General features: G+C 36.1%; 3 protein-coding genes across 6 annotated transcripts; 1 reads left to right on the top strand and 2 right to left on the bottom strand.

Annotated features, from left to right (window-relative positions):
• The first annotated feature begins 28,415 nt into the window (after positions 1 to 28,415).
• Positions 28,416 to 53,287, top strand: LOC134842865 (probable ubiquitin carboxyl-terminal hydrolase FAF-X). Its single transcript, XM_063859368.1, has 17 exons — positions 28,416 to 28,889; positions 29,663 to 29,775; positions 30,125 to 30,292; positions 32,215 to 32,310; positions 32,727 to 33,154; positions 33,395 to 33,575; positions 36,985 to 39,336; positions 39,758 to 39,846; positions 39,915 to 40,968; positions 41,083 to 42,337; positions 44,962 to 45,501; positions 45,736 to 46,422; positions 46,763 to 47,139; positions 47,534 to 47,701; positions 48,113 to 48,302; positions 51,257 to 51,720; positions 52,230 to 53,287. The coding sequence occupies exons 1-17, from the start codon at positions 28,424 to 28,426 to the stop codon at positions 52,563 to 52,565; spliced, it is 8,964 nt and encodes a 2,987-aa protein (XP_063715438.1). The 5' UTR covers positions 28,416 to 28,423; the 3' UTR covers positions 52,566 to 53,287.
• A 4,313-nt stretch (positions 53,288 to 57,600) lies between these two features.
• Positions 57,601 to 68,207, bottom strand: LOC134841567 (calcineurin subunit B type 1-like). Its single transcript, XM_063857597.1, has 4 exons — positions 68,060 to 68,207; positions 64,469 to 64,558; positions 58,631 to 58,716; positions 57,601 to 57,774 (listed from the first exon to the last, which is right to left on the bottom strand). The coding sequence occupies exons 1-4, from the start codon at positions 68,205 to 68,207 to the stop codon at positions 57,601 to 57,603; spliced, it is 498 nt and encodes a 165-aa protein (XP_063713667.1).
• A 5,774-nt stretch (positions 68,208 to 73,981) lies between these two features.
• LOC134842087 (rho GTPase-activating protein 6-like) lies at positions 73,982 to 135,972 on the bottom strand. Of its 4 annotated transcripts, XM_063858254.1 has the most exons (14): positions 135,957 to 135,972; positions 133,199 to 133,422; positions 131,343 to 132,134; positions 102,230 to 102,423; positions 101,677 to 101,923; positions 98,275 to 98,361; positions 97,601 to 97,929; positions 90,676 to 90,985; positions 89,638 to 89,693; positions 86,629 to 86,785; positions 77,492 to 77,676; positions 76,762 to 77,007; positions 76,114 to 76,202; positions 73,982 to 74,487 (listed from the first exon to the last, which is right to left on the bottom strand). In XM_063858254.1, coding segments are annotated over exons 3-14 (2,247 nt in total). In that variant the 5' UTR covers positions 131,344 to 132,134; positions 133,199 to 133,422; positions 135,957 to 135,972; the 3' UTR covers positions 73,982 to 74,141. The 4 variants fall into 4 exon arrangements, with proteins under 4 accessions (XP_063714324.1, XP_063714325.1, XP_063714326.1 ...); XM_063858255.1 differs by lacking the exon at positions 135,957 to 135,972 and having other exon boundaries at positions 131,343 to 131,914; positions 133,144 to 133,676; XM_063858256.1 differs by lacking the exon at positions 135,957 to 135,972 and having other exon boundaries at positions 131,343 to 131,914; positions 133,280 to 133,676.
• Between the last annotated feature and the right edge of the window lie 8,207 nt (positions 135,973 to 144,179).

Here is a 144,179-nt window from a genome sequence, read left to right as displayed (position 1 = left end):
TGAACATGACCGGGTTAAATAGAAAATATAAGAATGCAATGGATATTTCTAATTTGAACCATCAGTCTGTTATTGGCTTCATATTTGTGTAAGATTGTTTTTCAACTCTGTGTTCAAAGACTTGCCCTTACTATCAATAATTTTGCTAAGCGTTTGTGCGGCTGCCGGAGATTAAGCGGACGTGACTTCATGCCGAATTGTATAATTAGAGACTTCAAGTCAAAAGTTTTGTCTAAAAGTCGTAAATTACTATTGTTTTTGATTGTTGCTCAATTTCATGAGCTTTTTAGAACAATTTATTGGCTTTTTCATAATTTTTGAGCCTCTAATAGTAATTTAGGAAGTAAAAAATATTATTACTCTTGAAGAATTTCTCATGTGCATGATGATATATTCATTGCAACATCCGGATGATCTTGTAACAGTCGTTTGCTTGTGACACATTGTGACCAAGAATGCTAGGCTCTGTAACCACTGCCTCAGCTGCCAGAGACGCAGTATTTTGTGCTTTTGTACCTTAATCAGTCTGAGCCAAATCACTCATGACCTGGATTTTTAGGATCCTTACAACCTAAAGGCTAAATTGAAATACCACCCACTCTTGAAGTACCACCCATTCTTGAAATACCACCCATTCTTGAAATACCACCCACATACGTACGCCCCAATAGCTAGATCTCTAAAAAATTATAGTAACAACTTACTTTTCGCCTATGCTGCAAGTTATTTTTGACCATGCCGCAACTAAATTTTTGACCAGGCCGCGACTAAATGTTTGGCCAGGCCGCGACTATTTTTTGGCTACGCCTCAAATAACCTTTCAACCATGCCGCGACATTGAAAACTGTTTCGAAGAATTGCTCAATCTCGAGCTTTCTTTACAAGCTATTGGCTTCTTCTTATTTAATGAGCCTTTAATTGATGTTTAGCAATTAAAAATAAAAATTGTAGAAGGGGCTTTTCAACTGTATAATTTATGCGTTTCAAAATCTGGTAACAGTCGTTTGCTTATGTCATAAAGAGATCAAGAATTGTAGGTTCTATAACCGTTGGCTCGAGGGACAGAGACACTATCTCTTGTGCTTTTCTATCTCAACCGGTCGGAGCCAATTAACGGTTCAACTATAGATGGAACTCAAGATCGGGTCACTGCTTAAAATAACTACCAAATTAACCCCCCACACACTCTAGAAAACAAACAGAACTCCCCCATGTCCAGGTCTCTATTTACTTCAAAGCATGTGAACGCCGTTCAAACAGTGTCGTGATTTTCAAGTTTTTACTTTCAATTATACAGTGCGTTTTGGATGGATCAGATGGATCAACCTAGAAACTTGCCTTGTTTGAACATATACACGTAAAACAACCTCCGTTAAATTTTTTCAGTAGCTCAAGACTTGACAAGTGGACTCTGAAAGAAACTCGTTGGGATGATTAATCAACATTCCTAATAATTTTGCTAGCCTCCCCAAGATTCTATAAAAACAGCTTGGAAATTATATTAACCTTCGCAAGAACTTTCTATGCTTCCCAGGACTTGGAAAAAAACGATTGGGATAAAAAATTGAAGTTCCCAAGACTTTTTTTAACATTCACAAGACTCTAAAGAAAACTCGTTGGGATACAAGAGTAACCTTCCTAAGACTTTTGTTAATCTTCCCTTCATTCTATAAACAAAATCGTTGGGATAATAAATTAACCTTTCCCAGATTTTAGCTAAGGTTACCAAAACTTGGTAAAATTCATTGCGATAGTAAATTAACCTTCCCGAGACTTTATCTATAATTTCCAACACTTAGTAAAAACTCGTTACTATAGTAAACTACCCTTCTTAAGTGCTTTGTTAACCTTCCCAGGAGTCTAAAAAAGCAAGTTGGGATAGTAAATTAGTGTTCTCAAGACTCTAGCTAACCTTCTTATGCGCAAGAAAAAACTCGATGGGATAGTAAACTTACCCTCACAAGATCGCAACTTATCTCTCGAGACCCTAGAGAAAATTCGTCGTGATATTAAATTACTCTTCCCAAGACCTTAGCAAAGCTTTCCAGGACTTGTTGTGATAGTAAAGTAACCTTTTCATGACTTGAGCTTATCTCCCCAAGTCTTTTGCTGACCTTCCCGAGACTCTAGAAAAAAATTGTTGCGATAGTAATTTAACCCTCCCAAGACTTTAGCTAACCTTCCCAAGTCTTAGTAAAAACTCGGTTGTTTAGTAAATTAACCTTCCCAAGTGCTTTGCTAACCTTTCCAAGACTATAGAAAAAATCGTGGGGATGGCAAATTAATTTTCCCAAGACTATAGGTTACCTTCCCAGGACTTAAGAAAACTCGTTGGCATAATAAATCAAACTTCGTAAGACTTTTACTAAACTTCACAAAACTCAAGATAAAACTCTTTTGAATAGAAAATTAGTCTTCCCAAGCCTTTTGCTTACCTTCACAAGACTCTACAAAAACTCGTTGGGACCATTAATTAACCTTCCTATGATTTTTGCTAGCCTTCCCATGGTTCTATAAAAAAAACTGGTTGGGATAGGAATTTAACCTTCTCGAGACTTTACCTAACCTTACCAGTCCTTAAAAAACTCGTTGGAATTGTAAAGTGACCCTCTCACGACCGCAGCTAACCTCCTGAGACTCTAGAAAAAAACTCAACGGGATTTTTAATTAACCTTTCCAAGAGTTTTGTTAACCTTCACAAATCTCTAGAGAAAACTCGTTGGGATACAAGAGTAACCTTCCCAATATTTTTGCTAACCATCCCAAGACTCTAAAAAACTTGTTGGCATGATTAAATAACCTTCCTAAAGCTTTTGCTAATCTTCTTGAGAATCTATAAAAACCGTTGGGATATTAAATTAAACTTTCCCAGACCATAGCTTAGCTTACCAGGACTTAGTAAAATTTGTTGCAATCGTAAGTTAACTCTCTAAAGGGCTTTTTTAACTTTCCCCAGACTCAAGAACAACTCGCTGTCATGGTAAATTTTTTTAACCAACACTTTAGCTAAACTTCCCAGGCCCTAGAAAAAACTCGTTCCGATAATAATCTGAACTCTTACGACCGCAGCTAACCTCCCGAGACTATGGAAAAAACGTCTCGGCGTATTAAATTAAACTTAGTCTTCCAGGACTTAGAAATAACTTGTTGAGATAGTAAACCGACCTTTCCAAGATATTTGCTAGCCTTCACAAGACTTTAAAAAACTCGTTGGCATGATTAATCAACGCTCTTGAAATTTTGCTAGCCTTCCCAATATTCTACGAAAAAAGTATTGGATATTAAAAAAGCCTTTCAAGACCTGAGCTATGCTTCGCAGGACTTGGAAAAAACTTTTGTTGAATCTTCACAAGACTCAATAAGAAACTCGTTGGGATAGTAGTTTATTCTTCTCAAGTTTCTAGCTAACCTTCTTATGCCTTAGAAAAAACTGGTTGGGATAGTATACTGTCCCTCACAAGAACACAGCTAGCCTCTCGAGACCCTAGAGAAGTTTCCTCGGGATTTTAAATTAATCTTTCCAAGATCTTAGCAAAGCTTCCCAGGACTTGTTGTGATAGTAAAATAACCTCTCGAAGACTTGAGCTTATCTCCGCAAGTCATATGTTTACCTTCCCGAGGCTCTAGAAAAAATTTGTTGCCTGCCTTCCCAATACTAAGTAAAAGATCGTTACTATAGTAAATAAACCTTCCCAAGTGCTTTTTTAACCTTCCCATGACTTAGAAAAACTCAGTGAGATAATAAATTATACGTTCCCAGACTTTAGTTCATCTTCTCAGAACTTGGAAAAATTTTGTTGCGATATAAAATTAACACCTCAAAAGCTTTGGCAAAAACTGTTGGAACCATTTTTTCAAAGTAAATCAGAAACTGATCCAAATTGTAATCCCAACAAGCCAACTAAATAATTATATTTAATTTAAATTTTTGGCCTCGGATGATGTTACTTTTTCCGGGCCAAAAATTCTCTTATAATAATTGGCTTGTATATGACCAAGCTCTGTTCTAGCAAAAACTGGTGTTAAAAAATGTGATGGGTATTACTAATTTTATACCCTTCATTTTCGAATCTGAGAGAATATAACTAAACGATCAAAAAACACCCTTAACCCTCTGGTCTCGTTACCCCATTAGGATGGTCGACTTTTCTAGTTGATTAGTCCTTGTTCATAATGTTTCACGAACACTTTCAGGCTATCTTAAAATTATTGACAACGCACCTTATTAGGATATCCCGAACATTTCAAATAATTTGATCAAAACGATCAGATTGTTATGAAACATTAGTAGTTTTTTAATTACAATTTCCGATCCGCCCGATTAGTTTTTCATCAGGGCTGTTTTTTTTATTGGTTTTTTTTTGTTTGTTGCTATTTCCCGGTAATCTTTTGTTGTTTTTTGTTTGCCTTGTTTTTCTTTATTTTGTCAGGTCTTTTTTAGTTCTCTCTGAGGAAAGTCGGTTTGCCAAAAACCGAAAGCACACCGGAAAAAAAAACTTTTTTAAAAATTTCTAAAGAGCTAGCAGGGTTTAACTACGAGGTAAACGCGTCCCAGTTGAACCTTCTCAAAACACTCTGGAATGGTTATATAGCCCGTCGCCGTGTCTGACACTTTATAATTGCCTGCGGTAGCCACTCTCGATGTTATCTGTTGGTAAGCAGAGAACACTATTCTTGTGAAACTATCGGTCTGGAGTGATTTTTAGCTTGACTCTCTCGATATTGCCAATTCGGCTAGTGTGTTCACTTATTGCGAGAAAAACAGGCATGACCAGGGTTTTCGATTCGGGTACCGAGTACTCCGGCCGAGTTCAAATAATTGCTATTTTGAGTTCAAATTCGAGTCTTATATTCCTAAATTCGAGTTTCCGAGGTCAAGTATAAAAAGGTGACGAGTATTTTTTTGAGTATTTACGAGTATTGAATAGTATCCGAGTGTTTTAGCTCATTTTGATATTATTTAAGTTAATTATTATCGAATTTGAGACAATAAGTTCATTGTAAAGTCGTGATCAAAGTAACAGACGCCAATACAAAATCATTTAAAAATCATTTGAAGTCCGGCAAAAAAGCTTTCCTGTGGCTTCGATGAGCCTTCTATAACAACGACGTTTGTGTCATAAAACCGCACGGGAAAAGAAAAGACGGGTATACTTCATGCTGCCCTATTCGTGTGTGTGTCGAATTGACCCAGAATGACTGTTCTCTTTCGGGCGACTGAGTAGGAATCACTTGAAGGCCCGTATGCCGCCGAAAATCCACGACCGAAACGTATTTCTACACAAGAACAGCCCCTCTGTGTTAAAAAATACTTTGTGTTATGCGTTCCTGCAATTTAATTTTCATCTTAATAGTGTTTTCATCGTGATCTCTGAAAAATGCAGCATAAAAAACTACTTTACTCTTCGTCTCGAGCTAACCAGTTAGTTTTCTGGTCTGTTTAGGGCTAAGTACAAAATAACAATTTTTAGGCTATCAATCAAACGACTTTTGATCAGCTTTCATTTACATGCGAAAATAACCACATAGCTGGGTCTCGGAACCCCAGAATACGTGATTACTATTAAAAATATTGCTCGGAAACCATTATTTACTATGTTTTTCTTACAGTTATATACTAAATCTATTGGAGTTGGATTGACCTTTCCTATTTCTAGCTACTCAAAAAATGCAATCTAAAATTGAAGTTAATTCAGCTATTCAGGGCATCACAGCAGCTAAAAAGTGTATACCATAGTCGATTGAGTCTCTGGGCACAGGGCCTCTAATTCCGCTCTCCTCCTGAGATAACACTCTTATCTCCTCAATCTCGCGGCACGGGAAGTACGGATCCGCTCCGGATATCACATTGAACCTTCCTTCCGTATGATCTCTCACAGATGAACGTCTTAGTGTGTCTTGTTACCACGACAGGAGGCTTTGTATTTCTCGTGTTTTTTCAACTGATTCTCGCCTTTCCAATCCCGTTGTGTGTTTTTTTCTCTTTTCTTGTTCAAAATGGCCGTTCACTCATTTCTCAGAAATAGACTGCTGAGAGTCGAAATTTTATGAATAAAAAATTGTTGAATATTCTGAACCTCTTTTTCACCGATAATCGGTTGCTAAAGCCTTTATCGTCTTTTTTTTTAGTGCCGCGGGGGAGTGGCACAATAGCACGACTTTGAAACGACATATGTGCTTCAGTAATTGGTTCGAATGTGGCATTTGACCTGAATGCCGTCAAAATGCGTGTTGAATTCGATTTTTTTTTGTGGCATCCGAGTGGGAAAACTTGCGGTTTTGGCGGATTAGTAGTATTAATCTGACGATTTGACAAAACGGGAATAGTCAGTTTCGCATGACGTAATAAGTTTTAAAAGTTCGCTCCAAAATAAAGACACGTCACGACCTCGAAATTTCGCGACAACTGAAAAGTGAGAAAAACACAACAACAGTATTCGTTGAAATAGACGAGGTGAACCACAGGCCTACGATACAAATTGAAATAGCAATTGAGATTATTGTTGGAAGACCATTCCGAGTTGTAACGACTGTGCAGCTACAATCGTTACAAAGCAATTCCCGAGAATCAGGAAGGGTGTTGGGACGAAGTGACCAGCCTTCCGGAAAGAAAATAAGACTGTTTTTTGTCCGGATTCCAGAATCCAGAGGGGTCTCGGGAACAGAACTTGAACTTTAGTTTAACAGTTTTAGCTTCCTGGAATGTCCTGAGTTGAATATCTAATTTCGTTTTCACATAATGAGAAGCTAGGAGATGAGGGAAAGGGTTGATCCAACTCCAATGGGAATGATTATTTTTATCTACTGAACAAAAACAAAAGTAATATAATAAATAAGTAGTAGCCCTGTTTTTAGGAGTGACCTCGTGGTCTGGGGATACTGAGACCCAACCATGGCCTCACTATTTTTGCATGTAATTAATTTAATCTGAGTGTTCTGACCAAAGCCCAAAACAGTAATGATTTTGTCGACCCGATGTTGAAAGGACCACACAAAAACCTGGCTTTGGTAGAGATGGTTAAAAGCATGTAGAGCTGTGTTTAGACGCTAGCCAGTCGTTTTACAACCTAGCTTTACTTTTCGTCGATATGTACTTCCGGGAAAATGTTACAGAATTTAATAAACTTTTCACATTTTTCTGAAAATACATATCAAAAATTTGAGTGTAGCGCTTAATTTTTGTATGGCATACACCGAAAACTGTTGTCATCTTAACAGCTGTCGTCTTCTGTGTCGGACACCATTTAAAAATCATAATTGACGTACAACTCAGATTTCAATTTATAACATGCTAAATCAGTGTATTTAAGCACACGAGATTTGTCTATCGTATTAGCTTTTTTTGGGGACCTTTTTGTCGTAGTAGTACCGTTCACTTTACGAGTGTCTTTAATAAAAGCTTTCGAAACTTGTTATTTTTTCGTCAAGCTATAACTCAGATTTTAAGGCCAGGTTACGAACGCTGTGAGTTTAATTTCATTTCTGCAATTCAAATGAACATCATTGATTTGTCTTTTCCTGGCCTTAAGATCTGAGCTCCTGGCCCGAAGATTCTGACAACTCAAAAACCAACAAGCGTAGCCCCCATCACAACTCAAAAAGAAACATCACCGGCAACACCTGAAACAAACGTACTGCCCAACGCAACGCAATCTTATCCATCGCCCCCAGGAATCACTGCAGCCCCCTTCGACCCCTGGAAACTTATCGACCAAGAACTTGAAATTAAAACAAACGACATCTATAAAAATGTCGTTAACTGGAAACCGCCTTTCATAATTCTAAGCATGAACAAGCCCGGTTTCCAATTCATAGAATTACTGAACTAGCAGCTGTTGTCATTAGTAGAAGAAACACCAAATTCTAACTTCGCAATGAAAACAGCAATAATTCTCCCACATCTGCTGCTCCCCAAAACTAAATCAGAAACAAACGGATCAAAATCTAAAACACTAAGCTGCAGCATAATTTTATGGAAGCAAGGCCTACTAGACGAAGTTTTCACTGAAGCAAAAGCTCTCCAAATTAGACATCCAAAACAGAAGAAATCCGAAGTAAACGAGGAAGTTAAGCAATTCGATAAACTAATGAGCACAGGCAAAATATATGCGGCCATTGGCTGCCTTTCAGGCAAGAAAACAAAAGAAATTTTTCCCCTAAACGAAGTTATTGAAGGAAAAACAGTCCTTAGTATCCCGAAAGAAAAACACCCTCAAGCCAAAACAGCGAACACTAACTATATAACTGAAGTAAGTGAAGACACAACGCCATACCAACCTTCTCTATTCGAACAAATAAACGCCGAGACAATTCGAAAATCAACCCTAAAACGCACGGAAACCACGGTCCCTCAGGTCTAGATGCGTGCAAAAGTAGAAGGATATTAACTCACTTCAACCAGACATCCATTGAGCTTTGCTAAACTATCCTATATCATACTATTTATTGATGCAGAAAATGCCCTCAACTCGCTCAGTAGAGAACTTGCTCTAAAAAATGTAGAAATCTTTTGTCCGGCACTACATCATGCGCTGGCCAACTCATCTAAAACATCCCTCAAATCTATATGTCAATAACACGGTTTTGACATCTACCGAAGGGACAACGCTAGGTGATCCCCTCGCAATGGCTACGTACGGAATTGGGATTATCCCACTGATTGAGCTCCTGCAAAAACCAAATGCAACCTAAAATAGGTATGCAGATGATGGAAGTGGTGCAGGTGATCTTAAAAGTCTCCGCGCAATACTGGACAACCTGGATGTGCACGGAAAGGCTTTCGGATACAATGTAAAGCCTTCCAAGTGTCAACTCATAGTAAAAGAAAAACGTCGTGACAGCGCCACAAGAATATTTGTAGGCATAAATAGTACAATGGCAGACGTTTTTAGAGCCCTTGGATCGGTTATAGGAACACCATCAGCTTGCGATAAATACATGGAAAACGAAATTGAAAAGACAGCTACTCTAACTGAAAAGCTTTTCAAAATAGCGAAAACATCACCACAAAATGCGTACTCCTGCTACACAAAAGGAGTTCAAAACAAATTAAGCTTTCTAACCAGAACAACTCCGGAAGCATTGAAGAAAAAGGATGAAAATGAAAAAAATGTAAGACAGCAATTACTTCCTAGTATTACTAGTAAAAACCATTTAGCCGATGAAGATCGAAACTTTTTTGCACTACCACTAAGAATGGGAGGATTAGACCTCCTCAGTAACACGGATTTTCCCCGAAATTATGAATGGTCTCAAGTTTTTTGCGATCCGTTAGAAAACAGTGATCCAGAAATAGCTGAAACCGAACAAACTCTGATAAATAGAAACATCAAAACTGAGAGGCAGATTATCACACTCAACAAAGGCTAAAAGTATGGAAAATTGCTCATTAGAAAAAAACTGACAACAAATCTAGCGTCGCAGAAAGGAGCATCGAATTGGCTAAGCGTTGTAACATTCGCCCGGAAGATACATATCGACGGATAACAAAACTAAGTCTTAAGACGACTGGCTAGCGTCTAAACAGAGCTTTGCATGTTTTTCACCGTCTCTACCAAGCCAGTACTTTTCGGTGGTCTTTCTTACATCAGGTCGACAAAAACGTTACTGTTCTCCGGCTTCGACCAGAACGCTCAAATTAACTGAATTACATGCAAAATTAGTGAGCTCATGGCTGGGTCTCAGTATCCCCAGACCACGAGGTCACTCCTAAAAACAGGGCTACTACTTATTATATTACTATTGTTTTTGTTCAGTAGATAAAAACCATCATCTCCATCGAAGATGGATCAACCCTTTCCCCCACTCCTAGCTTCTCATCCTTATCAAAATGAATCCAGTTGTTAATTAAATTCAATTCAGGACATGACAAGAAGCTAAAAGTTTATATAAAAGGCTAAAAGTTCCAGTCCCGAAACCCTTCCGGATTCTTGAATCCAGTGAATCAAGCTCCTCAAGTTCAATTTCACGCCAATCCGGAAGGCTGGTTCTCACCCTTCACCGTTGTTGGCAACGGCCTTGCAACTATTGTAGCAGCACAATAGTTGCAACTCGGAACGTTCTCTGCTATTGTAGTTCGTTGTCGTTTTTCTTTAATCTCGATTTTCGTTCTGTTCGCAATCACAGATAAAGTTGTTCTGTTTTTTCTTAGCTCCTTTTCTAAAATGGCCGCTTCTGACGCTTCTCAGAAATATTACGTCATCACTTCGAAAATTTAAAATTTTAAAATACGGGAATATCCTGACCTTCACCGTTCTGCCAATCATCCGAATAACGTCGTTAATCCTTCGAAATCATCAACTCGGAAGGCTTACTGCTAAAATTCCCAATTCTGCAGAGATTGCTTTTTGGCCATTCTGGTCGAATGTCACATACTCCCCGGACAGTCTGGTCAATGTCCTCATTGAATCGCGCAATGTTCTAAATGGTTACAGTGTCATCGAACAGAATTTACAAAATGCACGAAATTACTTTTATCTACGTCACATCGACTCACTGCAGAATATAAATGGCATCATACTACATCATTATAGCCTTCCAATTCTCTCATTAACCTGCACTCTGAGGATATGACTTAAGATAAAACATATTTTCTGACTTCCAGTGTCAATGTCCCGATTGAAACTTTTTCTCTTAGATTTAAAAGGTGTTGGCTTGCAGGACAGTCCTGCCAACCAACAAGTCAAAATTATCCTACTATGCTCCTTCCCTTCGGAAATCTTGCTTGTTTATTGTCCTGAATATTAAAACTAAGAAACTTTGTGGTTAGAAAGAACAATGTATCAACCTCCCTCCTCAAGAAGTTACTCAAGTTTTTCATGTCACCACAAAGTGATCAGTCTTCCTAAGTGATTAAAACAATCATGCAGGCTGGAATATTTAAATATACTCTTCCCTCAAGCCTTTCTAAATGAATAATAAGTGAGTGTCTCTAAAGCCACTTCAACTAAAACCAAAAAGCAAATTTATAAATGCAACAATTTCAAAACTCAACTAAATGTTTCAGTTTTCAATCACAACTTGGTTGCTTGGTTTTTCACTTGAGTTTTTCACACACATAAAACAATTCTGAGTTTTGACTTTTCTTCATCATCCCTTTGTTCTCTTCTTTTTCGTCGTTTAGAAGTTCTAAAACTTCTAAATTCTTCTAATTTTCTTTCTTGCTGCCTCTTGTTTTCTCGACCATTCGTCAATGCTCCATTTCCTCCTCCTGTGACACTGACTCCGCACTTTCGGTTTCCGTGTCTTGTAGCACGTCATTGACTATCCTGACGCTGTTGGAAGCCGTCCTCCAACACTTCTGTTCTTCCACACTCTGTTTACAGCAAGGTAGGGGATCCACGTTTGATTCTCTGTTTCTACAGAAGCTGTTGTGGAGACACAACGTCACGTTTCTCTCCAAATCTTCTTTCAGCATCTCTGCCTTCTCATTTCCACTACGCTCGCTCGTCCTGGAAATTCTTTTCACAGCGGTGGTCACTGCATTCCGATGAGTCACGAAAGCTCGCTTGAAAGCTCCTGCCCCAATGTCCAGCTGATATTCACTGTATACTCTGCCATGCTTCGACATATGCTTTTTCGCATACTCGTACAACCATGCAGTCATGTTAGCTCTGAACCATGGCATCAATCGTTTTCTTGCCCATATCTTCTTCACTTCCATCGGAATGTTTAGAACTTTGCACATTGTCTCAAAAAGATCTAAATCTTTTAGACAATCTAATTTCTGCAATTGTTCTCTCGTCGGTGCCTCCTGTCTATTATTTTCTCTCACATGAGCTTCCAGCCATCGTATCGCCATCATAACTCCCACTATCACTATTGTTATGGGCTGTGATGAATCTGGTAAACCCATGGAGAGCAGCTCTCCAGAGTCCCAGATCAACACCAAATTACTACGCTTGGGATACCACCAGGTCTGCAGCAAGCAGTGGCAAGGAAACTCGTCATGTGTCAACATGATGCTCCTCCAATTGCGTTTTCCTGAAGCTTCCAGCAATGGTTCCACTTCCATCATCACTCGGTGGATTTCATCATTCTCGTCTACTGCATTGTAATCTGTGACAGTTGATCCTCTCTGTTTCTGTTTTTCAAAGTCACTGAAGTTCCCGCTCACATATCCCATGAACTTCTTTCCTAGTATTGACTCCAACTCCTCTTTGGTTCTCTCTGGAACTGCTGAGAACATCTTACATAGTAACTCGTAAGACTTTTCAGACATTCTCGCCAATCTCACGCACTTTGGCACTGAGAAAGCTTGATCCACGATCGTTCTTGTACTCTTCACGTCCACAGCCACGAAATGTACAGGGTATCTGCTCTTGCACATTGGAGCCAACGTTGAACCCACCAAATATCGTGCTCCTGATGGTCTACAATAAGTTTCGCTGTGTCTGATGTTCATCTCTGTTTCGATTGCTTCCCTCCATTTTCCTATATACTTCTGCTCAGTCTGGAGAACTCCTGGGAATACTTCTACGCTGATGGCTGTGACCATCTCATGTTTCTGTTCTAGATTCAATAGTGACTCTAAAGAACCAAACATGCTGTAGAATCCTAGTGCTGTCACTAGATTCACATCGGTTCCTCCATGGCAATCTGCTATCAGTTCCGTTTCCGTTCTTGCTTTCATCACTACATTTCCAAACAATACTGTCAACTGCTTGTGTTGTTTCTCCAGGGTTTTCACACAGTCTAGACTTCCACAAACGTGACCCTCTAGTCCACAGACTTCCGCCAGACAGCTACCAGGTTTGACCCAGTCTTCTGGTCCCCAGCCAGGCAACTCCACTTTATCTTCTCCGTTGCTCTTAGAGGCTGTTATCATCACATTATATATGATGTTGAGGTCACGCAGGTTACAGTCCGCATTCAGTTCCCTCTGTATGTCTTGTGTCGCCCGTAATATTGAGTCAGCGTTGGGACTAGGACACCATGATGGCTTCATCAATTCCCACACTGCCATCAAGCTCGTTCTCAGTAATTCATCTGAGAATCCCAACCCAAATTCCACTCTCTTGTCGGATTTTGGTACTGAAGGTGCAGTCACCTCTTCTTCCAAGACCAATCCCAATTTGGCCTGTGGATTGTTAACGCTCTTAGTCGTCACAATTCTGGACGTCCAGAATCTTAGTAACACCGCCTGCTCATAATCAAAGAAGCAATCGCGTATGTCTTCACTCAGGAAAGGATTGTATGCTATCCCTATAATCCCGGACACATAGCTATATGACTTCTTCTTGATCGGTCCACAGTATTCACTGGATTTCGGCAATGCTCCCATAGATTCTTTAGTGAGCCTCAACTCCTTGTTTGAGAATCTCCTGATCTCGTCTATCTTTTTCATGGGTTCCAATTCTTCAGGTTGAAATTGTCCATACTGTTCTTTCCAAGTTTGATTTGATTTCGATTTCAAGTTTTGACTCAAGGGAGCAATTATATGATCAATCAGGATCTAGAAAAGGAATCACGACTGTCACACCTGTCAGTTTCACCTTAATATATATATCGTTAAAATTTGCTTAAAGACAGTTCAGAGAAAAAGATATTTATCCTAAAATTTATTAAAATCAACTGGTTTCTAAAATTTTGGAATTCGACCTAAGATTGGACAGTCCAAACTTTGGATCTATTCCCAAGATTGTCATCTAGTTGTTCATGGTCACTAACCCCTACTTACCCATGATCTTAATAACCTAACACATAACATAACATAACATAAAACACATATCACATATTACATGCAACTTGGTCCTTTGGCCTAACACCCTCTCGCACATCACTCAGCCTATACTTAAGTAATATTTCTTATGTAGATATACTTGTATGTTCGTATCAGAGAATATCACGTGTACAAGCGCGTACAATTCCCGAGGATGCAGTCTTCCTCTATTTGGATCGTACACTGGAAGCGAAAGCTCCTTCACGTCCATTTCCACAAGGAAGTCCCTCAGCCTCGTCAAAGACAAGACTAGGTTTTCTGGGTCCACGTGCTGCTTCTCCGTCGCCCTCGTTACCAAGAAGCACAAGTACTTTCCCGGTATCTGCGACACCGCCGGAGGTAAGGCTGCTACGCCCCCTATCCCTGGTCTTTGCTTCCAAAGGAATTCCACGTTTTTGTATTCCCTCTTAAAATCTGCCGCTAGCGCTGTCCTAAAACTCATGTCTGCGGTGATTGCTATCGCACATGTTCTGTTTGTGAGTATGAAATCACTGTCTGTTAGTATTATGTTACTAGAATATTCATTTGGTAAATTAAAATATGACTCAACTACGCTGCCTATGTCAGGTTTCTTAGGTTCTTCACCTGTTTCTGCTTCTAAGTCTCCTGTTTCTCTTGCTATTCTTAATTTTTTTATTATCAAGTTTTCAGTGTGGGTAAGTCCTACCCCCACTCCCCGGACAAAAATATCCATCGGCGTCCCCGTCGATCGCATACCGGGTATTAAGTCAAGGTTAGAAGCTGGAATGAGAAGTTGTCCTTCCTGGGCAGCCCAGGAAGGATCATCTCGTTTGGTCTTAATGTATTTCGCGCTTTCGCGATCTACGTCTTGAATCGTAACGTTGGTCTCTTTAGGGTCTGATGTCATTTCGTTCAGCCACTCTAAGACGCGCAGGTTCGTCAGGTCTTGTTCATTTGACTGCTGTTGCTCATCGTCGAATTCTACTTCGGGTTTCGACCAGTCGTCAACCCACTCATCGTTGTGATCATCGACTATGTCAATGTCTTGTGACACGGTTATTTCCTCTAAACCCACTACTTCCTCCACTATATTCTTTAGATCTATCCTATCCACTACAAAGTCGTCACCGTAAGGATTGTATTTCTTTCTTTGTCTCGTCCCGTCCTTCTGACGAGTCTGAATCGTGAGCGGAAGATCTGGTTCCAAGTTCTTGGGAACCTCTGTCTGTTCGTGATCCTGCCAATCCTCTTCTGCGTAGGGTAAGGTTTCATCTTCCGCTTCGATCTGTTCGTTCGGATCCAGGTCCAATGGTGTATCCGTACCTTCCTCTACGACCTCGTTTCCATCGTTCTTCTCCCTGGTGCCCTTTTCATTGACCTCACAAGCAGGATCCATCATTAAATAATCCCCTTCTTCCATGTCTGCAGGTATACACCAGTCTTCTGTTGATGGATTGTGTGGCTTGATGTTCTCGTAGTGGGCGGCTCGGCCAGTACTCAGTCTATAAAAACGTCCCTCCTGGTGCACCTCCGTAATCATGAAGGGTCCCCTCCATTTCTTTAGAAGTTTCTTTGTCCCTTTCGGTGGTATAACGTTCTGAAATACCCATACATAGTCTCCCACCGAGTAAGCTTTTGCACCAGCTGCTTTCTTGTCGAATCTTTTCCTCTGCCTTGCCTGTGCTTGCTGAGTATTTCGTCTACACAGATCGTTCAACTCCTGTTGACGTCTGATCACATCCCTCACGTAAACCTGTGGAGATGTTTTCTTCCCCTCATACTCTGGGTAGAAGAAGGTTAAGGGTAAAGACTTTTCGTGTCCAGTTAGCATCATGTGTGGACTAACTCCAGTGGTGGAGTGTTGCGTGCTATTATAAGCTCCCATCACCTGTGGAAGGTATCTGTCCCAATCGGTCATGTACCTGAAACAATATACCCTCAGCATCGACACTAACGTCCTATTCTGTCTTTCCACTAGGCCATTCGTATGAGGGTGGTATGTCGTGGAGTGAGCCTGAGCGACCTGTGAGCGTCTCATAAGCTCTTTCGTAAGCTCGCCTACGAAAGCCGTTCCATTGTCCGATTGAAACGTCATTGGACAACCATGTCTTGCTATCCACGTATTGATCAGGTGGTCGCATGTCTCTTCCGCCGAGGCAGTTATGCAGGGCACGGCCTCTGCATACTTCGTGAAGTGGTCTATCATGACCAAGACTTGGTTGTAACCGCTGTCTGTCATGCATATCTTCTGGTGATCTATCTGCACCACCTCGTTGAATTCAGACGACTCAATCGACTGTAAAGGAAATCGCAACTTCCTTGGATCCTTGACCTGTTGGCATGACAGGCAGGCTGTTACCCATTTCTCACATGCCTTTTTCATTCCAGGCCACTCAAAGCGCTTCAGGATCCTCTGATACACTTTGTCGATCCCTTGATGGCCCATCTGATCATGCGACCTGAATAATAGTTCCGTCTGATAGAGTTGCGGCAACACTATCGCGTTATATTTGTATAAGACCTTGTCTTCTTCTCTTCTCCTGCAAGCCACGATCCCGTCCTTGTTCAGATATAATCTCCCCTCCTTCTGCATGAAGTATTGTCTCAGGATCCTATAGCTGTCTTCTTCCAGGTCACCTTTGTCAGGTGCACCATTTTCTATCCACCTTTTTAGGTTGCTTGTCATGCGATCATTTCTCTGCGCCCTTAGAAGGTCCGAGAGTCTGTATCTCGCCTTCAAGTACGTCTTCATGACCCTCATCTGACTATTCAGCTCGTTGGGCTGATGTGTGTCTTCTTCCATCTTAACACACCAAATCTTCGCCAACGGTTGTGTTTCTTGCTGAAACGGTTGAAGATCAGTCCTGACTGCCTCTTTCTGTGGCAATAAGCTCATCGAACGTTTCGATACTGCTATTGTTTCTAAGTCATCCGCTGCGTTGTCAAAGACACTTTCGCTCGGTATAAGGTAGCGATCGCTGTCCGGATCCTGGTACACCTCTCTGTCCAGGTCTCTCGCCCGAGTTTCCACTAGTAGCGTGTGTATCGCTAGTTCTGACAGTTCTGATCCCGAGGTCGAATTCCTGTCGGAATAGGTATCCATTCCTGAGTTTCGGGAATCATTATCCGTCGAAGGTGTTGTGCTGGAGACTGCACGCTCCTCCAGATCATGTCTGTATTTCCTTCGCATCCATCTGAACTCCCCGGACAAAACCTTGTTCTCTAGGTCCTGTTTCTCATCAGGAATTTTCTCGTCTATCTCGGACTCCCCGGACCAATTCACTTGTCCCGGGTGTTGATCTTGTGATCGCTGGTTTTTCTCCTCATCCTTCTCCCCGGACAAATAGTCTTGCAGCAGATTTTGTTTTACAACTTCACCGTCTTTATCCCGGTCTACAAAGGTGACAGTTTTCTTTTGCCTGCCGCTCTCCTGTCCTTTCTGTCCGTAAGAAGTACTGGTTAAAATCTCTTGGGGTATTGAGGATACTAGTTGCTGAACTATTGTCCTACAATCCCTCTCGTTCTCTTCGTGTTGTCGTCTGGACGGCATGATCTTCACCTTCTCACTGACTGTCAGCGATGCCACTGCTGCTGTCCACTCGGGGTCATCTCTGGTCACTTCTCTTTCTAACCATCCACCCAGCATCCGCATTACTTGTGGTGTGACTTGCACCGTTTTATCCAATAATGAGAGGCTGTTTATATTCATGCGAGAGAGTTCTTGCTGGACCAGGTTCGAGCGCAGCAACAAATCCAAGGGGACCGGATCCTCCTTGGACATGATCTTTATCTCGGCTGCTTTCTCTACAGGTAACTCAGGATGCCCTGGAATTGGATGTCCAGACTTATCCAACCATCTCGTTAAGGGAAGCGCTTCATAAGTTTCTTTGTCCAGAAACGAGAATCCCTCCTTTACTTCCGCCTGATTGGCCTGCTTCTGCTCCAATCTTTCATAGAATTCAGTTTTCTTACTGAGGCTGTCAGCATTCTGGTGTTTGTCACGCATCCTATGTTCGATTATCATATGGTAGCCATCCAGCCTTACTATCCACCTACCAATATAACTCTGATCCATCGAGTAGGTCTTCAACCAGGAAAACGCTCTGTTGTCCACGCGTAACTTGAAAGGAGCGCTCCCCAAGTATGCACGGTACTTCTCCACGAAGGTGACTACTGCAAACATTTCTGCTTTTGGTGCGCCATATTTCATCTCTGTGTCACTCAAGACTTTGCTGCCGTATGCAATGGGACGGAGAACTGTTCTTCCGTTCCATTCTTGCTCTTGATGCAATATTCCTGAGATGGCCACCACCGATGCGTCTGTGTCGAGAACATACATGCCCTTTTCTGTAGGCATGCCCAGCACTGGCGCTTCGCACAGTTCCCGCTTTATGTTCTCGAAGGCAACTTGTGCCTCATCGTTCCATTCGAACTTCTTCCCTTTGTTGCGCATCAGCTTCTGCATCGGATACACCTTGTCCGCATATCCTTTAATGAATTCACGGTAGTAATTGGCAAACCCTAGGAAGCTCATGAGCTGTGTGTCCGTTCTAGGAGCTTTCCATGTCAGCACAGCCTCTACTGCTTCCGGATCTGGCCTCACACCATGCCTGTCCACCATTCTTCCCAGGTACTTGATCGAATCCCTAAGGATTTCACATTTCGATGGTTTGCATTTCAAGCCTGCTCTTTTCATACATCCGAAGACCTCATCGAGCCGGTCAATGTGATCCTCCAGGGTCGGTGTCGCTATGACTACGTCATCCACGTAGCACATCAAGAGATTCCCGTACTTTTTGGTCACTCCTGTCAAAGCCTGAGCCATCAGCCTTTGAAAGGTTGCTGTTGCATTGCACAAGCCGAATGGCATCCTCTTCCACTGGTACAACCCCAATTCGCACGCGAAACCGGTTTTCTCCCTATCCTTTTTCCGCAAGGGAACCTGCCAGAAGGCAGAACCTAAGTCCAATGTGGTGAAGAACTTGGCATCACCAAGTTTAGATAGGCTCTCGTCTATTCGCGGTATCGGGTACGCATCTTTTATCGTTATCGCGTTCAAGTAACGAAAGTCGCAACAAAATCTAAGCTGCCCCCCTTTCTTTTTCGCCATTACTACTCCGCAAGCCCATGGCGATTTCGAGGGTTCTATCATGTCGTATTCAAGCAACATTTCTATTTCCGCTCGGCAGGCTTCCGATTTATGTGGCGTCATTCGCCTTGCGCCTTCCCTATGGGGAACGGCGCCCTCTTCTAGTTCGATTTCGTGTTCGACGAAATTACAGCAACCGATGTCTGCCTTATGTTTTGAAAATACCTCGGCGTTCCGATTTAGGAGGTCCCGCAATTTCTCAAAATCTCCCTCACCTATTTTTCCTTTTAAATGTTCTATTTCTGGCAAAACCGGTTTGTCAGAATCTAGTTCATATGACGAGGGGCGTTCCGGAAATTTCGAGCAGCTTGATAAGCCGTCGTCCGTTTCGGATTTCATTGAAAACAATTTATGAATAGATTTTAATTCATTAATTCTCTTTAAGATTTTATCTTTATTTGCATGATAAGGACAGTCTTTCACACTATATTTCTTCGAGTTTTCTGTCTCCTCATAGTCGGTCCTCATCGGCAAGGCGTAGCCAAGCTTCTTTCCACGCTGGATTGAAACCGTGGTGTCCAGTGTGTTCAACAACACACTGACACACAGTCCGTTTCGCGTTACCGAGAAGCTCCGGCCTAAAATCACCGAACTCTGACTATTTGGATTCGGTACTAAGCAAACCTGTTTGCTATCACTTAACGAATTTAAATTTCTCATTCTAAAAATTGCTACTACAGCTTGTCCTGGTTGTAACTTTACTTTTCTATCCAAAAAAACTGGTACCTTATTTTCATCTGTTATTATCCTATTAATTGGTCTCTTAACATACTTTCGGTCCGGGTTTCTAATCCGTATTAGACCGTTGTTCAAGTCAATCATCACGTCAAAATTCCTGACAAAATCTCTGCCCAAGATGAATTGGTCGGCGTCGTCCAGATTCTCTACCACCAGGAAGCTCATCCAAAGGTCTCGTCCTCCCATGTGAAGGACCGTTATCGGTGTTCTTCCAGCTACGTAGATGGCTCCTCGATTTGCGGCGGCCAGTCGTAGGTTCGTAGAAATCAGATCTTCCCGTGTGAATCCCATTCTTTCCCAAGTTTTTATCGGCATCACACTCACCACCGCTCCTGTGTCCAGAAGCCCTGTGACTCCGATTTTTGTTCCGTTGGTATCGAGCAGGTGTGCTGTCACATCTGCTTCATATCCAATGTGTACCGCGTCTTGTTCCATCATGGCGTCATGGCCTATCCTGCGGACTTTGAGTTCCTCTTCACCCAAATAGATCTGCCCTATTTGGTCATCATCTGTTGTTACATAAGTCCTGGTGTAGATACTGATCCCATCCACGTTCAGCATCACTTGATACGGCCCATAGACTTCTAGGTAGCGTCCATGAAGTTTCTTCATGCGAGGGCCACCCGTGGTCAGTAGTGCCCTCACAGCCCTCGACTCGGTGCGTGGCTCCATCTGCCTCAGATAGTCTGCATATGTGTCCAAATGCATCAAAGTGAACTCAGACGGTTCACTCAGATTTCTGATTACCTGATGCCCTGCCACCGAGATTATCGACTGTATTTTACTTCCTTGCGGTGCCATACCGAACCTCTGACCAGAGATAACATTAAGTTTCATGCTCAAGCTGCTTGGTGCTTTTGCCTCTTCAACTTCCGTTGCTTCAAAGGCGTTCAGTTGCTCCTGTAATTTTTCATTCTCCAGCTCGAGTTTCACCTTTTGCTCAATCTCTTTCGTCACTAGTTCCTGCTGTACTCTATTTATAGCATCCCTCGCAGCTGCCCTATAATCGATTTTGAAGTCATCGGCCGCAGTTGCTGGTTCAGGTTCACGTGCTTCTTCTGTTACCGCTTGCATCTTCTTTGCCACCAGCTCTTGAGGTTTATCCTTTCTGCGTGCCTCCGCTTCACTCAAAAGTCGAGCCTTGCTGGCTTTCACTCCTGACAAAGCTTCTTCATGTCTTGGATGCTTGATGTCTGCCACTGCATCCCAGAATTGCGGACAATCTGATTTAAAATGACCTTCCAAGTTACAAAAGAAACACCTCGGGCCGAATTTCGCAATTACTCCTCTCATGAAATCGTCATGATCCAACTCTGACGCATCTTCGTCCTCGAGGCTAAAGCCTATTGCTTTCATGCCTTGTTTGTAAGCTGGGCATGCTGACACATGATGGTCTGTTGAACTGCAATTAGCACAAGAACGTCTCTTGTCCATATCATCCCTCGGTTTGTACCAATTGTTCCCTTGGTTTGCTGGTCCGTTGTTAAAATTGCCATAATTGTTCTTGTAATATCCAGATCTCGAAGGAGGTTTCAACAAAAGGTACTCTTTTGATTTGAGCCTCAACTCCTCCGGTGTTGGCGCATTAGTTGATAGTGGTGTGTAATGCGTTGCTAGCATCGTACGAAGTTCATCATTTTTCACACCATCGATGAATTTTGAGGCTACGGCCAGGTTCATCCTTCGGTTTGACTCATCCGGTTGGCTGCGTCTTCTCAGCATTTCCAAATCATCGAGAAACTTGTCTATTGTTTCATCTTCTCGTTGCCTCCGTTTCTCGAAGCGCATCATCGCCTGGTGCCCCTGCACCCCTGATCCGAAACGGTTTAACAAGATTTCGAAGATTTTCTCAGCAGTGTCACGTTGATACTGTTTCTTAGCCATGACACAATTCAGGGCTGTCCCTTCTAAGTTGCTGGTGAGCGCGCTGCATTCCTGTCTCTCCGACAAGTCCTCTTCCTCGAAATGCAGCTTCATTACCTCTATCCAGGTATCAATACAGCCATCAGATTCGTCCTTGTAGCATCTTGGCTTCTTAAAGACTCTTCTGGACTTCTGACTGCGTTCATTGGTTCTAGATAACCTCGTCAGGAATGTCTCCAAAGACCTGTTCAGGGGTTCAAATGCTGTGGCCATTGCCGTAGCATCCCTTGAGTGTCCCGCTTGAGTGTCCTCACACCTTGTCGAAGGCTCTGTATGAGGTGCATCCCTGCAATCCGAATCGCCGTGAGTGTTTCCCTCTTGACCTACATGACTCCTCTTCGGGCTTGCATGCCCCCTGTTGCCGGAATCACTTCTCCCAGTCGCATGTGTGCCTTGCGTTGGTCGTTCATTAGAGGTTTGTCTGTTCCCCGTTGAACTTGCTCTACTGTTCGGGCCCCATGCTGCATTGCCCCTTGTGGCATAGCCTGATGAACTGCCCCTGCCTCTAGTGGATCCATACGTCTTTCTCCTCTGATCTTCACTGAAGTTCACCCTCGGTTCCCTGCTGGGACCTCCCGAGTTCGGTTCTCCTTCTTTTGGTCCACTCTTGCTGCTCAGTAGCCCGTCCAACCTATCCATGATAGCCTGAGTTCGCCTCTCCATCATCGCGTCTATCTTTGTGTCAAGAGACCCAAGAGACTGCTCTTGCTGAATTCTTAACTTCTCCATGTCGGCTCTTAAGCGTAACTCCCTCTGTTCCGCCTCTCTTGTCATTCGCGACAAGTTCCTCGTCATATGTTCGTCCGTTCTTTCTTTCAAGCGTTTTTCGCTTCTGTCAACTTCTTGTCTGTTGCGGTTTATTTCTTCCCGCAGACTTTCTCTTTCAATGTGAACTGCTCTTTCCAGTTCACTCATCCTTATCGACATCTGTTCATTTTGTTCTCCTAAACTGCCCACTATGTTGTTTAAGGCTTCCTCTAGTGCTGCCCCGTTATCCATGTGTGGCGTCACTAGTGGCGGTGTAACCCTGTCAGTCCCAGGTAACTTCGTGCTTGTCGAGATCCGGGCCTTGACTCTCTGCTTCAACGTCTTTTCATTATTTATTTCTGGATCCATTAACGCATTGCCTAGCCCTCTGGTTCTACTCTCTTCAGGTTGTGGCTCCGAACTTGTCCTAATCGCGAAGTCCTTTGACTGGCCCGGTGTGTTTGCCTCCTTGCTTATCGTTGTCACTACACCAAATTTGTCCATGGTTCCAGTCTCTCTTCCGACGTCTGCCTCACTCTCCTGGATCGAACTATTGAGTCTGACTTGAGATCCAAAGTCCCCTTGCTCCTCTTCATCCTCTTCCTCCTGGGATTCACCATCGTTTCCTGCTCCTCCTCCCATGCTGAATGGAAAGATGTTTCCGAAGGTGTTCTTCATTCTTTCTGAGAACGATGATGAGGTTGTTTGTTTCCCAGTTCCGCTTGCCATCATAGTGTTGTCTGTCGGAGATCTTCTAGTTGCCGTTTCTTCAGTTGAGATGTCGGACAGTTCCGACATCTCCTCTCGATCCAATGTCCCGGTGGAAGTGGCAAAATCGTGGCCTTGTTCTACCGGGGTAGATTCACTCGCCAGCCTTCTGCCTCTCCCTTCCAGTTCATTTACTTCCTGGTTGTCATTCATGGTATGGTCCGTATTGACCTCCACTTCGAACAGTTTTCTTCGCTCTTCTGAGGTCTTCTGACTTCTCGTTTCAACCATTCTGCCTGAAACCGTCTCTTCCTTATCGGACCGGGATCGCTTGATCCAATCCACAAAAGGATCGGTCATCGTTTTTCTCTGCTTTTCAGGTATGAATTTCCTAGAGCTATTACCTCGTTTTGGTATCCTTGACTTGTCTAAACTCATTCTTTATTTGTCACTTTCCTATGCCCACTCTTGACTCAATTGCTAGAGACCTTATAGTTTTATTAACAATAATAATGACACAACACAATAAATTTCACCAGATTCTACTAACTAGTGACCACGAATCCCTGTATGTTGTCAGAGTACAGTTTGTATAAAATTTATTCACACTAGCCGATTATCGGTCCAAAGATCTGGAAACTAGCACAATATGATGTTATCAGTCAATTTAAAAGATAGTGTAGTCACTACCCAATCAAGCACAGTTTAGGTTGATTTAAAATCAAAAAAAAAAAAAAAAAAACAAAAAAAATATATATTGACACAATCTGAATGTATATATTAAAAAAAACGTATGTGTCTTGTACTCTTAGTCGGTCGCAGTACAATAGTCGAACCTGTCTTTTAAAGAAAAAGCTTTCCCTGCTTGGTGCTGCACCAAACAGACAAAACTTTGAAGGCAGTTATTTTCTCAAGTGGTCGTCTATTGCACCCACCGAGTATTGTGTTACCTATCTGCCTTCGGACTGCCCGAGCTAGACGTACTAAAATCCTCAGGGCAGTCACTTTTCCCAAAAACGTATTATGTTCCAATCCACACCAATGAGTCACGCTCTTTTTAATTTAGACTTAGTGTCGCGAATATCCGAGTTCGGACCTGTTTTGTATTAGTCTGGTTCTTTTTGAAAGGCAAGTTACCAGTGCAGTCACTGATACCTAGCCTGTGTATTAATAACCTAATACCTCTCGCTTTTTAGTCTTTCTTTCGTTTACCTAAGTCCTTAATAAAATAATACCCCTCCGGATTGGTACAAATAGGACCCTTCCGGACTGTCAGAATATGGACCCCTCCGGATTGGCACCCCTCCGAGTTAGTTAATAGTAGACCCCTCCGGATTTGGACCCCTCCGGTTTTGTGGAAAAGAGACCCCTCCGGATTCGGACCCCTCTGACTTTGAAAAACTTCGACCCCTCCGGATTGGGAGCCCTTAGCTCTGTCAAAGTAGCTTTTCTTAATTTCAGCTTGTACCCCTCGGGATACGTTCTGCGTTGCTTTTATGCTGTTTAGAATTAACTGGGAAGGGTATAGGGTCCTTTCCTAGACCCCTCCGGATTGAAGTTAAGGCACTTATTTGACAATTCACACTAACGGTGAAGGGTCTTATCACTTGCCTAATTTCGACTCTATTATGGTTGTCTTGTGCCTTCAGCCCTCCCTTTTTGTCTAGAACTGTCCTAAGTTACTTAGTTCAATCGCTATCAACTTTTGGTAGAGGTATAAGGGTTTTTCAGAAAAATTTATAAAACGTGAAGGGTGTACCCCTCCGGATTTGTGTAATTTGCTAAAAACAATCTCAAAAAATTTTCTCGCTCGCTTTTTCGAGTAATTCTCTTTCCTACTAGTAAGTTCTGCTAATTTCTGATCTATTGGTACCAAGATCAACTCAATATGCTCAGTAGTTCCAAAGTTATTAACTAAAACGTCTTTCTTCCAAACTCAAAAATTTTCTCTCTTATAGGTTCCGCCTAACTTTTTCCGCAAATCTGGTCCTTTCGACCTGAAAATTATTGATCCGAGCTCAGAAGGCCTATACTCTTCTAGTTCAATGCAAAAGACCCGATCTAAAACGCTTTTGTAGAAAAAGTTTGCGAAAAACTATGCTACCTGGACCCCTCCGGATTGATGAATCCACCAAATCAAACATGTTATGTTCGATTTCTCTGCAACCCGGAAGGCTTTCGGGTAGCGGGTTTTAAAACTCGTAGATTCACTAGTGGACGTTGTCCGAACAACTATTTTTACTGTCCTAACTCAAAGATTTCAAAAAATTTTCTGATTTTATAGTGTTTCTTACTATCAAAAAATGGGAAAATTTGGTTTTTTGTACCAAACTAGTTCCAACCACTTCCGAACTAAAGTTAACCGGTTCTACTTATTACAGTAGTGCAGTTACGATGTAACACACTAACTTAGCGCTTTTTTCCGTTTCAAAAAATATCGATATCTCAAAAATCGCGACTTGTGGGGGGATCAACATATCGCTATTTTGACCCTAAAAACCGGTCTGTTTTCGTTGTTTTTCACTGAAAAACGATATAAGACTATTAATATAGGCTATATAAATAATAATATTAGTAATACTATACCCTTCCGGGTTTGTTTATTATCCGAATTAAGGTGCTTAACTCGGATATTCGCAGTTCGGTGAAGGGTCACTACAGTGCAGCACTGTCGAGCCCCCCACAGATTACTATCTTACTTTTTGTACCAAAAGGGATACAAAACTTGTTAACGATACCCAACAGTCGATTGTTGTTGTCGTTGAGCCCCTTCTTGTTGCTCCTTGTACTGCTTGCCGGATCGGTCTTCACCCAGGACCCTTCCGAATTGAGCGCAAATCAGCTGACCCTTCCGGATTGAGCGCAAAATGTCATTAACGTGCTTAAATGCTCAAATAACCCTACAGTACAAGCCTCACAAACGGGCTACAAAACTGATCGTAACGATCCTGACTGATATAAATGCCTGTAATAACAATATATCTATCAACAACAAACGGGGGGGTTGAATCACATCTTGTCTGGGGGGATGATTTCTACTGATTTTTTACTTTTTTACTGTTTTTGGTTTTTTCGGTTATTTTTTATGTTTTTTTGTTTTTCTTGGGTACTATACTACTTTTTGTTTGGTTTTGCTTATATCTTTAAGTGTTTTTGGTCACAAACCACTCAGGGGATGAGGGGTTCATGATTCCCCCCACCCTTCCTGGTTCGTGAATTTTCGGTCTTAACTAGGTTAAAAAACTATTCACGGCAATCCGGAAGGCTTCCGCGTTCCAAACTACCCTTCCGCCCCGGCAGTTTAGGCCTATTAAGGGCGTTAATGTGAGCATCCGCTCGGCGCGGAGTGCTCGTTAACGGTTCCGCCGGTCATGATGTTATGAAAGAATAACACCCAGGAGCGCCATAAAAACATACATGTAACATTCTCCCGGAAGATACATATCGACGGATAACAAAACTAAGTCTTAAGACGACTGGCTAGCGTCTAAACAGAGCTTTGCATGTTTTTCACCGTCTCTACCAAGCCAGTACTTTTCGGTGGTCTTTCTTACATCAGGTCGACAAAAACGTTACTGTTCTCCGGCTTCGACCAGAACGCTCAAATTAACTGAATTACATGCAAAATTATTGAGCTCATGGCTGGGTCTCAGTATCCCCAGACCACGAGGTCACTCCTAAAAACAGGGCTACTACTTATTATATTACTATTGTTTTTGTTCAGTAGATAAAAACCATCATCTCCATCGAAGATGGATCAACCCTTTCCCCCACTCCTAGCTTCTCATCCTTATCAAAATGAATCCAGTTGTTAATTAAATTCAATTCAGGACATGACAAGAAGCTAAAAGTTTATATAAAAGGCTAAAAGTTCCAGTCCCGAAACCCTTCCGGATTCTTGAATCCAGTGAATCAAGCTCCTCAAGTTCAATTTCACGCCAATCCGGAAGGCTGGTTCTCACCCTTCACCGTTGTTGGCAACGGCCTTGCAACTATTGTAGCAGCACAATAGTTGCAACTCGGAACGTTCTCTGCTATTGTAGTTCGTTGTCGTTTTTCTTTAATCTCGATTTTCTTTCTGTTCGCAATCACAGATAAAGTTGTTCTGTTTTTTCTTAGCTCCTTTTCTAAAATGGCCGCTTCTGACGCTTCTCAGAAATATTACGTCATCACTTCGAAAATTTAAAATTTTAAAATACGGGAATATCCTGACCTTCACCGTTCTGCCAATCATCCGAATAACGTCGTTAGTCCTTCGAAATCATCAACTCGGAAGGCTTACTGCTAAAATTCCGAATTCTGCAGAGATTGCATTTTGGCCATTCTGGTCGAATGTCACACGTGCTTCCCTTAAAAAGATACAATTTTTCCTTCAACAAATCAGAGTTTTAAGATGGATTACATCTGAGATATGGATGGAAACCAACAAACACCCCGCATTCATGCCCATGTGGACAACCATTCACACTGACCCAATCTCTACACTGTCTCAAAGGTGGATACACTCACCTAAGACATAATGAAATTCGCGATACCTTTGCGACTCTCCTGGCCGAAGTATGCCATGACGTTGAAATAGAGCCGAAACTTCAATCGTTGGAAGGCGGAAGCTTTCAAACAAAACAACCACTACTGAAGATGACGCTCGACTTGACATCAAGGCAAATAGACTCTGGGGAGGCCGATTCAGCTGAACCTTTTTCGATGTAAAAATTTTCAACCCCCATGCTAAATCCTGCCCCAAAACTATATCTGACGCCTACAATTATCATGAGAGTGTCAAAACATTTAAATACCAATAAAGACTTCTAGATGTGGAACACAGCAGTTGTGTTCCACTAATTTTTGCGTGTACCGGAGGAGCAGGACCAGGCTCTACAAAAACCATCCAGAAACTAGCAGAGAAACTAAGCGAGAATAGGAACGAATCATACTCGGACACAATAAACTTTATAAGAACAAAAATATGTTTTGCACTTCTGAGGAGTGCAATCCTCTGCCTTAGGGGGTGCAAAAATCTTAAAAGTACATCCAACATAGACAATTCTATCTGTGCTATAATCGAGGAGGGTAGATTTTAATTGACAATTTTCTTGATGCATTAATATCGACTTGATTTATTCATAAAATTTTGCCGATGTATTTAAGTAGCGTTGGTACGGGCCTATCCAACCTGTGCACGTACCGTCGCATGACGGAAGGGCCCATTTTAATTGACCCCCTTTTTCTTCCTGGCCTGTTTAATCTTTGCTATTGAAAAAAGATCTCTCCACCGCAAATGTGTTTTCATTTCTGGTAATGTTTCCTGAATGTTGACTGGATTGTTTGGCTGGACTGTGTGATGTTGATGTTGTTTTAATGTAATGAATTTTTTGATTATTGAACTTGTCGCGAAAGTAGACGCGACACTACCCTAAAGTAAGCTACAACCATGACCCTTTACTTTTGGTTTTCGATCTATTTTAGATGCAGTCTCAATGAATGAAGGAAATGAAAGTATCATTCCTGACGTTGCTGAAGTTGTTCAAAATCAAAATTACGTAGAACACGAAGTTGTGACAGAGCACAATGAGTTGCATTCTGTTGAGAATCAGATAACTTTACTCGAAAGTCCTGAATTGGACATACCATTGCCAGATGAACCTCCGCCACCTTACCAAGAGCATGAAAGTCCGCTGGACATCAGCGAGAATTCGACGGATGATACTGTTTCGCCCGAAGACCTGGTCCTGGAAACGATTGCGGTAACAAATGACACAACGGATACCGTGGGTACATCAATATTAGATGACAATGGTAGCGCGGAGGATATCAAAGAGTTCCCGGTTCAAACATTGTATAAATTAGACGAAATGATCAATAGGCCGCGATGGGTCATACCTGTACTGCCAGGTGGAGAGCTAGAAGTTCTATTGGATGCCAGTATAAAACTGGCAATAGCAGGTCTGTAGTTTCGCGTTTTTTTTTTAGAGTTTTTACTTTTCAAACTCAGCCTTCATTGGAAAAATTGATGCAAGAAAAGAAGAATCAGAAGCGATGAATTCCTGGTTAGCTACCCTTCGAATCGTCTAAGATTACGACAATGCATGTCATGCTGATATATGACTTCATTGATAAAATGATACAGTTTGCTGATATATATGCATTATTATAACGCTGGTATGGCCCTATCCAGCTTGTGCACTTACCGTAACTAAACGGAAGGGCCCTTTTTGTAATTAAGTTTTTATGGGTATTTAAACCGGGTTATTTTTTGAATCATTGTGGTCGGATCTCTGCGCAACCACCGGCTATCTTAATCATGACTATTATTTTGGGTACAGATGCATTAAAGTTACATTTCACAGCAAAATTAATATTTTGCACATTCGACAAATGTTGCAAAAGCGCAAGATTTTGATTTTCCTGTCCGATTTCTTTCATTTAAATATTCTGAGCTGTCAGTTTCTAGAAATTCAGCGGTTCTTCAGTTGATTCTTCAATATTTAGCGATTCCTCAATGCTAAGTGTTCTTCATTTAAAAAACGCCGTTTTTGTTGTAAGTGTTTTTTGAAAATTAGAGTTTTGCGAGTGTCGTTTCCAATTTGGCTGGTTTATGAATTGTTGATTTTTAATTAAATATATTATAGGAAAACTTCCATATACTCTTTTTTTATTTTGACAATATTTTGCATCTTTTGCAAGTGTCCTTGTAAAACAATGCTTTTTGTTTTTAGAACAAGACGAACAGAGTGCTGAATGTCTGCGTTTCTACCGAGAAGGTCTGCACCAATCGACGTCCAAAATATTGAACGACGAGGCTGTCCAAAATTGGAAGGCTGATATACAGGTAAGTTCAATCTACCTCATATCGGACCGCCAGCAAGCTCCTTTAAGGTTGTTAACCAAAAACCCTGTTGGAAACCGAAGTTTAAGAATACCAAAACTGATTAGTTGGATACCAATATTTTAAATTCAGCTTCAAATTAAACCTGCGTACCATCAGATAATTTGATAGCAATGGCTTTGTTGAAAATATAACGAGTTTTTTATCCTTATTGGATTTTGGCGACGACGAATTCGTACATAGCCCTGTAGAATTTTGGTTATGTCGTTAAAATGATGATTGTATATGGTGTGGTGTGCTGGGGGATTGGTTGACTATTAAAGCGCCGTAATAACTTTTTCAGTGTGTTTAGCGTGCAATCCGTGGTAATTGTGAAAAACTGGTGCAGCTGATAGTGCTGAAGTTTAACAGTGACAACTTGGCCCTGCTTGATATTCTGGCTCTAGTGTTTAATCAGAGTAGTCGGTTCCACCAGTTCAACGCACACAGGATGGCCGAATTCGAACCATCGTTGGAACAGGTACATAACAAAGTTTATAGAGCTATTGTATATGCGGCGCGGAACGGTCCGGCTTCAATTCAAATCAAAACTAACTGTTCATAAATGATTGTGATTTGAGTTTTTCAGCTTTAATATACCTAGTGAATCCACTTATTTAGACCGTCTGTTTTTTTTTCGTGTTTAGCTATGGCCTTAAGAAGCTTGCAAATGTCTATATTTAGACTGGAGTGGAATGATTACGCGTTTAGCAAACGTCATCAAATCGAGAGTAGACTTTTTGTCAGGGTAACAACTTGTTAAATAAAAAGGCTTGAACCATTTCAAAGCTAGAGGTACAATAAGTTTAAATTTTTTGACATCCCAGGCACACTTGGCCTAGAGTTAGCGAATGCTCCTGGGGTGAGAAAGGGCCTTAATTCGAAACCGGTCAAGAAAGTTTTTTTAAAACTGGTTCCCGTTCCAAAAAAAATTGTATAGTTTGTCTTATTGTTTTGCCGGGTTAGTTGTTACATCATGAGATTTCCTTGTACTGCAAGCCCATTCCTTTGAAACAGCAAGTGTTTTTGATTTACTCCTTTTAAATTTTTTATTTTTCTTTTAATTTGAAAAGAAAATTAATCCCCCTACCTGAAACATACAAAATAAAACAAACGTAGATTTTCAGAACTTTAGCTCAAAGATTTTCCTAAGAAGAATTTTTTTGTTTTCGGCTCACTGAAAGCTTACAAGTTTTATCGGCTTATGTGACGCTGGCTAGTTATTCTGAATACTTATTTCACGTCGCTGATTGTATTGCTTGGGAACAAATTTGCTATTGAAATGTTTTCATTGTTTTTAGTTGGTGGTTTTCGTTTCCTTAGTCTGCTAGCGAAAAAGCTATATTGGTGTGCTATGTTTTTGTTAGCTCGAAAGCTATGTCAGATAACAGCCGTTCACTAATTGTGAAGGGCTGTTATCTGAAAGATACAATTGTGGTATCCTGTCCCGGAGCTGGTCTTAACGCATTAACCAGTCAGAATGTTACGAAAGATCTAAAAAGCAAAAATGTTTAAAAATTTGCTGTAATGGGAGTCACAAATGATCTATTTGAACGGAATGGCTCAGATGGGAATTGATTTGAAATTGAAGAAGAATGAAGAGACTGGTTACATTATATAAGAATGAAAATTTCCAAGTAGAAATGATGAAAATAATTGGATGGTCTGAAAAAAAGCGAAACCGCTGAACAAAGTGTACAAAAACTCGACAAAGAACTTGAAATTGCCTGCCGCGAAAATAAGTGTGGAATGAGTATTTACCCTCAGATCTCTTACTCCCAAAACCTGAAAAAGTTCTTAGTTTGAGCAAAGATCTGTATTCCGCTCTTAAGCTCCCCTGCTAATGTACCATTCGAGGGTCGCGTTGGCGAGGAGCAAAAGAGATCTGATGTTTTTAACTGGCTCGAGCCTTATATCGCGATTAATTTACGATGAAGTGCAATGTAACAAATCATAGAAATGAACCATTGGAAACAACGCAATTGGAGGATGTATCTATCTACTAACACCTGTGAGAACAAGAAGAGGTATCTAAATAAAGAAAGGATGATAATAATGCTATCGCAAGTGGTCTCAAGACAGAAGTTCTTAATCAATCAGAGCGTCCTTTAACCAATCAGACGTTTTTAACCATTTGGGGAGTAGTGTTTGTTATTAAACATTAATAAACTCTTTTACTCTATCCCTGTTTTTAGGTTCACTTCTAAAATATCCGATTAATGAAAGTAAAAGTGAAGTTTCTTGGATGTCTTTAGATGCGGCATTTGTTAGTGTCTTTCTTCCTTTTCGCGTTGGTGGAAGCACTTTCTACTCGTACATAGTTGAGTTCGATAACAACTTCAAGTATCTCGAATGTTCTCTGAGCATAATTCCGTTGAATTGTTTCTTCCATATTGTGTTTAGATAGAAGAAAACGAAGGCCAAAGGTCGGGTGGATCTCCGACTGCCACTAGAGCCACTCTGAAGTATGCCACCTGTTACGACAATCGCGCACCAAAGGTCAGTCATCGCTCTCTGATTTAAAGAGGAAATATGAGTCACATGAAAAACATGGTCGTTTGAGTGATTGCGTGCAGATACAAATAACTTCCATCAACCATCGCATTGCTATAATCGATAATTATTGGAAAGGTATTCATTTTTGCAGGCCTAATTGTGAAAGTGATCCGAGAAATTTGGAGCATTTAAAAATAATGATTACATTTTTTCCTAATTGAGTTAGACGAATTATCGATAATTATTGTAAAGGTATTCGTTTTTGTTGGCCTAATTGTGAAAATGATCCGAGAAGTTAGGAGCATTTAAAAATAATGATTACTTCTTCTTCTAATTGACTTTGACGAATTAGTATTTCTCAAATATTGAGCACGTCATGTGTCTTCCTTTCGTTATTTCATTCAAGTATATGTCTTTAGGGATGGCTAGCTGACCTTATCAATCGTTTCGGCTATCTGAAAGGATTTGACCTGCTGATCAACCGGGTGAAGAAAACAGACTCTTTATCGGTGGCACTTCTAGCAGCGCTCATGAAGCCGTTCTCAAACTGTCAAGATGTTTTGACGAACTTCTGTGTTACAACCTACTTCGTGCCTATTCTCTCGATAGCAAATAATTTTCTGCTCAACATCTCAGATGCTGACCTGAAGAAAGAGTCTAAAGTGTCTTCGGAGACTAAAACTGACCACATCTCAGTTATTCTGACAACCATGAAGAGAATCCAGCGGCAGTACAGTATTCTGCTGAGCCGCAATTCGCAACCGGATTCTGAGCATAGCAGTGCGAGTTCGATTCCAGCTGAGATACAACTTGATGTTACTGCCTTGCGGCTGGAAATGATTTTAAGGTTGCACATTTATTCGTTCATTTTCGGTTAAATGGTAAAAGATTCTTCATCTTAAGATCCCGTTGAGTTAGATAAAGTTCCAAAAGATACCTTGTGACGGAATCGCCTACAGTATTTTGATCATCTAAGGAAAGTTTTGAGCATAAATTGCATTGTTAGCCCATCAGATTTAAAATAAGTAATTATTTGTCCCTTAATTGCCCCGCGTATATGTCTAGTTCAAAGTTAGATTGTTTTCAGGTTGTTGCGAGTTTCTTCATTCAATGGAAAAATGAATGCGTTGATTGAAATCAACAAGATGTTGCAGTCTGCCACGCCCACACCTGTAAATGGGAGTGGTGGCTACGAGTCATCTAACTCTTCCTTCTACAATAGCAATGCATTGATGTCCATTGATTCGATACCTTCTAGAAAACTGGCTGTAAGCTCAAAACAACTTCGAATCTTTTCCATTTTATGATCGCTATTTGTTGGAAGATAGGCGGGGTGGGGGGGGGGGGGGCCTCTCACCTCCCTCTCAGTTCCGATTGCCAATTTTTCCAAAACCATTGTGATGCTTTCTTATGACCGCCATTTCCGGTTGGTCAGCTCTCTTTTTTCTGAAGGCGCTCGTGGTATCAATGAATACTCATTTTAAGGTAAGGCATCGCAAAAATCAGGATTTTTGGCCAAACTTCAATCTTCACAAAAACGGCAGTCGACGGAGAGTTCTATGCCAAATATCGTCAAATGATCCATTTTTGGCTCTTTTTCCTTCCGTCCCCCCCCCCCCCCCGCCCCCACCTCACCTCACTCAAACATGAATTTTATAGTCTAACGAGTGGTTTTACAAGGTTAATTATGAAGACCAAATATGCTTGTTATGGCCTAATTAGTCTGCATGCTAATTTTCACGACAATCGGACAAAGTGAACGGAAATTTCAAATGTGAAAATTTGCAGGTGGGGGGGGGGAAGGAAAAAGAGCCCATTTTTCTTAAATTGGGTTTATTTCAAGAAAAAAGTGCTGATCATTTACAGTTTTTTGACATTCCGAGAGATTTTAACCTGGTATTATGTTTTTCCCGATTCCTTTTTTGCACTTTTCGAGTCTTCTGTTGGCTATGTTGGAATAGTTACACGTGCCAGAATAAGAGCTGTAATCGGGAACTAGAATTTTCTCGTAACCAACTTTTTCATGAAGCTTTGTTTTTTTTCTTTTTCAACCAAACTCGCCAATATTGTTGCCACTTTTGGTGGCTCCTTTACGACTTTTTGATAGCATGTACTTTGCTATTCGATCAGTAACAAGGTGTCACAGTTGATGCAGCAAAAAAATCTTTGTCTCAAACAACAGTACAAAGAAAAACTCGATTTCTTAATATTTCCAACTCAATATATATCGCGTTTGTTTTGAAATGCTTATTTAATTATATTTTGGTTTGGTTTTTCAATTTTTTTTTTTTTAAATAATCCTGGATGCTTTAAGTTTATTATGTTTATATATTACACGCAAAGTTGTGTCTATTTGTATATGCTGCCACTTCTGCTGCATCGCATTCCAGATTTACTAGCATACTTCGCTGCTTTATTTGCGGCTAGTTTTAGTAAATTGTCAAGGCGCGTGGCGCAGATGCGTAGGCATGGGACTCTCCACAGCAAACGTTTTAATTTTCAAGGCTTGCCTGTTTTATAGAACTGCTTTTTCGTCGTTTTCCGTTTAGTGTTTGCGAAGAGCAGCTGCGTCTCTATGTTGAACTTAACGATTATCCATGCTCCTTGCCATTTGATCTAGAGGTACCGTGGTTGAATTTGCACTCTAAGGTCTGGGGTTCATGTCTCGTTTGAAATTTTTTCAGGCTTAATGAATTTATTATTTTGTTAGAGGGAAAAATTGAGTTGTGCGACTTTCGTTTGTCTGTATTTTGTTGGCTTATTTTCCAAAAGTTGAAATCGTTTTCCAAGTTAAACAATTCTCATACTAAATGACAGTCGATCTGTTTTTTTTTTGTCAATTTACCAATTCGGAATTTGATTAAGTTTTTTAAATAGTAATGAACGCAGTGTGATTTTTTTTGTTTTTTTTTTTTGAGAAAAAAGTCTTAGCTCTAATAGCTACAGATGTGCATTCATACTTATTATTGCATTTATGAATGCTTTTAGGTATATATGCACTTCTTGAGTTCATTTGAAATTCTTCTACTGGACACTAAAAGTATAGAAGTCAAGAAAAACGTGCTCAATTTCTAGTTTGGAAAGTGGATTTTAATTTGCAGATTTCTCAGCGGAATGTAAAATTTACCTTTTGATCCAGTTTTCTCAAATTGGGTTAAGTTTGTCAAAAAGGCAGAAAATGAACTTGTTAATTTTTTTAAATAAAATTTCGGAACGGCTGTGGAGTATAAGTTTCAAAAGAGGGGACTAACAGAGTTTTAAAACTTAATCTTTCAATTTTTTTTGTTCAGCAATTCCTTTTGGCTTTTTTGCCATACTATATAATTGATCGAGTTTTATCAATAGAAAAAATTTGAATCAAGCGATTTTTATTTGGTGTTTTGTTGGCCTAATTTCTGATTTCCATAGTTTGAAATTGTTTTTTTTTTGTAAAGAGGGTTTGTTTTATGTCAATTTACCAATTCAGATTTCGATTAAGGTTTTTTGATTTCGATTAAAAAATTGGATCATGTTTTATGGGCTCAGTCAGAAAATGATTGGTTTGTGTCGCTTGAAAGGCAAAAATGATAATTTTTTGTCAAAAATTCAGGATGGTTGTGGTGTAAAAGCTTAGTTTTGAAACTTAATTGCTCAATATTTCCTTTTTGCATTTTTTTGCTTAATCGACGAAACCAATAAATTGCCATCTTTGTGACAGCTCGGTTTATGATACTTAAAGTTTATTTAAGGATGGTGGTTCTGTTTCTTAGCTGTTTTTCTGAAATACTGCTTTTCATTCTTTCCAAAAAAGTCAAATTGTTTTAATTATTTCCAACTCATTTTGTTTTCGCTAGCTTGCAATGCTACACTTGCAGTGTGTTGCACGGGATACGAAGATCCGCTCTTTCTCTGTGTTAGAGTTTTGTGTTCACTGCGAAGTTTGAGGAATATTGGTTTCAAATTCAGCTGGTTTCTATTGAACTTAAATGAGTATATATGAGAACAAGATTGCTCGTATATCAGGGCAAAGCCCTGAATGTTCCGACTATCCCTTAATTCATATGGAATAGTTTTTGGGAATCGAAAATCTATAAAGATTGGCCAATATCAAAGTGTGAAATTTCGAGTCATACGAAATTAAAACAACCGATCCGATTAGCTAGCCTCAATTCAATTTGGAACGATTTTGTTGTGCGGGATAATTTGCAACGCATAAATAATTCGCGTTACGCTCTCAGCAATATAAATAATTTCTTCAAAGCGCGCATAATTTTGTCCAGAACATGGCCAATTTGGCATTTTTCGAATTCCCAGAACTTTACAAAAAATTATGGGGGCAGAATATCTTTTTTTTTTATTTGAGGTCAAGAAGTCAATATCTTCAATGGGGTACAGATAATGTTTGATGAAAACTATTGTTTCGATCGGCGAAAATTGACTGAATAAAAAACACTCCGACCATAAATATTCCTCGAAAGTCGGAACAATAAGTCTTGTTGAAATTTTAATGAACGGAGGAGTGGTTATCGCTTTTTAGGTCGCGTGGTTTGATTTTATTTTTTTCCGCTAAATTTCTGAAAACGTTTTCGCGTCATTAAGTCTTTGAAATTCGAAAATGAGTAGTTATAAATCAGTAATTTTTTTCTGCTTCGTTGTGTTCATTGACGCTTTTGCAACTAGCTGTTTATTATGTTTTAGAACTGGCTGTCGGAGAATGATGTGTTGACGATAGTTCTGCGAGACAATCTGCACCAACCGCAGTATGTCGACAAGCTGGAAAAGATCATCCGGTTCGCCATCAAGGAAAAGACTCTCACTCTCAAAGACTTGGACTCAACGTGGAACGCACAAGTCGGAAAACACGAAGCAATTGCTAAAAACGTACACGAGTTGCTTACAAAGTTGGCGTGGGATTTTTCTGCTGAACAGTTGGATCATTTGTTCACGAAGTTTAAAGAAAGCTGGCATAGTGCAAATAGCCGAAAGCAACGAGAGAAGCTCCTCTCACTGATCCGAAAGTTAGCCGAAGATGACAAAGAGGGCGAAATGGCCCAGAAGGTCCTTTCGCTGCTTTGGACGTTGGCCAAAAGTGAAGAAAATTGTGCGGCTGAAATTGTAGACTTAGCTTTGTGTGCTCATATCAAAATTTTAGATTGCAGTGTTTCGCAAAATCGAGATCAGCAGAAAGTTATGTGGATTGAAACTTTCATCGAACAACTGAAACACCCGAATAACGATGACTGGGTTATTCTGTCACTTCGTATGATCCGAATAATTTGTCGGCAGTTTCCCGAGGGCAATTCGTTGTCGTCTTCCCAGCAAAACAGTTTTTCGCAATCAAGAATAGCCCTGAATATTTTGTACAGAGACAAATTGATCCACTCGATTCAAGAGAAACACTCTTTAGTGACTGTTGTTGCGAATAGTTTAACTGAGTACATGCAGAGAATGAAGTATTTTGTCGAAATTGGACAGAATTTGGCACTTGATCCCAATGAGCGAAGAACAGGAACTCGATACTCGCATTTAGAACAAGTTGAAGAAAGGTTGAATTTTTTGTGTTTTGTTCTGAAAGACGGACAACTCTGGCTTTGTCTGGCTCAAGCTGTAGACATATGGCACTGTCTGTGTGAAAGCGCAATTTACGAAGAAGACAGACAGTGTTGTTTTCGCTGGTTTTCAAAACTGATAGGAGAAGACGAACCGGATTTGGATCCGGAAATTTGTCAACAGTTTTTTACGGAAAAAGTTCTGCACCTGGAGGCCAGACTTTTGTGCCAAGAAGGAGTTGAATGCTTTGAACATTTTTTCAAGTTTGTAAATTACAGGGCCAACAAACTTCGTAAGACATCGAGGAATAAGCACGGTTATGTGCTCATGGATACAAATCTGCTCGGTTATTACTACTTGTGGCAAATTATAATCAACTGTAACGATAGTTTGGCTACGAAAGCGGTCCAAATACTAATAGACACCTACACGAGTCTAGCTCCGCAACTCAAAACACAAGCTGTGAAGACTTACCACGAGTTCATAAGTCAGTGTATGAATTGGTTTAAGCAGTTTTTCACCTCGGCAAAATCGTCGGCTGATAACGGAGAAGTTTCGGAGTTAATGAATAGGGAAAGTTTTAAAGTGAAAATGATCCGGGTTTTGACAGCGCTCAGGGAATTTATCTCTAAAACTGACTCAATGTATCAAGCTGAGCGAAGATTTATAGCGCTTAACCGAGCTTGTTGCGGGAACTATTTGGTTCTTATGGTGCGAATTATGAACTCAAATAAACAAGTGGATGATTTTTCAATTGCTACTCACACGAACGCAGCAGTTGGAAATTTGCGCAAATTGATTTTGCAGAAGTTTAACTACACACCACTGAGCGCTCTCTGTGAAATCGGTTTCAGCAATTCAGTAATCGACAGCTGTTTTGACTCGACAACATTAGCTAGTTATAATCTGAGCCAGAGAAGTCTAGTGCTAGCTAAAGTTATGTCATGTTCGGCCAATGTAGCACATGGTATAGGAGCTGGAAGTGCCTCAACGTCCACGGCTATTGCACTGTCAAGTGACGACGAAGAAGAAACGGTTACTGGCTCAGACCCTCCGTATAATTCGAGTTCCTCGAGGACAGCATCTGGAAACCCGACTCAAAGTACGACAATTCAAAGCGCAGAGAACATTTTACCATCTACAATATTTAGTCAACAAAATGAACATGTACAGCTACTATTGCATGTTGCCGATTGGGTTTCGAAACTGGCCCTGTGCAATGATGAGGTCGAAAGTGAGGACTCGACTGCAACTCAGCTGTTTCAGACCATCAGGAGTCTAATATCAATTCTGCCTTGCGACTCCCATGTTGTCGACCGCATCCGGGAGGTTTGTGCGGACCACGGCGGAGGAGCTGACCCCTCGCAGTCTTTGATGCCCCCGGTGCGATCTCTGTTCCTGTCTAATTCCCCCAACCAAGTGCTCTATTACTTGGAGGTGCTCAGAACTCTGCTTCTACCGTCCCTCGATCCCTTCTCGCCAGCTGCCCAACAATTCAGAGTAAGTTTAATATGTCTGACCAGTCAAAATGGGCGCGAGTTGTATGAGGTTTATTTTTAGCGTGATTCTCTAATTGCGATTCGAAAAAAAAAGAAAGACAAAGTTGGTTTCTCCGATAGTACATTTGGATTTACTCTTAAGTCGCTCGTGTTTAAAAGCATTGCATTAGTTTTAAATTGGGTGGATTTGATTACGAATGTTATCAATTCGGGTTCAATTTTTTTTTGTCATTCAAAAAAATCATTTTCATTTATTTATGACGTTGAGTCAAAATTATTGAAAACATGTTCATGGAAAAATAAATTTCTGTCTACTTGGTTCAGTGACAGATTTTACCGCCTGTTGGCAGTAGTAATGTTTAATTCTTTAGCAAACAAAAACAACTCCCCTGGCACATAATTTAGTCGTTGTTTTGTTTCAGTGTCATTTTGTGGCAGCCGATGGCGTTGAAATCATTCTTGGAATGCTGACATCTGACTGCTGCGGCAGTTCTTTCGTACCTCTTCAAAGGTAAGTTTATTAAATTTAAAAAGTGCTTCATTCTTTTTTGGCTAATATTTCAGTGTTTTTCGTTTCAGAGCAATAAAAACAGTTATTGTGAAGATCTGCAAATTATTATATTGCCTCGTTGGCTTCTCGGTACTCTACAAATCCCACAACATCTTCGAGACCAGCAGCTCTTTGATGTCTGTAGTTCCTTGCTGCTCCTCCGGAGATAGCTCAGAGTCTATGACCAGACAAGACTTCGAGTCCCAAATGGGTGTCAATGTCCTCAGTCTAGAGCAAGCATTAAAATCAGTTCCTGCGTCTCTAGATGAAACTATTCTGCGTCAAGTTGCATCTGAAATGGTCAACCCAATGCTGATGAAATATCCAACTGTATCGCAATTAAAGGAACATATTCCAACTGAGAAACATATACTTGCTTTGTATAAAATGTCCGTTTCCACATGTGCGACAAAGCCCAATGAATCTATTCTGGAAACGAGCGATGATAATTCAGAAGAAACGACGACGTCGAATAGTTCAGCCAGACAAGTTGCAGTTTTGTCTTCAAAAAGTTTGCAAGTTCTGACTATATGTTTTGTCCTAAATCCAACCCTGTTGGAAACTATGGTGCTAAAAGCAGAACATTGGAACCTTCTGATTCAACAAATGCTTCTAAAATGTAGCAAAAGAGAGCTAAGACTTAACTGCTATCGACAGATTTTGATGCTATCCACACACGCTCACGTACAGTCAAGTTGTCACATAGTGAATTTTTTCATCTCCCTCCTGTTTGATCAAATTCGAAACGCATGTCAGGAAAACGGAGAGAGAAGTGACTCGTTTTTTGACCTCATTTGCAAACTCCTGGAGTACGCTCGATGTCTGCGGATCCAAGTTCCTAAACTTGGCCGATACCTTGGAGAGGAGATAGCGTTTATAAACCAAGTGAAAAACAGCTTCTGTATCGAGTCTCCAACCACAGAATCAGATAATGGCAATGGGAGGAAAGTAATTGAAAAGCTTAATGACTTCTACCTTTGTGGGCGTCTGAATTTGTGTCGCGAGTTGGTTTTGTTTGAGAATTGTGGCCTTAGTGAGCCTAATGACAACAATACTCCTCGTCAGCTGTCGCTCTTAATCAAGGTGAGTCTTTATATTGCTTCGAGAAAAAAAAACACGTTTTCAAGAGGGGGAACGGGAAGCTAAGAAGCTGAAATAGTGGGTTTCAATTATGTTGAGGCTGTATTCTTGTTTCAGGATCTTTTCTGCCATTTTCTATTTCCTGCGACCATTCACTTGGCAGACGAACAATCGGCTAGCAGTGCATCTCCTCAAAGAACTCCGCTCAGATCATTGTCAAAAGCAGAGCCGATCTGCGATCAAAGCATGACGCAAAATGCGGCGTTCCAACTTCTAGTTGCTCTGTGTGGAATAAACTTTACAAATTACAGACTCCTTATAGCTTTGCTCCAGAAGTATTTCTACTCTAGAAACGTCACCACTATTTCAGAATGGGAGTTCCAGCCGCCGATCGGATGCAAGCCTCTCGGAGGTTTTGTGGGCCTGAAGAACGCTGGAGCTACGTGCTACATGAATTCGGTGATTCAGCAGCTCTTTATGATTCCTGAGATAAGAGATGGAATCCTGAGAATCGAAGGTGTTGCAGATGATTACTTTGAAAGCGACCATGCCGCTGCTATTGCTTGTGGACTTGGAACCGATTTGAACAAATTGTCGGCCAAATGCTCCTCACCGACGTCCTTGTCTTCGAATGAACACGGACCCGAGATCGATTCGGGAGTCGAGACCAACTCTGACCTAGCGTCGCTCTCTTCAAGTTTGTCGACCCAGCTGACCTTGGCAACTAATATTAACCCTAGAGTTCAATATCACGTTGACGTTTTAAAATACCTCCAAGTGATTTTTGGATATTTGGCGGCTAGCCAATTGCAGTTTTATACTCCGGAAGGATTCTGGAAACACTTTCGTTTTGCGGGTGAGCCAGTTAATCTTCGGGAACAACAAGACGCATTGGAGTTTTTGAATAGCATAGTTGATAGTGTTGATGAAGCGACGAAACATATGAACTCATTGGTTTCTGAAACTTCCCCAAGCAATCTGTCCTCAATATTTTCATCGACGATCGGAGGATCTTTTGCCGACCAGAAAATATGTAAAGACTGTCCACATAGGTACTCCCGCGAGGAACCCTTCACGACTTTGAGCGTCGACATCAGGAACAACCAGACCCTCAAGGATTCCTTTGAGCAGTACGTGAAAGGTGATCTGCTAGAGGGAGATAATGCCTATTTCTGCGAGAAGTGCGGGAAGAAGGTTGATACGGTTAAGCGAATGTGCATCAAGAAAGCACCCCCAGTATTGATCATTCAACTCAAGCGGTTTGATTATGATTGGGAGAGGGACTGTGCCATCAAGTTCAACGACTATTTCGAGTTCCCTTTTCAACTGGACATCGAACCCTACACTGTAGATGGGTTGGCTAAGATCGAGGGTGAATTCCTTTTTACTGATATAATGACTAATCTAATCTATCTTTGCAGTATTAAGAGTAATGAATGTAGTGAGTGCTCTATAAGTCTTGGTGATTTTTTTGTTTTTTCTAAGGAACAGTCTCAAAATTTTTTCACGCTCAAATTAGATTTTTGGCGGTTTGACTTTTGATTTCTGTTTAAGTTACTTTATTTCTGCTGATAAAAGGAAAGCAAACTCCTTTATCGAAAAGCAAAAGGTAAAGGTCATCAAAAAACGTGATCGACTTCTAATTCCGAAACTGGAGCTTAATTATCAGTTTTTCCAGCGAAAAAAAAAACTTTTAACCTTTGATCCAGCTTTCTCAAATTGGGTAAATTTCCTTAAAAAACAAATCATAAGTTCTTCATGAAATTCGAAGAGCTTCAGGGGCCTTAAGTTTTTATTTGAAATTGAAAAGTCCTTTTTTGTTTTCTTGCTTTCATTTCACTTTTCCAAATTGCAGTTGGTTATGTTTTAATTGGCGTTTCACTTGACTTATGTTTAAGAAGTTCGTATGTTGGCATGTTTAATAAAAATTCTATTTTTTGCATTGCTCAACATGTTTTAATGAATGCAATTTTTTAATTTCCAAGGTCGTCTATTATTTTAACCATATATCTGTTGAAGCCTGAATGCTTTAACTGTACATTTTTTTCATTCTTTCGCAATGCAAAATTTTGAAGCTTTTCGTTTCAGTGTATATTCGACAAAATTGACAAAAATTTGACATTCAAATGGTGGTGTTCTGTTAAGGTACACCCAGCCTCCAAGTATTGCTGATCCAATCCTCTTGGTGTCCGAGATATGGCGTTTGTTTATGGTTATTTCAATATTTTTTCAAAAATTATAGATTTAAAAAAATCATTCAGAACTTTAATTTCTCAGCCCTTTGGTGTGGCGCTGTCAGGATACACTATGTGGGTGCAATTGTGCCCTGTAAAGATGGCTGCTCATTTTTTTCAAAATTTTTCAAATAATTCATTGAAAAAAAACTTATCGAGACTGAGTTTCTCAACCCTATGGTAGAGTGCTGTCCACTTAAACTCACAGTTTGTAAGATTGACTTTAAATATTACTTCTCAAGTCCTTTTGGCTGGAGATATGGCTTTGTGCATGATTTTTCCGATTTTTTTTTTGAAATGTCAGATTTAAAAACTAACTGTTCTTGAACTTTTTAACCCTATCCTTAAATCGAAACTTAGCTAAAAAAATTTATTAAGCTTGAAATTCTCAAACCTATGTTTAATTGCTGTCAGGGTACTCTCAGGGGTTGCCTTTCTGTCTTCCAAATTTGAATGCTCGAATTTTTTGGTTTTCGTGATGAGGGTTTTTTTTGTGATATTTCGAACTTTGTTTTCAAAAAAAATTAGTTGAATAAAACTAACCGATTTTGAAAGTGTAAACCCATGGTAGGATGCTCTCAGGATACATACACTATGGGGCTGCAATTCTGACCTCAAATTATGACTGCTCAAATCCTTTTCGTTTTTGAGATATGTCGTTTTTCATTTAAAAAAAACATCGAAAAAGCTAATTAAATTTGAGTTTCCTAATTCTGTGGGTGGGGTTCTATCGAGCTATACTCAGGGGCGTAAAATCTTGCCTCCAAATATTAATGCTCACAGACTTTTGATTTCCGAGAAGGCGTTTTTTATATTTTTAATTTTTTAGAAACTTAGATATGAAAAAAAACTAACTGAAGTTGAAACTCATCTGAGGTGAGATGATTTCAGAGTACACTCAGTTGTTGCAAATATGGTTTCCACTTTGACTCATGAATGCCTTTAAACAGCCGAATTGAAGCGTATCATTTTGTTTTTATCTTGTTTTTTTTCTAAAAAAACAGATTTAAAAAACCTACTACTTGAAATTTTCAATCAAATTTTGTATTGCTCTCAGGGAACTCCTAGGAATTGCAACTTTATCTTCTATTTCAACTTTTCAATTTTCTTCTTCCAGATATAATGCTTTTATTTTTTTGAAAAATTTTCTGTATAGTAAAGAATTTTTTTTCAATGAAAACCTGATTGATGTTAATACTGTTTTTTTTTTGAAAAACAAAATGGAAAGTGCAATTGTGTGCTCTCTGCTTTTAAGTGTCCTTTTTTGAGTTAACATTTCACATGTGATAAAACTCTGACCTTTTTAGTGAAAAATAACTTGAAAATTGATTTCATATACCGTTCAATTAATGTAATAGAAAACTCTTATGGATAAATGGATTTTAAGTTCAATTGAAATTAATCTGCTGAAAGTGACGTAAAGAGCATACTCCAAATACGAACGTGGAAATGGCGATAAAAAAACTTGAATAATTTCTAGTTTCGGAAAGGGAATTTATTTTTTAGATTTCCAGCGGAATAAAAATTTTACGTAGTGATCCAGTTTTCTCTAGTTGGGTTCATGTTATCAAAAAAGCGAAAATCATAAATTGTTCTAGAAATTCAAAGAGCGTAAAGGGCATCTGTTTTTTTTTTTTGAAATTCGAAAGTTGAGATTTTTTCATGAAAGTTTTTTTTTGTTTACTTGCGTTTATTACTCTTTGCCGATCTTCGATTGGCTATGTTCGATATGTTTCTAAATGATTTTCAAGCACTAATTTAGGTGAAATAATCAGGGATGACTCTTTCGAGACACCCCCAGACCTGCCATCGCCCTCCACGTCTTCCATTCCATCCACAGTATCCCTGGACCAGATGCCAGTCAACAGTCCAACATCTACAATAAGAGTCCCGGAACCAGAGCTAGATTCTAATGAGGCTGAAAATGAGGGAATAAACGTGGCGAGTGGAAATAAAGACTCTTCTGAGTTTATGTACAAGTTGATGGGAGTCGTGGTTCATAGCGGACAGGCCTCGGGAGGTCACTACAACAGCTACATCCAGTGTCGCCAGCGGGGTCCTCTATCGTCGGCAAATCCTGCCTCATCATCAGCTGGTAAATGGTTCAAGTTTGACGACGGAGATGTCTCAGAACTGCAGGTTATAGATGATGATGATGAAAGTGTGAACGAACTGCTGAAGAATCAGTGGTTTGGTGGGGACAGCACTGTTACTCCTGGATCATCGGGAGGGGGAGGCGATAGCTCATCCACCTCGTTTTCATTTGAGCAATCTTCAAATTTCAACAGAAGGTCATCTTCATGTAAGTCTAATTTCCTTTTTTCGTATTAGTTCAAGAGGCGAGCTGTATCTTTGAAAAGGCAGCTAGTTCTGATTAGTGTTAAATAATTAGGTGTGTCTGAGTCGCCTGAAAACAGTGATGATTTTCTAAAAGTGATGATTTTGTTATAGAACGTTAAATGTTACTTTTGTTATAATATAATAACCTCACCTGAAACGAATTTATAGTTATTAGTTACAACTGGCCGTGTTTCAGCCGGTCGAAGGCAAAAACGGTGGTGGAATGCCTATCTTCTGGTATATGAACGAAAAGACTTGAACGACGATGCTGAACCGTCATCCACTTCTGAAACAACCAGCAATCCAAATATCGATTCGAGAACTAAACCTGACGAAGGCTATAATACCGCGAGGATTGAACAAGCTGATTCAAAGCCCAAAATGCCTGAAGCTATTGCGAAGGCTGTTCAACGCCAAACTGTCTTATTCGCGCATAATCGTGTTCAGTTCATGCCCGAATATTTGAACTTCATCAAGAGTCTGATTTTACAATGTCAGGCATCGTACCTTGTTGACTTGAGAGAGCTATCGGATTCCAATGGTATGCCAACCACAGTCGCAGAGGACTTTGGAATCATATCGATGCAACTTCTCTGCAACGTAGTGTTCAACACTGCTCTTCATACGAAAAAAGCGCTCCGAGGACCCGCTATGGAGTGGACTGATTTAATGATAGGTCTTTTGAAGCACGTGGCAAGTACCAGACACTGGCTTGCAGAGAACTGGGTTCTGAAGCACAAACACTTGATTGGTCAATATGTCTTGGAGTCACCCTCGGCTGAAGTACGACAAGCATTCGTGAAGCTTCTTGTATGTCTGTGTCACTTCTCAAATTTTGACCAGACTTTTGTCTCGTACGGAGGCTACGACGATGGAACCAGACGTAAGTAAACTTTCAGTTTCCATCTGCATTACAGACATGCGACAGTTAGCATCACCTTTAGTTTCGTAACTTCAGACAGCGCCATGCTTCAGTGTCGAGTTCATGTGAAATTATATAGCAAATGGTGAGAAGTTTTCATGAAAAAATATCAGAGCTTATAAAATTGTTCTTGGGTTTCTAGTTGTTTCAGAATGATCCGACCTTTCGAGAAATTTTTTTTGAAGTTTAGTTTAAGTTCAATAAAACAGCAGATTGCATAGAACTTCGATGATGCTTCGCTAGTTCTAAGAAGTTTCTGAAAATCCCTTTTGAGAGATCCCGGATGTGGTCTGTTTTTTAGAAATCCGAATCAGTGATTGTGTCATATATGAAATGGCTCAACTAATGCGGAAAGACCACCACGTGCGCACAGCGTTGGACGCAGCCACGACATCCATAGCATCATTAAGCTCTCCCGGGAAACACTTGAGTCATTATTTTCATTTTTATCTCCACTACGCTTCCTTCGGACCCAAGGAACGAAGACAGCTCCTAAAGAATGGAGGAGAGATTCCACTGGCCATGATTAATTTGATGTTGGAGGAGGCTTGCAGTAGCAGTGCGGGATCCCATGTGAAATACCAGTTGTCAGAGTTTGCTAAGCTTTACCAGGTGGTGTCCAATTTAGTGAGGGGCTGTGACTTGTCGTACTACTGTCAGTCATCCAGTGGCAAAGAGGTACTTTTCATTCAATCTAATTTTGGCAATTGAATCGTTTCATACTCAGTATACCTAATTTGTGCCTATAAACTTTAAGTTGATTTCTTGCAACACTACAACCTAAGTGGCCTTGAAGGAAACTGTTATGCTGAGTGTTTTTTTGAAAAAATGGTCTGAAGAATGAAAGTTACTAAGCATAGAGCCATCAATTCAGATTTCCGTACTAGAAGGATTAAAATGGATGTTGATTGTTAATTATGAAGTTCAGGATTCAAATGGACGAGTTCAACTAAAGTTCAATTTGTAATCGAAGTTGCCTACACTGTGGCAGTTTAGAAGCTAATTTAGTCCGGAAGAAACTTCTAAGTGGATCTTGTAATTTGTAATCTATCTCAATATGTGTTTTGTGTAGGTAACCAGAGAGCAGTACCATCTGTCGAATCCCTACAGGGACAAAGAGATGTCTGTGGGAGTCCCGATATCTGTGGCATTGAAGGAGCGACTCCTGGACGATACAGTCTACGTGAAGCGCATCATCGAGGAGTGTCCCAATTCGGACGAGACAGTCTCGCTCATTTGTGTGAGTATGCAAAAATTGACTGATTCATTCACCAGTTAGCAGAAAATAAATGAAGAAAGAATATCCAGCTGCTGTGCAAGTGGCAGAGAATGTTCCGACTACAGTTATGTGCTTGAAAAAAGAACAATTTCTTTCTGATTAAAAAGTCTTGTGCGAGGCGTTATGGAGGAGGGAGTTACAAAAAATAATCTTCAAGACTTTTGAACAGTGTTCAATTAACATTGAAAGTAATGCATCAACTTAGTCTTTTACTTGGCATGGCAATTTAACGTCAATTGTGTCAAAATATAGTCTGAAAATAAAAAATTCGTCCATCTTTTTCCAGTTTTTTTAAAGGGCCTAGTTAATATATATCTTGTTTAAATTAGGGGAAACTGTTCACATCTAATGAATTGTTTTGTTTCTGTTCAGTTTCTATCGTGGGAGAACGCGGGCTTCTCTGCCGCCCTTCTGACAGACATTTTGTGGCAGATAACCTTTGCCTATTCGACGGATCTGAAGCCATATCTGGACTTGCTTCTAGAGGTGCTCAAGATCCCAGACTCATGGCAGCAGCACAGAATCATCAAGAGTCTCAAAGGAGGATCGCAGAAAAAACAAGGTTGGTAGCATTCAGGCGAGGCTTTTTGGAACGAGGTGTTGCGAGGAGACCGATTGCTCTAATAAATTTTTTAAAATTATATGTTTGTTTTGGTATCTTTGGTAGATTTAGAGTCGATGAACGTAGTGCAGACTCTTCTATAGGTCGCGATGATTTTTTCAGGCTCGTATTTAGTTTTTTGAGGTTAGACTTGTAATTTCAATTGGTTTTCTCAAATTGGGTTGATTTTATGAAAAAAAGTGTCTACCATAAATTGTTCTAGAAATTCAAAGAAGGCCATCTATTTTTTTCTTCGAAATTCGAAAGGAGATTTTTTTCAAAAAACAAGTCATTACTTTTTTCTGTTTTCTTGCGTTCTTTGACTCTTTTCCAACTCTGTAGGCTATGTTTTATGATACAAATCGTTGGACAAACTGGCCATAAATTTTATCCAAATGTACGTTGAACACTAATTTAAACTTATTTTAAGGGAAAGCGCGCAACAAAAACACGTCCAAAATCTTGTGCACGCCAGACTTATACGATTTTTTTTGTATTTCAATTTAGAGTTCGATTAAGCCGCGCTTGAGGGCATTAAAAACGCGAACACTTCATACAGGCCACGAGTCTTTCATTAGAACGAAACTTCATAAAAACTTTCAATGAACTGTTTTTGCCCTTTGTAAAATATAATCGGGTGGGTACTCCAAAAATAATCGAGTTAAAATTATCTCGAAGATGAAAACATGACAACGCATTTGTTTGACGCTGAAATACTCCTTTGATCTTTTTGGCTTTCATTATGTCGACGGTAGGTGTCGGTAATATGTCACTTCAGGCGAAGCAGATTGAGTTGTTTTGTCAATAACAAACGTGTTATTAAACTTGTCCGACATTTCTTTATTCATTGTTAATGTAGTCATTTGATCAGTAAATAATCATTTTCCGCTGATGAAATCAAAATTATTGCCCTTAGAGGCGGACTCTTTGCATGAGTTTTGGTGATTAAAAGTAGATTCAACGAATTCAGCGTGAACGATCTTTACACATAAGCGAGAGCAAGTGTCTTGTAATCGAGAACTAGAACTTTAGAAGGCGGACTCTTTGCATGACTTTTGGTGATTAAAAGTAAATTCAAAGAATTCAGCGTGAACGATCTTTACACATAAGCGAGAACAAGTGTCTTGTAATCGAGAACAAGAATTTTTTTTACCGGAACGACTTTTCTAACAAATATGCTAGAATTAAATCGACTGAACTTTGTTGGCGACTTCGCCTACAAATTCTGAGCATTTATCTTTTTGTTTCTAAGTTCTAATCGAAATTCGTGTTTATGTTAGATCTAAGACAATTCCAATTTTTATCCCATAATCCTTTACTTTTTGTTTCGTTTTTTTTCGCTCTATTCGGCTCAACAATTTTGGAAAAGTTTATATCGGATTAGTCGGTTCAACTTTCGTTGTATAAAGGGCGTTACGTTTTTAAGAGTCGATGAACGTAATTCAGACTCTTATATAGGTCGCGATGATTTAAAAGCTCTGATAGCTACTGGAGTGCATTCAAACCTTTAATGCATTTATAAATGCTTTTAGGTTTCTATCCACTTTTTCAGTTGGAAGTTCATCTGCTAAAAGGCAGTCAAATTGCCTATCCAAATACGAACGTGGAAATGGCGGAAAAAAGGTGATTCATTTCTAGTTTCGGAAGTGGAATTTTTTTCAGTTTTCCAGCGGAATAAAAAATTTACCTAACTTTTCAGTTTTCTCCAACTTAATTAATTTTATCAAAAAAAAAAATGCGGCTCTTTTTTTCCCCTACCTCTCTCAAACTTGAATTTTATGGTCTAACGAGTGGTTTTACAAGGTTAATTATGAAGACCAAATATGCTTGTTATGGCCTAATTAGTCTGCATGTCAAGTTTTACGACAATAGGACAAAGTGAACAGTAACTTCAAATGTAAAAATTTGCAGGTGGGGGAAAAAAGAAAAAGCATTACGAGGCCAAACTGCATTTTGTGCATTTTAAGCGGATTCCGCAACAAGGACGCTCCCTTTGTTCTCTTTGATCGTTCCGCCAAAATTTTAACATGTTTAAAGACTTGTCTCTGGAATCCAGGAACATACAGACACAAAATTGTGCTCCTATCCAGACCACAGTTTGGCCTCGTAATGAGAGTCGAAAATGCCAATCATGGATTGTTATTGAAATAAAAAGAGCTTTAAGGCCATATATTTTTTTCTATGAAGTTCGAAATTCAAAAGTCAGTTTTTTTCTGCTTCTTTTCGTTCATTGAATTTTTTCCAACGGTTTGTTGGCTATGTTTAGACTCTTTCATAGGTCGCGATAATTTTTTTTTGTTTTTTCTTCCGGAAAAGTCTTAAAATTTGTTCAGTCTAAAATTCACTGTTTCGCGTTTTAGGTTGAGTTCGTTTCCTTTATTGAAAGTAAAGCAATTTCAATTATCGAACAGCAAAAGTGTAAAGGTCACGAAAACAAGATCGACTTCTAATTTCGAAAGTGGAATTCCCGGCGAAATAAAAATTTTACCTTTTGATCCAGTTTTCTCAAATTAATTATATCAAAAAAAATTACAAACATAAATTGTTATAGAAATTCAGGGAGCTTTAAGGGCATCTATTTTTTCCTTTTAAATTCGAAAGTTAAGATATTTTTTCAAAAAATACAAGTCAGTATTTTTTAAATTTCTTGCGTTCATTGACTCGTGCAACTGTCTGTTAGCTATGTTTTCACTTATGTGTTGCGGGGATGCGAAACTTGGATTTTTGTCGCCTCAACGGTCATATACTCAAGTTCTGTCGAATTAGATTTTGGAAGACCTAGTTTTCGATATTGTTTCTGGACGATTTTTTTGTTTTCGACTTCTGTCAGCTGGCTTGTCCATGTTATGTTTGTGATGTATCGCAAAGTGTGCAAAAATTGAATGAATTGAATAAATTTAATGTTTTCGTTTTAGATCAAAAAGACGGCCTGTTTGAGACAATTGACAAAAGCAAAACCCACTTCGCGAGACGCGCTTACCTGTCAATCAAAATGCTGACAAACCTTTTCTCATGTAGTCCCTCTGCAGCCGATGTGCTGCGACGCGATGGAGAATTGCGCAACCAGTGGGCAGTTGTTGTCGACTGGCTCAGGGCCGAACTGAACCGAAACCAGTTTGGAACGTCCGCAACAGGGACTAACACACAGTTCAACCAGCATGGCGGGTTCCAGTACGCCTGGAATGATAACAACAGTATGCAGCAGAGTAACATGAATGTGTGTTCGAATGAGACTGCGAATGGATATGCGCTAGAAAGGTCGGCCAGCGCTTATTTCACTCTGCAGAAGGCGGGAGAATTGATCCCCAGGGCATCCACGCCTCCGGCAGCCCATGTATCTCAGCCGGAGCGGAGGATACACCGCAGTTCAAACTCCCCGGTGAGAAAAGATTTGAACACTTGATGCGAATAATTATGACAATAAATTTACTTTGGATGAGAATATTACGCCTCTTTGCAAAAACGTTTATTCCTATGTGGTTTTCGAACACCAAGCTGTAAACTTTAGTCATTAAAGGTTTCCGACCGGACTAAATGAGCTCTTATACAGAAAAAAAAAAACAGTATGAAGTTCAGCAAGTTCTGTTAATTTCTGCGCCATCTTTGATGGAGACGACATACTAATGTAATCTATCGCCTTTTTAAAAGATGAACAATTAAGGCTCAAAAATTCCAAGAATCATGAATTGGTTAAGCAACATGCGGAGGTATCGATCTGGAAGTTGACAGAACTTTCGTTATCAAAGCAGCTGCTCTTTTTCAAAGCATCTGCTGAAGTTTTTTTGAATGTCTTTTGTTTGCGAAGTGTTGCTCCAACTCTGTATTGTATTGAATTTTATGATTTTCAGTCAAAATTTATTTCTACTATGAATACTTTTTTTTGTTCAGGTGGAAGAGTACGATGAAGACGAGGAAGAAGAAGAAGAGGAAGAAGAAGACGACGAATATGAAGATGTTGAAGTTGATCACGGCGTTGAGAGAACTGAAGAAGGCAGACGAGTAGGAAGTCAACAACAACAACAACAACAGTCTCTGGTAGCAACCGAAGAGCCGAATACAAAGAGCAGTAGTAGTGTAGTCGTGATTAGCGAAGGAACGAGTCCCAGGTGTGATCAAAATATTTCGATTTCAGGCGAAGGAACATCAGTGGTGGATTCGAACAGTGGAAGCGTGATTGAACAGTTGACGACCAATGCAGACAACAATAGTGCCACTGAAGGATGATTTAAGTTGCATGAGACAGTGAAAAAAGATGAAGTTTAAAAGCAACTGGACTATTAATAATAGAAATCAAATCGAATTTTGCAGCTGTGATTTTGACAGGAAAATAAAAATCTAGCGGTTTCTAGGAAATATACTTTTTTCAAGAAGCAGAAAATTCGCTGAATGTTAACCCAAAAACTGATTAGATTAAATTTGAGCAAAGACTGTAAATATTCTCAGAATTTAATTTTCATTACTCTATTTATAGTTAAATTTGGTTAATAGTGCATTTGTTTAACTTGAACGATTTATATCCAAACCAAATGCTCTAATTTGTAGGGCTTGTTTCAGTTGTTGCAATTTTAACTCTTAATGTAGTCAATTAACTCATGTAATTACGTTTAGTTTTCAATAAATATTAATAGATATTTTATCTGCTTTGAAATTGACTTCGCAAATTGTTGCGCATTTCATTGGCTGCTCATCAAACACATAATTTCTGCTGGGCTCGTTGTACTAAATTAAACCTATTTCTGTACGAAATTTGCAAATTGGAATTGTATGAGGATTTGCCTGTCCCAAAATAAGCTCAAATGGTGTAAGAGTAACATTAAATTGTACATGTTTCTATTCATACGCCAATAGCCTTCATGTTTTTTTTCGATGTAATGAACTTGTAGTAAATAATTTGAGTTCTACTTGGCTGAATTAAAATAAAAATGCCTACCCATTCAAAAATTTTGCCGAATTCAAATATATTTTTCACTGTTTTTGATCCAAAGTTTCCGTACTTTTCCAGAATTCAAAAGAAGTGCAAAAAGAGGGCTGGCTTATTTACAGTATAGTTTGAAAACATGAAAGTCACCTTTTTGGCAGTTTCGTTTTAGAAAAAAAACAATCCTGGCTGTCAAAATGATGTCAACCTTTGTTTAAAGCGACCAAGATCATTTTGCAAGCTACCCCAAAACCAGAACAGTTTTTTCATTTTGCTCAGTTTTCTAGTGCAGTAGGCAAGTTTCTAGACCAAATGAGAAATTTAAGAGCATTTTTTTGAAAAATTTTGATTCACTTTTTTGCCCGAGTTTAGCGTTTAAAAGTTTTGCGCGCGCGTCACGGTGCCTTGAAAATGGTTGGCTAGTGGAAAGTGGAGACCCTTTGGGTAGTGAGGGTGTCGAATTCCTGAGTGTACGGCGTCCCTGGGATTACAGCGAACCACAAAAACAAGTGATCAGCTTTTAACCTCAATCATAAAAACAAAAGGTTCAGCTCATTACGAGGCCAAACTGTGCATTCTGCATTGTAAGCGGAATCCGCAAAAGGCCAAAATCAGATTTGTCGCGGAATCCGCAATATTGCTACTTTTCTTCGATCTTCTGCTGTTTTGGATTCCACAAACAAATACCTAAACCATTGTACCGCTCAAAATCGCTCGAAAAATAGGCGAATATGCGGAATCCGTAACTCTATTTGCGGAATCCAGAACAGTTTGTGGAATCCACAAACAAATGATAAAACATTTGTATCGTTTAATTGAGCTGTTGAGGAATCCGAAACTAAGTGGAATCCGCAAATTGTAAGTGGAATCCGCATTTTGTTTGCGTATTCCTTTTACATATATTTATATGTGTAGTAGCTTTTAAAGTTATATCTTTTAAATACATGATTTGATTTCACTAAAATAGAAATTAACTAGAATAAAAATTTACTATAATAGATCAGTGTTTGGGATTAATGGAATCCTAATTACTGACCAGTATTTGGGATCGATGAAATCCCAAGTACTGAACTAATTCGACATTTTGCTATGCGTTGGGTTTCTAATCACTCTCAACCTAATGACTCCAAATAATGGATATGTTCCATATTTATTCTCCATTATTCCAGTTTTTGGAATTTCATCAATCCCAAATACTGACCAGTATTTGGGATCGATGGAATCCTAAATACTGACCTAATTTGTCGATATGCTGTGTGTTGTGTTTCCATATACTCTCAACCCAATGACTACAATTACTGCATTTATTCGGCGTTATGCTTCCAAAATCAGTATTTGGGATTGAAGCAATCCCAATTACTGACCTAATTTGTCGATATGCTGTGTGTTCCATACACTCTCAACTCAATGACTCCAAATATTGAAATTGTTCGGTGTGTGTTTCCAAAATACTAAAAGATGACATCCACCGATTTAGGTAACCAATGTTTTAAGACTTGTTCGTGGATTCCGCTGACAATGGTTAAGTCTTTGCTTTTAAATTCCGCATTGCTAGAGATAAAAATTCCAGCTCAGCTTTTAATTGTTCATATGCAAGTTCAGTATTGAACAAAATTCGGAATCCACTTACAGTTTGCTGAATCCGTTTACATTTGCGGATTCCGCTTACATTTCGCGGAATCCACTTACAGTTGCGGAATCCGGAACAACTGGCTATATTTGCTTGTTGTGGAATCCGCAAGAAAATAATTGGGTCGAAAAAATTTACGTTACAGGTATATGTATGCGGAATCCACTAAAATTTTGTTTGTGGAATTCAATTACTTTTTGGAACATGTTTTAAGACTTGTCTCTGGAATTCAGGAACATACAGACACAATTGTGCTCCTATCCAGTGCAGAGTTTGGCCTCGTAATGCTCAAATGTGCCATGAAAATGTTTGTTTTTTTTTCTGCCAAAACTAAAAAGTGAATGGTTTTCACTCGTTTGTACTCCTTAGAGACTAAATATAATGCCTCAACTGAAGATAACACACCTTAAGCAGCAGTATTTTCAAGCTTCTTGTATTAGCAACAAGGATTCGATTCTTTTTTTTCACGCGCAATCAAGTCAAAGTTTGCGTAAGTAACAGATAGTTGTCGAGTCTGTGATCTGTTGAACGAAAGGAATTTTTGCGTATGTAGGTTCTCGTGTTGCTTCAATTTTTTTTTCGGTCAAATGTTTCGTCCGCCGTTCAACTTCCGATTGTTTTCAAAGTTTTTTAAAATTCATTTGCTAATTTGTAGGCAAATTGAGTTTTTCAGCAACTTACGTTGGAAAAATTGGCTAAAACTGGTTATTTTGTTCACGCTTACACGTTTTACTGTAGTTAGAAACCTCAAAGATCATTTTTTATATGCTCTTGTAACCTAAATGTCTAAGAATCGAAAGGGGATTGTTTTTTTTTCTACAAAAATTGTCTTTCTACAAGATTCCAGCTTAAACGAACTACCAAAATTGTTTCGTGTTTCTGCCAAAATAATTGTTCTCTTTCATTTGTACACCAGAAGCCATAAAATTCCTCAACAGGTTTGAAGATATTTTGAGCAGCAGTTTTTTCTAGAATTTTGTCTAGACTACAGAAACTAAACTGGTTTTACGCAAAAACAAAACATCAGTTTTTGTATAAAGAGTTGGTTGTCCATGCAGCTCTTAGTTTTAAAAAGCAAAATGAATGATGCTCTATTCTGTAGGTGGTCCTGTTTTTTTGGAAAAATTTTTCTGGCGGTTCAACTTCTGTTCGTTTCTATAGTAGTTCAATTGTTTTTGCCAGCTTTTCAAATAAGAAGCAAAATCAATATCCAGTACCAAATGAAAAACATGTTTTTCAAATTTGCTTACTAGTCCACGCTGACATATTTGAATGTGACTATGAACTCGTTTTTTATGTTTTGTAGATAGGTTGTCCAAAATGTTTAAGAGCAAGAAAAGAAAAGGTACGTGCGAGCGCAGTCATATGCTAACGCGATTTGGTCTCGGTAGCTTCGAGAGTATGGTCCCTCACTGAATAAGCGTGTCAAGTGGCACACTCATTCTGACTTCACTCTTAAAACAGGCGATCTCGTGTGGGTAATTGAGCCCGATAGTCCGCGTGGGTACTACCACCTCGCCCGAAGCGTCAAGCTAAACTACAGACAAGACGGTTGCGCCCGATCCGCCCTTGTTAAGACCGCAACCCGTGAAGTCACTCGGCCGACCGTTAAGCTGGCTCCGGTTCTTCTTTATTCAGGGGGTGAGGATGTTGCAACGCAAATGCAGAGTATAGATGCATATAAAACAGAGTATAGATGCATATAAAACAAGAGTAAAAATGCATATAAAATAAGACTAGATGGCCGAGCAGCCTAGGGACAAGTCTCTCACGACGGTCAACCGTGTTCGAGTCTCCCATACACAGACCTTAAAACAAGTAGACCGAGGGGCTATAGCCCCATTTGACCGTTTTAACTGTTTTTTGGTTCTAATTCGGTTCAGCCTTGATTAAGGCTGACCGCCAAAAAGAGCAATTTGTCTCAATGACATTACCGACCGGTTCTTGTGGCTAGCTTGCGCCGATTTGTACCAAAAACGAGCTGATGATAAAAGTTATATGATGTTTTTGATCGATAGAGAATGCCGAAATTTATCTATTTGCCTGAGTTATTTACCGAGAAATATCTTTTTTTAATTTACGGATTTGGATCAGTTTTTGGAGATTAGAGCGAGCATAGTTTCGATTGATTTGCGCACTTTCGCTGCATTTTTTGCCTGAAAATTTTTAGGTATCCGGTCGAATTAAATGATTATAAAAAATCAATCATGATAAAGTATTGGTTTTTCTTGCACTCTACAGAAAAGATACACTTTCTAACACAGTTGAAAAGACTATCGTTTACATGATTACTTATTGGAGTAACAAATCTCGCAGAAAGTCGATGTTTTATCGATGATTTATCGATGATTTATAAGTCGATGATGTATCTTCTCAATTGACGTTGATTTTGCTTGGAAATTGATGTGAATATCGTGTCTGTAACTAAAAATATGTAATTTCTGAGATTTTTTCAACTTTCTACAATTTCCATTATCCTATTCACTAAATTTTCGGATAGACAAATTTGACTTTCAAAAGTAATCTGCCTTTTTTGAGCAAATTTTTCTCGCTAATTGAAATTTAAAGGCAACCACATGACATAAATTCTGTTAAAAATGTAGATTTTGCGTGTTAGATGACCTGCTCTTTTTTTAGTTCTGTCTATCCGAACCGTTTGCAACTCTATATTTTGTTCACTTTTGCTATAACGTCATATAGATAAGTCTGAGTCAGACATTGTGAAGCGACATCTTGCGGAAGACGTCGAGGTGTTTCACCACGCGACAGAACTCGGAGAAGGAGAGTCGGTTGTCGCCGTCCGTGTCCGCCTCGTACATAGTCTTGTCCACTACCTGTTGCAACTGCCGAGTGCTCAAATTACTACCAGCCATTATTTTTAACACCTAAACATATACAACCGACGGAACATGGTGCTAATGAATCAAAACGACTTCATCGAATAATTTTTTTATTGTTCAAACTTTCGGTGAAAAAATTATTGCTTTTAAGTTCATTTCAAAAAACTTTTATGATTGCCTTTTTCAAATCAACTTGCCTCAAATGCAGCATTTAATTATGATTTTATTGAGATCACTCGTAGCAAGAGGTTGGAAAGTGGAAAAACATGTAGGGGAGATCATTTATAGAGGTGGCAGTTCTGTAATAGAAACCATAGGGCGTTCCAGCCCTTAGAGTGAAATGTAAAAAATTTTAGCCGGAAACTTTTGTGGGCGCCATTCAATCTGGTTTAACCTCTTAATGATTGTTTTCTGAGATATTTAAGCCAAACATGTGATTAATCCTGGAACTCATTCTTGTAAAGTGAATCATTTCAATGAATTCCATTCAAAGGAAGATAAACTATTAGTCTTGCGGATTTTTTATAGGTCGACCCATTTTTTTTAGGTCGACCCGTTTAATTTTCCGATATTTTTTTTAGGTCGACCCATTTAATTTTCCGATACTTTTTTTTAGGTCGACCCATTTAATTTTCCGAGCCTCCCCTAAAAGCCTACATTTCTACTTTTCTATGAACAATGCCAAAAATTTGAATAATAGTTAAATTGAAGTAGCACAGCGGCAAAAGCGAATGTGTTCTGGAAATTGATAGTATTTCATATAGATTAACAACTTCCAGTAATTCTAGTAGTTCACACTCAGTAGTTCGATTCGAAGCTAATCAGTCATGTTATTCCATAACTTCAAAAACAGAGTTTTAAAAAGGATTTTGCAGAAATGTTAACCAAACTAATAGCTTACATGATACAGTTCTGAGTTGGAGATGTATCCATCCCCATTTACGTCATAGATATTGAATGCAAAGCGCATTTTTTGTGTTTCGTCACCTGAAACAACCAAATTTAAGTCAAACAAGACTGCTCGTATCAGGGCGAAGCCCTGAATGTTCCGACTGCCTATTAAGGTTTATGGAGCAGTAATAACATTAACAAATTAAAAGTAATAAAACAAAATGAAAATTTTTTTTCTAAAATTTGAATTTTTTAAATGAAATTCATCTCCTCACACGCCATACAAAGTATAAAATGATAAATTTCGCTCCTTGTAACAAATCAATTGTGGCAAATAAGCTTCTTTCAACCAATTTGGAACGATTTTAAGACGGATTAACTCTCCGCTCACGCGTTAATAGCGCGAAATATATCGCGCGTTAATTGTCCCAAATTGGCCAAAATAGCAATCTTTAAACCCCCATAACTTTACAAAAAATGATCACAGGTGAACTATCTTTTCAAATTTGAGCTCAGGCCAACAATACCTTTCGAATGATATAAATAAAATTCCGTCAAAAATGGCTAGTTAAAAAGTCGAAATTTGTCTGAAGAAAAAAAAAACCCACCCCGAGCGCAAATATTCCGTTACTTTCGTATCGGAAGTCGGAACAATAACCTCAACAAAAAAAAAACAGCCCAGAGTTTTGATCTTGGAAAGTCTTGTCAAAATCATAGCTAATCAAAGTACCGTGGATATCTAGCCGAAGTCTTGCAAGATCTTGGCAAGATGCCCATGATTCTCAAGTTCGAAATATTACTACAAAACAATCTGAAACAGATCTAATACAGAATATAGCCTATCAAAGATTGTAAAAGAGTAATGAACGCAAGTAAACATAAAAAAAACATTGACTTTGCTTAAAACATAGCCAATCGATTATTGGAAAAGAGTAATGAATGCAAGTAAACAGAATAAAAAATCACGGACTTTCTTGAAAAAAATCTCAAATTTCGAATTTCAAAGAAAAAAATAGATGCCCGTTAAGCTCTTTGAATTTCTAGAATGTGATAGAATATTTGAATTTCTAGAATATGATAGATGCTTTTTTGATAACATGTACCCAACTAGAGAAAACTGAGTGAATAGGTAAAGTTTTCATTCCGCTGAAAATCTAAAAATTAAATTCCACTTTCGAAATTAAAATTTTTTACGTTTTTTTTGCGCCATTTCCACGTTCGTATTTGGAGAGTGCTATTTACGTCACTTTCAGCAGATGAATTTCAATTGAACTCAAAAAGTGCATTATTCCTAAGTGCATCAAAATTTTAAGACTTTTTCCTGAAAAAAAAAACATTAAAAAAATCAGCAAGACCTATATATAAGAGCCTTCACTACGTTCATTATTCTTAAAAGTTATCACGCTCTCAAGAATTCAACCTGTCACCAATATGATAAAAATGATAATGAAAAAATGGTACAACAAAACATGCTTTTTGACATAATGGTTTATGGTTGTACCGTTTTTCAAAACTATGTTTTAATATCTCCGCAACCTTCAGTCTTTCAGTTGCTTTCTATGAACCATTGGGAAATCAATCCATTAGCAATTCATTCATGTGCATGTTTACACTTTTGAATATAATTTTTCTACTGTTTTTTTAACGAAAACCTTCAGAGTTATGCGAAATTATAAGTGAAAGAACTTAATGGTCAATGAAGTTCACGACACAAGTGAAGGTTTTGCGAGCGTCTGGTTTACGCAGCTTAACTTATTAACAACTAAAGCGTTTGCAATAACCGGATGACCAACATAAAATATAATGTGCAATTATGGTCGGTCTGATTTGTTTCTGAAAACTTCCACAGTCAGACAAAAGTAATTTAAAATGAGAAAAATGGTAGGAAATAGTGATTGAAGTTGACTCAATCTTAGCATTATGCATTTAAAGAAAATGTCTGATTTATCAGCTGTAAGTAATGATTTCTGATTGCTAACTTTCAACTCCTCGTTAACTGTCACTGCCTTTTTTTAAATAACAAACGGAATATACAGCGCTGATTTTAAAGATCCCGATTCAAACAAAAATTGAAACATCAAATTGAAATGTCTCAAAATGAGTTTAAAAAAACTAAGAGAACAAAAGTTGTTTAGAATTTCAACAAGATTATTGCGGTGCAATTTTTATTTCAAATTTTACGACCATAAGTTTTTGAATCATTTCGGCTTTTCTTAGTTAATCAAGAATTAGGCTGAAACTATCACCTTGATTGATAAGAAACTCAAATCAAAAGAAGCCTCTTACAACGCCCAACAAAGTCTCAGCAGAGTAGAATTGTCAAAAAAATGTAAAAATGAATATATTTTTACTTGGTAGCCAAAAAAGGTCATTTTTAGGATTTAAACCCAAAATTTTTGTTAAAAACCAATTCATTTTTTTTGCGCAATTTTTGGAGATTTATCACCTAGAACTTTGTTGGGCGGTGCAAGAAGCTTCTTTTGATATATTTTTTATCAATTAATGCGCAATTTCCAGTGAAGTTCTTGATTAAGCAAAAAACAAAATGATCCACTTTAAAAAAAACAGCACCATATTAATTGCACCATATTAATTTTGATCAGTTCCAAGCAAGTTTTGTTTTCTTAAATTTTTTTCTAACCTTAACTTGTTTCGAGAAAAACGCGTTTGAATTTTCCAGTTTTGTTCGCAGTGTCCGGTTAATTCAAATCAGCACTGTAATCACAATTATTCGCAACAGCTAAAACTTTTTGTTTTTGTGTTTTTCGTATGGCTAAAATTAAATTGAGATTTTAAAAAATGGGCTGAATTCTTCTCAAAAACTTACCTTGTCGAATTTAATTGAGACTTTGTTTTCAATGAAAGCTTCAATTACGTAGCGCAGTGAATAAAAAAGGGCTACGCAAACAATTTCTGAAAATTGGTTAAGAATTTTTTCTTAAATTAACTGTCAAAATTTAATAAGTCAGTGTTGAAAAGTCAGTGTTCAATCCATATTTTTGAAACAAACCAGAACTATTAGAGTCAGAGCTTATTCCGTTATCTCGATTAAAACTGCAATTATGTCAATGGTCTGCAATTTTGTGCTACTTCCAGCTTACTCAGCAACCATGATATATTTTAAAATGGGTCTTTTACTTGTTATTTTTGCATCACTTTAAAAAACTCTGTCAAGCTATAAATTTTTTGAGAACTGATGTTCATGGATCGTCAAAAACGGCAAAAAGTTAAGTTTTTTGATATAAGTCTTCGCTTTCAAGACCTTGATTTGGCTTTTATCCTTTGCTTTTTCTTAATCAAATCAAACAAAAGTTTTTAAAAAAATACGGGATTGATGGTTATTTTTTCCAAATTTCACTGGCAGTTACAAAATTGAATCTACATGTATACACAAAAAATAAAACCATATAATTTTTTACGCAATTTCAATTTTATGATTTGGTTGCATAATTTGCTTACAATTTTGTGGTCAAAAACTATATAGAGTTCAAAAAAAAAAACATTTACCGTAGCAGGATTCAGTCTCAAAAATTTCAGCAAGCCATAAATTTAAAAAAAAAACTAGAGTAATTTTATGTTTAACTTTAGAGACTACAAAATTTAGAGTTAAGTCTTGACAAGTATTATTTTTTGTCCTATCGTCCAATTGGGTTTTTTAGCTTGCCCCAAATCAGTTGAAGGAACTAAGTTTTCGGGTTTTAGTTTTGTGTGAAATCACGTACTACAAAAAATCATTGCAAGGGCTTGAATGATACAGCGTATTAAAACCTTTTTAGTCATTAATCAAACAGATTTGAAATTTCCTTCTAAATGTCTGACAGTTTTTTTTTCGAAAACGTTATCAAAACGTTTTAGTTTTTGTCTAGTTTCAGCGAGTAAGACATACTCGCTCGCTCTGCATGCTGGAAATTTGACTAAAATTTTTCAGTTTGGGATGTCAAAAAACCTAAAAGTACTATGTACAACTTTTTTTAAAAGCTTCATATAGGGAGTTTGAAGCAATAAAACGTCCTTAAATAATCAAAAGTTTAATTTGCACATAATAGGCAAACTTTGTAGAATTTTTTTTCTAAAACATGTTTAAGAGTTTTTTGTTATTTTTTCTTTGATTTTTCCAATAAAACCTTTCTCGATTTTAACTAATTCGACCAACATTCGACGCGTTGGATCAGTTTACTTATCATGCCAAGCGCATAAAACTACTAATTTGAAAAAACTGCAGTTTTTTTTTAAATATGATCGGAATTTTCTGAGCTACTTGCACAGCAACCAGTTATCCCTGTTAATCAATTGCATTTACGCATTAGGCGCTTTTGACAAAAGAAAAAATGCACTCGCAAATAAGCCTGTATTGGTTGTTGCATTGACAACTTTCCTAACGCCCAAAAATTGCAAAAAAAAGATAGCAAAGAATCTCTTACTTTCTTCGATGTTTGCAACAAACTATCTGATGCCACTCAAACTGAAAAATGAGCGGAAATACTTCAACGCGAGTTAATGTGTACAATAAAAATGTTACCTTTAAATCTAGTCAAAAGGAGTTGGGTTTAATTTTTTGCCAATAAATTGCGCCATAAAAAAGCAGTTAAAATTCCAAATTTTGTCTTCATCATTTTTTGTTCAAATTTACCGAAGTTGAAAGAAACAGGTCTGAAAATTTTGTTTTTTTTTGTCCGGCTTTTTTTCTAAATCAGTACTATAAAAGCTTGTTCAGCACAAAAAAAACACTGGTTAAGTTATTAAGTTGCCATTATCGATGAGAAATGGCTTTAACAGGGGCGGGTTTAGGGGTGGGGGCGTAGGTTCGGACGCCCCCTCTCAAGGATTCGACCCACTGCCGACCCAAAGGGTCCCTCTTTGTACTATTTTGAGATGTCCATATTTGGTGATTGACCATAAAAACTTTCTAAAGGCGCCTTGGGCGCCAAAATATACTAGTATTAAGAAGTAAGCGCGCAAAAAACGCGATTTTTTGGTCAAAACTTTTCAAAAAGTGCCTAAAAACGCATTTTTTGGCCTGTTTTTCAAAATTGCAACGCAGAAAGTTTGACCAAGTGCTCTTTAGTGTTTTGGGAGAGCTCGGAATACCCATTTGGTCGACCTAAAAAAAAGTTCGACTAAATTTTCAAATATGTTTTTGAAAATCCGCCCCCTCGAGAAAATCCTAGATCCGCCCCTGGGCTTCACTAAACTAAATTTTAGTAAAAAAAGAGAGGATTCATAAAAAACGTGTTTTGAAAATCCAAAAAAAAAATTAAGCTTTTATCATGTTTGTAAAAATATTAATTCAATAAAGCTTCAGTGCAGTTATTGCATTTTTTGCTCAGCTAAAAATTCAGTTCCTAACATAAAAGTTTGATAAACAGTCAAAATAGAGAGCAAAAAGTTTTGACCAAAATGAAATGCAATAAGTTTTGTTCTCAATATTTTGTCAAATAAAGTATTTATTGTTATTCTTTAAGATAACTTCTGTTTAATTTGGTGCGCCAATTTGAAAGAAGTTTCTGGTTATGCGACCAAGACTGGATATTAAGTAGTAACAAAAGTAAGACCCTCTGGATGTATGTATGCGTGTATTTGTGTGCGTGTTTTTGGGAATGGCGAGGTCTTGTTTTCCAATGAGACCAACCTCTATTCCCCTTAAGCAATATTCCAAAATAGACGTGACACGTGAAGTTCTTGTTTTTTCTAGTAAGAACGGATGTTTGGTGATTATAATCTCACGATATTCTCTTTAAGAAGGTTTTTTAATTGTGTACATCTTCAACATCATCGGGCTACTTGCAACTGACGGTAACTTTTACCCGACTGCTACATGATTGTTAAAGATAACTATTATGTAACTGACCTTTGACGCTGAACTGGGACAGACCATGAATGAACTCGTGGAAATCAATCTCTCCATCTCCGTCTCTGTCCAACACGTTCAGAATTCTAGTCAGAAGGCTCTTTTCCGTCATCAATCCAAATTTGACACTCTTCAAAACGAGACGATACTTAACAATTTCATTATAATACGTTACAAAAAACCACAAACTATTATTTAGTTAAGAATTTTTTGATGGGGTCTTGTTTAGGTCAGCATTTTGAGTTCTGTCGAAACCCAGAACGAACATAATTTCTAGAAACAGTGCCAATTTTGAGCAGTTTTGAGAAATTTTGGAGAAATTTCTCACGTCAAAGTTAGTACACATTGGTGCGCAGTGGCGTGCGCAGGAAATTTTCTGTCGAATTTTGAGCATTTTGAGTTCTGTCGACCAATTTCATTTTCCGAGATCTCCTAAAACAGACTAAGGACCCTATTTTGTCTTAGCTGCTTTTTTGTAAAGGCGTTTTTAGGCACTGTTTAGAAAATTTTGACCAAAAAATTGTGTTTTTTGATGCGCGCTCCCCCCTCGAAACTAGTCAAATTGGCGCCAAAGGCGCCTTTAGAAAACATTTGAGATTTTTCAGCGAAAAAGCGAAAAGTGGATACCATAAAGTTATACCAAAGGGGGGAACCTTTGGAAAAATTTGGCAATCAGAGTTAAGGGGGAGGGCGGTCTCCCCCCCCCCCTCGGCACGCTACTGTTGGTGCGTGAGGCGCCTTCTGAAAAATGTGAGATTGTCCTAAAACAGTTGTCCTACGCCCCTGGTCGCACTACTGAAAAAACCTTTAAGCAGTCTCATTATTTTGTCGTATTCGATCAACTTTGGTATCTTAAAACTGTAAATGTGTAACTTTCAATGTGTCCTTTTGGTTGATTCCAATTGTACAGTCGTACTGGTTTACTAATGTATGACTTTTTAATTCTACGTTTTCTGTTAATTGATGATATTGATGTAGCTTCTGAGTCAGAAAAGTATTTTTGATTTTCTATCGGGTTATTTTTATTAGTTGAACCTTTCAGGTCTTGAAGTTGCTGTATTGTATTTGTATCTGTTTCTGAAACTGCGTTTCGTCTTTTCGAAAATAGTTCCTTGATAATTTGTTTTTGGTTTTTGTCCATTATTGTCTTTTTTTTGTCTTTGTCTTTATGATTTGATATTTCTTATTTTTTGTCTGTGTGGGGCGATTACAAGATCATATATTTCGTTTGCAATTAAGCAATTGTTAGTATGATTCTTTGCTTACTGCCTAGATTATCTCTTGACATAAGGTTTAGGATGATAGATGCAATATTTGGGGGTTAGAGTTTTAATTTTCCTAAACTGTTAGTTCTTATGGTTTTTGTGTGGTTATCTTAACTTGGGGCATTGATTGTCTTGGTTTACGGGTTGGAGAGAGAGTATATCATTTCGTGAGAATGATTTTTTACTTTCTCGTGACTATATCTAATATATGACGAATTTACTTAATCTTACCTAGGAGTTTGATTTGTGATCAAAAGTTGGAGAATTGTAAGTCAATCCACAAGGTTCAGGTATAGTTAGAACACAAGTAGGACGTTAGAAACTATTTTAAAACTTATTAATAATGTTAAGGGTTTTAGCCTGGGTCATCAAAGAGGAATGGCTCAAGTGAAGAGTTAGTAACCGAAATTCTTCACTGCCTATCTCAATTGGAATGGTTAGTTGTTCAAAAGTTTCTATTAGTCCTGGGTCTTTATAAGGGTAGGAGAGTGAATCGACGTTTGAGGTCGTTAGCTGCTTCAAATTATTGGGTGGGAATAACGAAGTTAATCTGATTGATCCAAGGGAAGCCTTGATGATCAGAAATTTAAGTGAAACAAAACTTAATTTAAGTGAAACTGAAAATCCAAGGAAAGCCTTGATGATCTGTTAATTAAATAATTGTGAATTATTGAAAAGCAAGAATAAGCTTTGATAAATAATTTTTATGTAAAATTTTAAATAAAAGAAGGTTTTTGAGAGTTAGAGTTTGGATGATTTCAGTTTCTCGAATTTATGTTTTTATGTTTTAGGTGATAAAGCTGGGATGAAGATGGAGTGATTTGTAATTCATTTTAATAAAACAAACGAAAAATTTTCATACTAACTAACTTCTGTATTTTTTATTCAAAATAAAATTTAATCAAAAAATTCAATTTACAGCAGCTTTTGAAAAGAAACGATTCGAGCATTTTTTTATGAGTCGTTAGTATTTATATAGTAGGTACAGCACCCATAGGTTCTTTAAGAAATACTTATTAGTTGATTTTCATGGTAATAAATGAAAAATCATACTTACTCATAAAGTATTCGGAATACAAATACTTGTTCCGGTTTTCGTTGTACTGCCAGTTAGTAGCTCGGTCCGTCTCCAATTTGTTGTTCACGCCTTGATCTCGGTCTTCATGCAATACCTGGTATTTCTCGTATTGTTTGAAATATTTGCGTAGATTTATTGAGACGTAGAGACTTTTCTATTAAATTATCTATTCCATCTAACATTTTGCAATTTTGCAATTGTTTAATTCTAATTCTGATTAACTAATTCTAAATTAGTTAAGGTCTTGTTCGAGACTTTTGGTCGCACCAGATGAATTATGAACGAGGGTACTGTACTCATAGAATTATTTCAGAAAAGGTACACCGTCGGGTTGGTCACGCTATCTTATTTTCGGCCGGATAGGTTCGTGCAACTTCTTAGTCTAATAGCAATCTTAATCTTACCCCTAAATCTCCTAGTCTGAAAAGATCTAGTGTATACTGGTCTTTGCGAGTTAGTTCTTGGAGTTTATCCAGAAGGAGAACAACTGTAGTTTAAGATTTATTCAAAATGATCTGATGCTGAAACTACAAGTAGTTTCAGCTCTTACAAATAGGTGTCAATGTTAGTGAGGGAATATGATTGGTTAGCTAGTAACATTTTATAGAGATAGTTTTATCAATGACATAATTGGTTTATAAATAGTAGTTTAGAACTGGTTCCACTTAGTTTTCATTTTGAACGAATCGCAGTTTAAGATTCATTGATCTGGTCTGCAAAACAAGCATTTTTTAAATTGATTGTGATATCTTAGATGCACTTCGAAACTTCGAAATATTATGATTGTTAAAATCTTTTAGGAATGAGAATTAATTATGGAGTAAAGTTATTTTTTTTTGTTTTATTTTGAGTACTTCAAGAGAGCACGTTTCAACTGTGGTATCGTATTAAATCCCCTGCAGTCGTTATTTGATTTCCAAAAAGATACTCCACAAGAATGCTTTCAGTGTACAGAAAAACTAGTCTGACTTTTTTATATTTTTTGCAGACCAACTCACAGCAGTGTTCCCGGTATTTGAGTCTGATTGACACCAAGTTGATTTTTAAAAATAGTTTTAACAAAATTTTTGGCCTTATTACTCAATTCTTTAAGTTGAATTTTATCGCCCAAAAGTTTTCCATTTTTATGTATCTTTTCAATATGGCTGCCACTAAATATTGTGGTCAATACAACCTTGCAAAATTTTGATTTTATCGGAAAGAAGGATAAAGTTTGCAAAAGAGCGGCTATGGCAATGATGTCCCTGTAGATGAGTTTGTTTTTGGGGATATCTGGGAGGACCATCAACTCACTCACTGAAAGAGTACCCGAGTGATCTTTGTCCAGTTTGCGGAACCTCAGATTCAGTCGCTGCATTTCCTCATGACTAAAATTCTGACTCACATTCCGCGGCATCGTAAACCGAGAATTGCTAGTTCGCCGTTTACTCATCTTGTTCCTAATCTTCTTGGGAATCTCTTTAATAACCCCCCCCCCTTTATTGGAAAGCGGGGATAGGAAATATGCTGCGGTGACTTTTTTTACGTCGACCAATTTGATTTTCCGAAATTTTTCAAAAACAGGCCAAAAAACGTTTTTTTTTCGGTTTTCGGCGTGCGCTCCCCCCTCAAAATTAGTTATATTGGCGCCAAAAGCGCCTTTATAAAAATATTGAGGTTGGTCAGCCAAAAATGGTTGTCGTAAAATTATATCAAAGGGGGGACACTTTGGAAAAACTCGGCAACCATAATTGGGGGGTCGGGGTTTTCGCCCCTGCTTCCCCCCTCGCACGCTACTGGTACCATGGTATCTAACAGTATCCGGTAAATTCGAGACATCGTTCGACTCATAAAGTCGAAAACGGACATCGTTCGACTCAAAAAAGTTGAAAACGGACATCGTTCGACTCAAAAAGTCGAAATCGGACATGGTTCGAACGTTTCGGTCGAATCATGAGTCGAGCACCTGAGCCCGGGCATAGGAAAGGGGGACAGTTAAAGAGATCCTCTTCCTGATGCAAGTATGATAAATAGGTCCCTAAAAATGAGTCCCTTAAAAAACTTAAACAGATCTTCAAATATATTCGCAATCTACTTGTTTCTCATTTGAACACTTTTTTCCAGTTTTTCACAAAAGTTGTGGGACCCATTTTTCATACTTGCTTTTCTCACCGGGACCCACCTATAACTCCTGCAAGCTTTCTGTGTTCCTTAAGAATTTAAATGTTGATTTAGTTATGTTGTTTTCGATTTCAAACAGATACGAACTATAACAGAAATGTGGGCAGAATAAATCAAAAAATCAGATGTCAAACTAGGTGAGGCCGATTTGCGAGGAACTGACCTGAAGTTTGATTTTATGCTTAACTCTATTTTGTGGCTCTAACTTTTTTGGTTAGTGATTTTCAAGCTTGGTCATTTCAATAATGCATTTTTTCCCAATAACTTTTGCAATAAAAGTTATAACTCAAACAATAACTAAGGTCATAGCAAACAAAAATTTAATTGGAAAAGCCATGTCATAGCTTATCATATAGAAACCACCTTAAATTGCAAATAGAGCTGCACTGAAAGCGTAACCATTTTACTTTGTCCAAAAAAAAACGTTTTGCTGGTTTTCTCGTTTTTAGACTTTAGTTATTGAATGTTTTCCCGGCATACCCCGAAACTGCCTTTCATGCAAATTTCATACAGAAAAATAGTTGTCATACAATTTGTATACACTTTTCAGAATTTCTTAATGGTTTTTAAAACAACACTTTCGTCTATTTGGCTGCTTTAAAGGTTTCTGTTCAACAAAATTTTATTTTATTTGAATGAAAAGCGGTTTTTTATACAAACCCGTAAAAAAGTCTATGAAGAATACTTTTCTTTCACCTTTAATCTAATTTAAGAAAAATTCTTTCAAAAATAATTGCAAAGAATAAATTCGTCTATTTGACGGCTTCGAAGATTTCTTTTCATCAAAAAAAATTCCTTATTTGGGTTGCCGAATGTTTATCTTTTTTTCTCCGTATGAAAACTGTATGAAAATTAGTTTTCGATAAACAATTTCTCAAAAATCATTTAAAACAAACTTGAGGTTACTTCAATTCAGTTTATAATTATTTTTATTGATTGAGAGCATGCCTAATTGAAATTCAACCTACTCGTATTTTGTCGAATTGATCTCCTTTTGAGGAGAATCCGTATTTTCCAGTTCCACTCAGTAATTCCACACAACTGCTCAGTTTGATCTGCTAAAAACATAATGTATCCACAGATCACCAATCCTTTCTGGTAACTAGTCTGGCTAACTTCAAGAATTATCAGTGCGCCCTCTTAGGGTTACTTTCCTCTAACTGACACGAACCAACTATCCTCTTTCCTAATCCATTTTGTTGTGCCTAAAGTTAGGCTATTCGTAAATTTTTAGCTATTTTGTATTTTGAATTTTAGTTATAGTTTTAGTTATGATCTTTGTTACAAGTCCAGACATATACTCTGATAACCTGTGGAGAGGTTTTTTTCAGATGTAGTTGCCTCATTTTAAGCTTCTGAAATTCCTATCTATACTGTATTCAATCCCTACTTTCTAGCAATCTGGGGAGCTCAGTTTGACTTATAAGGTTTTGCGTCAATAAGCCAGTCATGGGAAGCTAACTAATTTCTTAGAAAGTTCAGGTTGTTTGGAGTTTCAATTCACATGCGTTACTTATATCATTGTCAGTTTCCTCTGGAAATAGTTTTGTTTCGTCTAACCAGGTCGCTTTTGATAACCCAAAAGTCACAGCTAAGTTAGATTCGTTTTTGCTCAGTTTCTTTCTATTTCAATCCACTACTTCAGCGGTGCAAGTCAAAAACTAAAGTCCTTTATCTTCTGTTTCCTTTCCAAAATGCACCAATTCCATCTCAACTTCAAGTTTTTGCGCAAATTACCAAATTCCGGTGAAAAAGGTGATCTTCTCAAGCGCTCAAAACCTACGGTCTGGCCAATGGCTCAATTTAGAAAACGAGATGTTTCTTGTCACTATCTATCATATCCCAAATATTTGGCTTCTTGCGTTCATTGGGGCCGAGAAGAAATTTTGGGATGTCGGGTTGGACCATTTGATGTTAATTAGGGCATAAAGTCGAAAATAGGGGTTCAATGAGTCCAATGTTCTGTACTTAAGCTTCCCTTAACTTGTTTTATAAGATACAATGTTTTGGTTTGAATCCAACCGCTAGATACTTAGTTCTAATAGGGCTATTTGCACTTCCGATAACCGCTATTACCAGTGAAGGGGATCCGAGTTTCATGAAATTGGCTTCATTCTGTCCCTTTTGGGGTGGGGTTTGCTCCTTCATTTACACCTTATAAGTTTTTCCAGAAGTATGACTAATTCTCTACAGGTTTGAACTATTTTGGTCTGGGCCGCTTGTTTGCTTTACTAATTATCGTATTGATGTGTCACTACCAAGCTACGTAATACTCTTTAGCTTTCACGTTACTGCATACATATGCCCCGGTAAATTGCTTCAGTCGAACACTTAGTTTGTCGAAACTGTATTAGGATCACCGATACTGAATACAGCTTTTAAAACCTCAATTTCCTGACTTAAATTAACCCATTCAAGCTTCTACAGGAACAAGTAGAAGCGTGGTTCGATCCGTTGAAATAAGTAAGTCACTCCAAATAGCAAACTTACAACGGCTTTTGTCGCTCGTATCAAATTTTTCGCTGTTTTTGTGAAGGGTTCGAAAGACTCATGGAGAAAAAAATAGCTTGCGTATAGTTTCTCCCAAACTCACTTGCTCGTTTTTATAAAATTGCTCCTAAGCTCTGGTTCTACTAATTCAGGTGGAGCGGAATTGAGAGCAGGTGTTACACTCAGAGCCAGGATAAGCTCGCAATTATTTTCTTTAAGCAAAATTTTTATTAAAACTTTTAAATTCAAGTTGTAAACGTAGAAGTAACAACATTTGATAGACGACTTTGAACATGCATTTCTATGAGCGTTGACGGCGGCTCGTTTGAAGATAATTGTGGTTCTTGACGAATGTGAATTTTCCAAATTAGAACAAATATTCAGCTTCCCGGAACTTCCAGGAGTTTGTTAGTTTTGTTCGTCTGATCAGCATGATTTCAAGACGGGTAAAAGCAGTCAGATTGAATATAATCTCTATGAATCTGAAAAAAGGATAGGGCAATTTTTGAACGCAACGTCTCAAAATCAACAAAACTGTAAATTTAGAGAGTTTGAATTTTATCTCGGTCACTGATAAATAAAATTTGCTCGAAGTTTAAAAATTCACTGTCAAGGAAACATAATCAATATTATCCGTGGTAATGAAAGAGCTTGTATTTAGTAATTAGTGCGAATGGGGTCAAAAAAATTTTCTGGCTTTTGAGAATTCGATTTATGCGGCAGTATTGTTCAAGATCAACTGAACCAATTTTTTAATCTTTTTTCAGAGACAAGGGGCAGCTATTCTCTTTGTGACTGGTATACTTACTGCTTTTTTTTTTCATTTTATGCCTGTCCTGATTCGCCTCCATTTTGACAGGAGTGATATCTGGGCCACGCTCATTTTTTGTTGAAACCCAGATGTGCTAATCTTCATGTGGCAATGGTGTGAACTGTAGCTTGCGTATCTCCCTTTGTGCAGTTGTGTTTTGTTTTTTACTTTGTGTTTTTTAACATCGTGTCTGCCAATAACGAGGGTTTATATTTTTCGTTGTGATATTCCCCACTAGTTTGACTCTGCTAACATATCATTTATTAGATTTTGCACAAATTGTTTTATCAATGTCGCTACACTAAAGTTTTTTATTTAGGTGAAAAGGCCAAAGGCGCTATTTCTAGATTGTTGTTATTTTTTTTAGTATAATTGGCCGAATTTTAGATGATGGCTCAGGCTGAGCTTAATTGTTCTGACTTTCGAAGAAAACGGAATATTCATGCTCGATGTGTTTTGTTCATTCAGTCAATTTTCGCCGATCGAAATAATAGTTTTCGACAAAAACTTTTTATAACCCATTAAAGAAATCGGCTTTCCGAGTTCAAATTTAAAAAATTATTTTACCTCCAATTGTTTTTTGTAAAATTTTGGGGGTTTGAAGAATTTCTTCATATTGCTGAGAGCGTAACGCGGGTAGGGTTCTCATGCTGGAGGGCATAAACGCTGGAAAAATTTCAACCAATCAAAATCGCTAACCGTTTCTATTGGCTGAATACCTTTCTCACAAAAATCGAAATCATTATTAACAGAAAATGAAAATATAATAAGCATACTAAATGCAGACATAGTAGGTGCAGGTAGAACAAATTTAGGCTTTTGTTTTTCTATTTTCGTAAATCGGTATCCTAGAAATATTAATTTTGTTCCAATCCGCCTTCGATCCGGTATTACTTTCATTCACCTTGTTATTATATAATCGGTCAATATTAGTACTAAGTGTCTGATTTTATTTGTTACTTTGAGATTTTTGAGATTTCTCTAAGAATACTCAATTGAATACTCAATTTGATTGGCTGAAAATAAGTCAAAATAAATTTCAAACATTCTGTCCTTCCAGCATGAGGGACGCCACCCGTAACGCGAATTATTTATGCGCGGCGAATTATCTCGCACAACAGCAAATCGTTCCGAATTGAATTGAGGCTAGCTAATCAGATCGGTCGTATTATTTTCATCACATCGTATTCTCAACATTTCACACTTTGATATTGTCGAAAATTTGTAGGTTTTCAATATTTGTTTCCCAAAAACTATTCGATTTGAACTAGGGGGCCGTCAGAACATTCAAGACTTCGCTGTGATATACGAGCAGTCTTGTTTGTTTTCAAGTCTGCTCTCATCTCAAATTAAGTCAAGCTTGCAATTTGCGACTGCTGGTCCTGAATATTTATTAATTTGAACATCGAAGAATCCGTTAGAAGTGTCAAATATGGCATTAGAAGTAAATAGAATAGTACAAATTGTCATGTAGAGCGAATCCGTATGAAGACACGTTTTCATCGAGTTATTTGTCCAGGACATAAGGTTTTAAACACATTTAAAAGGGGGGCTCAAAACGTCAAAGTAAACAAAAGTCTTTAAGAAATAAGTTTTTCAATGAAAAATTGACAAAAGTCTTTGTGCGACACGTCGGTTTGATTTTATGATTTGCTTTCTCATTGGCTGCGCAGAGCAATCAATGAGCTAAAACTTGAGAATAGAAAAAATTATTATTGAAAAACGTAAATTTTATTTTTGAATGAAAGATCACATTGTAGAAAAGTTTCAAGTCAGTTTTTCACGAAGACATTTTGCTAAAGTTTATTTGCACTAAACATTTTTTGTCAATTGAAGATTAATCAAAGTTAAAAATACAGATTAGGGACGTCAAAATTGATACCCTCGAGATATTTTATTTGATCTGAACTTTCGCGTGTAAGTTCCGACTTCGGCGAAACCCGACTGGTTGTCGAGCTGCGAGAATTTTCTGTAGTGGTCCTGATACGAAAGGGGTGTCAAGTTAGGGTTGAAAGCGGTAGTCGGGTCTTGGAAAAAGCGTTCGCGAGCTTGTTTGATCGAATGCCGACAACAACTGAGACTTCTGGAGGAGTTATGGTGATTGGCTCTTTTTTGACTGCTTGACTTGAAAATGGAGGAGTGGGTTGCTTCTTTTGGCTCTTTTGTGCTGCTGCGAGTTTGGTCAACTGATATTTGTCGTTTGAGGAAGCTTTTGCTAAAACAGATAACAATTTTTATTTCAAATTAGAAAAGTGGCTTTAATTATACAAGAAAGGACTAGATTTTTTCACTTGTTGCTTGCTTTTCATGTTGGGTACAAATTTTGGTTTTCTCGACCGCCTGATTTTCATGTTGGGTACAAAATTTGGTTTTCTCGACCCCCATTTGGTTTTTTTTATAAATTGGCGTTCAATTTGGATATTTGAGTAGTTGACCTATGATGGATGTCTGAAGGATAGATGAGCTAAAAAAAATTGAAATTTTCAGAAAATCCGAAGGTATTTATTGTTCCAACATTCGTAACGAAAGTAACTGAATATTTGTGCGTGGCTTGTGTTTTTTTCTCTACAAATAAAATCGACTTTTAATTAGCCATTTTTGACAGATTTTTCTATGTCATTCAAAAGGTATTGTTGTCCTGAGTTTAAATTTGAAAAGATACTTCACCTGTGCTCGTTTTTCAGAATTTTTTTTTCCGTTTTGGCCAATTTGGGACAATTAACGCGCGATGTAATTGATTTGTTACTAGGAGCGAAATTTGTCAATTTGTATTTTATATGGCGTGTAGGCGGATGATTTTCACCATAATTCTCAAATAAAAAATAATAATTTTATTTTTGTTACATTTCGTTTTTTCATGTTACTGCTGCTCCATAGACCTTAACGGCAGTCGGAACATTCAGGGCTTCGCTTTGATACGAGCAGTCTTGTTTGTTTTATGATATCATCTTAATCGGAAAATAATTGTGTAGTTTTCGCTATATATGAATATATAACTGCTGCTATATATACCGAGAGCAGTTTTGGTATATATTTCTATTTTGTGTCGCAAGAAAGGGAACGTAAACGTTAATTGGTAGTCAAGTCTGAGAGCGAAGAAAAAGGTTGAAAGTGAATTGTACAAAAAATTTAATGAACTTTTTTGATTTTAAAATGTATTTGAAGTGATCATTCATCAAGCTAACTTGCAACCTGAATCATGCAAAGTTATCACTGTTATGCAAAAAATTAATGAAACCGGTCTCGCAAATTTTTGGCGTTCTATGTGGATATTTAGTAATTTCGTGTTTTTGGGGTCAAAATTGCTACCAATTTAAAGGTTTCGGTTAAGTGTGGCCATGAAACAAGAAGTGCTATGTTTGTGTCTTTTAAATCTTTGAGTTTTAGTCAATCTTCGAGCGAGTAACGTTCGTTATTTAAAAACTTTTCATTAGGGCTAAAAACACTAAAATCTACATTAAAAAAACCCTAATTCTGAAAACTTTACATAGCGCTTTCTGGGTAGAAAAAACTCGGATATATTTTTGAAAGTCAATGGGCAAAAATAATCTGAAAAAAAATTACAATATTTTTTTGAAATTTTTCTTTGTTCTCTATATTTTTGAGGACAACTGTAATCTTTTATGCTTCATTTAATGATTTTCTTCGCATTTATATAGTTTTCTCATCACACAGCGAATTAAGCTAGTACACTAATTTTTGAGAAAAAAGTTGTAATTTCTTGTGAATATGGTCGGAGTATTCTGTGCTATTTTCACAGCAACCTTCAATCTTATATTTAATCTAACCGTTATTTTTAATCTAATTAGGGGTGAACTAAGAGTAAGTGAACTCTGCTTACCTGTAGCGTTGGTTGATGATGAAGTCCACTGCCTCTGGGTTGGTCTCCTGGATCACCTGCAGAATGTTGCTAGTCGTAGCACCGTCCAACTGGAACAAACAAATTTTGAAACATTCTTCAAAACAAGTTTGAAACATTTTGAAATAATTTTGAAACATTTTGAAACAAGTTTGAAGCATTTTGAGATAATTTTGAAATAATTTTGAAATATTTTGAAACAATTTTGTGACAGTTTGAAACTTTTATTCAAAACAATTTTGAACAATGTCGAATCAATATGAGATATTTTGCGAAATAATTTTTATGCAACTTGAATTAATTTTGAAATATTTTGAATTAATTTTGAGACAGTTTGAACCTTTTTTCGAAAGAGTTTTGAAAGAACCAATTTTGAAAGAGTTGAAGTTTTTCAAAACAATTTTGAAACAATTTCGAAACAGTATGAGACATTTTTCAAAATAACTTTTAAATAACTTGAAATATATTTGCAACAGTAATTTGAAGAAACCTATGAGACGTTTTTTAAAAAAAATTTGAAACTTTTCTGTAACAATATAAAACAATTTTTAAAACAATTTAATCTGGGTTTTAATATACTCCAGTTAAAAAAGACCAGCATTAAGATTTTTGTCTCAATTGGTGACTCACTTGAAATAGTTGTTGGTGACAAAGTATAAGTGTCTTTGTGATTTTGACAATGGGACTGTAATCCTCGATATACTCCATCTTTTCGACCCCTATATCCCCCGCCCCTCCCCCCAGAAACATGAGACTGGCAGTATTGGATGTTATGCCCCCACTGCGATGTCCACAGGGGCTGCAGTTGGGGGGCTTCATGATAGTGGGACCAAACACGGTGGCCAAATTTGCAGCATTCATTTTGCTCCCGCTCATCTGAAATAGAAAAATATCCACGTTTAACAATTCCCTCCCTATTTATGGCACCGTAACAAATGTTTATTTTTTTAAAGTCTAATTCAACAGACAAACATGTGCAAGTATTAAACCTAAACAGTGGCGGATCTAGACGTTCTTGAGGGAGAGGGGAGGGGCTTCTCGGTTATTTGGCGACCCCTCCCCTCAATCCGCTGCTGCACCTAGTAATCAATGCATTCATTGTAAAAGGGGGGGGGGGGGTTAAGGTTATTTTTAAGAAAAGCATGATCTAGCAACTCATTATTTTGCTAGAAACAGTTTAACAAGGAAACGCCTTGAATGAAGACGCTTTTTGTAAATTCAGTTGCAGATTGTTGGCAATATCGCTGACCTTTAACATTTAAAAAAGAGCAGTCGATTACTGTACAAGTTGCGCCGAACATTGCTACCTCAATGAAAAATTTCACAACTTTGGTGGTAATGAATTTGTGAGAAGCAATACCTCTGGACTGGAGTTGGGGTCGTGCTGCTGGTGCTCGTGCTCCTCCTCCTCCTCTTCCGAGAGAGTGGCCGAATGGATCTCGTGTAGAAAAGAGAGTAGAAAGTGGAGAGTGTCCCGACTGGCCCTCGGCAGCAGACACAACAGCAACTTCAGACATTTCAGACGCACCTTCACGTCTTCGATCTCTACATAAGATAATGAACAATTGAGACCAAAGAGTCGCTATGCTTTTAAAAACGGCCTACAAAAAGGAAATCGCTGGTATCTACTTAGCAATCTCCACCCCTTTCAAGAGAGAGAGAGGGTGGGGGGTGGGTAGACTGTTAAGTAGATCAAAATGGTCAATTTTTCGACCAATCAGAATGCAGCAAAATTAGAACTCTCAATAGAAAGCTCAGTGCTAAGTTACTGTATTTATGTGGAGATTCTTAAGTAGGTACTATAGAGGGAGGGGGAGAGAGAGAGAGCGATTGTTAAGAAGACCCAATAGCCGTTTTAGGAAATTCTTGATATGGCCGATTTATGTGTTTCTTGATTTAGCCAATTTAGGAGTTTCTTGAAGTTGGGGTGCAGATAAAGCCGGCAAAATTTGTATTTGAGCTCTTTCAGAACAATATAAGGACTTTTTTTGTCAAAAAAATCTTCGCAGCTTTTGACCGGTTTTCGAAGGTTTTTGGCAAAAAAATGGATTTGTTGACGTACGCTTCACAACAAATTTAGCATAGCTGCTGGTGCCAAAAGTGCCGTTAAAAACCCCGAAAAGATTAACGCCTCACCCCATACCCGCCTCTCTTTCTTATACCCTAATTTCTGTAATTTTTTATAGTAGAAAAAAAACTTAGAGAACAACAAAACTACGGTCATATCAGGCCAATATGAGTGAAAATAAAATTTTTAAATTAAAACTCGTCCAATTTTTATGCCCCTGTTATTAGAGACCAGAACTTCGTTTACTTTTAGGAATTTAAAATAACTTGAACTTAAATAAAACTGGAGACAGCTCATTGCTCGCATTAGGCTGAAACCTTGAAAATAGGACTTCCCTATAAAGTATCCGAGACTGTTTTTGGTAAAATTTCTGCATTGAGCGTTTGGCCACTCAGTTTGCAGGGTGGTCATTTCAATTTGGTCATATGTCTGAGCCGAACTATTTCGCCGGTGGAGCTGCCCGTTCATCACGCATTATTTATCCGAAATTGACCAATTTCGAACGACAATCTCTTATCAAAAACAATTGCAGGGTTAAAATGATTTAAAAAATTATAACTCAAAGCTTCAAACTAGAATATAGTATATAGTAGAATTACTTCAAACTTTCTTAAACATTTTTTGAAAAGCCGTCATTTTTGCGGAGAAAAACACCAAAAAAGCCTTTTCCGTCACTTTTTCGGCAGAAATTTGAATGAGCCAACTGCCCTTTAATGCGTCTGATGTATCATTTGGCAAAAATTGATATCGATTTTCATCTTTTTTTAATTTTTACCGTCATGAAAAAACACAATGGTAGATTTTGTGCCTAGCAACGCAAAAATCCAACCAACTAGCTCACCTCAGTTCAATTCAAAATGATTTGTGAGCACGTACGTATTGTGATTATTTTGGCACCTATGCTACGCCTTAACAAATTTAAAATTTTGTGGGCACAAATTATACCAATCTGGTTGAATTGGCACAATTTGAGTACCCATAACATTACAAAAAATGATTGCAGGTTAAATTATTTTTCATATTGAGCTCAAGGCATGAATATATATCAGATAGTATTATTAAGACTAGTAAAATTAGTTTGCCAAAAAACAGTGACCATTTTTACCAAAGAATTTATGCTAAGAAACAATTGGAAAATGTTCGAGGGACATATTGCTTGAACAGCTCGGGGCAGTACAACAGTGCCGAAGTACAACAGTGCCGAAGTACAACAGTGCCGAAGTACAACAGTGCCGAAGTACAACAGTGCCGAAGTACAAAAGTGCCGGGAAAAAAATTAGTTCGACAGTGCCGAAAATTAAAACGTTGTTCAACAGTGCCGAAAACATGAACAAATTTCAACATATTATGTGCGGCAATCAAAAAATAAACGGCGAACGTTTACAATTTTAAGTGACACTTAAAAATTTTCAGTGAGAAAATATGCAATTTAGACGCTTTAGCGCCCTGAACGTTCCGACTAGTCTTTGAGGTCAAAGGAGTAGTGCTCGTTAAAAACTAATAGCAAGCTCGTCTCCAATATTATTCAGGCTCGCAAAAAGTTAGTTAATCTGGGTAGACTGTTCAAGCAATAGAAATTCGGATATATTCATTTATTAGAAGGAATTTGTTTGAAAAGGTGTAAGATTTTTTTAAAAAACTATTAAAGCGATGAAAATTTGAAATATGTCAAGTTATTTTACAGTAAGAAATGGTACGGAAAAAATCTAAGTTTTTGCAAGCTGGCCATTCAAGCAATTAAAAACTGAAAATTTTGAAGTTATTCAAAACCATAAGTCGATTGGCGAATAATAAGTTTTCCTAAGCAAGATAATCAAGCGTTTAAATTTTCAAAACATATGATATTAAATCAAAACGTAAATTGAATCGCTCATGTTAGAAATGCTCCATGCGAGCTGTTCAAGCATTATGACCCTTGAATAATTTCCAATTACTTTTTAGCATAATTCGGTGGACAAAAAATGTGTTTTAGGTGTTTTAGCAAACTAATCTTGCGATGAAGCGATGAAACTGTGAAAATGTTCAATATGAATTTTAGAGCGAACCATGTCACAGAATAATTAGCTTTTTGAAGCAATTTTTTTAAACGATGTAATGTAGAAACTTTTCAAACTACTGCATTTAACGTTTCGATATGCAAAATTTCAGGTTTTTTTACGCAAGCTTTAAGAGCAAGTAATCTGAGAAATAAATGCAGGATATTTCAAGGAGTGAATTGAACAAAAAATTAGAATTATATTAAGGTTTTTCAGGCAGGAAAACTCGGAAATACTTCAAACTACTTCCTGGAATGAATCGATACTTTTTAGCCCGCTATTTGAGTTCTTACTCGCAAAGAATCGGTTCGCGAAATTTAAATTTTTTCTTTGCAAGCTATTCTGAGCAATGGGAGTAGAACAAGCCAAACACCCGATAATAAAACACATTATGAAATTATAAAACATACACATATAATATCATACATATACAAATTGAGAAGGAAACATGGTACAGTTCTGATAGTTATTTCCACGAAAACTCATCTCCGGCGGGATTCAGACCCATACTTTTTGATAGAATATTCCTGCGCGCTATCCACTGCGCTACGGAGACATAACTATTTCCCAGTTACTTTTACTAAGTTCATCGGATATTTTTAGCCATTAAGCAAACGTTCAGTATGACAGAACACTGAGAGCCATGGCTTCAGAGTTCCAGAATGTTTTTGCACAGCTTGGCTGATACGAGTTTTTCGATTGTTGCGCTCAACAGCATCTTGAACATTAGACTTTTTTGTGAATTGATTTCATTCATTTAATATAAAGGATTGATGAAATTTTCTAATAAAAAAAGAAAAAAAATTTTGTTTTGAGGTTTTAGTTTTAAAATCATCCCCCTACGCGCATTGTTAAGTACAAAGTAACATACTTTGCATGAAGCAAAATTTTAAAAACAGGGTGTTTTCAAAAAACGTTATTCATGATTTCATTTTTTGATTTCACTAATATTTAAGTTATGGGAGCCAATTTTTGCAAAAAGCTACAAAAGCAAAAATTTGCCCAATTCTGATGATATATTTCATCAAGTTTGATTGGTTTTTGTTCACGGTTTTCGCAGTTTGTATTGAAGGCTCACTGCAGTTTGAGCTGAACTGATGAAACGAGTAAAACAAAATTTTTATAACCGTTTTTCGCGATTTCGGTTTGGCAAAATTGTTAACGTCCAATTTTTTAACAAAATTTCAAATCAAATTACATTCCCAATAAACCCCCATAACTTGACAGAAATATTCACATGTGAAACAAACACTTCATTAATTTTGAGCTCAGGGCAACACCATCTTTCGGATGATATAAAAGCATTTTGCCAAAATTTGCCAGATAAAAGTCAAAGTTTTTCTTGAGAAAAAACCACTCAGAGCAAAAATCTTTCGTCACTTTTTTCGAAATGGAGCAAAATTGTTATTTGATCACAAATATTCCCACAAAAACCAAACTGAGCATAAATTCCTCACTGTTATTGAAAAATTGGGCAAAAAGCAAAAACGGAGGCTATTAAATCTAAATTTGACTGTTGAAAGTTTTTGTCCTACAAAAGCACATGACCTCATAAATTAAGTTCACTATGTTTATTGACAATCAAAATACACAATACATACATAGCAGCGACGTCTGTTTTTGTCGGCCACTTCAACGTCGGTCATTGTGAAAAATTAGATACAATTCATCTTCTTCAGAATAATCTATTACATCAATGTTTGGATCACTGATCTTTTTAGCCGCTGGCTAATCTTTATTGTCATTCTGCCCTCAGAATTTGATAGATTTTGAATCAGTTTTTTGTAGTTACAAAATATTTCCCCTCTGGTTTTTAAAGTTTATTTCGTGTGACGCATTTTCGGTTCGAGTAAACAGATTTCTGAATTGTACAATATATGCTTTACTTCCGACAAATTGTATTTTTTTTTGTTTTCGTTGCTCAGTGCATGAAGTTTAGCAGTATTTGTGTGACACAGGAAATTGATCAGGAGATTTAAATGAGGAAAAAGTAAATTAAATTACCAAAAACAAAGGGAAATGAGTGTAGAGAAAAGGCATGATGACGTTAATGTAATGAAAGCAGCAAAAAAGACAAAATCATTAGCTTGATGTCAAATGGTAAGACCCAGAGGCGCCATTGCTAAGCCGTTTTAATATAATTTACTTATCGCTATTTTAATTCTCAAATCGGCCAGCTGTATTCACTTAACTTATGCAAAAAAATGCAATTTAACAAATCGATTTAAAGAGGTTTTATCATTTTAATTATTGCTAATTTCGGTTCTCGTACCGCTCAGCTCTACTTAATTTATGCAAGAGAAATTTAAAATTCATCAAGATAGAACAAGGGCACAAAATCATTGACCTGTAATATGCATTTATTTGAAGTTAAAGAACTATAATATAAATGCAGTTTTGGGGAAGTTATTTTTTTATTTCAACCAATTAAGTTAATTAATATTTGCAGATGACCACTCTATATATCACCTATCTTTGCAAAAAATCTTGAGGACTTGTGAATTGTGTGAGGACTTGTGAATTGTGGTACAAAAATTGGTTAAGGGCTATAAAAAACTAGCTGAAGTTTGGCACCGGCGTAAATGACTAACTTTGCAGGCTCTGTTACACTTTCCCTGACAGTTGAATTTCAAGTTTGAACAAGACTGCTTATATTAGGCAAAGCCCTGAAAGTTTCGACTGCTTTTTAGGGTCTATGATGAAGTGGTCGCTTTCAAAAAACTGATGAAATTTTCAAAAAAAATGAGAGAGAAAACTGGAGAAATAAATAAAACTTTTATTTTACTTTCGAAACTAGAAACCGATCAAATTTTTGTGACCTTTACACTTTTGCTGTTAACAATAGAAAATTTGAAATATTGATTAAAAAGAAAAGAGCCATTTTGCTTTTTTAATAATAAAACAATACTTTTAGCAATGCAATAACAAATTTATTTTTTTTCTATCTGCTAAGAAAAATTTGTCTATCACCCTATTGTTCAAGCTAATTAGTTTGTACGAATTCAGTTTTGTATCATTTTGAGGCCGAGTAATTGAACTGGCCGTCTGCACGATGGGCATGCATAGAAGAAAACAAAAGGCGTGTTAATTGAAAAAATTCGTAAAAAGAGGGCATAAAATAGTTCAAAAACTCCTAAATTGCTTATTTCAAGGCCACAATGAACTTTTTAAAATTAAGTGCAGGCACAAAACTTTTTTTTTCAGGTACAAAATAACAATATTTTCAGAGAGGTGTAAAATCCGGTAATTAATTTAGAAGACCGAAACATCTGTTATCCTCACACTAGACTGCTTAGAGTTTCCTAAACAATTCATGATTGACTTTTTTGATAAAATTAGTCCATAACAAGAAAAATGGATCAAAGGTAATATTTCTCACTTCGCACAAGACTCATTTCCCTTTGCGAAACTAGAGAATGATAATGTTTTTCGTGATCCTTACACTTTTGCTGTTTGATAATGGAAGCGAAGAAACTGCGATGAACTGAACTTTAAAAGAAATCAAAATTTGAACCGCAAAAAAGTAAACGTTGCCAATTTTTAGGATTTTATCGATTCTTAAACACAAGAAACATACAAAAAAAAATTTTTTAAATGATTTTTTCGTACTTTTGAAAATCAGCCAAGCGTTATATCAAATTCAAAAATGTAAAATCAAAATCTACCAGCAAAATTTTTGGATAATTTCAATTTTGTATCAATTCTGAGCTAAATCTTTTGCGGTCTTTGCAACCGGTCTTAAGTTAATTATTCCAAATTGGATAAAATCAAAACCGTCACTTTTACGAGGCTAGTTCGCAATTAAAATAAATTGTAATTTTATTCTCCAGCTCCGCTCAGGGCTAGTTACAAAACAGAAACTAGTAGAAAGAATCTCACACCGAGCATAAACATTGAAACTTTTTATAACAAGAAATAGACATGTTTAAAATCAATTTCAAAAAAGGCTGTCACTCAACTATATTTGGAATGTCTTTTTGTTCCGGCAGAAAAGTTTTGCTGGGTAGTTTTTCTCCAGGTCGATTTCACCTCTCTAACTAGCCATTTCTGAGCCGAATTTTATATAATCTGGGAGCCATTCATGTTTTGAGCTCAAATTGAAACAAGGTAATTCACCTGCAAAAAAAATCTTTTAAAAATAACGGGGGTTTGAAAGTTGGTAATTTGGAAAGATATGGGGGTTTGAAATTTTGGCCAATTTTGAAATTTAACACGCGTGAACGGCTCTTTCAACAGCTCATAAATCTTTCAAAATTGAATTGAAGCAAGTTGTTTGATATTAATGGTACAATAATAAACGCTAAAAGCATTCCTTCTGACTTGGCATCTGTGTGGGGGAAAATTTTCAAAACAAAAATCCAAAAACAAAATTAAGTTTTTTTCTTTTGATATTTTCAAAAAATTGTTTCAAAAATGTTGAAGGGCATTCGGATTATTCAGAGCTTCACCTTGATGCAAGCAACATTGTTTGCCTACTTGAACTCCAATTTGAACGTGTTTTATCCTTACGCTATCAAAGTAAACCCACACATTGTCATTGTGAATATGTAAATATTTTTTTTTGTATTTGACCCTTTGTTTATCAGCGTCCCTTTTAACATCTTTAAAATGAAAATTAAATGAAATAAAATGAAAACATCCTTTTTCGTTTGCAACAGAATTTGAAAGTATGAATTTGAACAAAAAAATGTTTTTTTTTGTTGTTCCGACTTCCGAAGAAAGTGAGGAAATATATCTATTTGTGCTTGGGGTAATTTTTCTCCAGAGAAAAATCGAATTTTTAACTAATATTTTTCACGGAAGTTTAATATACAATTAGAAAAGTATGCTCGCCCTGAGCTCAAGATTAAAAATATATTTCACACTTGATCAAGTTTTCTTAAATTATGGGATTCAGAAATTGATCATTTGGGTTAATCAACGCGATAGATAATTTGTGCTATTAACGCGAATGAAATATTCAAGGTTTTGACCTGATAGCAGCACTTTGTTTTTGTTATTGTTCCGACTTTCGAAAGGAAAGTAACAAAAAATACTTGTGCTCAGGTTGCTTTGTAACTAGCCATTTTAAAGGAATCTTCAAAAAAATTTCTAAAAAGATATTTCATCTGTGATCGTTTTTTGTAAAGTTATAGGAGTTTAAAGATTGCCATTTGGCAATTTTGGGACATTTAACGCGTGATATATTTCGGGCTTTTAACGCGTAAGCGGATGTTTCTCATAAAATTGGTCAAAATTGGTTGAAGGAAGCTTATTTGCCATAATTTGTTTGTTACTAGGAGCGAAATTTATCACTTTGTACTTTAATTGGCCTGTGGGGGGATGATTTTCATAAAAAATCTTAAATTTTAATAAAAATTTTCGTTTTAATTTGTTATATTTGATTTTTTCTCGTTATTACTGCTCCATTGACCTTAAAAAGTAGTCGGAAAAATAGGGCTTCTCGCCCAGATAAGAGCAGTCTTGCTTATACTTAATGATCCAATTATATCCCGCGCTTAGCTATGGTAGCATGCAAAATGTGATTGCAAACCAAAATTAAACCCAATTTAAAAACTCTAGCCAAATTACAAGTAAACTGTTCAAAAATACAAACAAAATTCAATCCATCGTTTTAACGATGACCAAAAACTTTGAGTTTTTCAAAATTTTGTTGAACCAAAATTACGAATAAATAAAAAAAAACCTTGCTAAAAAACCTTTCAAGATATCAGTGACTTGATCATGTTCTAGTTAACATTAAAAATATTCAAGTTTTAACAAAAGAGGCTTGACAACAGCTCGATTAACAATTAACACTATAGTTGAAAAATCTCAAATGAAAAATTTTATCGATCAAATTGCACAAGTCTAAAGATGAATTTTTGACTAGGAATTGTTTGAACTTATGATTTTCAAAAGCGATTCTTGAGAGCATGATCAGAACTTGGAAACCACTTGAATTACTCTCAGAACACATTTTGCTAAAATTGAACATAATGTGAAAAAATTAAACGCCAAATCTGATTTTGAATTGCTGAAAAGTCTGTTTTCAAAATCCTTGTAAGTGAACTCCTGCATAATTTAACTCATTAATAGTGAACTTCTGCATATTTTAACTTGAAATATGCAGAAGTTCACTATCAATGAGTTAAAATACAATTGCGGATTCCGCAAATTTGCCTATTTTTGGAGCGATTTTGAGCGGTACAATGTTTTAGGGATTTGTTTGTGGAATCCAAAACAGCAATGAAGATCAAAGAAAAGTAGCAATGTTGCGGATTCCGCGACGAATCTGATTTTTGCCTGCTGCGGATCCCGCTTACAATGCAAAGAATGCACAGTTTGGCCTCGTAATGAACTATTAATAGTAATCTTCTGCATATTTTGCGCCTGAATAAAACTTTTTGTTACTTGTCGTGGCTATGAGGGGGTGGTAGAGTTCTCGACTCAGTAGTCCCTCTGGCAGCTCCCTCAGAAATGACTTCAAAAGTGCCGCCACATCATGAACAGTCGCACTCTCCTCATTGGGCCAATGTGTGTCCCCTAGAGTGTCGAAGCACTCGCGCAACTGAAACAAAACAATGTCGGAGGTAAATAAAAAAGAATAATAAAGTTTGTTGGAGAATACATAATTAATCTTTTTTTAGTTGCAGCATTCTTGCAAGGGTCTGCGTCTTTGCGTTCATCTCGGAAGATGTGCATTCCATACTCAAGAATTAGGCAAGATTAGTTCAGAAAATACATTTTTCAGAAAAAAAAACATTTTTCAGAAAATGTAGTTCAGAAAATATATTTATCTATAAAAAAATATCACCCATTTTTGGTCTTCATATCTAATCGTCGTTGTTCAATCCCCCTACGGTCGTTTCAGAAAATACATTTATCAACGCCTGTTTAAAATGACTCGGAGGGTGACATTGTTGACGGTATATAAAAAACCAGCCGAAGTATTAAACAATCGAAAATGCGCAGAGTATATAAGCTAGCCGAAAAGTTACATCATGATGAAATTTGCGTAGATTTGCTAAATGTTATATAATTGTTGCATAACAATTATATAAGACTTATGCATTTTCGGCTGGGGCTTATACTTCGACTTGTTCATATACCACCAACAATGTCATCCTGCGAGTTCTCGGAGTCCAAATCTTTCAGGAAATCTTGCAAGAAATTACATTATTAATCTTTTTTTTTAGTTGGAGCATTCTTGCATAGGTTTGCGTCTTTGTGTTCATCTCGGAAGATGTGCATTCCAATTAAGCAAGATTAGTTGTTGTTCAAAGTATTTGGTTATTTTTTATTTTCTTTTTACTTCTCAATTTTATCTTGAAAAACTTTGCCTCACAATGTCAGACAAAATACATAAATATTAGGCTATTTTAAATATTTTTGGGTCATATGTTACAATAGGTGGTAATTTTGAGTATAGTGCAAGTATTAATTTTGAGAACTATGATACATAATATAGTCAATTCATTTTCAATACATTGTACCACTACTGAGATAGTTTTTGTAAATACATTACTCTGTCAAATGCAATGCTATTCAAAAATTCAAATTTTTTATTGCTTTTGCCAAAAAAACTTAGCTTTTGAAAAAGCTTACAAATATTGTGCGAAATTTAACAAAAAACGATCTAGTTATTGAAATTGAACCTACCACCAGTTGTAATATCTCACCCATTTTTGGTCTTCGTATCTGACCTTTGTTTTTTCAATCCCCTTACGATTGTTTCAGAAAATACCTTTGTCAACGCCTATTTAAAATAACTGTTGACGCTGTGAATGACGATGAATAAACTTGAGCAGTATTTTTTTTGTAAAATTAAGAACAACATAAAAAAATTTTTGCTGCAATCTGGGAATAAACCAGGAGTGAGAAGGAAAAAAAATAATTGCTTTTTTTCGAAAAATATAATAAAAAGATATAAATTATTTTTATTGCAAATTTTATTCAGTCTCAAAATTACTCACGTCGAATAAATTTTCTAGGTAATTTCAAGGTACAAATAATTTCAAGGTACAAAACTTTCAGTTTCAAATAAAATGATTATGGACCTTAAGCTTTGTTCAACTTGTAGAATGATTTCTAGGTGCTACTTTTTTGATCAAGGTAGCTAACTTAGGGAATAACTTTGATTCTGCTGGAGTTCCAAAAAAGTAAATCGAAATCTCAAAAAAAATAACTCCTTTCGAAACTAGAAGTCGTTTGCGTCTTTTGCATCAACTTTTTGGTAGTTTGAGAGCAGAAGTTGCTCACCTTTTAGCAATTGATTTTGAATCAAAATCGAGTAGGATAAAAAATTTTGAACTGAAACAACCCGACCTAATTAAGTGTTCTTAGGGTTTTCATTAACTTTAAAAACAGAGTCAGCAGACGCAAGTCAATGAAAGCAAGGAGACGCAAGTCAAAGAAAAAGCAAGGAGTTTCGAAGAAACCTTTCAAGTTTTGAGTTTCGAAGAAGAAAAATGTAACTTGAAAACGTTCTGGATTTTAAGAAAATTTTTTGATTGAGTTTTTAAAAAACTAACCCAATTATTTGAAGAAACTGAATCAATACATACAATTTTTATTCCACTGGGAAGTCTAAAAATTAAAATCCACTTTCAAAATTTTGCTTTTTTACTCTTCGAAAGTTATTTTTGCCTTCCTTTTAACAAATGAGATGAACTGAATTTATAAAAAACGGAAGTCAAACCACCAAAAATCTAACATCAGCGTGAACGAATTTTAAATTTTTTCCCAGAAAAGCTCATTTTCCTTTCCCTCACCTCACATAAGCATCAATTTTAAGATGTAACGAGTGGTTTCATTAGGGTAAGTATGAAGAATCAGTATACTTGCCATAGACTAATTAGTCCGTATGCCAAATTTTATAACCCTCGGTCAACGGGAACAGAACAATTACGTTGAAGAATTTGCAGTCGGGGAAAAGGAAAAAGAGCCAATTAATTTTAAAAATCACGAACAATATCAGAGTCTTAACTACTTTCATTTGATTCTCAAAAAATGATCTACTCAAAAAAAATTAGTCAGATAAAAAATTAACGATCGCTATTGAGGTCGGGCATCTATTATACAGGAATTTGTGGTTGAGAAACTTGGTCGGAAAGAAAGTTTAGCCAACGACTTAACTAAATATCAATTTTATGGGGTAACAAGTGGTTTTAGATGTGTACGCGTGTATGCAAGTTAGCAGGGCCAAATTTGCTTCCCATGGCAGAACCAGTCCGCATTTGAGTTTTTATAACAATCAATTAATGCGAACAAACATTTTACTATTAAGAGTTCTCAGGAAAAAAGGTGAAGAACCGAAGATAAATCAGTGTTTGGAGCTTGGAGCAATGTCTAGACCACTTTAGGTGCAAATTTAGCGAATTTGTGATTTTGGTTGTTTTTTAGAGAAGACAAAAACCTTACATTTTTGATGCGTTTCTGAGATCCCGCTATCCTGAATATTCCCAGTGTTTTCAAACCTGAAATACAAAACAACATTTTCTCAAAAATTAGTTTATATTAATTCCCATGGCGCCTGTAGAAAAACATTGGGGTGCCTGAAAGAAGTGCCAAAAATAGGGCACTTCGGATCAGGGGCGGATCTAGAGTTTTCTCGAGGGGAGGGGCGGCGGATTTTCAAAAAATTTTGTCGACCTTTTTTTAGGTCGATAAAAGTTGATTACCTGAGCTCTCCTAAATCACTATAAAGACGCCATTTTGACCAAATTTTCTGCGCCGCAGAAAAAATTTTGAAAAACAGGTCAAAAAAAGCGTTTTTAGAAAAATTTTGGAAAAATTTGACAAAAAAAGCGTTTTTTCGGCGCACCCCCTCCCTGAATTCGCTGGTGCTTCGGATGATTGCATGTAAAGTCCTTGAAAGGAAAAGGATGTCCACCCTCTTCCCCCTAAATCCGCTACTGATGCCAAATTTAATTTTTTTGTTAATAGCAATGTCAAGAAAATGTTTTTTTTTCTTGAACAAAAGATTCAATCATCAAAGAAAAGTGAAGTGAGGCTTAAAAAAATGGATAGAAAATATATAATTGTTGGCAAATTGTTGGTAATATCTGTTTCGATCAACGAATATGAACGAGTTTAGTTAATGTAAGATTTCATTTTTTGACTTCGGATAACAAGTTTTCACTCATTTCTGCTTGTAAAAAGTATGCAAAGCCCTGAATGTCCGACTGTTGTTTGGCAAGTCTGAAGCAACTTTCGGAGAAAAAATTTCATCAAATGTTTTTTTTTGAAAATTTTTTCCCGCACTCAATGTTAGTCCGCAAGGTGATAAGTTTGCGTCTATTGGTACAATATTTGGATCGGCTAGCTGCTCTCAGTTCTATTTGGAATGATTTCTGAGCCGATTTATTTCACTAACAGCTTGGGATTAACTATAATCTGCAGATATCAGAGCAGATCTCAGAACAATAAAAACGATTTAAAAAATAACAAAACGCTTACCGTCGTGTTGCTTGATCCAGCTCACGCAAGTTTTCACAAATATCGGCACACAAGGCTCATTCGGAACAGCATATTTCACACTCTCCGACTGAGAAGCGGACTTGCGACTCCGATGGGACGAAGACTCCAGTGAGTTGTGTGTCGAGTTTGTCTCGTGAGGGGAAAGGGTTAGCGCGTCAACTAAGGAGGACGCACTTCGTGCTAAGATGGAGTATATGGAACTGAAAGAGGGACCCCTCCCCCGGAAGTCAACCCCGCAAGCCACGCCCCCACCCCCAGTGGGGGACGAATCAAGGGCCACTTGTGACATCTGAAATAAAATATGTAAATTAAATTCACGCATTCAAAAAATACATTTTCATCAATATCATTTATCTACAAGAAAAAAAAAGAAATTATGCTGAGCCCCGCTGATGAAAATTGGCCTAAAACGCATGCAATTTTTTGGATATTTTTTTTGGGTTGACACTTGTCGTCTCACCCGCAGGCAATGAGCACGAATGATGACAAACCTCGAAATAGCGTTTTTTTAAAACTGAATCGACAGCTTTTCTCGCAGAATCGACGTTTTTTATATCAACTTGATCATATAATATTTAAATATTTCAGGCTTCATCTTCATCCAAGCTCCAACAAAAAATCACCAATGCTTTTGGGCTTTATGCTTTATTTGTTTGGGCTTATATGCTTTATCGGCGTCTCATTCTGCGTATTATCTACAGCCACGCTAGACGTCAAAAACTCATTTAATTTTGAAGCATGGTTAAATAACTCTTGTTTTGTTCTGCCACTTACAATTATGCTTTCCCAAGACCATCAATTTTTGATTTCTTTGAAAAATTCTCGGAGAGTCATGGTTAAATCTTTTGTAAAACCTTGGCTGTCTTGGTAAGTTCTTGTCAAAGAATCCTGCAAGATACCAACAATTTTGCAAGAAAATTCAAAGAATCTTGAGGAAAAAAAACAAACATAGCAACGAAATTTAAAAAAGATTTTGACAATTTATGAAGAACGTAGTCGATTTTCTCTTGAAGTTTTCCAGGATTTCAAAAAAATTGGTCTTCTTATTGACCATTAATCTAAAACTTTCGGAAAAAAAATTAACACTCAATTGTGAAACAGTTACAAATTAGGCTAATCATGATTATAACAAGGTCAAATGAGTTTACGAAATATGTTTGCTCAGAAATTTGCTAAGAAATGTTTTAGAAAATTGTTTTTTGAACGTTTCTTGGGTATCTTTGAAGACCTTGAAGATTCTTCGAAAAATTTTGAAGAACTTTGAAGATCTTTTCAAGAATGCACCAAAAATAAATCTCCTCGCCGGAGCCATCCTACATTGTTTCTTAGGATGTTTTTATGTAGTTTTATGTAGATTTTAAAAATTCTTTGATATCTTTGATAAATCTTCAAGAATCTTCAAAAGTGTGGCAAAATTTTCAAGATGACTGGACCAATTGCAATTGAGAAAAAAATTGAAGAAAAAACAGAAAACTATTTTAGCTCGTTTTTTTTCTTAACATAGTTAAATAAATTATCTGTTTGACCTGCAATTATGCCAAACAATAGAAAAAATTAAAAGAAGTTTTGCAACAAAAATGCAAGCTCGAAGTTTTTTGGCATTTGCAGCAAGGGCGGCTCTAGGATTTTTTCGAGGGGGGTGGTCAGATTTTCAAAAAAAATCAAAAATTTTGATGACTTATTTTTAGGTCGATCAAAATGATTTTCCGAGCTTTCCTAAAGCACTAAAAAACGCTGTTTTGGCCAAATTTTTTTCGCCGCGGTGCAAATTTCTGAAAAAAAAAACAGGTCAAAAAGCAGTTTTTGGGCACTTTTTGGAATATGTTGACAAAAAATTGCGTTTTTTTAGCGCGCGCTCAAAATTGGTATATAGGCGCCAAAGGCGCCTTTAGAAAATTTTTAGGATCGGTCGGCCAAAAATGAATTTCGCAAAAAGTACCAAAGGGATGACTGATTTTCGACTAGTTAACTCAGGGCTTTTGAAAGAATTTTTTATGCAATTTGAAAGATATTGTAGCTTTGAGCTCAAATATTAAAAAATATTTTACCTGTGATCATTTTTAGTAAAGTTACCGGCGTTTGAAAACTGCTAATTTGGTTAATTCGGGACAATTAACGCGCGATATATTGCGTTCTTATAACACGCGTTAGCGGCGGATTAATGCGTTCCAAATTGATTTGAGGCCAGCAGTTTAATCCTATTAACACATAACGAGACGCTAAACACACCCTCAGTACTTTACTTAGCGTGTGGAGGGATGATATGATGACAAATGAACTTTTTTTTTCATTTTGTTCTCAATTATTTTGTCAAATATTCAACCAAAAAAAAACATTTAAGTTGGCCTTAAGTGCAATCGGAACATTCATGGTTTCGCCCTGATATACGCGCAACCTTGTTGTTCCCACTTTCGAAAAAAAACGGAATATTTATGCTCGGTGTGGTTTTTTTTGTTCAGTCAATTTTCACCGATCGAAATAATAATTTTCAACAAAATTTTTTTATATCCATTGAAGATATCGAATTTCTGAGCTCAAATGTGAAAAAAACTATTTCACCTCCGATAACTTTTTGTAAAGTTCTGAGGGTTTGAAAGTTGCAAAACTTGCGATGTTCTGGAGTAAATTATGCGCGCTTTGAAGAGTTTATCCATAATGCTGTGAGCGTAGTGCGAGTTATTTATGCGTGGCGAATTATCCCGCACAACAAAATTGTTGCAAAATGAATTGAGGCTATAGCTAATTGGTCGTATTAATTTCGTACGACTCAAAATTTTACGCATTGATATTGTCCAAAATGTACAGGTTTTCAATATTTTCTTTTCCCAAAAACTATTCGATATAAATTAAGGAACCGTCGGAACATTCAGGATTTTGCCCTGATATACGAGCAGTCTTGTTGTTTCAATAATAATTTGTCTCTGCTTATTCCATTATGTACCATGTAATCAATATTACGTCACCGTGAAAGTATTGCATCGAAATAAATACCATTTTATCGCAAAAATGTCGCTTTCTTCCTTCCTTTTCTAATTAAACTGACCGCATTTTGGGAACAAAGAGTGATTTATGAAAGTATCTATATATGTTTGAAAGTGGATTAAATTGGCACTCTCTTCACGCTGTCAACTGAGACAGGCCGTCCACTCAAATGGTGAATTATTTCTGCCTGCGTTCATTTGATGAAAAAGGCGGCTGTTCAATTTTTCGCGCTAGGATGGTTTTCAAAAGAACCTTTTGTCTACAATCTGTGCTGATAATTCAATGCCAGACGCTTGAAGAAACGTGCAGAGCACATTGCAAAAAAGCCATTGATTTAATGGTGAATTTTGTCGACCTTTGCTTTAGTCGAGCAAATTGAATCTCTGATCTCTCCCAAATCCTTATAAGACCTTTGATATTTTGACAAAATTTTCTGCGCGGCAAGCAATTTTTTTATTAACAGGCCATAAAAAGCGTTTTTAGAAACTATTTTGAAAACTTGAACCAAAAAATCGCGTTTTTTTTGGAGCGCGCTCCTACCTCAATATTTGTATATATTGGCGCCGAAGTTAAGAAAAATTTAAAAGTCGGTCAGCCAAAAATGGGTATCTCAAAATGGTACAAAGGGGGACCCTTTGGGTCAGCAGCCGGTCGAAACGCCCTTCCCCCCTAAATCCGCAATTGAATGAACCTATAAAATCTCTCCATCTAATTTTTATAGTTTCTATCTTATGATAGCCATTACTACCTATTGTTAGAAGCTAGTTCTCTTTTTCTACTCGGCGTAAAATAAGCAAAACAGTGTTTAGTAAAAAGTTTTTAAAACTAATTTTGTAAGATCTGTCAAAAATAATAACTCTGACAGGAGCTTTTTGTGATAGTCACCATAGCTTACTCTTGTATATACTGCTAAACTCATACAACAAGCCGGATTAGTTTTTATGATACCAAAAAAACAATACCTGACTATTTACCGTTATAATCACCACAGTTTTTTTGTCTTTGAACTATCTGATTGTTGTGATTCCTGGAAAAAATTACAAAACAGCAGTATGAAAGATCCGTTGTAGGAATGGAGAAGCGCAACTTTCACAATTTCACTTTCGTTCTTTCGCATTGATTTTAGTGAATGCTCATCTAACATAAATGGGATCTCTTAAATTTTTTCCCTGGGGGGATTCGTTTCTAGGTACAAAATTCACATGTGCTTGGCCGTGGAATTAGTTCATTATTGTACCAAAAAGCGAAACAAGACTGCTCGTATCAGGGCGAAACCCTGTATAATCCGATTGCTTTTTAAGGTTTATGGAGCAGTAATAACATAAAAAAATCAAAGGAAATAAAATAAAATGAAAAACTTTTTTTTCTAAAAATGGAAAATTTTTCTTTGCAAATCATCCCCCCACACGCCATATAAAGTACAAAACAATAGATTTCGCTCCTTGCAACAAATAAATTATGGCGAATAAGCTTCTTTCAACCAATTTGGAACGATTTCTAAGACGGATTAAATCTCCGCTTACGCGTTAATAGCGCGAAATAATTGTCCCATATTGTTCAAAATGGCCGTAATGGCAACCTTTAAACCCTCATAACTTCAAGAAAAATGATGACAGGTGAAATATCTTTTCAAATTTAAACTCAGGGCAACAATACCTTTCGAATGATATAAAAAAACTCTGTCAAAAATGGCTTGTTAAAGAGTCGAAATTTGTCTAAAGAAAAAAAACCCACCCGAGCACAAATATTCCGTTAATTTCGGTACGAAAGTCGGAACAATAATTGAAAGGATCTCAGAAATGTAAACATAGGAGCTGGGTCTCTAGAGCAAACAATTTTATAACAAAATTGGGTTAGCTAGAGATAGCAAGTTTGAATAACAGTATGAACGTGACTTTTTAGGCTCGGCATTATCTCTGAAATAAAATTGAGAAAGATCAGCTCTTTTCCAACAATGACTCAATGATTCAGCACTGGAAGTAGCTGAACAGCTTTACAAAATTTCGATTTCAGCTTGAGTTTTTTTTATTCAGACCAGGGCGGATCGAGGATTTTCTCGAGGGGAGGGGGGATTTTTATAAAAATTTGTCGATTTTTATAAGTCGATCAAATTGATTTTCTAAGCTCTTCCAAAGCAATAAAAAGTCCCTGGTTTGATCACACCAAGCAAAATTTTGAAAAAACAGGCCAAAATAGGCGTTTTTAGGCACTTTCTGGAAAATTTTGACGCGCGCTCTCCCCTCAAACTTAATACTCTTTGGCGCCTTTAGAAAACTTTTAGGGTCCGTCACCGAGGGCGCCTTAAGAAAACTTTTAGGGTCTGTGACTAAAAATGGATATTTCAAAACAGTACACATGGGAGACCTTTTGAGTCCCCCTCCCCTCCCCCCCCCCCCCCCCCAAAACAAAAAAATTTCCCATGATTCAGACCGACTTTGACTTCTTGAGGCGGATTTTTTTGTCAAGTCTGCAAATTACTCAGGTCTTCATTTCAACATTAGAAAAAACATCACTTGCTACTGTTTTTTTTGTAAAGTTGTGGCGTTTGAAAGTTGCCATTTTGGTCAACTTGCGAAAAATAATTTATGCCAGTATCTTTGTTAATGCGAAATAAAAATGGGCAGTCTTTTAATGATTTTAAAAGACCCTGAATAACTTAAATAATATTTGACTATAATAAGTTTTTTTCCAGATATTATGAGACGGCACAAAAATTGAACAGACATTATTCCAAGCAAAAGAGCTAAAAAATTTTGATTTTTTTATGACTTGCATGTAGCATGAAATGACTGTCAATATTGTATTTCAGTCAGAAAATATACGTTAAACTGTTATAAACTGTGTGTGTAACTTGGAACATGCGATTTTTTTAATAGTCTAGTCGGTTTAATGAAACATCAAATTGAAACTCAATTATGAACTGGTCAATAAGGTTTTTTAGTTTCTAAGAAGCTTGCTTTTAGCCCGAATAAACGATAAGAACCAAGTTATTCAATGTGGACCATGCGTTCAGCGGAGCACAGAAACACTATCATGATTATGATACTATAGGGTTTCAGTGTTAGTTTACGTGCTGATAAAATAATTCAGCGAGCGCTATTTGGTCCAAATTGATCAAATTAACACTTAAAAAACCGTAAGATTACAAAACTTTGAATGAAAAATTTTCTAAATTTTGAGCTCAAAGCATTAATTGCTCTGTTTTACCTTATTTAGCTGTTTAGTAACCAAAAAATGTAAAAACTTTGAGTTCAAAGCATTCATAGCTCTAATTTTTCTTCATCAACTCCCTTCAAAAATGTTTTTTTTTTCTGAAAGAATTGTATATAGTTTTGAACTTCGTGTAATATATTTTGAAAACAATAACACAGAGGCAAAGCTGCGCTTCGCAAACACTAGCGTGAGCATGACAAAAGAGTTGATATACATAATGAAATAAGAAAAAGTCGGAAAAAGCCCCGAATTAACAAAATTTTGCTACGTATCGGATTCAAACCTGCAATCTTGAGATTTTACTTTACTCTCTTTCCTCTCAGTCAAGGATGCTTTACAATCGTGGAACACTAGCCGCAAATAAAACGGAGAACAAATTTTCAATCTTATTATTTTTGATCATAGCCAAAGTGCCGTCAAATGATCACTTTCAATTGCGAGCTAGGTTGGAAAAAAAAGTTGAGTCATTCTTATACTACTCTCTCTAGCTCACTTGTGTGACTATTATATATTTATTGTATTTTGAAAAGAAACCAGTTATTTAGTATAAGTTTATGCACCCATAAAATGTGTTTTATGTTTGCAACTAACTCACCAGCGAATTTTTATTACAATTTGACATTGTCAACAAACATTTAAAAGAAAATTTAAAAATTTCTGGTGGGGGACGTTGAATACTCAATGATGCTAATTTTATGATGTTTCCTACCTTTCGAACAGCAAAAGATTGAGGTGCTGCGATATTTCCGATTGAGGAACTGATAAAAACCGCCTTCCCGAGTGTTTCCGGGTGATCATTGGTCAAATAACTCTTCAACTTCTCAATGTGTTCTTTCTCCGCGTCTGCCATCGTCTTAGTATCCTTTCGATCTATGAAATTATCGGTTTCTTTTGTCGGTGTCGGATCCTGCTCACTGGGGTTCGGATTGTCGGGCGATGGCGGTTCAACACTGGGTTCCGGGAAGTTCTCCTTGTCTTGATTCCGAACCAAAGATCCCAGCGAGACCCCAAACAACCTGGATTGTGTCTCTGACGAATCTAAACATAACAAATTTTTTCCGGCTCTTTTCAAGTTTCTCAATCTCCTAATACATGAAATAATGTTGTTCAAATTTGTCACTCATTGACATTGACATTTTAAAATGCAATTTAAAACAATAAAAATCATTTTAAACAATTTTTTGTATGCCAGAAGAAACCAAATAGTTTTCAGAGAAAACAAAATTGAAGATTCGAAAAAGCCTTTTTTCAATGCTTTAAATTAGTTAGTTTTTCAATGCAAAAAAAAGATACAATATCAGTTGGTGATCAAATACTTTCAACAAACTGTACAAACTTTTTTAAAAAAAAGTAATATCACAAAAGAAAAGAACTGGGACTTACTTCTTGATGACTTTCTGAGATTGCAGAATCTGGAATTGAGACCACCAGAGTTGCTGGAGAAACGCTTCGTTGTCTCCAAAGGAAACTCTAAAAGAAATTGAGAAATTATTTCATCGCCATTTGCAATTTCTCGAGATAAAGAAATTATTCGGCGACTTTACAGGAAAACTGAAATGATAGGAAATAAAATTTAATGAAATAGAAAGCATAATGCTTTTGAAGTTTGGCATGGGATAGGGAAAGAAGAATGCTCTGAAGGCTCTGATGGAAGGATTTATATGGCCGGATCCTCGAAGAACGCTCGTAGGGGGTCAACTACAGTATCAAACTTGAACCCTTTCAATTGAGATTCGGATGAATTCAAACATGAATGCTCGTATCAAGGTGAAGCCCTGGCTGTTACAATTGCCTTTAAGGCTCTATGGTTAGTGTTTTCTATAGAATGACAAATGATTTTTCAAAAAAAAAACCAATTTCAAAAAAACTACGAAAAAAAATTAAGATATATATTTTTTGGAAAATCATCCCCGAAAAGCTATGCAAAACACAAAGTGATATATTTCGTAAAGAAACCAATTAAATAGACCAAAGTGCATGTCTCAATTCAAATTGGAATATTTTCTAAGAAGAATTAAATCTCCGCTTAAGCCTTAAATCACGAAATACATCGCGCGTCGATTATCCCAAACTGGCCAAATTGGCAATCTTTAAACCCCCATAATTTTACTGACAACTATCACAACTAAAAAATACTCTTTTAAATTATCAGTTGAACAAAACAATACACTTCAGATGATGTAAATGAAATCCATCGAAACTTGTCTGGAGAAAAATTACCGCAAGCACAAATATTCCGTCACTTGATTCGAAAGTCGGATGACAAATGATCATTTGTTAATGTTTTGACTTTCAAAAAAAACCGAATATTTACTCTTGAGGTGATTTTTTGTTCTCAGTTTTCGATTTTTCAGAAAACTTTTTGAGAAAGACTTAGAAAATTTTTAAGGTGAAGCCCTGGCTTTTACAATTGCCTTTAAGGTCTATGGTTAGTGTTTTCTATAGAATGAAAAAACCAATTTCAAAAAAACTACGAAAAAAAATTAAGATATATATATTTTTTGGAAAATCATCCCCGACAAGCTATGCAAAACACAAAGTGATATATTTCGTAAAGAAACCAATTAAATAGACCAAAGTGCATGTCTCAATTCAAATTGGAACATTTTCTATTAAGGATCATCCCCCTTTAAGCCTTAAATCACGAAATACATCGCGCGTCTATTATCCCAAACTGGTCAAATTGGCAATCTTTAAACCCCCATAACTTTACTGACAACTTTCACAACTAAAAAATACTCTTTCAAATTATCAGTTGAACAATTCAATACACTTCAGATGATGTAAATGAAATCCATCGAAACTTGACCGTCTGGAGAAAAACTACCGCGAGCTCAAATAATCCGTCACTTGATTGGAAAATCGGATGAAAAATTATCATTTGTTAATGTTCCGACTTTCAAAGAAAAAGCGGAATATTTACTCTTTAGGTGATTTTTTGTAATTTGTTTCTCAATTTTCAATTTTTTAACTAAGAATTTTTGGTGGAAGTATTTCATAACATCTAAAACATCTGGTTGTTGGGAGCTCAAACGTTGATAAAAATTCAGCTGTGATCAATTTTCAAAAAACTATCCGAGTTTGAAATTGCTAATTTGGGGCCAAATAGGACTAATTAGCCCGCAAGGCTTCTAGTAGCACACAAGGACTGCGGATAAATGGTCGTTTGGTTTTATTGTTCCGACTTTCGATACAAAAGTAACGGAATATTTGTGCTCGGGGTGGGTTTTTTTTTCTTCAGACAAATTTCGACTTTTTAACTAGCCATTTTTGGCGGAATTTTTTTTTATCATTCAAAGTGTATTGTTGTCGTGAGCTTAAATTTGAAAAGATACTTCACCTGTGATCATTTTTTGTAAAGTTATGGGGGCTCAAAGATTGCCATTTTGGCCAATTTAGAACAATTAACGTGCGATATATTTCGCGATATTACCGCGTAAGCGGAGAGTTAATTCGTCTTAGAAATTGTTCCAAATTGGTTTAACGAAGCTTATTTGCCATAATTGATTTGTTACAAGCAGCGAAATCTATCCTTTTGTACTTTATATGGCGTGTGGGGGATGAACTTCAAAAAAAAATCAAATTTTTGGAAAAAAATTTTTCATGTGTTTTTTTTTTACATTTAATTTTTTAATGTTATTACTGCTCCATAAGCCTTAAAAGGCAGTCGGAACATTCAAGGCTTCGCCCTGATACGAGCAGTCTTGTTATTGTTCAACGCGCTAATCACATCCTTTCATAATTTACAAAAGCCTATGGAGGATAAATTGCAGAAACAAACAATAAAAAGATCTTTTTTTTTCGATTAGTTTGTCCTTTTTCAAGCAAAAAACTAAAAAACTTAAAATTGGCTTTAATGTGCAGTATGAGTTTTGCGGGCGTTGCCTTGATGTCAAATCAGTAATTGTTTTTACTGGAATTACAGGCAAAAATTAAGTTCGTGCTCTTTGAAATTACTAAAATCCGTTGTTGCCTTAAAGTTTGGTTACTGTTAGTGAATTCCGATGTTTACTTTGAAATTCAAGATTCCTGTTTTGAAACAAAATCAGGTTGTTATGGTCCTTTTTGCCGATAAAATAGGATTGACGTAACACGATTCAGCACAATTTTTGAAGCAAACCGAATGCTCCGCTATTACAACCCGATCCACCTAGGCCAACGGTGCTACGGTGGAAACAAATTGTCCGCAGTCCTTGACAAGAGCAGTTTCTGGACCCGACCCGACCTGTTCTTGCTTTGCAGGGGTGGGGGGGGGGCGAATTAACAGCGAATGAAATTAAGTTTGCGATTTTTGAGTTTTTTGTGTACAATTTCATATTACTTATCAAAAAAATGTTCGCTTTTTTCACAGGCGCTTTTTTACGTTTTTTCGGGCGCTAATTGATAAATTAGTTTCCAACTTGCATTTTTGACTTTGAACTTTGCTTTTAAATGCCTAATTTCGGGGCAGTTTTGTGTTTTCTCTTGACTTGTAATTTCCCGTAGTTCCTTCCGGTTAATTTACTTGTGAAACGAAATGTTGTCAATCATCTAGCTGCCGAAAAGTGAACTACTTCGGAGTCAAAACGAGGCAGAAATAGTCTTATTTTTTTTGTCTAAGGCTATGTTATACTATTAGATGCTGTTGTCAGCAGCTACCCGCAAACATGGGTTCGATTAAAGTCAACATGTGTTCCCGATAGTTTCATCTTAGTTAGAAAACTCTACAAGGCATCATATGGGGAGTGGTGATAGTTAAATATCCAAGATCGATAGTAAATGAGAGGTCATTGATTCTAAACTGACCTCTGGGTATGATGATATTGCAGGAGAAGTCAGTGGCACGAAGGCAGATGACAGCCAGCTTCTGCAGAGTGACAACTTCCGCCTCTGTCAGCTGGAACAGAGGCGTGTCCGGGATCTCCAGCGAACACTGGCCGCTCTTGTGCACCCACGTGTGGGCTGGTGTCCGCTGCATCTGACTATTCTGATTGGTGCATTTTGAATGGACTGCAATGACGTCACTTGTGTTCAGTTTGTCGAACAGCTCTTTCTGCAGAAATTTTTTTTCATTCAATCAAATGAAGTCGTTTTGAGCTAAACTTTACATGGCCTTAAATGCTTTAAGTTGTATGCTAAAGAACAGTTAAACACGCTTAATCAATTGACTGGTAGCCTAGAAGCTTCAACTTAGAAAATATATTTTTTCATTCGTTCACCTGCTATAATTTTAGAACATTGAAATAAGATAAAGCTCACTTTTTTACTGCAAAAATAGTCATAATAAGCTTGGCCATAGAGGTAAATATTACATCCTAGAAAACTACTTCATTTAAGAATGTTCTAGACTTGAATTTACCTCGTTAGACGAAGACGCCACACATCTCCACGTGCATTCCGAACGCATTGGTCCGAAACCTGAATCGTTCTCGCCTGCGATCACCGACTGACTTGTCGTGATCGAATTACGAGGAGCATCTCGGGCCGACTTGACACTCGACTTTCGCTTGAGTTTGCGAAACGCGAGTCGGTTGAAATATTTGCTCTTCGGCACTAAAACATCAGCCACGAAAAATAAATCCAAGTTTACGACTAATCGCAGCGCTTCCAGCTCAGATGCTGAAACGTCTAAATTTATAAACTTGTAACTGGCATAATCTATCAACTCATCCGGCGAATTCAAGCCCGAATTGAGCTCACGAGCGAACTCTTTCAGCGCATTAAGTTCGGTTTCCAGGCCGGTTTTTCTTTTAGATTTATGCGGCGAATGCAGTCTCCGCAGCGACAAATTCTTGCCTTTTTTGGGAAAATTGTCAATTTTGCGCAAACTCAGACCCCCAATTCTGAATCTTGAACTAGCAGAGGAGCCGGTACTTTTAGTTCTGGCAGCGCTTTTTTCAGGTTCGAATCTAAAAATCGTAGACCTCCAATCGGGACTGTTGGAAACGGACAACGATTGCGGCGGAATCTGAGGTCTTTCCAGATTTCGGGGGCTTTGAGAAAATTCGCCATCTGGACTGTAAATGCTCGGGGAGTATGACGCTTCTGAGCTGCAGTTAGACAAAGGTGAGTGCAAAGTTTGGTTAGACGCGACATTTTTGTTATACCATCTACTGGTCGTTAGATGAGCACAAGTCAACTGATTTTTGTTACGTTCTGATAAAACAGTGCTGTGATTAGAACTACTCGGCGACGACTGAGTTTGCAACACGACTTCGTGGCTTTTCACGAGTCTCACCACAGGATGCGCATTCAAAAAATTATCTGATTTTTGAGTGCCCTTTTTTTGAAGGTTTTGGGAGGAATTCATCGAATCATCCGACATTTTATGCAGAATATTTGGAAATTGACTAAAGTTAAACGATAAAAATAAAAAGTTTATAAAGTTGAGATTCTGTAAAATTTATATACATGCTCAATAAACGGGTAAAAAAAGGAAATGTTTTATCTTCATTTTAAAGCATTTTACATTTACAGTTGATAAAAGAAGATAAGCGAATTTAGGAAAACGTTAAAAGCATTCAAATTTTACAAATTTAAAATCTAACCAAACAGAGGAAAACACAAATTTGGAATTTTAGGCAAATTCCAAAGCAATTTAAATAGTCAAACAAAGCCGATTTTTAATGAAGTCCCGGACAAGGTAAAATGGAAAGATAGTCATAATGTATATCGATAAAAATGATCTAGAATAGATAAGCGTTTTGTTTCTGCTGCTGATGGCAGAAAATATCTAATAGAACGTTTATCAACCGATAACAATAATTCAAGTTGGCGCCGATAAAAAAAGTAATTTTCAGTATAATTTGCAACGCCTGCAAAAGTTTCCTGGTATATACATTGGTTAGTTAAAATAGCTGCTTCGCTTCAAAGACGGCAAGTTAACTATTGGAAAACTGGTAACACAATTTGAAATAGCAGCGAAAAAAGTCTGCGAATAATTTGTGAATAAAAAATAGGGAGCGGGTTAATTTACATTTTAAAGCCTGAAAGGAAACCAGCCTATGAGCTAGCTACATTGATGATAATTGAAGCGGAAATTCTGCAGCAACATTTGCGGCAACCCGCTTTGAGGGGTCAAAAAACAAGAGTACCCGTTCCGTAAATTGTACATGCGAAATAGAAGCGTTATGGTCGGTTGCACTAACATCAGCCTTGTTCATATATGGGGTCGGCGATTTTTAACCACGTAGTTAAACTCAGGTTCTGTTCAAAGGACCAAAAGCGGGAAAATGTCATCGGTTAAGCTTTTACAAAGGGAAAATCAGCATAAATTGATGGCATTAAATTGCAAATCTTTTGTCCGGCTGTAACATATCGGCTGTACATGCTCGCAAAGTTCTGCAAAACTGGACTGGTCAGTTAGAAGAAAGAAATCGCCCGCTTATTTTGGCCGACTTCTAGTTAAAATTCGAAAAAAAAACAATGAATGGGCAACTATTGGCTTTCCCATTGTAGCTTTTCCCCTCAAACAAACGCCTTATTAGAGACCCCAAAAAAAAGAAGATACTGCTTTACATTTTTATGGTCTTTTGAATAAAAGCTCTTTGAATTTTCTAAAATTGTTTCAAGTGACAACTCAATCGTTTGCAAATCCCTTTAGAAGCGCGGCACAAAGTTAACTGGAGCGTATCCCAGAATTTGCACTGGATCATCTCAAGCAGAATTGAAATACTTCAAGTGAATATTAAGGCTGAAAAATTGAAAAGCACTTTCAAGCATGAGGCATTGGCTTTTAAGACTTTATTCTCATATATTCACAAGGGAAAGAACCAACATACGAGCTGTTCAATTCTTCGCGGAGAACCGTTATTTTAGCCCGGTTAAGTTATACGTGCAGTTTTTTGGCTATTTTTCTGAGCTGGGTAATGTTGCGTCACCCTCAAGAAACGAGTACGGTTCATGGTGGGCCTCGAACATCCGACCTTCGACTGAGAGGAGGAGACGTGACCACTTCAGCAGACGTAACCACTTCAAAGGTCGAGTATGCGGCAGTTCAACATAACCAATACCAAACCTGGAGAGCGGTCTATATTAAGACAACCGCGCATTCATACTCGTCGAAAAGCAGACAATTACCATATTAACCAATCAGAATCGAGATGAGAAAGCAAATTTACGAAATAAATAATTATTAAATTTCAATTTCTTCCTTGTCTCGATTCTGATTGGTTAATACAGTACTTGTCTAATTACTGACGAGTCTGAATACGCGGTTGTCTAAATACTGATACGTAACCATCAAACCTTAAAAAATTTATTGCCGGTTCGACTTTTTTCCAATCTCATACCACCACCTTTTAAAATTTCTGTTTTTTATTCGTTTTCCCATGCTCTTATGGCTAAATGCTTGAAATTTTGTCTTAAAGTATTAAGAAAAATGCGTCCAAAACAATTGATTTGTTAACATGTGAGATATCATCGCAATATGAGAACGTCAAATAAGTTTTTCACAGTTGAAATTCAAATAAGGGAATTGAAAAAGCAACGCCCATAAAATTTGCAAAAATTGGAACATTTTTCAAATTTTTGATGAATTTCATTGATTTTTTGGTTCACTGATTTACTGAAAAAAATAAGCCTCTTGAAAATAATTTCAATTTTGGCAAGCTAGTTACTTTTAGTTATGAGTCGTGGTATGAATTCTGATTTGTTTTTGGTGTTTTTTTGTTTAATCTGCATCCGTACAGCACTGATAATAAAATTTGAATATTTTACTAATTTAGCAGAATCAAGGTAACCAAAATTTCAAACAAAAGTTAGAACATTTGACGAGTTTATCACTAGTTATTCAGCAGCTAAAAGAACTTTCAGGATACTTTCAGTTGTACCCCTTGACATTTGCTAAGAAAGAGAAGTTGATAGATTTTATCATCAGTGCTGTTACGGAGTCATCTGAGGCAAGTTACACAAAAAATTTCTCAAAACTGAGAGCATTGAACACAAATAGCCAAAAAGAAATAGATTGCACAGAATACTCCGACTAAAATCACAAAAAAAAACTAATAATAATAAACTTTATAAATTACAGATTGTGTCATTTTTAAATCTTGATGCGATTAAAATTCCAAATATAAGGCTAGAAATTAGGCTTATTTGATAGCAATAGTAACTTAATTGTATAACATGGCAAGTGTTTTCAAAAAATGGACAGATGAAAAAATTATATTTAAAATAAAACTTGAGTCGAATCTAGCAGGGGCGGATTTAGGGGGGGGGGGGGGCGGGGGGCGGACGCTTCCCCCTCAAGGATTCGACCCCCTGCCGACCCAAAGGGTCCCCCCTTTGATACTTTTTCAGAAATCCATTTTTGGCAGACCGACCCTAAAATTTTTCTAAAGGCGCCTTCGGCGCCAATATATACTAAGTTTGAGGGGGAGCGCGCGCCAAAAAAAAACGCCGCTATTTTTTGTCAAAATTTTCCAAAAAGTGCCCAAAAACGGCTTTTTTGACTGTTTTTTCAAAAGTTTGCCTGCGGCGCAGAAAATTTTGCCAAAATAGGGGCAAAACAGTGCTTTTGGAGAGCTCGAAAAATCAATTTGGTCGACCTAAAAAAAAGGTCGTCAAAATTTTGGAAATTTTTTTGAAAACCCGCCCCCCCCCCTCGAGAAAATCCTAGATCCGCCCCTGGAATCTAGTATTCATAGCTCAAACAAAAATTTATCGTCCTATTATAATCCTCCTCGTTCGCTACATTGGCTCAAACTTAAACCAAACAAATTTTCAGAACGGTTTTAGCCCAGACCAGAAAAAAAATTATCTTCCTTCAAATTACGACTGAAAGGGCTTCAAAAAGATTTATCAAACCACCATTCAAATGATTATTTTTTTCACCAGAATATGAGTGGTAAATTATTTTGAAAAGTGAAACACATCCGAAGACAAATTTTCTCTACATTGTCAAAGGTCGAAACTTATAGGGTGGTATATTAGAAATTTTTCAGATCGGCGCCACTATAAAAAAAATGGATTCGCTTAATTGTTTGAAAAACAAAGATTATGGAAAGGTATGGCAGTTCCTTTTACAATTTCATAAATGAATCCGTCCAATGAAGGGCACGGATAGTTTTTGGTATGTTATAGCTATGAAAAGCAAATTGAGTGTAAGTTTCGAAGAATTAAATTATACATAAACAAGTTTCTCATTCATTATTTATCTTGAAAACTATTTGATAAAATGGAGACTATACCGTACAATTTTTATGAGTTTGTCCCTAAAATAAGCGATTGCCACAAAATTAATAAATTATCAATTAAAATACCTGGAACAGAATTAATACTCAGAACTACTTTGACTTTTAATAGGAAAGGAATAAAAATATCAATTTTTAAAAAGAATTTAGAAGTTATACTGTTAGAAGAAGATTGCTTTTAAAATAGACTCTTTCCGAATTTTTCATAACTACTTCGAGCACTTCTTGTTTGGCAGGAAACCATAGAGCAGGACGGTTTCGAGACTTTTTTTTTTCATTTTTTCATTATTTTAGATTTCAAAGTTAAAACTGAAGTTTTGAAGAGATATTCTTTTAGTTCAAGAAAAACTGTGAGTCATCGTTCCGTTTGTTCAGACAGATTCACAGCGAGGATGCAGCGTTTTTAAGCATAAATTTGACAAAAATTTAGTATAGAAACTTTTTTTTGGAAATATCTAAAACAATCGCCAAAGTAATTGTTTGACTGATAGCTCTATGTATTTTGCACAACAGCCGGCTACTATTGCTGTGAAAAAATCAAATTATTAATCCTTCGCAAAATTTTTGTGATGGTTAACTTTACTAAAAATAAGGCGTGATAATAATTAGAAAAGTTATTTAATTTTGTTTGTTTAAATTTTTTTAATTACAACTTTTTATACATTTGATAGATTATTAACATTTGTATTCTTCTTTTAGCGATCTCAAATGTTGAAAAGAGTCTAAACATGCCAAAAAATGATTATTATTAGATAACTAAAATTGTTCTGTTTTCTTTCAGTGTCTCAAATGAATTAATGGAAGCTAAAAGTGCCAAAAAATGATTAAAAAAGTTTTTTTTAACACCTAACATCTTCCACTCGTTACAAAGTGCAAAATGATATATTTTGCTTGTATCAAAGTACTGAATTGACCTAATAGCAGGCCTCAATTCACTCTGGAACAATTTCTAAGATGGATTCATCTCCCTCACACGTTAATTCGCGCGTTGATTGATTAAATTGACAATATTTTACGCCATAATTGTACAAGTGTTGATCATATGTGTGAATTGTAATTTCAAGTTTGAGCTCAAGACAACAAGAACCTGTAGATGCTGTAAAAATTTTTGTAAAAAATGGCTAGTTAATTGTGCTGACTGTTTAGACTCACAGCGAGGATACTGAGTTTTCTTAACAAAAAAACCGACAGACATTTAGTAAAGAAACTATTTCTTCTAAAAATTTTTAAAACCTTCGCCAAGTTTATTGTTTAACGGATAACTCTGAGTTTTTTGCACAGCAACCGGCTACTGTTGATGTGAAAGTATCAAATTATTAACCCTTCACAAATTTTGTGGCTTTTCAATTTACTAGGAAGAAGGTGCTCTGTGATAATTATTAGAAAAATTACTAAAATATGTTTGTTTACATTTGTTTAATTACACTTTTTTTCTCATTTGATAGACTAATTTTAATTTTTCTTTCAGAAATTTCAAATGAAAATAATGAATCTAAACATGCTTAATATTGATGTAATTAGAATAATTACTTTGTTTTCTTCAAGAGATCTCAAATAAATGTAAGGAATCTAAACATGCCAAAAAATAATTAAAAAACCGAAAAAGATTTTCTAACAACCAGTCATCTTCCATACGCTACAAAGTGCAAAGTGATATAGTTTGCGGATAGAGAAGTACTGAGTTGACCTGTTAGCATGCCTCAATTCAGTTTGGAACAGTTTCTAAGACGTATTCATCTCCCTTTACACATTATATCGCGTGTTGATTGATTAAATTGACATTATTTACATCCATAGCTGTTAAAGTGTTGATCATACGTGTGAATTAATTTTTCAAAATTGGTCTCAAGACATCAATAACCTGCGGATGATATAGAAAATTCTGTCAAAAATGGCTAGTTAAAAAACCGAACTATGTCTGGATAAAAAACTACCCTAAGCATAGATTTTCCGTCATTTTGTTCGAAAGCCGGAACAAAAATTCCAAATCTTAAAAAAAAACATTTTTAGTTACGATTGTGCTGAGAAATATGAAAAACTCTGCCGGAAAAATTATTAAATAAAAATTTCCAAAAACGAAGCTACAGACATTCCGTATTTTTTCAATTAAAACCAGAAGACCCCGAATTAAGATTCCTATTTATTGTGAAAAATAAAAACTCAGACTTGGGCACTCCAAACCGTTGAATTTAATTACGAAAACCAAATGAAAAATGATGAAACCAACTTTTGAGACCAAAGCTCAACAAAAAAAAACTGCCAGCAAAAACCAACAATAAAGATTAACTTTTGGAATTGCCAAAATGTTCTCAATACTGATGTACGGGATAAAGTTAAGGTCCTGTCATCAAACCATTTTGAAAACAAATATTTTTTTTTGTGAAAAAAATAGCGGTTCCTTTTTGGAATTAGAAAAATTGCAGTTAAAAAGCCCATGTTTGGTACAAATGTGCTGAGAAAACCACGAAAAAATGCCGAGAAATTGCTTGATGGAAATTTCCAAAAACAAGAAGCTACAGAAATGTTCTTTTTTTTATAGAAACCAAAAAAAATCGAAGTTAGGATTTCTTTATGTTGAAAAACAAATACTTCAGAGTTTTCAATTTGTTGAACTAAGATTTGGGATATAGTTACTTGAATGATTGCTGATAAACCAATTTTTATGACCAAAACTCAAAAAAATACAAAATTGCCAGCAAAATCCAACAAAAAAGATCACTTTTTTTGGAGTTTCCAAATATTTACAACACTGATGTCGACATAAAGTAAAGGCCCAGTCGTGAATCTTTTCTGAAAACGAATAAGTATTTTACGAAAAAAAAGCAATTAATTTTTAGACAAAAATGAAAATTTCAGCCAAAATAACTAGCTTTTTAATACTTTATTATCAAAAAATTTTTTGAAATCAGAGTATCTAACGCAAGAAAAAAAAACTTTTACCTTTAATTATTAATTTTTACAAAAAATAACAAAATTTATCCTCCTTTTAATTTTTAATTTTTACAAAAAAATTAACGAAATTCAGCCCCTCTGAAAGTTTTGCAGCCATTTTGCTAGAGAAATCTTTTTTAAAACACAGAAAAAAATTGGTTGAACATAAAAATATATCCGTTCAAAACACAAAAACAAGCATAATCTTGCACAAAGTTCTACTGTGAGCGAGATCAGCAAATTTTATCAAAACGCAAAAAATTGAGAAAGGGTAAAAAAACATATCTAAAAAGTAATTAGTAGGTATGGCAAAAGTAATTGTTTACAAAATACCAAAAAAAAATAATTATGCAGAGAAAAAACCCAGTAAAAAAATTTTACGAGCAGCTCGGTACCCGGGTTGACCTCCATTCCCCTTATCATACAATTCCCTAAACCAGAAAAATAGGTAATCATACAAAGTTGATACATTTTGCTAAAATGAAGTGATCAAATTTGAAACACAATTTTTCGTGTATTGGCATAAAAGTTGGTGTAACATCATGAAAGAAAAAAGTAAACGCTGTTTATCAAAAAAAAGCTTATCATACAATTTTCTTATTTGGAAATTGCATAACAGGCATTTTTTTGATGGCGACAACAAAATTTTTACTATCTATTTTCGAATGTGCCCCCTAATTTTGTGTGTTTTTTAACTGCAAAACAAACTTTGTATTCAAACAAACATTTTCCAAAAATTTTTTTGTGAATGCAAAATTTCATATTTTTGTGTGCATAACGTTGTCCTGGATACACAAAAGTTGATTTTGTTCCGTTTCTCTTGATAAATTTTTTGAAAAACGCCCAAAACGCCTATTTATTCTGTTTGGCATGTTTATGTATGCTTAGAGATCAATCCATAAATAATTAAAAACTCAGCTTCGAAAAAAAAACATATTTGACACTATAATACTTTAGTTATATTATTTGTGTAAGACAAACTTAGGACATTTCAGGACATTTCCAATGCAATTTCATAGTGCTGTCCAGGGGCGGATTTAGGGGGGGGCGGGGGTGCGGACGCTACCTCTTCTGGGATTTGACCCCCTGCCGACCCAAAGGGTCCCCCCTTTGATACTTTTTCAGAAATCAATTTTTGGCCGACCGATCCTAAAATTTTTCTAAAGGCGCCTTGGGCGCCAATATATATTAACTTTGAGGGGGAGCGCGCGCCAAAAAAAACGCGATTTTTTTGTCAACATTTTTTAAAAAGTGCCCAAAAACAGTGCTTTGGGAGAGCTCGAAAAATCAATTTGGTCGACCTAAAAAAAAAGGTCGTCAAAATTTTGGAAAATTTTTTGAAAATCCGCCCACCTCCTCGAGAAAATCCTAGATCCGCCCCTGGTGCTGTCGGTTATAGATTGATGACTCAGGCTCAAAGATAAAGTATATATGTAAAACGCCTATATATATAATCTATGATCATTTTTCGGTGATCAATTTATGGCGGTTTGCAAACTATTTTTGAGCATAACTCAATTAGACATCAATCATTAAAAGCGCAATTTTTTCAAGGTCAAAATCTAGCTGAGAGACAACCTTGCAAGCATGTTCTAAAACTAATGTTGAAACTTTTGTAAAAATGTACTGTTTAAGAGGATTTTCACGAAAACTAAAATTTTTTCTCCAATTTAGATTTGATAATAAGGAGTAATCATTTTTTTAAACATCAATTTTTCTACTATCATTTAATAAGGTGTTTGAAAGTTTTTCATCAGTATCATAGGGTACTCAAGATGACTGGTTGTTTTTCCGAAGACGCCATTTTTCTGAAAACGACTGATTTTCATTTCTATGCGAAATATATAGAACAGATTTTTTTCTAACTTATTAGTTTGTTCATAAATTATGTTTTATAAGCCCTCCATTAAATACCTTCCATTTTGAGAAACACAGAAGCTCAGTTTTTAGCTCCAATGTTCCAATAATTTCTAATCGTTATGCTATTTCTATGTTTTCTTCGGCATTTTCATTGAGATTGCAAAAGACCATAGATTTAGGCAGAGAGCCGCCTTTTACAAAAATCTGTTACCAAAAAAAACTAATCTGATCCAGCCTACAAAGGTGCCATGATATAGAGATTCGATGACATATGATTGGTCTTAATTTTTGACATCTGGCCAACTAACAACACGTTTCGCGCAGCGGTTGCTCTTTCTTGCATGCATCACATGCGCTGGAGGTTTCGTCGTTCCTGAAAAAGCGGCCAACTTTTTTTTGTATTTCCTCGAGATATACAATTCATTGTAAAACATCCATCAAGCACACAGTTTTTCCTGATTTTTGAATCGATGTGTTGTTTCGGGTTCAATAAATTCTATCTCCTTCTATTTTGAGGTTTAACACAGAGGTAAAGCACCCCGCATGTTCTGAGCGATAAAAAAATTCTCATTTTGCTAACTCGTCTACCGTCGTTTGATTCGGTGCCTTTTAAGCAATTTGCGTGGCTTCAATTTAGCAGAAACTCTAAGTTGTGGTGGCTAAATAATCATAAAATAAAGCCTTTGGTTTAATGTATCTTTCATCATGTGCATTTGAAAACCTCCAACATGTAGATTTAATGTCTGACTTCCTCGCAAATGCCCCATGTGAGCTTGAAAATGAGCAGACACAAATAAAATCGATATACTAGATACTATTAAATTTCACCTGCGAAAGTGCCATCAAATGCTTCGAACGTACCATCAAATGATCACTTTTATGGCGAGTTGGTTTATAACTATTACACTACGCTTCATTGCTCGCTGTGCAATGAAATGATTTTGTACCGAGAAAACGTTAGATAAAAGCTCAAAGTAAAACTTTTGAAGAACAATATCAAATCTCCGCGTGTTTTGCTTGATCTTGCAAAATTTGAAGTCAGTCGGATTAAAGGGTTAGTTTTTTTTAACTTATTCGACTGAAAACTTCTGTATTTATAGTTGTTTTCAATGAATACTGATTCGATGCACAAAAGCTTAAAAAAATCCCATTTGTACCAGAAGTCAATTGTGCCAAAATAACTAAACGGTTCCGTTTGTTCCTGAGCCGATAACTCGAAATATGAAATAATTCAACCGACCATAGCCAGAAGGCAATATATGTTTTTATCAAAAAGTAATATTAAATCAATTTATCAACTGATACAAATATCAACTAGAATAGTATGGAAAGACTAGTACAAATTTCAAAAATGCAGAAAGGAATTGATAATAAATTATAATTATTGATAATTATTCCAATTGAACTTTTACGAGGGGTAGAATATTGTCTGGAACAGAAAAACTCATTTTCTTTCCAAAATTGTGGTAGGCTAATTGGTTTTGAAGCAGCAGGAAAAAAAATGTAGAGATTTAAACGGAGCTTATAAGAATGCAAAAGCCCGTTCCAAACACCTGAAAATTGAGAATATTTAATGAACGGCTCCAAGCTCTTAAAATACTTGCAACCTCGAAATAAAAAATTACTGGTAAACAATGGCTAATTTTTGTTGAAGAACGTGAAAGTAATCAATTAACTTTAAATTGTTAGGACTAATTCATTTTTATTGCTTGCGACTGATTTTTTTTGTATATTCAAGATTGTATGATATTAGTGACAAACAAAAGATTTTCGTTAAAATGCAATTGTATTTTATTTTTGGCACAAATTGGACTGATTTTTTATTTTGCACTGACTCGACTGTTTTCGGGTTATGGTAATCTTGAATACCCACCGCACAAAAAAACCAATGGGTGGTTACAAGTTGAGTGGATCAAAGGCAAAAAAGTACACTCTTTGAAAATCGTTAGAGCCAACCCTCGACCCCAGTTGAAGCGCAGAATGATTATAAAATAATGCATTTAAAAGTTAACTAGATCAAACGGAAAAACATTGAATGGTAAAAAGTTCAAAATCAATTTCAAAAACAATAGTTTTTTACAGCAGCTTCAATCTAGGTGAAAATAATTACGAAGCTATACTTTACTAAGCGCTCATTGCTGGTTGAATGCTTAGTAATTTTATCCTAAATTATAAGTCTCACCTTAGATCGTCAAATTGTCTTGACAAAAAGTAGAGTAGAAACAATAGTTAGAAAAGGTATGAATTAATTAGTTGGTTAGATACAAAGCACTGGGTTATTAGATTATATAAATGAATCGAACAGCTTAGAGAAATATACCTATGAGGGGAGGTAGAGCTAATCTTATTTTGTTCATCAATATTTTATCTTCTTACTAAGGTCGACGGCTGATTAGTATGAATGGGTCGCCCTTGGTTGTGTCCACTTCGGCACTTCTGGTTTGGTCGTCAGTATCGTCTTTGCCGTGGTCCTTTGGGTACTTGTAGTCCAGACTTCCTCAGGCGTGGGTCTCTCGAGTATCTCGATTTATAATTTTATCGAACTTTAAATGAGAATGTATTCTCTATTTTATAAGTGAAAAGGGCTAGATTAATTTTATTGTTAGGGTAGAAAAGAAAAATTATTTATTTTTAAAAGATCTGACTGAAGAGAACTGACTTGCTGCTTACTGAGCAAAATGAAACACTGAAGATTTCAGGCCAGTCCTTTTGCTCGTAAGCATAAACCGGCGGCTGATTCAATCTTTAATTATTCAGATTTCACCTGCTCCTTTGTTCTCCCTTTCTAATAAGGGAATTTTCAACTAGTTTTTATTTGATTTTTTCAAATCAAATATCTTCAACTTATTAGTCCCCTTTGATGAAAACCGCAGCCTTCAGTTTGTCTTATTAAAAATTCATATTACTCTCTCTGATGCATCATATTGCAGGTGCACCTCTGCTTAATCAAAGCAAGGAGAATTTCAGTGCAGCCGGCAAGACTGCTAAATATTTATCCAGTTTGTTTCAAGTTAAGTTAAAAGGGACGTATTAATAATCGCCGCCCCTTTCAAAATATTGAGCATGAAAAAATGAGAAAAATTGGACAAGTATTTAAAAAGGAGTGGATTTTCACAACAAGATTTTATAGTCCTAATAAGAGTAAATCAGTCAATATCTGATTTAGTGAAAAGAGGCTTTAATTTAAATGGCACGCTCCAATTTAGAATTGGGTCGTTAAATAAACAATTAAGACAATGGTCTTTTGTGTGTGTAGTATTTCGCAATACTACAATACCAAGAAAACTTTTGAAAGAGAGGCGAACAGTGACCCATTGGCGCGTGTAGGGGAGGGTGTTAGAAAGTCACTGGTGATTCGACAACCAAATGTTTTTTGGGTCCTGTTTATATGGTGTAAATTAATAATATAAGCGAACAAAATTTGGCCACGGAGAAGCCACCCGACAGGCTGATACTTTTTTAGTATTCTCCCAGGCCAAACTAAATTGTAAAAAAAAAACAATTTCATACATTTTTGTTTCTAATTTTCCAGCTTAAAATACAACTATTATCAATACTCTCCTTTTTGTACTGATTCAGAAATCCATTATTGATCGATCACAACAGTAACGACGATCACTCATTTACTCAGAAGGAGAGCGCGCGTCGAAAAACGCTAGATTTTGGTTTAAAAGTTTTTAAAAAAGCGATACAATTCAAGTTTTTTTTTTTTAATTTTGATTATAACTTGAGATAATGTACAAAAGTTTAGCAATAACTTGAAACTCCTTCCCCGTCTCGGGGGAAAATTTTAAAAGCAGAGAAAAAGAAAAATGTTTTGAAGTGTCCGCAAAAATTCTGTGGATAATTCATTACTGAATGTGAGAAAACAAATATCTTCCGACAGACTAGCAGCCTGTGATAGATACTCTGCGACTTTCAGAAACATAATTGTGTCTCTGAAAGACCACTAATGCTCTTAAAAACGAGTTGTACTAACAAAACAACTTCAAGAAGCATTCGGTTTTAACGTTCTCGCATGCACTCTGCTTTCAAGACAAAAAAGCTAAAAATGACGACATAGTTCATTTAAAAAAATTATTTCTAAGACTTAAACAAACTTTGATTAAACTACAAGGGCTCTGTTTGAAAGTTTTTTTAATTGGACATAAAGCCAAAATGTTGGACATAAAGCCAACATAAAGCCAAAATCGCGGTGGGGAAGGATTTTATCAAACTTCCAAAACAAAAAATTTACCCAGCCGAGACTGGAACCTGGGATATTTGCGTTAAGAGCCGGCGCGGTACCACTGGACTAACCCTACCAGCTAAACTACACTAATTCAACTTCACTACATTCCGTCATAAAACAAATCATTCCGTTCCAATGGCTCCTAAAGTGAAAGGCACTAAAAAGCAAGTGTCAATTGTGACAAATTTCGTTTTTTGGTAATGCAAGAAAGCGATTGCAGCTGTTAATGTTTTGACAAGTGACAGCTGCAAATCCAATTACCACTCGGTGTGCCAAAATATCAGTTCCGAAAAATTACAAATCCTACAATCAATTCCATCTGCCCATTGGTTTTGTCAAAACTGTGATGAAAATGCTATGTCTTTAGTCGCGAATATCCACGTTCTGACACAAAGACAAAATAAACTCGAGGCTAAGATTGAAGAACTTTCACAGAAAAAGTAATCAAAAGTAGAAACACTCTCTCGGCAACTTGATGCAAAACTTGAAAAAATCAACCAAAGGGTTGATGAATTACCAAAAAACGAACGCACGCGAATGTCATACGCGGCAGCAACACAAGCAGGAACAAACTCGAATAACAAGATTCAAGATCAACAGTATCGTTTTGAAGTGAGAATGCGAGGTATTCCAGAATCAGCACCAAATACAAAAAAAATCGAACGTCTAGATTATGAGAAAGAACAAGTAACAAAAGTGCTCGACTTTATTGGAGCTCAAGCTTCCCTGACTGATATCAGGAGGCAAGGCGCCTACAAGAAAGATAGAAACAGAAATCTAATTATTCGATTTTCCACTGTTTTTGGAGTTGAGTCAGTTTTACAAAATGCGAAAAAACCTGCCAAGTACGATACCCCTGTGTTCATTAACAGACAGAGACCAGTTGAAGATCTGATATTGAGAACGTTTTGCTTCTGAAGAGAAGAGAACTGATCGAAAGTGGCGTAGACCGGAAAGAATTACAAATCAAAGAACTAAAACTCTAAAAGGAAAAGAAGCTGTCAACATAAGCAATCAAGAGCCTGAAACTGAGATTTGACTAGAAGACCCAGACTGTACTCTTTCTGTTTTATTGTATAACTTAAGGAGTATTCTCGATCCAGTGCGCAGAAAAATCTTTTCGAATATGTTAATTTTACATGACTATTACAGCATAATTTGCATTACTGAAACTTGGTTAACCCAAGACATTCCAAATGCAGGACTATTTTTAAACTCATACAACTTGATCAGAAAAGACAGACAGACAACCAAAAAAGGAATGACCAAACACGGAGGAGTATTACTTGGTACAAAAAATAATAATGCCTACGACGAAATTCTACTGCCAGACAACCCCACAGATGTAGCAGCTGCGATTTGTACCCTATCCCAAACCAAGTATTTGTTCTGTGTAGTCCACAACCCACCAGAAAGAAGTCCCCATCTATGGCCTATAGAAAAATGGGCAGCCCTGCTAAAGTCATTAAATGATCACTACTTATTTCACAAGTGCAAAGAAATGTACATTCTGGGCGATATTAATTTTGGAACCACTGACTGGGACGTCATGAACTCATCCTCACCATACGAGAATCAATGCATAGCACTGTTTGATCAATATATGTTAAACCAGAAGCTGAGAAACAATGAAAATGATGGCAAGTCTTTAGATGTTGTTTTTTCCAAAACTGATTCAATCATTAATGTAAATGTCAATCTTCAGCTTCATCAAAACTACAGCAAACAAGGAACACCTTGTTCCGATCACTTCCCTTACTCAGTCACTGTGCAAGCAATTGTGGAAAATCATCAGAAACATTCATCACGAACGTTCAACTACTCCTCTGAAAAGTTAAAACTATTAAATCACGCTATCTTAAAAAATCCTTTCAGGCCTGTCTGTTACAGCAATATTGACGTGTTTCTGAACTCCTGGTACGAATGGTTACATTCATTTGCTCCAAAGTGATTCCGATGAAAACAAAACATCGCCAGAACCTTCCGCCATGGGTAAAACCCGAAACTTCAAACATGATCAAAAGATTACACACAGCACGAGAACACAAACTAACGAAAGTTGCGGTACTAGAACGTGAGCTGTCTAGTAAACTAAACGAAGATCAAGTTGTATACGAAAGCGAACTACTAGAAACAAAATTTTTTTCAAATTTCTATCGCTATCTGAGAGCAGTGAGAAGACCATCAAGTTCCACCAATTGTACGATGGAAAAATATAGAAGCGACAAGTTCTACAAACAAAGCAGAATTATTCAATTCGTTTTTTCAGTCCACATTTTCACAGAAAGATATGAGTTCTCTTACCATTTCAGGGTCAAAATGTGAGCGGGTAGCAACCGAGTTTGACGTTTCCGAAAGCAATATCAGAAAAATATTGTGCAATTTAGATATAAATAAAGCTAAAGGACCAGATGGATTACCACCATTGCTATTCAAACAAACCGAAAGCACAATTGCGAAATCAATCACTGAATTATTCACTAGCTGCAAAAGGCTAGGAGTCTTCCCGACAAGTTGGAAAGTAAGCAGAGTGTCCCCTATTAATAAAAAGGGCAATAAAACTGCTGTAGAAAATTACAGGCCAGTTACAATTTTGGATATAAGATCGAAAGTTTTCGAGAAACCTTTGTTCGATGCTATTTACCAGCATGTAGAACCACTCCTAACAAGTGCACAATTTGGCTTCAGAAAGTAAAGAAGCGCTATACTTCAAATGCTAAGTGTCCTCGACGATATCTACCGGAGTATGAGAGTAAAAAATAATGATAGTGTCCATGCGTTGTTTCTCGACTTCGAGAAAGCATTCGATAAAGTAAATCATCACGTGTTACTAGCTAAATTGTGGAAATTGGAGATACGAGGCAAGCTCTTCTCAGTGATACAAAGCTATCTTTCGAACAGAAAATAATTTGTTGTGGTGGACGGTGTATGTTCTTCAACGTTAGAAGTAACGAGTGGGGTACCCCAAGGTTCCCTGCTAGGCCCACTGCTGTTTATAATCTTCATTAACGATATCCCTGCGTCAGTGGAAAATGGTTTCACATCACTGTTCGCTGACCACGTTGAAATAAGCTACATAAACTCAAGCGCTACAGATATCCAACTGGACTTGAAAAATCTTCACGATTGGGCAGTCTCAAACAGCATGAAGTTCAGCTCCACCAAGTGCAATACTATCACATTTAAAGGAGTGCCGCTGATTTCAACGCCGCAGAAGATTGCAGATTTTAACATTTCCTCGAATGACAGTGAAAAATACCTTGGCATTATTATCACAGAAAGACTTTCCTGGACAGAACACATCTGGAGAAAGATCACAAGGAGAAAGATGCCTTAAAGCAAACAGGGCGTTTTTATGATCATGAGATCATGCGCAAATGAACCTCCTCTCGAATCCAAACTGAAAGCAATGCAAACAATGGTTATCCCGATCCTTACCTACGCTTCACAAGTATGGTACCTCACAAAGACAGATATGAAGTTGCTTGAATCTGTGCAGCGACGCTGCACAAGATGGATAGCAGGGACGCTGCACAAGATGGATAGCAGGTAGCTCGATGGGTTACAAAGAAAGATTGATAAAACTGAATCTTCTACCAATAACTCTTTACATTCAAATGCACGATCTTCTCCTGCTATCAAATATTCTTAATGGTAATTTTGATTACGGTTGTTCGAAATTTATAACGTATGCAAACCAGCTATCCACCCGTGGTTCCGAGAGAGTCTGTTTCAAGTTTCCACAACACATGGGATCAGAAGCAAATTTTCAGTTTTGCACGCCGAAATTGGTAAACATGCTTCCTGAAAGTCTGCAGTTTTTTGAAACGCGAGGACTGAAGCAGAGACTTTCAAACTTTTTCTACAACTACTTTATTGCTTTCTACGAAGAAGAAAGACCATGCACCTGGATCGTAGCTTGTAAATATTCGAACTGTAGAAACATAGACTTCACTTATCTGAACTATTTAACTTAAACGTTCTTTTTTTGTTTATACGGGCTTTTGAAGCCCCTCAGATTTTTGAAATCTGTAAAATCTTTTATTGTTATAATTATTATTATAAATATCTTCCGACAGACTAGCAGCCTGTGATAGATACTCTGCGACTTTCAGAAACATAATTGTGTCTCTGAAAGACCACTAATGCTCTTAAAAACAAGTTGTACTAACAAAACAACTTCAAGAAGCATTCGGTTTTAACGTTCTCGCATGCACTCTGCTTTCAAGACAAAAAAGCTAAAAATGACGACATAGTTCATTAAAAAAAATTATTTCTAAGACTTAAACAAACTTTGATTAAACTACAGGGGCTCTGTTTGAAAGTTTTTTTAATTGGACATAAAGCCAAAATGTTGGACATAAAGCCAACATAAAGCCAAAATCGCGGTGGGGAAGGATTTTATCAAACTTCCAAAACAAAAAATTTACCCAGCCGAGACTGGAACCTGGGATATTTGCGTTAAGAGCCGGCGCGGTACCACTGGACTAACCCTACCAGCTAAACTACACTAATTCAACTTCACTACATTCCGTCATAAAACAAATCATTCCGTTCCAATGGCTCCTAAAGTGAAAGGCACTAAAAAAGCAAGTGTCAATTGTGACAAATTTCGTTTTTTGGTAATGCAAGAAAGCGATTGCAGCTCTTAATGTTTTGACAAGTGACAGCTGCAAATCCAATTACCACTCGGTGTGCCAAAATATCAGTTCCGAAAAATTACAAATCCTACAATCAATTCCATCTGCCCATTGGTTTTGTCAAAACTGTGATGAAATTGCTATGTCTTTAGTCGCGAATATCCACGTTCTGACACAAAGACAAAATAAACTCGAGGCTAAGATTGAAGAACTTTCACAGAAAAAGTAATCAAAAGTAGAAACACTCTCTCGGCAACTTGATGCAAAACTTGAAAAAATCAACCAAAGGGTTGATGAATTACCAAAAAACGAACGCACGCGAATGTCATACGCGGCAGCAACACAAGCAGGAACAAACTCGAATAACAAGATTCAAGATCAACAGTATCGTTTTGAAGTGAGAATGCGAGGGCTCTGTTTGAAAGTTTTTTTATTTGGACATAAAGCCAAAATTTTTTATTCTGAGCTTCAATAAAATCTCATTTTATCTGGGTGCAAAAATTGATGAAATAGAGAAATAATTGCCGAAATTTTGCGTAATTGTTTACAAACTACCTAAAAACATGGCATTTTTTTCATGATAATTCAGATTTATTTTTACAAAAATACGACTCGGTGAGACAGAACAACTTGAATAATTACAATTTCTGAAACTCCGATTGAAACTGCTTTGCAAAAGTTGCCATTTCAGCGAAAATTTTGTAACTCGAGACAAAAATCGAATTCACAGATAGCAGATAATTCTGAAAAATGTACTGAAAAATGTACAAAAAGGGTTATTATATATCAAACGTCTGAATAGAAAAATATATTTGGGTTCTTTTTATTTGTAATAATAGTCTAGAAGGCTCGGAAACTTTAATGTGACTTTTCATTGAATTCCGCAAGTTCTAACTGCAAATCAAATTAATGGATTCTTAACGGATCACAGGAAGCCTTATGACCTTTGATCGAGCTATAAAAAGTTTTGATGGAGTCATCGGTAGTTGAAAATACGTGATTTTAGATTCAACATAAAATAATTTCCTTTTTACTATAAAAATTGATAGAAAAATCCGTGGTTGTGATTGTCCTGCATTGAAAAATTGTTGAATAATTCGACGGTAGAATATAACGGTCATAAATGCTTTCAAGGTTTTTACGCATTGTTTGCAGTGTCTTGAAATAAATTCTTTGATGAAGCGAAATGTGACTGAGTGAATCTGCAATAGAACAGAGTAAAAATTCAAGTCTCTTAAATCAACTTGTTCGTTAAAAATAAAAAAAAGATGAGGCCATGCAGAACACAATTTTCTCAATCAAAATTTCGAAATGTGAGATAGCAAAAAAATGAATCATAGCATTGAATTGAAAAGATTGTTTTTAAAATGAGTCAAAACTAAGCTAAATTCGTCCAAAAAAATTGAAATCAGAAGCCGCAGTTTTCAATAGCTTGCTGTTTTTTTATTCAATTTTTAAAATTGCGGCTGAGCAAATCCGGGTCTAGGACAACAAGCCGACGTGACTTCAAGCCGAAGAGACTTCAGGCCGAAATTGAAACTTTACAAGCACCTGAAATCGCTATATTTTTTCATCAAAAACAAGTTGCTTTTCAAAAATTTAGGCCAGTGTAGTCCATAATAAGCATTATTCATGACAATGAATCACTTAGGATTGGCATCCATTAATAATATCAGCCGGTTTTGAAATGCACAAATTACAAGCAAGAAAATTGCCGTCAAACGTTTTTTTAATGTTGAACTTTCGTAAACATCACATTTGGAGGATAGTTTTATGAAAATGCCTGTAACTACTGAAGAAAGATCATGAAAATAGAAAATTCTTTAGAAAAGTTTGGAAATAATTCAAATTTTATGACTTAATGAGAAAATTTTTGGCTTGAAGTCCCTAACTTTACGTTTCGGCTTGAAGTCTGGCCGGCTTGATGTCTGGCACCCAGCAAATCCTTGTTAAACTTAAAGTAATTGAACCATTATAGATACTCTGTCATTATTCAACTGGGATGACGGCACTCTGCGACTTGCAGAAACAAAATAATATTTCTGAAAAACTACTCCAACTCTGAAAAACGAATACAAGTTTAAGAAAAAACAGTATGTTCTAACTATCTTGCCCACGTTTTTAACGGACAAACAAAAGATAAAGTTGTCAGAAAAACCAAAAATTAAAATCTTTGAAGTAAACTAAGGAGGCGTTTGGCAATTTCTCAACGGATTTTTCACCAAAATGTCTATTTTGAGCATCAAAATAATAGAAATTATCTTTAAGAAAAGGTGAGAGAATTGAAAATATTTTCGTCAAAAAACTGCGTAATTGTTCAAAATTATTAACAATACTTGACAATTCAACCCTCATATTTAGAATACCTTCAAATTTAGATACCATTTAGTTGTGACAAAGAACAATTGAAGCACTGTAATTCCTTCAGTACCGTAAGTAGGGACAAAAACATTACTGATAACGTAAAAACTGTATAATGCAAGGCAAACTTAGAGCCCACGCAAAACAAATTTTTGTGAAACGTGTGCTACAGCTGTTAAATGTAAACTATTGAAAGTCTGAGTAGATCTTTCTTTTTTTTGCTCCGACTTTCGAAGAAAGCAAAGAAAAATGCTAGATGTGATTTTAATTAATCAGACTACTTCTGAAAATGTATTCCCTGCGGAAAACTCAGCTTAAAACTCAGCTTAAAAACAAAGTTTGTCAATAATTCATTAATTAAAAATTATTGGAGACCAGTTGATGAACAGTCGGCATTGGCCTGATACTAACAGTATTGTTAATTCTAGAGGGCTGATGGCAAAGTTTATTTGAGTTAAAACTGCATTCCGCAAGTTCTTATTGCAAATCAATTTCTTGAATCGCGCAGGCACAATTTGTAGTACTACGTTGGCAACACTTATGTACATCGGACAAAATGCTTGCTAGTAATAAAGGGTGCTTTCTGATTTTTATCATAGAGAGTGAATCTAAAATTTGCTGGAAAACAATCTTTTAGAAGAGAACTTGAGTATGAGTTTTTCTACAAGTTGCCATTAGACCAGATATTTTTTATGGATTGGATTTGCGATGTTTTGGTTGAGAAAGGTTAGTGTTTTTAGATAGAAATGTTGAGGTGGTTTCAGAAAAAATTGTTGGAATGAATCTCAGTAGTTTTCATCCTCTGTGAATACTTTTTGCGAAAATCTCTCAATTTGTCGTAGCAAATGAGAGGTTAGTTTTTAGCTTCGTTATCTCTCGTGATAGTCATTTGTAAGTTCATATTTTACGAGTAGAGTCGTCGTTCGTACGTTCGTATTTCACGAGAAAGATCAATTTTATTCCCAAAACTTTAGACGTTATACGAGATATTCTAGGTGTTTCAAGCATTGGTTTCTATTCATTTTATAAAGGGTTTTAGGCAGATTGATTTTATGGTGGCGGCGACGTCACGCTTTGTGAGCACAATGAATTCTATGTTTCTGTTTCAACATGAAATCAGAACAGTAGACAAAGAAAAAAGGCCAAGAAATAGCCCGTCAAAATCCATTGCTTATTATATCAAGGTAAAGATAAGGAATAAAATCTTGAGCCAGAACTGTTCATCGTATCAAAAAAGTTCATAGTTTGCTTAGAGAAAAAAAACACGATGAAGTAAAAAACAATTACTACTTGAATCAATCCATTCCTAATAAGAATAAAGCAGTCTCAATGAAGCATTATCAGATAGTTCAGGAGTATATAAGTTTATCTACAAAAAGTTTTTTGTTTGGGGTGATATTTTGCGAAGCAACATGGTAGAAACCCCAATTTCGTATATCAACCAGAAAATTAGTATTTGTAGAGGAGTAGAAAAAAAGAAGCATTGCAGAAGCTTTTTTCGATGATCAATTTTCAAAGAGCAGAGAAAACCAAATTATAAAAAAAAGTTGAAAATTGTATTTTGATTGTTAAAACAATTAGGCTAAAATTGTCAAACAAAATGAAATCAGATGTAACAGTTTTAAGTACTTGGGTTTTGTTTTCAGCTGTCTGTTGTTATTATGGTTAATCAAAAAATAGGTAAACTGATTTGTTATGGTTAGAGTTCTCACACCAGTCATCAGTTTATTTTTCGAATAAATTTTATTAATAATTTGCATGAAAATTTGCATGAAAACGTTCCTGCAAAGACGCTTTCAATTATTGATAATTTTTTCAATTGATCGTTTAATTTTTCAATCAAAATGGTATACTGGCAGAAAAACATTACGGTTGCTGCACAAAAGCTTTCAATTTGAGTGCTGTCATTGAGATGAATGACGAAATGTCTCTAGGTTTTGACGCCAAAAAAGAAAAATTGTCTATTTAAAAAAGCTTTTGATTCTCTCCACCAAGCTATATTTATAGATCAATTTTGAACAAAAAATAGGATTTTGAGGAAATCACGGTTGATTATTCAAGATGTTTTTTTTTGAAAAGTATCAAGTTGCTGAAACAAATTGTCGGCTTTGAAATTACACGGGGAGTTTCAAAAATTCATTATTTGGACCCATACTTTTTTCTAGATTTTTTGCATTTACTGCTCTCCTTAAAATCAGCGAAGACCCGGTTTGCCCTCCAAGAACTGAAAATGCTTTTCAAACAATTACATAAATTAAATCTATGAAAAATTACTAATCATACAGGCTTCATACACTTTGCCAACAAAAATTTTCTCTTGTTATGGTATTAGTTTCACCTTACCGTCATGAATAAAGAAAAAAATTTTCTCAACAAAAAGGGCTAATCATACAATTTCCATTTATGGAAACTCTTTGACCAGCTTCTTTTTTATGGTGACAGCAAAAACTTTCTAACTAGTATCGAAGTTGCCCCAAAAAATTAATTTTTTCAATCGCAAACAAATTCAATGTACTCAAACAAACTTTTTAAAAAAATTAGCGTACAAAAACTAATTTTTTGTGAGCATAACGTAATCCTGGATACACAAAAAAAAAATTCCATTGCTCAGGATAATTGTTCTCAAAAAAGCTCAAAACTCATATTTATTTTGTATGCCTTGATGATTTCATGATTAATTGAAAAAATCATTGTTTTCTTTAAAAATGCTTATAAAAATGTTTGCCAAAATTTAAAATTTGGATTTTTTCTCATTATACTATTTGTTTAAGACAAAAAGAAGGCAACTCAGGCCGTTTCCGATGCATTGTAATTGCCAGACGGTCAAACCTTTAGTGACTCTTTTATTAGTAACCAAGTTCTTCGCCACTTGTGTTCGGTTACAGGTACAACCCAAAAATTTTACTAGAAAAAAGTTTTTTTTTAATCAATAATTTTAGTTTATGGTAAAATGCTAGTCATAAAATTTCCATATATAAAAATTATTAATCGTGGACCTTTCGCTGAACTTTCTGTATTTATGGAATGGCATAAAAAGTGTATGATTAGCATTTTTCCATATATGAAAATTGTATGATTAGCATTTTTGATCAACCCAGTCAGACATCATTTTCTGCAGGCGATACGTATACTTCAGTGGTTCGTCTACAATATATCTTCTAAATTTGACAAAAAAAAGCTTCAAAGTGAACTGCTGATTGGTCAGCCAGTACTCAGTTGGCGAAATATCCCTTACCAATGATTCAAATTCAGCTATCAAAATTAATAATTGTGTTTATTGAAATGTATAAAGTTTTTGTTTTGTCTGCGGGTTTTGCACAATTGGTAAAAAAATATCAGGCTCAAAAAAAGATTTTGAGGACTTTTTTTATGCTGAATTTGAACATGTTTCCTTTTTTTTCACAAAATAAAACTTTTAAAACATCTTTCAAGGAGTTTTGAGAAAAAAAATTACCTTAATTCTTTTAACATTAATTTTTGACCAAAAATCTGATTCAATTTGACTTGAGTTTTATGCCTGAAGTTGAAAACTTTTTTTGAAAATTTGTAATCTCCTTACTACCAGTACATTAAATTAAATTGACTTAAATTAAATTAATTTAAATTAACTTAAAACTCTAAGTTGGCCTCGGAAGGATACCACTGAAAAGTTGTTTCCACAATATAGCAATCGAGATACATAGCTTTATTTGATCAAAAATTGTGCTTCTCAAGTTTGTCCCCATCAACTAAAAAATTGAAACAACTTGTACAGTGCTGATTTAATTTATTCGGACAAAATAAATAAAACTTGAATTTTTGAACGCGTTTTTCTCAAGTTGGGTTAAGATTAGACAGAAAACGAAGAGAACAAAATTTGATTAGAATTTCATCCGAATTATTATGATGCAATTTTTTCTCCGAACATTTTAACTAAAATTTTGCCCCAAAAATTGGTCATTTTGGTTTTTTTTCAATTAATCAAAAAAATTTGCTGAAACTACTTTGTTTATTGTTGAACATATCACAAGAAGCCTCTTACACAGCCCAACAAAATTTCAGGAAGGTAAGTTCTCCAAAAATTTGACTAAACTTCTAAATTATTTAAAATTTGATTTTAAGCAAAGATTTTGTTGGATTTTATTTAGTGAAAATCCTTTTTCTTGACTATCGAGCAAAAATATTTTCTCTTATACTAATTTTTGGAGGTTTAAACCTGCTAAAACTTTCATTTCGCTGTATAAAACGCTTCTTGTGATATGTTTTTTTCATCAATTAACAAAGTACTTTTAGCGTAAATTCCTGATTAATTGAAAAAAGTTAAAATGACACATTTTTGGTGTAAAATTTTAATTCAGAATTTCGGAGAAAAAAATGCATCATACTAATTCATATGAAATTCTAAGCAAATTTTGTTCTCTTCACGCTTTTCTAATTTTAACCCATTTGAGAAAAACGTGTTTGAAAATTCAAGTTTTGTTCGTTGTGTCCGGATAATTTAAATCAGCACTGTATTGGTTTTCCACCTCGCGGCTAAAGAGATGCCAATTTGAATTTCAATAAAACACTATTTGAATCTTTTGCCAATAGTACTGGAGAGTCGCATAGGCCGTGTAGCAACCCTGATTTTAATTAGAAAAATATATTTTTTTTCAGTCTCAAGTTTATTAAGCGAGAAAAGTTCAGCAGAGAAAACTCACAATTATTTCCTCTGTAGTTCCGTCGAAAACACAATGCAATTTTGTTTTCAGCATTCATTGATAATACAACAAAAAAATATATATTCGAAAAGACGTGAAAAGATTGTCAGTAAAATTGAAAAGTTTTGGATAACAGATGTCTGCGATGAAAAAAGGTGTTGAAATGAACCAAAGATACCAAGTTTTCCTAGTGTGCAATTTCCGTGGTCAAAATTTTAATACCACGTCAAAGCTTCAATAAAAGAGCTATTATACAAAAAACAATGCCTTAAAATGCTCCATTCAACTCATTCAAGAATTCATTTTTTAATAATCAAACTATCCATTCTTTTTCTTTGAAAAAATTTCTAGATCCTCGCTAATTACAGAATTAAAATCCCAATTGAATTTGTAATGACGTCAAAACTTTCTGAGGGCAGAAAAGTAATTTGTGTAAGTTTATAAAGTAGAAGAAAAAGTAAAATTGTAGAATGGAGCATATGTGAAATAAAATCAATTTTTTGAACAAAAAGTAAAACATAAACTGTCTGTGACCACTTACCGTAAGGATGTAAATTGTTATAGTTTAGAGCAACTTGATGGAAGTTTTTTCAATTATTTTTTTCAAATTACAAAAATCAAAAAACAAACAACAAAAGAGAGAATTTTTTAAACAAATTTGAAATTTTTTGAGAGTGTTTGCTCCAAAAATTCAGTCAAACTTAGTCAAACATAGTGTTTATTGGCGCTGAAATATTCTGTTGGCATGTCAAACAAAAAGATGATCAAAAAACCAGTGAAACCGAAACAAAATTTGTGAAAAATATATGTTAAGAAAGTGAAACTTTCAATGATGAGAACAACACAAGTACAATTTTTGGTTCGTTTTGAGCTAATATATCAGAAGCCTCATTTTACAGTTTTAAATCCAAGCTTTTCAAGTACTCTTTTCTCATAACGAGCAATTGCAATATTTGGCGGAGCAATAAAAAAACAGCCAAAAATTCTAATCAGTTTCGTTAGGTAGGCCACAATTGAAAAAATCTCAGTACTAATTGTTGTTCTCAGCAAAAAAAATAAAATGTGTGTCACAAAATACGGGAGAATTTTTCTAAAAAATAAAAAAATAAAGTTTTTTTCTGAGAAACTTCGTATTTTTTTGTGAAAACTCATATCACATCTATGAAAGAGCCTTTAAGATTTTGTTTTGATAGAAGCAATCTTATTTTTTAATGTTGACGGCATTTGACAAAATGTTGCAAATTAGTAAAATTTGATGTAATTTTGATGCATTTTTAATCTGAATTTATCACAAAAAATTGAAAGTTTTTTTAACAAGTTTGAAGCAAAATTTCTATCCCAAAATTTTTTTATGCCTTCAAAGTTTCAGTTGTATCAGAACAAAAACTTTAAATTTTGAGTTAAAAAGGTATCGAGCAATTAAATTGATATTTTTAATTTTAGATATCGTAGCATAGAAGAGTGTATTTCATAATGAAAAAACTCTTCTTCGCTTGAAATAAATTGTTCAAAATATCAGAAGGCTACCTTTATGTTCCGTATTATAGATTTCTGTATCCCATAATTAATTAGAAAACGTTTCTTTCACTTTAAAATTTTTTAAATAAAAAGCTTTGGAAAATGGAAGAAAGCTACTTTTATGATCCGATATTTTCACGAAGTGCGCACAAACTATGGTGTAGCTTGTAATTTTTTGCCCAGCTTTGACTATTCCAGGATTATAAAACCTAATTTCAAAACATTGTCAGATTTTTGTTTAAAAAAATAACTGATTTTCCACGTTTTTGAGACTGAATGGAACAACAGTTACAACATCATGAATTCTGAAGGTATTTTTTTTGTGATTTTAATATTTGTCTAGCTGTTATTACATCAGGTTCAGCAGGTTTTCAACAGGAGATTAAAAGTAACACATTTTTTGAGGAAAAACTGAAAAAAAAATGCGTTCAATTATCAATTTTTGTCTGTTTTTTAAGTTTTTTCACCACAACAGTGGTGGTCGGAAGACTTTGTGCAACTAACAGAGTTCTTGCCTATCCTGTTGTTTAATTATGAGAGGCTTTCAATGATATGGATTTTTATAACGCTTACGCTTTAAAAATTTTGCTGGCCGTTTATTTATCTACTGATGTTGTGTTGGCTTAGTTGCCAAATCTGTTAGTTTTTTTTAAATCGCACTTTTTTATTTTAACTTTCTTTTAATACTTTGATTTACTCCTGCAATTTGTGTTTTAACTAACATTTACTTCGTATGTTCCCTTATCTCGGTTTAATAATTAATTTGGCTCAAACTATTTTGGCTTTTATTTCATCGGCTCAGTGACCTAATTTTAGGACAACTCATGAAAAACATAGTGTTTAAGCTACCCTATGGATCGCATATATTGCTAAAAAAAATTTTGAGTAGAACTTACAGATCAAAAATTCCTCACTGCAAAAATTTTAAATTTTGTTTTCGGATCTACGGGATTTTACTACAGTTTTATCGGCTCAGTTGCCGCTTGACAAATGTTTCTCTTTATTTTTTTTTAATTTCCTCGATTGTGTTTCTGAACGTATTTGCCGCAATTATAACATCATTCCAGACATTATTTTGACTTTTTTAGAACAAGTTTTTTCGAAATTTTTTCAATCGTTTTGGACTTAGTGGCTTTCTTTTTCTTTCATGTCTGCTAGCTTGCAATGTTATATTTATAAGGTGTCGTAAGGTGTCGCAAGTGTTAAAAAAAAGAACTGTTTATGAGTAAGAGAAACTGTTTAACACAGTCCTAGTGCTGTGAACGACACTATCAGAAGTATTTTTCAATCAGATTGGATGAACATTTATAGAGTCAATTTTAGAACTTTTTCTGAGCAACCGTCCTTCAAAGTTTTGCGTTTTATATTAAGACTATAAACGAGTAAATAGTAAACAAGACTGCTCGTATATCAAGGCAAAGCCCAGAACTTTTCGACTGCTCCTTAACTGGTCTCGAATAGTTTTCATTCAACATTTTTTTCGATCAGCTATTTTCTTTTAACTTCAAATATCAAATGCAAGAGCTAACATATGAGTAGACTTCATGTGACTGTTTATATTGGCCTCAATTGAGTTTGGAACGATTATGAGTGCAGATAAATAGCTACGCATAAATAGTTTGCATATTAAAACTATAAAACTATTAATCCAGCAGCGATGTCATCGGCATTTTAGTCTAGATTTAAGCAATCCAAAAACTTCCGGATCGATGCCTAAACGCTGTCAACTTTTGTTAAACTGGTCTGAATTTGCAAAAAAAACACCCTAGGATTATATATTCGAAAGTCGGAACAATAAGGTGTCAAAAACGGGTCCGTGATTTCAAAAGTTTTGGTCCGTCATTTTTTTTCTAATATTTACGACTACATATTGTGGCATAATAGAGGGCTCTGAAATTATAAAAGATGTGTTGAAAATTGCGAGAAAACGTCCAGTATTTTTGGCAATCAACTTCAAGCAAAGTTCTCTGCGATCAAAAATATCAGTTTATTGACAAACTGAACTAATGACAATGACACTGATGAAAAAATATTAATGATCAAACTAAAGCCGACTTACTTTTCAGCAGTTGAGAGAAGAGTGGTAAAGTTTTTAACTAATTAGAGATTTAACTGTTTATCAACTAAAGCTATGAACATTCAAAGGTCAAAGTTCACGGTCAATAAAATTAATAGCGAAATAATTATCAAACGGACTCTTGTTTCAGTTTTGCATAATAATTTCAATGTAAGTCGTAGATTTTGGGTTCATTCATCGAGATCGTGGGGTATTATTTTAATTTCAGGATCTCTGCTTGAATCAATTTTGCAAAGTTTCACATTCGGCAATAAATGTGTCACCAAATAAAAAGCCTTTTGTCGTGACGCGTCAACGAATGATTTAAGTCGACGTCTATTTAATCTGTTTTGTAAAATAGCAAAAAATAAAGCAAAGTAAGGACCGCTTTGTTTGAAGTTATAACTATTTGTAACAAAACTGATAAAAATACTCCATAAACTGAAGTTTATGAAGAGTTATACCAACTTTGAGAATCCATTGTTGTCAGAATGATGGAATTGGTTTCAAATGTAACTCAAATCACGAAATGTTAAAACGCGAAATGTAAAATTAGGTCCAAAATATGAGTTCTCCTGAAATAAAATGACGGTAACCCGTTAATATAGTTAACATTTACCACTTCCCAGAAATGAGATTGAGGGCACAAAAATAATATGTAACGGTGCTGACGCAAGAAAATTTCAACCCTTCGGTGAAATAAAGGAAAGGTTGGAGATTATAATATTTGATTCACACACCAATTTCAGAGCATGTGTGAAATAAAGAATGTAAGGAACTTATTTGACTTGAAAGCTAAAAATACATCATCGATTCTGAGTTGGTTAAACTCTAATTACATCGCTATTACTCTAAAAAGAGGCGGAGCGTAGATTGAATTTTTGTTCAGGCATCATCACGCAAACTCACTTTAACTGAAAAAGAGGAAAATGCGATCGGATTTCTAGCAAGCGGGTTAGGAGTAAAATATCAAAGGATCGTAACAAGAAAGCTATTCCACCAAATGCGCTAAATTTGTTTTATGCTACTTGGTGTATACCAGAGGAAATGTAATGCAGCTCTATTCATTTTTTTCAGTGCTGAAACGAAACAAATGACGTGTTGATTTTTAATGGAGGAGTTAATTTTTAATGTGTGGAAACAAAAAGAACAGAAGCCTAATTTTTAGTTTTTTCTTATTTGATTTTACGACATTCCAAATAGGTAAGTTTGGAGATGAAGTCGCCAGCTGCACCGAAAATAACCGAAATCTTTATTCAAATTTAGACTAAATTGACTCTAAAAATAAACAACCACTTAAGTCAATTTATGTCACAAAAGACCTTCTGTTTTCAGTATATTGCGTCATCTTCACATAAAAAAATGATGTGCGTTTCTTTTTAGCTTTAGTTGTTAGTTTTTTTGCCGATGAGGAATTAAGAAAAAATAATGCAATCTTTTTTACTTTTGATAATTTTTTTGATAATATTAAAAGAGCGCCTGAAATATAATGGTTGATTTTAAAAATGAGAACTCTGTTTGCTTGAGCTCTTAGCGGACCAGGAAATAAAAATTCGGGCCAGGAAATTTGGGTGTGGATTTAGGGAACGGATTTAGACGTAGGCCCAAATTTGACGTATTAGAACCACGAAGGGTTTTATATTATAACTTATAACACAATGACACTGGTTAAAACTTCGAGGAACACCTAAAACATGGAATGTAAACTAAGTTGTTAACAAGCGCGTAGGCTTTCGAAAAATTTGTTCCATATGAAAGTTGGGAAGAAAACACAAAATTTCAAAGAGAGAATTCAAGAAAGTACCAAAGTATGCATGGATTCACAGGGCCTAAAATATATTCTATAAAGCGTTTCTTACAAATTTCAGCGAAATGGGTTATGGCTGGTTTAAGCGTTAAGAGAACTTCAAAAGAACTCAAGATAGGTTTCAAAGTTAAACCTGCGAAAGTTTAAACAGCAGCGCGTCACACGAGCAGTTAAACGCATATAACATGGTATGTAAGATGGTTGTATGCAAGGTAAACTTTTCAAATACCGACTCTAGCTAGTATAGTATTTGATTGTAGATTGTAGCACGTCTAACTGAAAGGAAAGGCCTTAGCCAATATAGTACCATGCCAAGCAAAAAGGAGTCAACTCAGAATTCAGTGCTATTTCAATAACAGCACGTATATTTCAGCCTTTTGGCAATCACACAAGTTAGTACGGACGGCGGATTAAGGGAATTTGGCCGGGTGAAAGGGACCGCTAATCTGATATTAGAATATGGGATCGCTCTTGCTTGATTTGAAATCCAACTGCTTCAATCGAAAAACACTACATCAAAAAGCTTCTCACAAGTCATAATTGTACATTAAGCAGACAGGTGTGAAAACAGATTAAGGAGATCATAAATTTTGAGCTCCGCATTATAATATAGCATAAAAAAATTGCAAGCATTTTTCGATATTTTTCACAACAAAAGGTTTAATCAAAAATTGAAATACTTAAATCAAGGTGAATCATTTCGAATATTTAAACCATCGTCTTAATAAACTGACATTTTTTTTGTTCATTAACAAGAAGAAAAAGTAGCTGAAAGGCAAGACGATAACTGGCGGTTATAAACCAGAAACAGATAAAAAATATTCAAGTAAATCAGCAAAACTCGCGGTAATTGCTATATTGACTGATTCTATCAAATAAAAAACTATGCAGGAACATTCCTATTCCTACTACCCATTAAAATTTTGGTCAGTAGCTTTTGATGAACCATTTTATATTCAATGCTTCAATTTCAGCATAAAACTTCTGGGTTCAAAGTTTTATTAAGCTCAGGTTTTTAGGTTTTTGCATCTGGAAATTAATAATTGATACCAAGTGGCCGATTCTAAGATGATTTATCCACAAGGGAAAGGACCAACATATAAGCTGTTCAGCTCTTCTTGGAGAGCCGCTGTTGTGCCCCTTGTTAAGATCTACATGCATGTTTTCCTGGGATTGGTAATGTTGCCTCACCCTCAAGCAATGAGTACGGTTCATGGTGGGCCTCGAACCTCTGACCTCTCTATTGAGAAGCGGAGACGCTACCACTTCATCGCCGTTCCCTGAACCGGCTCTTCAACCAAACTTTGAAGATCCAGTGTAATTTTTATTAGAAACTAGTTTTGATGGGAGTTTGTCATATTACCTGAATCTATTGTTATCCTGAGCTCAAATATGAAAAGATACTTGAGCTGCAATCAATTTGGAAAATTTAGAAAAATTGAAAATTGCTTTGTGACCATCTTAGGGCCATAACGTGCGAAACATTGTGAGATAGCATACGACAATTTTTTCAGCGCCAATTTTAAGAAACGATTTTTTTGTTTTTGTTTTGTTTTGTTGTGCTGTCTTTTTATAATATTTTAATTGTGGTTCTTATAAATGCGTGCTATTATTTAAAAGCACTGGATTTGGAAAGTCCAGAATGTTCCGAACGCATTTCAAGCTATGAGAAAAGTGTGTGCCTTAAAAAATTGTAAAATGGTTAGAAATTTTTTTTCTTTTCTATTTTTTATTTCGAAAACCATCCTCTTTCCAGAAACGTTATGTAAAGTACAAAGCAATATGTTTCGCATACATCATGTTAAAAATTTTACTAAAAATGCTCAACTTTTTTTCCTAATTCCCTCCCCCCCCCCCACACACACACACAAAAAGATTTGTATTGCAATAGCAACGTTTTAATTACACTAAAACACCAAATACCAAATACTAAATAGCAATTTCAAACCATTTTTTTGACGGATTTAATTTCAATTTACGCAATAGCAGCACAAAATAAATCGCGTGATAACTTTCCCAATTTGCCAATTTAGCGATATTCAAACCCCCAATGATCTAGAAAAAATTATCGCAAGTTAATTGCTTTTTTTAAATTTGAGCTCAAAACAACAATACCTTTTGAATGATGGAAAAACAAATAATCCGTCACTTTCTACAAAATAAACGTAAAAAATTTGCAGTTTTTTTGGTTAAAAAAACTAAAAATTGTATCATACGATTATCACATATGGAAAGATGCTAGTCAAAGAATTTTACTTGTTTTAATTAAGAAAATGTATGGGAAAACGTTTGAGAAATAAACGGCAAGAATCATTTTTAATATGTGCCCTGATCCATTGAGCACTAAAATTAAACACGACTGCTCGTACCAGGGCGAAACCCTGATTGTTCCGACTGCTTTTCAATGTCTACTGCTTTTCAAGGTTGTAAAAATCATCCCTCCACACACGATATTAGGTACAAAATGATATATTTCGTTCCTACTATCAAATAAATGTTGACAAATGAGCATCCTTCAACCAATTTTGAACTATTTCTAAGACGGATCAAATTTCCGCTTTAGCGTTATTAGTGTGAAATGGCAATCTTCAAACCCCCATAACTTTACGAAACTTAATCAGAGGTGAAATACCTTTTCAAATTTAAGCTCAGGACAACAATACCTTTCGGATGATAAAAATTTTTTTGTCATAAATGGCTAGTTTAAAAGTCGAAATTTGTCTGGAGAAAAAAAACCAACCCAAGCACAAATATTCCGTTGCTTCCGTTACGAAAGTCGGAATAATTACAAAAAAAGATCAACCGCCAACTTTGGTAAAAGTAAAGAAAGAGAAAAACGAAATCGAAATGATTCGTTTGCTATCATAAAACTCTTTTATTGGCTCGATTTTGGCTCGTGACTTGCCAATTTAGTTTTTGAATTCAAGATGGCGTTTTTCAACAAGAGCTATTTTTTGCGGTTTGTAGGAAAAATAGTTGCTAATAACAGTATTCCCCGACATTTATAAGAAAAAAATTCAATATAACAATACACTACCTTAATTTTTGCGATATTATGAAACAGTTTATACGATCCATTTGTTGAATAATATGTGAATGACCATTCAAACTTCTTCCACATGATATCTTAAAAATATCGATAGTAGGGGATTCTAAAATTAAAAACTGGTCGCTTGTCAAGACTTATTCTATTTGATTGTAGGTCAGAAAACCCTAAAAAATTAATGACAGAGCTATTTTTTCACGCAACCCCAAAACCTTAAATTAAGCTCGCTTTAAATTTGAAGCATGATTTTTTTCAGTTTGAACTCTTTTCCAGTTTTGACCCTTACAGCTGTGACTTTGATTCCAAAAACTTTTTGCTGAGAAAACTAGTGTTGAGAAAAACAAATTTGCGTATTTTTTTTTCAAGGTATTTTGCTTCTCTAGGATTGCATTTATCCCATTTGAGTTACTCCGATTAATTTGTTCATACGACTTCTATCACTTCAAACAAAATTAATCGCTTTTAATTTTTTCTGCTTTTAATAGGTTTCTCTCACTTTGCAAAAACAGGCAGTTCCATGAAACTTTTTTTCCGAACACTTTTTTTGCGGTTGCAATTGCCGTGGTTGCAATTTTCTATGCTACTTACACTAAAATTGGTTGTCTTTAGGATTTTGATCAAATTAAAGCTGAGCGTTTGAGCAAAATGGTTAACTGTTTTTATCTGTAACTTTTTCTCGAAAGTCAAAATGCCAAAACAACTAACTTTGCTATCTGTATTTTCCTTGAGTTTCAAACATTCAAACAAAACGTTCTGTCTGAGTTATCATTTCAAAATCTACTCGCGAAACTTGAAAAAAAACCTGTTAAAACATTGCTTACAATCTTTTGTTTCAAAAGCAGTGGTAGGAAATTTATGTATCATTGGAATAGCTATTTTCTACTCTTTTTGTAACTTCGGCAGTTTTTTGGATAAAACACCAAAAGGCTTTTGGATTTCATATTTGTGCAAACTTTGATCCACCTCTAAACCAAGGTCATTAAAAACTTGAGCGAAAATTGAGTAAAATTTCATTTTGAAGAAGACAATATGAAACTCAACTCTGAGAGATTACCCGTGTTGACCAAAAATGCTTATCATACAATTCTCATAAATGGAAAACTTTTTTCATACAATTCCATACGTACAGAAAATTGTATGAAATGTCTATAATAAACATTTTCCCATAAATGGAAATTGTATGATAGGGGTGTTCTCCATAAACCAAAAAGTTGTTTTTTGTTGCTACATTTGTTTTCTGACGGTTGTGTTTGCAATTTACGGTTGTGTTTGCAACCGAGCACAAGTGACAAAGACCTTGGTTACTCAAAGCACCAAAGGTTGGACGGTCTTGCATTTACAATGCATGAAAAACGACCTGAATTGTCTTCGAGCTGTCTTTCACAAATTATATGACAAAAGTAACAAACTTTTACTTTTCAGCAAAACTTTTCAATGATGATTATTTTAAAATTTTGAATTTTCAAATTATCAGACATTGATCAAGCATACAAAAACACGCCATACAAAAGAAATAAAAATTTTCAGTGTTTTTGAAAAAAAAATTTAGATGAAAAGAAAAAAAGTCAATATTATTGTGTCTAAGACTACGTTATGCACAAAAAAATTAATTCTTGCATGAAAAAAAAATTTTTCGGAGAAAATTTGTTTGCTTATAAAATTAGATTTGCCGTTGATAAAAAGAAAACAATTTTGGGGCAAGATTTCAAAATAACTACTGAAAAACTTTTGTGTCGTATATGGAAATTGTATGGCAGCATTTTTTTCAAAAAAAAATTCGAATCAGTTTTTTTTGTCACCACTCTGTTCAACTGTTCTCAAAAAGCCGCAGAAATGGTTTAATTTTTTACTGCAAGGTTAATTCAAAAATGATTTGAAAAAACTTTTGAACTAAAATGATTTGCAGTGAATGAATTGATCACAATCTCAACAAAATTTATTCAACCTAAATATGATTTTTATTTTGCTCAAGAAATATTCTGTGCTAATATTTACCAGTTTCTCCGCAAACTATTAAATATAAGAGAATCCTTTTTGAGCTTGCAATTCTTAGGTTTTCTGTGGTATGAAAAGTAAACGTATGCGAAATTGCTCCAAATTTATCATATTTATTATCAACATTTTAAGCCAAATGTTATTAGACAATTGAGCATAATACTGAGAAACTCAATTTGGGAAAACTCAATTTTTGTGCAGAAATTTTTATATTAGATATACTCATTCGTTTTTTTTTCAGTCCAAATATCAACACAAAAATTCTATCGAAATGCAATCGTAATATATTCTGTAAAGTTCGAGTTTTTGAGGTGAAATTAATCAATTTTTGAGTTAAAATTTTTTTTCACCTTAAAAAAGGGCCAATCAAAACTGTAATTGGTTGGTCGTAATAAGAGCAGTTTTGTTCTATTAGAAACATTCACCAATTATTATATTGCATTTTGCGAAGAAATTTTACTTCTCAAAGGTCTCTCGTAATTTTATCTAAAAGATCATTATTGTGAAAAATCAAGGGGCTGGAATAGTTTTGAAGTTTTTTGAGCATTATTGAATAATGGTTTCCTGCTTGAATCTTATCAGATACATGATCAAATTCTACTTTCACGCTTTGTTTCTGCCTATATTTAGAAACGTTTCGTTTTCATGTGAACTTTCTTAAGTTCAGTTTTATTTTGTTACCATAAATAGAAAAAGTGTAAAAAGATTAGTTTTTGTCTTCATCAGCATTTTTGACTTTCTACTACAGATCTTCTTCCTTTTTTCCTTTCAAGTTGGAAATCGAGTGGTTGTTTTCAGTTCCCATAAAATTTCCTAAGAATTAAAACCTTAACTATGCAACAACAAACAATTCACAAACCCTTTAAAATTGTTTTAGGATTTGAAAATACGGCTCGTTATCAACAAAAAAAACTTAAAATCTGAGAAAAACAGGCCAAAAAGGCGTTTTAGGTACTTTTAGAAAATTTAAACAAAAAAATCGCATTTTTTCGGCGCGCTCTTCCCCCTAAAATTTAAAATAAATTTGCACCAAAGGCGCCTTTAGAAAAAATTTATGGTCCCTCAGCCATAAATTGTGGTCTCAAAATAGAAGTATAAAGGGGGACACTTTGGGCAGGCAGGGGGTCGAATCCCAATTGTATTCATAATTGATGAATTCATCATCGTATTCATCATTGTTAATTGATGAGGGTTATCCAAGAATCTTTTGAAAAACACTTGTAAGATTCCTGTAAAAGATCTGTTTAACTATATCCTTTTCTTGTTGCTGCTTAGGGCGGGATTTATTACTATGTACACAAATCGTATATGCTTTACCATTGGATTAGTTATTTAAGGGGGAGACTCGTTACTACGGTACCATAGAAGACAGTAAGCTAAATACACTGTAACTAAGGGTTGTTTTGCTAAATAAACATCAAAGAAACTTTTCCACAAATGCAAGAAAGTTCAAAATCAAAATTTTCTAGAACCTCTTAAATTTGTTTTTTTTTTTAAATATAGAATTATCGTAATTATAGATAAAATCAATTTTTTTTTCGGAATTAGTTATCTAAAAGGCTTCACGTTGTATTCATGATTATCTTGGAATGTTTTGAAGCGTGTTCAAACAAAAATGGTACAAAAAATTGAAGATTATTTAAGTTTTTCTGTTTTCTAAAATCTGAAATAATTCAAGTTCCACTATAACGATAGGGAAATATCGCTAATAAAATTAAGATTTTTATGTAGCGAAGTCGAACTTAAAGTACATTTTATGGTACTTTTTTCTAGAGTTATAGACGCAATTCAACGGGGTTCATTTAAAAATGGTTTAAAACTGAGTCAGGATCAAAATCACATTTTTCTTTTGAAGTGGAAGGAGCTATTTGTCAGAAGCAAGCAACGCCACTTTGGCTGCTAATATATTCCTGAAAAAAGTTCACCGCTATTTCAGACCACAACTATTCATTCAATTTCTGAGTAAGAATTGGTAGTATGCGCGTGCAAATTAACTTTGCAAATAAGAGTGCTCCAACCAGGAGTACATATAAAATTCCTGCATTTCATTTCACATTTTGGTTAAAAGGGTAGTTTCTTAAATAACAGTTAGATGTTATACTGTGAAGAGTCTATCGCGCACTGACAAAATTGAGATTGAAATCAATTTACGGTAGCCCATTTAGATGCGGAATACAATTTAGATTGGACTTAATTGTATCTTCAGAGAGGAAAAAATTTCACTTAGTTGCCTTAAAAATAGATTCCAAATTTATCATATTTATTATCAACATTTTAAGCCAAATGTTATTAGGCAATTGAGCATAATACTGAGAAACTCAATTTGGGAGAACTCAATTTTTGTGCAGAAATTTTTATATTAGATATACTCATTCGTTTTTTTTTCAGTCCAAATATCAACACAAAAATTCTATCGAAAAGCAATCGTAATGTTTTATTTCCAATTTTCTACATGATCTGATGGACGAGAAAATCTATTATATAATCTGTGTAGAATTTGATTGAAATGAATACGCGAAAAACTTGGTCAAACTCTAATTAAATCAACTTAGGTCAAGAGAAATCGGTTTTATTGTTACTAAAATCAATCTGAAAATGAAACCAAAAAATACCAAAAAACACATGTAAATCGAAACAAGACTGCTCGTATCAGAACGAAGCCCTGAATGTTTCGACGGCCTTTTAAGGTCTATGGAGCAGTATTAACATAAGAAAATAAATTGTAAAAAAAAAACAAATAAGAAAAAAAATTTGAGATTAGTTGTAGAAAACTTCCCAACACACGTCATATAAAATACGAAGATATATATTTAAATCCTAGTATCAAATCGACTATGACAAATGAGCTTAATTCAACCAATATGGAACAATTTCCAAGACGGGTGAAATGTCCGCTTACTTATTAATACCCCGAAACATATCGCGCGCTAATTGTCCCAAATTTGCCGAAATGGCAATCTTCAACTCTACAAAATTGATCACAGAGGAAATATTTTGTCATATTAAACTGAGGATACCAATACCTTGTGAATGACAAAAAAATTACGTCAAATCTGGCTAGTTGAAAACTCGAAATTTTTCCGAAGAAATGGAACCTGATCTAAACTATATTTTATGATTGGATAAATTAAATGTTTTACCAATGTAAAGTATTTAATATTAACCAATCATGATCCATCTAACTAACAACCCACTTATTTGTAAGTGCTGAAGTTACTTGTAATTTCAGCACCAGAGAGATTTGAATTTAACTTAGAAATTAGTTGGACTCTCCCGAGCACTTCAGCAGCCGCAATAAACCAGTATACCCTAGATCTATTGAGCCTAGCAGAGACTAGTTAAACAACCTGAGACTAGATAGTATAAGAGTAAGATTAGGATCGGTATTAGACTAAGAAGTTGCACGAATCTATCCGGCCGAAAATAAGATAGCGTGACGAGCAGACGGTGTACCCTATCCGAAATTACTCTATGAGTTATACACCCCAGTCCTAACTCATCTGGTGCGACCATAAGTCTCGAACAAGACCTTACTAGATTAGAATTAACCAAAATTAGATTAGAAATTAGACAAAAACATTTACAAAATGTTATACGACAATAATTTAATTGAAATGTCTCTCCGACTCAATAGATCAGAGCCAATATTCCGAACCATAATAGAACTACCCGGAATTGGAAGAAGACATCGAACCAAAGACGACATACGACAAAGTAGAAACTTGCCGTATAGTTATATGATAGTTCGGCAAAAGCCAGAACAAACTTTTATATTTCGAATACTACTTGCAATGAATTTAGATTTCCATTTGCAAACATAAAACCTTGAAGTAAATCTTCAAAATCATTTCAGGCGCTAAACAAATTAATATTATACAATAACGATTGATAAAAAGATCTAAGATCGTTTTCCTAAAATTCTGCAGTATTATACAAAACATGTTTGAAGAATATTTATTGGAAAATAAAAATAAAAATTAGTAGCATGACAATAAATGGTTAGTAATCATAAATCATCCTGTTGTTCCAGCTTCATCACCTAAAACATAACAGCAATCATAAACCCACTAATATCATCAAAACACTAAATCTTTCCTTTACACAAATTTAAAACTTTATAAAAATTTAAAGTCACTTAATTTAAAATCAGATCATCAAGGCTTATCCTTGGATCTTAAATAATTTTCTACTTAATTAAATTTTAAATTTGATCATCAAGGCTTATCCTTGGATCAAACAGAACAACTTTGTTCTCCCCCACCCACTTAATTAGTGTCTAACGACCTCAAACGTCGATTCACTACCCAACCCTTTCTAAAAACCCAAGACTAATAGAAATTTTTAAACAAAACTAATCATTCAAATTAGGATAAACAGTGAAGAACTTCGGTTATTCATCCTTCACTTGACCCCTCCTCTTACCAGACCCAGGATAAATCTTAGACTTAGTAAGTTTAAAATAGTATCTAACGAACTACTCGCGTTCTAATTATACCTGAACCTTGTGGATCGATTTACTATTCTCCAACCCTTGAACACAATCACTACCCCTAAGTAAGATTAAGTAAGTTAACACCTTAGCTTATACTAGTCACGAGAAAGTAAAAATCATTCTTCGGAATCGATATACTTTTCTCTCCAACCCTGAACAACTAGACCCAGGTTAAGCTAACCAAAAAATCGTAAGAACTAACAGTTTAAGTCAATAGAAATCATTTAACAACCTTTTGCATCCGTCATTCTAAACCTTATGTCATTTAAAAACCTAGGAAATAAACAAACAATCATTTTACACAATTGTGAAATAGATAACAAAAAATACGACCTTGTAATCACACCTCATACACAAACAATTGGATACATTCGAACAAAACGACAAACACTAAAGAGAAAAATAATAACTAAACAAAGACAAATAACACGAAAAAGATTTTCAAAAAATCGAAACGCATTTTCAGAATCAGAAACCAACAGTTTAGACGAACTTTACAAATTAAAAGAATCAATAGATAAAAATTACCCACAACACGATCAATTATATTTTTCTGACTCAGAAACAACTTCAAATTCATCACAAAGAGGAAAAAGAAGAATAAAAAAGCAGTATAAACACAAACCAGTACATTTATACAATTGGAATCAACCAATTCGACACATTAATAATTATATATTAACAGTCATCGAACGAAAAAATGAGTTCAACGCACACCCCAGGTGACGAAACTCCAGATGATGATGAAATCTTTCCTTTTATAGTAGATGCAGATACTGATAGAGGACAACACATATTTTGTCAAAATTTACTCGTAAATTTATTTGAACCCGGAATCAGTCCATGTAAAACAGAGTTCCCCGATGTAAAAATCAAAAGACAAATCATAGATCACTATCTAAAAGATATATGCAACATAACACAACAGTATGGAATCTACTCTATAGAATTCACTTCCCCAAACCATAATAATAGAACATATACTATTCAAACAGACGACCTTGATTTAGAATTTTCAAAAGTTTTTTCAGAATATATAAAAAGCATCCAATACCATAACTCACAAAGAGCAAACTCCATTTTCACCAATGAAGTTTTCGCACTAATATATAGTTATATTTCGATATTAGAAAATGAACTCCCATTAACAAATGTCTCACCGACAGAAACATCTAAACATTTAAGAGTACGACATGAAATCACACTACTCTCTAGTTATTTAAACATCATTAAAGAAAATTTCACGAAAGACGACGTTTCACAACATACCAAACACGATTTACAAAAAATTTTAGCATGGTTCATAATAGATTATTTTACACACAATATTGATTTAATTGCACAAGCAAGAAAAAATTTTAGACCCCAAAATTCGAACGATGATACCGCTATCACAGAACAATCAGATTATGTTTGGGACCCCGAATGGTCTCATTCCGCATTTATAAACTTTCCACAATCAATCTCAAGTCAAGCAATAGGTACAATATCTTACATAAG

The sequence above is a fragment of the Symsagittifera roscoffensis genome, chromosome 3, assembly GCF_963678635.1.
Source record: "Symsagittifera roscoffensis chromosome 3, txSymRosc1.1, whole genome shotgun sequence".
Taxonomy (NCBI): Eukaryota; Metazoa; Xenacoelomorpha; order Acoela; family Convolutidae; genus Symsagittifera; species Symsagittifera roscoffensis.
This window is presented reverse-complemented; position numbering and strand designations above follow the sequence as displayed.

Bases quoted from the DNA above. Each gene is read 5' to 3' on its own strand.
- LOC134842865 (XM_063859368.1), top strand. From the start codon at position 28,424: ATGAATGAAGGAAATGAAAGTATCATTCCTGACGTTGCTGAAGTTGTT. The intron at 40,969-41,082 runs GTGAGTCTTTAT...TTCTTGTTTCAG, and splicing joins AGCTGTCGCTCTTAATCAAG to GATCTTTTCTGCCATTTTCT. The intron at 47,140-47,533 runs GTACTTTTCATT...TGTTTTGTGTAG, and splicing joins AGTCATCCAGTGGCAAAGAG to GTAACCAGAGAGCAGTACCA.
- LOC134841567 (XM_063857597.1), bottom strand. From the start codon at position 68,207: ATGCCGCGGAATGTGAGTCAGAATTTTAGTCATGAGGAAATGCAGCGA. The intron at 64,559-68,059 runs ACAGGGACATCA...AGAGCCTTCTGA, and splicing joins CCCCAAAAACAAACTCATCT to CTAGAATTCTGAACGTGTTG. The intron at 58,717-64,468 runs GTCAGTTACATA...TGGTTGTTTCAG, and splicing joins GTCCCAGTTCAGCGTCAAAG to GTGACGAAACACAAAAAATG.
- LOC134842087 (XM_063858254.1), bottom strand. The intron at 90,986-97,600 runs GTAGGAAACATC...ATTTTATTTCAG, and splicing joins AATCTTTTGCTGTTCGAAAG to ATGTCACAAGTGGCCCTTGA. The intron at 76,203-76,761 runs GTGAGTCACCAA...TGTTTGTTCCAG, and splicing joins GTCACCAACAACTATTTCAA to TTGGACGGTGCTACGACTAG.